Raw genomic sequence first — 109,404 nt, forward strand, 5'->3', positions numbered from 1 at the left:
TCTTGACCTTGACCCTGGAGACTCAAATATTAGACCTCGGTATCGTCCACCTGGGGGTAGCAGCTCATAAATACTGTTTACAACCTCTGACGGTCTCCCCAGAGTGAGTGCTCGACCTTCGAAATAATGTCTCGCCTAGCTGATGCCCGCATAAATAGGCCATCACGGCTCGTTACAGGTCAAATGTTGCACCTAAATGAATATTGTGGGGGATAAGTGCATAATCATGACTACAAGCCATCAGCGTTGAAGATTGTAGCCGTTTTGGATGTCCATTACACTGTTACGGAGTTAAGTGAACATTTTGAACGTTGTAGGTGGGTGGCACCTAGTTTGCAGCTACGTTAATGTGCTTTTCGTAGCTTTTACCTCTTGTTGTAATCAAGAGTAGCTGATAATTCCAACCAACAAACAAATTATTTACTTATTTGTTAGGAGATCAACTTTGTTATCAATAATCCAGTTATTGATAATGTAAATGGGAAAGTACTTCATTCACGCCTAAACCGCTGAATCAATAATGATGAATTTTCTTCCCGAGAAAAACAGGGCATTCGAGTGAAAATTTTTGTCACTAAATGAAATCCCATAGTGGTAAAAGAACTAGAAGTTTTAGAAGGGAAAAGTTACTATAAAAACTTTTTTATGCTTTTGGTAATAAAAAAGTGATCTTGATTTATTAAGGAACGGTCACACGATAGAAGCTTTCTGTGAAAACCGAAATCTACGGAATCAAAATATTTAGAAAACTCATCTTTTTCCGTTACCGGTCAAAACACAAAGTGAATTTCCTAATGCAAGCTGTAACTCCATTCGCATTCAAATGAAATATTGCTGAAAACAAACAGTGCGCGCTCACGTGGAAGCGAACCAATGATGCACATTGCAATAACACTGCATTTATCGCCAAATGCAAAGCGAAGCTGCGCCTTTTGAATTCATGAGTAGGGATTTACCTCAGATCATAGAAGGGAATAGATGTGAAACGGGGGCGTGGCGCGTGTCTCCGCGATATGCCCAGAAACGAACATCGCCCGCGACGCCAGGTTAGTCGCGATTCAGTCGTACTGAGGAAATGTTCTCCGATATTGTTGGATAATGCGTCGTAACGTGCAATAACATAAGTGAAACGAAGAACTACAGGAACAATGAAGTCATTTACCACATGTAAGTATTGCAAATCCATTGGTATTTTGCTTATAAATAAAAAAAACTAAACATTTTTACGAACGAATTCAGTGCCGTGACATTTACTGCGATATCGAAATTAGTGGTGATAAAAATTCAAACACGTTGTACATTGACGATTTAGTTAGCAACCACTTTATGTCATGCGTAACTACTGCGCAATGTATTTTATTTCTTCCGATATCCACTGACGCGTGAAAATACACAGTACGGCCGCATGTGCCGGTCGTAACATAGTGCAGGGCTCGTGTTCTAATACGGTTTCCTATTATCGATAAATAGAAGTAAATTATTATTTTCTATTTTCTAATTTTGAATGAAAAAATCATGAGTTGCTTGCGATTTTTAAGTTTTTACAAAAACAATAACAATAGTAGAAGGGATTAGTAACTGTCAACTATGTAATTACTATAAGAGCTAGTTGAAAGCCTAATATAGGCATTATTTTTGATAAACATAGGCGGTACGAATTTCGCCATAATTAAAAAGTTAATGCGCGATAGTAGTTAATAATAATTACAGTAATCCTGTTATTATTATTAAAGTAAATAATAATATATTACCAATATTGTAAATACTGGTAAAAATCGCAAGTACCTACTTAACCCATGACTTTTCATACAAACTTTGTCAGTCTATAACTTCTATACTCCATCGATAACGACATTGAGCTTTGGTTGGGGTAAATTAATATAAGGTAACTTCATTTAGTCCCAATAATTGATTCTGAGTTTTTCGTCCATACAAAATGGAACTGACTCCTTTATGCAAAAATTGTTAAAGAACATAATAATAACGTATAATAATAAAAAGGTTTTCATACAAGCATTTTTTAAACCAATTTCGAGCCTTGCCCCCAGGATTTAAAGTATCGATATCTTATCGACTCCATTTTATCTTTCTTCTCTCTAATTGCTTTTTTCAAAGTGTGCGTCACGTCACGCGGCCATTGATTGGCCATAAGGCACGCCTTCTGGCCAATCACAGCACTTTTAAGCCGGTTGCACATGTTGTCGTAGACTCTCAGTCGCTTTGTTTTTACACAGTTGAATGTGTGTGTGGGAGCTGTGGTGGGGGAAATGTGGGGACACTGGTTCTCGTTGTAGTTACGCGCGACTTCATATCTATTCTCTTTCTATGATCTGAGGGATTTACTTATTCAGAAGGCTCGGTGAAAAGTAATACAGCGACGGCATGTAAAGCTCAACACAGCATCTTATCCTAGTTGTTACAAGAGCGATTTTGCTTAGTATAAAAAATATTAAATAAGTACCTAATGCTAAATTAATAAGGCTGATGATACACTTAAATTAGCTTATTTTCCCTTTTCCCTTCATCTTCCCTTAAAAACCGGCTTCCCTTAAAAAGTTATTGTGGCTTGAAGGGTTCCAAATATAACGACAATATTGTATTGCTATTAGTTAATTCAACATGATATCTTCAATATCTGCGGAAAACGGTACTTATTCTAGAATAATAGATAGGCGAAAAGAGGTCTAAAATCAGGCATTTTGGACCTCTTTTCGCCTTTATTCACTGAAATAATCGGCTTCAAATTTATAACACCCCACTTTTTGTGTTGCGTCAAGGTTATACCTACACAAAGGGCTAGATGTCGCCTTGTCGACATGAGATTAGCCTACCTATTGATACCCTTTATTGATTCCTCCAAAAGTTTAATAAATCACCATGGATCGTCCGCCGCCGAGCCTGGAATCCTAAGCAACTCTTTTTATCAGTGTTCCGAACACAATTTTGTACAACACGTGCGCTGAAAAACGTTTTTGCAATATTAATTTACTTTACAAGTCTTGGCTTGAGATAAAAGTTAATTTAAGCAAGTTTGCTAAATTGGGTCTCCATGAAATTGGTATTGAAATCATAAACTTTGGTAGAAGATGGCTGAATACGGGAGAAAAGGACCCCGTGCAAAAAGTTTGGTTCGTTCAATTTAGTTAAATCATATTAATAAAATTAAAAAAATGAATTATGTAAGAAAATCTAAGATTGGTTCTCTATTTTATTTGTGAATCGAAACAGTCTGACTTGCGAAGCGGTTATTTCTTACACAAAATACCTATATTTAATTATTGTAACGAAAACCTTTATTAAATTACATTAATGATTTGGATGTAGGTAGGTAGGTATGAACTAAATACATTACGTAGGTATGAAATTAAAAACCATGGTAGGTTTTCACAACACAGTATTTAGTTCATCTCTCTGCCGTCTCAGAAAATGGCGTGTTATGGCGCCTTCTATATAGCAGCGCCATCTGTTGAAATACAAACGCGTCTAACACTACTGAAAAGCTGAGTGATTTTCTTGAGTAACCAAAAAGCATACCACTGAAAGCAGAATCCTGAAGGCGAATTATTACAGGAAAATGTCGATAGATGGCGCTGTTTACGGTATTCACGTTTTAGCTCTTCATTGACAAAACTTTTAACGCTTCGAAGTTAATCAATGGAACGCATAGATTTGTGGCCGTGTTAAAAAATAAGCTTGAAGGTTTCTTCTGTTTGTTCCTTTAGCACTCGTAATAATATTATAGTACCTAGGTACCCACCGCTTACTTTCATTGACACAGCTGTAATTATCAACTTAATATTTTTTTACGATTTCAATTACTAAATCAAATAATTAGGCAGGCAGCCATTCTACATAAAACAAAAACTACATACCAAAATAACAAATAGCTTTAATATATTGCTGGTTTTTAGCACATGACGTAGACGTAACGAGAAAAAGACGCCACCCCCGACAAATTATGCCGAGCAAGCGACACATCCGACGCCTCGTTATCTGCGCTGACGATACAAAAACGAAAGAAAATGTTTTAAAAAGCAAGCGGTTGTCGCCCTAAAAACGCGTGGAGTCTCATTTCAAACGCTTTACTTGCTATGCTAATTTCGTGGCCCAGCCCTACGCGGGACGCTCTAAGGTAAGTGCCCCCTACTTCGGTATATTAAGGCTCTTACGACTTTAACATTTTATTTAAAAATAACTAAGCATGATATCAGTATGAAAGCTTTTGTATGCTAAACTTTGGTCTTTTGACAGTACGTTAATACATAATTTATAGTTATATAGTTTGAACTTTTTTTTATATTAATTGTTCTGTGGACCTCTATTTTGGATCCTGTTTCGTGACAAAATTTTGCTCTGTTTCTAAGTTCGTGAACTCATGTCCCCTATTTCGGGATAAGGTTTTATGCATCCAGTTAGGATATTTTAATAATGATTAAGGGTTTAATGAATTTAAAAACGATAATAAAAATTTAGAATCAAATAATTATGTGAAATTGACGATATTACTTACCTGAAATATTCATAAGAAATAATGGGTCTAGTATAATATTTTGATTTGTTAATACTAACAATATGTGAAAATATTTATATAACCATTAGAAATGTAGGGGGGGGGGGGAAACTTAACCCCCCCCCCCTTCGTACCCATAAAATTTTGATTTGTTATTTCTAGCGATATGTGAAAATATTTATATAAACATTAGAAATGTGGGGGGGACTTACCCCCCCCCCCTTCGTAGCCATAAAATTTTGATTTGTTATTTGTAACCCCCCCCCCTTCTCCCCATAATCACACCCCTGGAGCTGTTTCAAGTGAGTGTAGACCCCCCCCCCCCCCTCCCCCCCTGAAAATAACCCCAGATACGCCAATGACTTATAATAAAAAGTAAGTAATTAATTAATTTCTTAGGTAGGTAAGTATTAAAAACTAAAAAATATGTCGATTTCTTTAATGGTATGTGTCATAAAAGTACCTAACACCATACATTTATATATCACGAACTTGGAAAAAAGTAACAATAATACGGTTCCTTGTTTCGTAATACTGATTATTCCAAATTCCCCAAGTAAAATTCATGGATTATTGTCAAAATGTGTCAATTAACTATTATCTATCCCATATACAATACAAATAAACAAAGATAAATAAAACAAATCGAAATAAAACCAAAATTATGCTGGTACTACTTATGCTAATTTATCTTAAAATTGGTCATATATGTGAACTTCAAACTCGTGTCATATAAATTCTAGTGAACGAAACATATACCGAATTTAGGTCATGAGAAACTTAAATAAATGCATTATTTGTTTCGTAACTTACATTTAAATTATCATAAATAATTATTTAAAAACCAAGCATCAAAATGTTATCCATAATATCCTTGAATCGGTAGTGTCACGAAATAGGGGACACCCGAAAAATAATATGTACGCTATTTCGTGAGTCAATTAATCGCAATTTTAAAGGAATTCTACGTTTTCATATAACTTTTTTCTAAGCCAAATCAATTGTCAAGGAACACATGAAACCACTATTACAAGTTTTATTTAAATGGACGTTCCTTCGCCTTTTTATAAGCTTAAGAAGTTGGAGCGCTAACCTTACGATGAGAGCAACCTTTGCAAGCCGCACGGCTGTTTTTGGCTCTCTGAGAGTTTGAAGCTTCGTATTGCTCTCATTTTTGGCGCCACAATGTTGGTACTTGGTTTTTTAGATAGCTTAAATAATAGAGTTTTTATAGTAATGAAGAATTTTTATAAATAATATTCCATTTGCTTATTATTTGAGCTAGAAAAAAAACTTACGAACTTACGTACTATCACGAACTAGTAGCCGTTTACCTTACAATACGTAGCGTCAAATCAATAGAGTCAAGAGTCGTAATACTAAAAAATAAATATCATACTCAAATTATTGTACTTACGTTTGGGATTGTAACTTAATTATTCGTAAACTCAGGCCCGCCCCGGCTTCGCACAGGTAACTAATATTATTTACGAGTGACTGTTTAAAAATAAACGCCAATGCTAGTTAGGATTTCTAATGGTGAAAAAATTTTGCAAAGTAGTTTCGGAGCCTATTCAATACAAACATATTTTACACATTTATGTGACTTTATAAACTATGTTGATTTTTTATCAGATACCTTGTCTGCATTCATAAAATTTAACGGCCTCATTATATCAAAAATTGGAATTAAAATAAACAAGTGCGAAGCGCGTCCAGGAAACCTGAACCGTTCCTGTCGGTCCTTTATTGCTTTTGTTTCCTTGTTTGTTTGCACTTTACGGATGCGGGACTTCGTGTTCGAGCCGGAGAGATGAAAAGTCCGAAGTTCGAATAACGACCTTTTTATAATAGAGTAGTTTATAGGAAAAGAATCGGTATCTTTTGATCGACTTTCCAGAGTTTAAGGTTACCTTTACTTTAATATTTGTAGTATTAGAACTGTCTACTTATTGAAAAATCATCAAGTAACATGCAACCCAAGAGCTTCTTCTGTACCCCCAGTGAAAAGGGATCTAAGTCGAAAATGGTGATTTTTGGGAAATCGCATTTGAAGTTAAAAAAAATCCTGCTTCGTCACTATTAGAGATAACTTGGTGAAATATTTTTTAGGTGAAAGGTAATATTAGATATAATTAGGCAGTGTACCAGTTTGGGAAATATAGCATGTGGTTTTTTCGTAATTAAATAAAAACACAGTTATATCACCATGCACGACAACTTTACATTCGTGTAAAGTGATATGATGAGACATAAATCATTTTACACCACACTGAATTGACCACACGCTAACAAGTGTAAAGTGATACATTTTACGCCATTTCTGTCGATAATTTTTTGTTGCTTAATTTTTAGAAAAAGTTGTAAAACAAACATAAGTAATTACACTATGAGGAATCATTATTTCAGGTTATTTAAGGTAAATCGTCCAAAAATTTTTACTTAAATCAATAGACACCAATTTTGTGGTGAGAAAAAAAATGTGTAAACTGATCTAACTAACTTAATAGCGATCTAAGTATCCTAATAATTATGTGTAAACTGATATAAGTGGCGATTGTATAGGAATAAGGCTAGAATTTGAGACTGAATTCTAATTATTTACTCCTTAAATGTTTATTCTGATCTGAAACTACTATTTTATTAATTATTACACCATATACCATGAATGATATCGGCCAAAATCACATGATTTATCTCCCATTTTAAAGTAAGTATAGCTGAAGCAATTGTGTAGTAAAGACCAGAAACAACAATGGTTTCACATCAATTAATTAGACAGGAGACAGAGAAAAGTTTGTTTTCTACAATTACCCTATTAGGAATCAAGCCCCGGACCAGAGATGGTGATGTCAAGCCATATTGATTGCCTTTTGGCTACAGAAGGATAATATAAAAGTAAAGTAATAAAATACATTTTTTTTTTCAACAAAGAGGCTTTTAAAAAGGTCTTTAACACATCCTAGTATTACTTGAACCCTACAATTATTTTGGGACATAAATAGGCCAGTGCTGATAAGAAGCAGCGCAAGAAATTTAGCCACCGTTGTCAGCCTCTTCTTAAATCATAAATAATTTGAAAAAATGGAACTGCCTAAGGCGGGAATCTTCTTAAATCAATAGAGACATTAATTAACAAGATATGTTTTACTTGCGAGCTAAGCAGATAAAGTCCAGCCACACATGCCATTTACATAATTATTTACTTTATACATAGTATCCATTCATAAGGACTTTCGTAGTTAGTTTTGCAGGGCAATCGAATACTGCACCTAGCCTCTTGATTAGACCATTGTGCGCTATTTGTAGTTTATCTACCTATTCCAACCGCTCCAGATCCTCCCAGGTAGCAGCAGCCTATCTAGGCCGCTACAGGCCTTCTGCAGCGACTTGGAGAATTTGAGCCTGTTGTTCTGCTACTCTTTTGTACTCCTTGTGCACGTGCTGCGGTTTTTCTTCTGCCTCCATGCATCTTCTGCACAGTAGGCTGTCTGTAACAGCTATATTGTGTAGGTGTTTGTTTAACATACCTGTTATTACACTTAGGACCTTGCGGATGTTGTCCCTGTTTAGTCTTATGAGGCTGCGGGAGAACTTTTTCGATATATCCACAACTGCATCATTTGTTTGCCTGCATCTTTCACAATTTTTCCATTCTGTGTGGTGTTATTTTTCTATTTTAGAGCGCAGCCAGGTCTTGATCTGTGCTTATGGTATCGGCATTATTGTTCCGGACAAAATACCGTCGTGTACGATACCCTTCTGGCCAGTTTATCTGCTGCGTCGTTGCCCAAGGAGTTACTGTGCCCTTTGATCTACTTCAGGAGTGCAGGGTAACGCCATTTGCGGCTGCAATGACTTAAGAGCGCGTCATGGCATTACACTTTAAGTGTTATAATGTAGTATATTAAGTTGCTTTGTATTGCTTGCACTATCTGAGATTATTTTTATATTCAGACCTCGGATGTCTCTGGCTGCAACTGCCTGTGCTGCTCTGGTAATTCCAATGCATTATGCTTGGAAAATTGTATTGTGTTTATGTAGTGTTGTTGATATTCTTAGTATAATTAGGTAATTCGAGAACACTTCAGCTCCCGTACCTTTTTGGGTTTTGAAGCCGTCAGTGTATATCCTAACTTCATTGATTCCAGAGCAATCTTGCGTTTCCACTGTAAGCTGGATATTATAATCTTCCATAGAAGATGTAAACACAGGGTATCCTGTCAATGGGTGCCTCGGTGAGAGGTATTTCTCTTAGGTTACTAGAGGTATTCCATCTGTACCTGTACCCTACTTAATGGCAAATAAAATGTTTGAGTTTTGAGTTTGAATTTGAGGGTTTTGTGCAGGATCGTGGAATGTCCTGTCTTCTTGTTTTGCTTCTATAGGCCTTTAAGTCTTAAAGCGGCTGTTTGCGCTTCCTCCTGAATGATGAGGTCTAAAGATCTAAGATTCAGAAGGTACTCAAGTGATGTCGATGGAGTGGTTCTCATACAACCAGTGGCCGCTTACTTTAATGCTTACTAGGCGTTGCAGGCTTTGGAGTTTTTATCTTGCTGTGGATACTTGTGTTCTGGGCCACTACACAGGTGATCCATAATAATATGTGGAAAATAAATAAATAAAATTTGTAAGAGGGCCAGATAACCGACGTGTAGAGCCAAAGTGTTATCTTTGGATTGAGACCCCATCTACTACCAATGAGTCTCTTGCACTAATAGAATGCTATACAGGCCTCTTTTATTTTGTTCTCGATATGACTTGTTGTCAAAGGTGATGAGTTTTGTTTTGAAGAGTTCTGGTAGTTGGAGCTCTTGTAGTTTCATTATTGCACTTATTAAGTACCTTTATTGACAACTTTAGGCACTATGAATTCAATTATATGTTTTACTAGTAGATGTTAACCATTATTTATTAAAACTATTAACGAAAGTTCTTTGATTTATAAACTACGACATTATATTTTCCTTTAATCTGACGTTTGGGCTAAGTTATTTCATTTTACACCAAATAATTAACCAAATTATTAGTTGCGATTTTCAAATGTTTTTGATCTAAGTAACTTATAACATTTTACACATGTACGAAACTTTTGTGGTTAATGGTATTAGTCTAATTGAATCATTATACACAAAATAAATAATCTTTTGTCTTTGACTTTTTGTGCTATAAATTAAGTTACATTCTTTTTCACCAACCAACAATACAAAGTTTTTTTTGTGTCTATTAATATGAGTCATCTTATATTGTTAATCACAAATTCAATCTGAACAACTTCAATCGTGTAAAAAGTAGTAACACGAGTCATACCTCTTGACACAATAAAAAATTGAAAGAAGCCTCCGGTACACTTTGTTAAAAGTTGACATGTATCAATATACACGAAAGAAAACTCAAAATTGGTTCACAAAGCCCTACTTATATCATTTGGCACAACATTATTTTCTTTTCTATACGTCGTAGAAACATACCGATTAGATACAAAAATAGCTAATTTTTCAGAGATTCACATTATGTTATAAAGTCAATTTTGATCTAAGTCGAGTTAGATCCCTTTTCACTGGGGGTACAGCTTTGTTGTGGATAAGAAAATACTTAATAATTTTAGATCTTTTAAATATTAATTTCGGTACTCATCACTGCTAACGTCAGCCTATCTTTTGATGCACATTAACTACTAAAATTAATATAATAATGATTCTCTAATTGCTATAAGAGAGAGAGAGAGAGAGAGAGAGAGCTAGAGTCTAGAGAGATATACCTACCTAGTAATATAATCTAACCTATAACTGCCTAGAATCCTAGATAGTGGTTTAATTGGTGTAATAGGTATTCGCTAAGAAAGCAACACACAATCAATTAACTTATACGGAGCTGAGTGATGTACATTGTCGGAACAATTCATTATTTATTTGCTGTAACGATTAAGTAAGTAAATATAGTAGGTAATTTTCCTTATTTATAACTCTACGTCGGTAACTTACGAGTTTTGTTTCGTCTGGGGTAGGAATCGCTATCTAATGACAATAAAATATGAGTGATTGCGTTAGTTGGTCGCTATAAATATTGTTGTTGGCATTAACTTTCTCCTAGATTAAGACAAACTTATTCATTTGCAGAATTCATTGTAAAACTACTTGTTAAACTTGCAGCTTTTCCTTTAGAAATCGTTGTAAAACTTTTTGAAGAACGTTATCATCTTGAGACTTTCGGAACACTATTTTTTAAATAAATTTTAACCTTTATCACATTTATGGCGTATCCTATCTTTTTCGAAATAAAGTTTGGTATTCGCACATCTTTAAGACATAGGAAATGCCATATTTTCAGGTAACCCTTGTTGCAAAAATGACAAGTTACTTACTTAGCCTCGGTGGCTTTTCCACATCGCTGAACTACAGGCTTTAGTGGAAAGGGACTATCTTAGATAAATTCCTTAACCGTTGCTTAAAAGGTTCTCGAAATCTAAAAACTTCTTGTAACTTTTATGTCACTATTTATTCAAGATTCGTTGTTATTTATTTCTCAAGATAAATTAACCGACCGTAAAAGTTCCTTTTACACCAATATCAATCCTGGTTAAACCAGGATTATTAACTCCTCCTCTTGAAAGTTTTATTTTCCTTGGGTTTTTTTTCCACACAGACGACAAACAGTTGCGATACCGACAAAATCTTCATGAATTCAAAGAAAAACTGCTTCCCTTTGAATTTATTATCATTTTTCTCACACCTATCGCAGCAACGTTGACGAAATCAAACCTTTACAATGTTTTTAACGTTACTTTTTCCATCCAAAAGGGTATGTAGGTCTTAGGTCCTTTCATTAGCATGTCTGTTCGGCCAATGAATGCGGTCATCGGTTGACAGTTACATTAATGTATGTAGTTTAAAATATGCACATCACGACATCGTTATCTTCGGAACACAAAAAGCAAATTTAATTACTTCCAGACGCTGGTATCGTAATTAACGAGGAATTTATAAGGTGAAAATATTTTCGGTCATCGCTCGCAGTGTTGGTGGACACGCAAAGTACTACACTACACTCAAAGTCAAAATTGGACCTTTCATTTACAAAGGGTAGAAGTATTTGGTCCCTTTGAATATTGCAATTAAGTATTGCTATAGTCTGAACAATTGCTAGCTTTTATGTTTGTCTGCTCTGTCACAAACTTAACGCCCGTATTCACAAACGATGTTTGCTTAAGTGAAGCAGCAAATTGAGCACAGCGTTGAATAGAGCCCTGTGATGCGTCCACGCGCACTGTGAGACCTCATAGTAATGTTTGTGAATACGGGCGCAAGTGTCATTGTCAAGAGCTATTAAGAAGGATAACGAGGTAACCAAGCCAATTAGTATTTTAATTGCTCTTATTCAGAAAAACTGGGAATGCAAATGTGGGAATCTGCACGCACTTCCAAGTGCGTTTATTGAAGATCCATATGCAAATATACTGATAAAGTGGTCAATTATACATCAGTTGGCGTGCTTGAGCCACAATTTATGTTCAAGATGTAAAGAAAATATGGTAATAGTTACTTAGGTATGACTTACTGTTGACTTAAGGTCCTATGTTCCCTAGATGGGGCAGAGGGCGTCCACAACAGTCCTCCATCGCGTTCGGTGTTAAGCTTCGCGTTTGATCTCGCTCCAGGTCTTGCCGATTTTCTTCACCTCGTCTTCTACAGTGCGGCGCCAAGTTTGCGTGGCAAGTAGCAGTAGTAGTACAGTCAGCGTCAAATAGTTCGTGACACCCAAGTAGCAAAGAAGTTCAACACTTCTTTGGTAATTGTGACAAAGACAAAAAGTGGGCAACACAACCTTATTCCAACTGTGGAATAAGGTTGTGTTGCCTACTTTTTGGTCACTTTGGGATTTGACGCTGACTGTATGACCAGTGTTAATGTGCGGTTAGCTAAATGTTTGCTTTTGTTAAAGGTAATCGATCTTTAGCATAGATAGCCTATCCTCGTAGTTTCAACTTCCTTTCTACGGTGGATTTAATTTCTAGAAAAGTCAATCAAAATCATCGGCATACATATTTAACATTTACTTGTTTACTTTTTGAGAAAACTTTTTAGATACTTATTTTATACTAAGTATTTTATTGATCAACTATTCTAGAGCGAGGATTATGCAAATAATCTAAGTGCGTCCTTGCGCAGATAATGTATTTTGCGTCGGAGTAACATCATCCGCCTCCTTAGCCCTTCCCTCTGATCCTCCCGGATTCAATTGAAATGTAAATAGGGAATTGGGGACACATTCTAGGCCTGATGACTGCCATGGGCCTATTACTTCCTTGAAGTTGTGTGGGTTTTGATTATTCATCCATTTTGACTAAGTAAAACTTTTTTTTATCAACGCTGCAACATCATCTTCTAAGCACCGCCTAATAAGATTTTCTGCTTGATCTTAGGATTGACTGGAAGAATATGCCATAATATGAAAGTGGATTCGCCTTTTGCACTCTGATATAGGTAGCCTAAGGTAGGTGAAGTATAAAAAAAAAACAATACAGAAATATTTAAAAGGTCTTGATGTACTCGTATGTAGAATTGTAGAGTCAACAACAGCACATAGGGTAATTGCGCCGGTTTTCCGTCCAGCTCCTGTTTTCGTCCATTTGACCGACTTGCCACAAACAAACTCGGAAAATTAGAATACAAACCTAACTTTCCGTGCAAGTTTGGACTTGTTACAATCTATAATATCTAAGTAACAGTTCTGCCTGCATGAAAATGTAATTTGACAAGTAATAACTCCAAAAAAATCTACGGAAGTTGCTGCTGCACACAGGTGAATGGAAAACGTCGTCAAGTTAGAAAAAAAACGTGCTGGTAGGGAACTTTCATGGTATATTTAATTACTGTTTTAGCTACTTTCCGTAATGTTTTTGGCACGTATGTCTAATTATTAGCATAATAAACACTATTTTAAGGGTTTATTAAAGTTTTTGTATAGAAATCTTAGATAATTAAGTGGACTAATACTAGCATAACAATTTTGCAAGATTTTGGTTTTCGTCCACGTGGACGGAAACCCTGATACCTAGTTAATATTTTTAATAATCATTTTACTTCAATAGACCTACAAAATACAATGTTTTTTCTTCCAATATGATCTTTATTGCTATTACATTAAACATTTTAGTTTACGTCCACTTTTTAACAGTAATAAACCCATAAAAACCGTTAAAAAGATGTGGACGAAAACAAAAAACAGCTTTAAACGTTGTTGTGTTTTCGTCCATGACGTCATGAGCAAGCACTGGGGTGGACGAAAACCAAAATTAGCTATTCCTGTAGATTAGTTTTCGTCCATTTGTCCTTCGACCTATTGCAATATTTTCCTAAATTTAGGTAAGAAACTTATTTAATTTTTTTTGATATCATTTGAAAGCTAACAAAATTACCTTTCAAATGATATACCACAATTCATAGTTACTGTATTGTAGAATTGGTTTTAAGTTAATAATTCAACTGCACCCTTTTTTCTACACAGTGGTCGAAAACTAGCGTACACTAGGACGAAAACTGATTTTTTTGGACGAAAACTAGTGAAATCGCCTCTTTTGCATAAAATATTTTTTATAAAAAAACCCGTCGTATTTACTTATTGTCATATAATATTAACGTAAAGTAGACTATATAAGGACTAAAATGACATATGATACATATGAGTAAGGGTATTTTAAGATATTCATTTCGCATCACAAAGTTGGCAACTCCGATAATTGGACGAAAACTAACGCACTTACCCTATGTCCCTTGACATTTGTGGCAAAACGGGACAGTTGTAATGTCGAAAGACGGTCGAAAGGGCTTAGCTCCGGCGTTTTTTGTATGGAGTTACATCGCTCCGTGAACGGATTTGATTTTCCATTAGATAAAAAAGTGCCACTTGTGCAAAATAGCAGGTATTACAAGTAACTTAAGATGACAGGTACCTACTATGTACCTAGTTTGGTATGCTGTAGTCTGTGCTAGTTTACGTAAGTATCACACATGTGAACAATAATAGGCACCTACCCTGATTTTGGATCGCGAAAAATGAGTTCAATGACTTTCTTTGCGATCAGTTATCCTTTCTTTCCTTTTACTATCAAGCACACGTAAAGGGTTGTACACACATTATTATTTGTTTTGTTAAATAGGTAGGTAGGTACATAGGCTGAATAGTGCAATGTATATTTAAACTACACACACACTATACATAAAACCAAACAGATTTGATAAGTACCTAATCTTTTTCACGGAAAACGTGAAAAATAGAATGTTTTTACATAATTATTTTATTTTTTATAACTACTCTTAATATTAGTGTTACCTACTTACACCAGAATGACTCACATTCCCTACAGCACGTGAATTTGTCAAACTTTAAATGTATGTTATTTGGGGCATTTGGGGTGAATTAGTTTAAGACACAAAAATGTGTGCGGGGAAAACCGCACATTTTCCAGAAAACTGTTTCTATAATGTTCGCTACTTGTTTCACCATTACGTGAGTGCCACCACTTACGTTATTTGCGTTATACGTGTACTCTGGCCTAATGGCACAATGTCGGAATTTGTTTTCACGGCGGAGGAATTCTTTAGTGCCCTCCTCTGCCTTACTTGTTGTCGTCATTTATAGAGTCAATAGCACATCAAAGTATACATTTTTGTTGCAAAATTGCATCTACGAGTATTGCAACTGAATAAAGTGCCAGTGTTTAGCTTGATGTGCCGTTGTCCGCACACACATTTCCCTAAAAAAATGTATGCTCATTGTTGGAAATATGAGCTCCAATTCATTCATATGCAGTTGACTTTTATGTGTACGAGTAGGGAATATGTAAAAGTTTAGTGTTACTTATATGTAACGAAAAGAAATGCCAACATTTTTATATGTGTGCAAACAGTCGAACCTTACTAAAATATGTATAATTTTATATGAAATGGAAAAATTTCATATAAAATTATACATATTTTAGTATGACTTACGAGTAGTTACGAGTGTCGAGTATATGCTGATCCTAAAAGAGATCTTACCACAGTTCCTGCTGAGAGCTACAAGCAAAATTTTTCTTAAAAAAGATTCAGTAGCTTATTGAAAAAAAAAATCCTCAGGACAATTTTATTACAGGTGCTTAAAAAATAATAAGATTACACACGAGTTTATTTAACAAATGACCGATCAACTACGTGAGCGATTGAAATCTTTCGAAAATATTCCGCCACCATAATTTCTTACAAATCCGTCATCATCGGTGTTTAAATATAATAACCTGTTTACCGAAGAAATATTATTTATATTACTGACTTAATTATTACTTACCGGCAACGCACAGCTCATGTGGGGTCTGGCCACTGTACAGATAGTATCTGTCTATAAAAAGGTTGTTCTTAAAATGCAATAAGTAAAGAACTAAACGTTTTCTAGGATCAAAACTTCTTTTTTTACATTTTTTTTAAAGGGCTTCTGTTAACTGGCGTGGCAATATGAATTTGCACTCATCTTGGCCATATTGTATGCTATTTTGCGTAATATTTACCAAGCCATCCGTCCCTGAGCAGACGTTTCATTACATACAGAGCTAAAGCACGTAAATTGATGAAGAAATAATGTAGTAATAGTAGCGTAGACTGCGTAGAGAGTTACGGTAGAGAAAGGATAATCTTCCTCCGGACCCATTTCACTTATTTTATAAGTTTTCATGACACTTGAGTTGGGAGTTGAAAGGTTGGCGGAGCACTTGTGACTTCAGTGATGTTGCCGGTGTGCATTAAGTACTATGCATGGGCAGCGGCAATTGTTTACCATCAGGCTGCTCATCTGCCACTATAAAAAATCTCAAATTTTATTAAAATTCACCTACTTAGTTTGGATCAAATTAAATATCTTGTTATAAGTCATTACTTACAGGGTTTTCGATTTCAGAAGCCACAAATAATAATTGTAACGCGTCAGGTTTCGGAGCGTGCTCTTAAATACCAGCACGGCTGCCATTTATAAGTCTCAAAATATTATCTGATAAATCTTGTAAAGTAGGTACGAAGTAATTTACAGTTGCTCTGTGCTGTGTGTTTATACGAGTATACACAAACTGGTTATAAACTAGGTAAATATTATATTTTATTTATTTATTTGTTTATTACTTGCAGATTGACGGTAAAATTCAATAATTTCACTTGTAAATTAGAAAGAGTAGTACGTCTCAGAAGTAGAGGCTAATAAACTAAATTAAACCAATTCAATGACGATCCTAAAATCACCGTGTACTAGATAATTTTCATATTTTTGTGTATTAAATAATTTTCATATTTTTTTTGGACTCTTCACTTGTAAAAAAAATCGGAAAATTATCATTTAAACAGTTCACGTTAAATGATTACTGTAGGCGAATGGTCTTAATTTTATTAAAGTACATTAATTAGCTATTATAATAATTAACTAATTACAGGGTTATAAAAAAGCTGTACTCGTGACTCTATTTTATCCGAAAATAATAATAAAATAAAAAGTGTGCGTTGGCCGGGAATCGAACCCGGATCAACTGCTTGGAAGGCAACTATGCTGACCATTACACCACCAACGCACTTAGGTTTCTCAGCAAAATCGGAAATCGTCTTCCATTTATTTGCACAAGTGAAAGGTAACATCAAAATCACTTTATCGCATTCTAAATCACTTCAAATATTATGAAGACTAGCGGCCGCCCGCGACTTCGTACGCGTGGATCCCGTTTATACCCCCTTATGGGTGGAGTATCGTAAAATCCTTTCTTAGCGGATGCCTACGTCATAACATCTACCTATATGCCAAATTTCAGCCCGATCCGTCCAGTGGTTTGGGCTGTGCGTTGATAGATCACTATGTCAGTCAGTCAGTCACCTTTGAGTTATATAATATTTAGATTGCGAAAAAAATCACTTCATACGAAGATTACCTACTCGTATCGAATCAATTTTTTCCTAATTTTAGATAAGCAAAAACATGCAGCTACGAGTATCAACTCTCATATTATTATGTGTATGAATCACGTTTACCACTCTAATAAATTCACTTTGCGGTGATACGACCATACCGTAAGTAGGTACCTATCTTATTGTATTTTTGCAATAGGTACCTAAAAAGTGCGTCTCTATCGCATAATTTAGAAAGATGGCATGCGTGAACTAAATTAAATACTTACTAAAGATGATGTTATGCACCTTCTCGTACTTAAAACAAAATCACTTTGCTCAGTAAAGACTCAAATGTGAATAGAGCCAGGTGCCTTGATAATAAAAAGTATGTAAGTACTAACAAACGAAAGACATTTAGTACTTTCTGAAAGTTTACTAGTGACTTTGCCATTTAACTAGCGATCTTCAAAGGAAATCCACGGAGTGCATCGAGTTGTATAATCGGGACTGCACAGCGCTTCGATATTCAAACAAACTTTTAATAAGAAAAGTTGCGAGAAATAAAATTATGAGTATAGTTTCTGACCTGACTTTCCTAACGTAGGTAATGGTCACTGAAAAATCAAGAAGGTGAATAAAAATAAAATTATTTGTGTCCGTTATAAAAAGAACCGCATGAACGTTTTATCTAATTTGATATTTCTAAAATCTAAAGCGAAGCCGGTCAAAATATCATGAAAAGTAGTCAGGTCAATTTCTTTGGTGGAAACCACTGCAAGGTTCCACAACATCAAGAAGATAGCTGACATAGGTTGAGTATTAAAGGAGGAGATGCCCTTTGGTGGAAGGAAATTTTGCAATTATAACTTCGTCGTTTCAGCCAAATGACGTCCACTGCTGGACAAAGGCCTCCCCCAAGGTTTTCCATAATGAACGTTCCTGCGCTACCCTCATCCAGGCTCTTCCCGCGACCTTTACCAGATCGTCGGTCCACCTAGTAGGAGGCCTGCCCACGCTACGTCTTCCAGCCCGTGGTCGCCACTCGAGAACTTTCCTGCCCCAACGGTCATCGTCTCTACAAGCTATGTGCCCCGCCCACTGCCACTTGATTTTAGCAATTCTGAGAGCTATGTCGGTTACTTTGGTTCTCCTGACGGTTTGGTTGGTAATTATAACTTCACTATAAAATACGAGTATAGTACGAGTATAGTGAAGAATATACGAGTACCTCTATCTATCAATTGATTTTAAATAATTTTAATGGCACTCCATAACTCTTGCACTTATGTTATCGTGACTCGTGACTGCTGGCAGCTGTATTTAAGCTATCATACATTGTAAAAACATACTCATATTCGACACAAAATGAAATAACTAGAGATACTTTCATACTGTATATTGAATGTACTCGTAAACTAAGTATTTTCAAATGCTCTACAGTTCTATAAATCTACAGTTTGGTAAAAGTTAAAGCACAACATAGTTAGTATCTGTCCAGACAATAAAATTGTCCTTACTAAAGATGCGATCATACATCTTCATGATCCATGTCAAGGATCGATTATGATTTATAGAACGTCATCGTGAAATTTACTGTTTATGTTTTCGATTATGTTCAGATGGAGCCATATTTTTGAGATTACAGGACATGATGGATCGTTTTGTAACAATAAACGTACGTGCGGTTTCATATTTTTTTACTCTGGAAGTGCTACTTAATTTTGTAAATGGACACGTGATAAATACTTAAAAACCTGTTCACTTTCAAATACATCTTTGGCTTATCCTCACAAATCTCACGATTGAAAATATTCTGACTTTCTTTTGTTCCTCGAGGCCTGAGCTCGACTCTAATTCTGGTGGTAATGTATACAACCATATATGTATACAAACCAGTTGTCAGACTAAAAGGCTAGATACAAACAAGCTATCGCCTGCGTAGATTCCAATATTCTATTCGATCCTAACTAAAAACTTAAGTGCTACTGTAAAATTTCTATAAATTCTTTCTAGTACTTTTTTGTGAAGGAATATCAAACATTTATTTATCCAGCCGTTCTCTCTTTTCAGGCGTACAATATAGGTAAGTAAGCATAGATAAAAAAAACTATTTGACTATAGGATACGAGGAAATGTCATAAGTCCTCACATAGAAACAGTGCCTGTAATCCAGTTATCTTTTTAACAAAACACACCACCCGCCTGAAGACATTGACCTACATCGGGAATCGAATTAAGGACTCTCTTGGCACACGCTCAGGCAGTGTAGTCATTAGATAGTTTTACTGGCGCTATGAACACTATCAGTCTTGGCCCATAAACTTGTGCTGTAATTACGTCACTATTTTTCTATTGTCAGTAGCTTAGGTACTACGTGGCTGTTATAGGTATTAGAAGTTGTAGTACTGCCTAGTTAATTACTTTTTTGTTGACGAAATAAAAGATAAGGCATCTAGACTTTACTGGTAATCACTTTTGTAACTAGAGCGTTAGGCTTTAAGGCTTGACTAAAGTCAACTACTACTTGTATTCTGCTCATAATATAAATATTATGAGCAGAATACAAGTCGTAGTTGGTATGGAAATGAATTATTTGAATTTACAAATTTTGGCAGACAATATTTGTATGAGCATCTGTTGTACTCCGTAAAAGTATGATATTTTTAAAACAAGTATATTTTTCTCCACTTCCTTCGCTAACCTGTACAAGGATATTTTTAATAAAATCCCAAATGGCAAATGGTTTAAAATAAATAAAATGTGATACATTTTTATTTCACAATTAAAGTAGAAAATTCACATTACAAAATACATATTTGATCGACTTCATTTGAAACCAAAGTGTTTGATCGCCCATCTAAATCGTTATCGCTCGTTTAACTACCAGTAAAACAATTTTATGGAACAATGGACGGACAAGAAAACAATAGCTGTTAACTCTTGTTTTATCAGATCGACTGGTGTCAATCTTATACCACTTAACTGACAGGCATCGTGTTAATTTACGCATTACTCCGTCGCTTACAAAAACCTAACGTTCAAAATGTCCAGTAGCAAGAATGGTTAACAGCACTTTGTTTATTTATTCAATAATTTGAACTCTAAAGCCATCGATATAAGAACGAACCCCGAAGCTATGTTCAGACATTAAGACATAATCTTTTATCTGAACGTTCGAGCACACCTCCACGTTAAAGCTACGGCTTAGGCCCGGTTTACACCAAGGCGGATCGGAGCTGAGCGGAGCAGAGAGATGTGGAAATAATGACACATGGGGGCGTAGTGTGAGTTTACGTCAAACGCATTTGATATCGACTGCGTTAAAAAAATATAAATGAAGATTTTAGAAATGACGGATTGTATAGCGCCCCTAGCGGAAACTTTCAGGAACTGAACTGAACTGACGTAAACTCACACTGCGCCCACTGATTGGTTATCCAAAACACATCTCTGGTTCGCTCCACTTTGGTGGAAACCGCGCCTTATTCAATTCTTTTGTTTTTATTTTTTATTTAGAACGTCGTGAATAAGCAGCCAGTTCAGTTTTTTATTCAAAGCCGTTGTGATGGTTCCACTTCTTACTTTTATTGCGTCGTTGTTTATTTTATAAGTTATCAAATAATATTTTATAAGGTGATTCTTTACAATGTTTATTGAATGGTTCAATCCCCGATCAGACAAATTCATACAATATTATAAAAACAAAGGGATATAGACGTTTGACTTAATTTAATACGAGGTTTGAACTTTGCATAAACATACCAGGTTTTAGCATTGTAACTGACTGGCTTCACTGCAATTTACTAACACTAAACGCCGACAAGACTAAATTCATAAATTTTTCTATGCGCAGCCGACACGAAAATTCAAAGAATGCTTATCTTTATGCACACCAATGTCAAACCCCGCCTACCACTACATGTATGTGCCCCACCATCCATGAAACTAACAACCTAAAATATCTCGGGATCATAATTGACGGGACACTCTCCTTCAGACCTCACATAGAAAATTTAGTTCAAAGGGTACGCAAATTAATATATGTCTTCAAAAAACTTCGAACAATAGCAGACAAAAAACTGATCACAAAAGTATATTTATCGCTCTGCCAATCTATTATCCAGTACTGTATCACTTCTTGGGGTGGAGCACATAAGACTATATTAATTCCACTTGAACGAGCTCAGAGAGCCATCTTGAAAGTCGCGAATTCTCTTCCCTTTTTCTACCCTACCCACCTACTATATAGTTCCTGCAATGTGTTAACTGTCCGCCAATTATACATAATGCACACATTACTTAAACAACACACCTCGCACTTTTATGTTGCTGACACCACTAATAAAAGACGGAAAGACATAGTCTGCACTTCGCAATCCATCTCCAAATTTATTTATACAAATAGATTTTTTACTTTCCTCGGTCCGTTTCTGTACAATAAATTAAATAAGACTCTTAACATATATGCCCTAAATTTATATAACTGTAAAAAAGCCGTATTTAAGTACCTTCAATGTTTGACATATGACTTAACTGAGGAGCTACTTGTAGTACCTATGTAATCTAAGTTTTAACCTAAGTATTTAAAAAAAATTGTATTTAATATAGCAAATTGTTAATTTATATTTAATCACTATTTAATGTGTGAGCTTTTTTCGCCTGAAACACAGGTTTTTAACCTAGCTCAGGCTACAAAAGACTGTGAACTATATGTAAACTCTAGCATAATAAGTTCGTATAATGCTCTTATTTTAATGAATAAATTATTTATTTATTTATTTATTTATTATACCTTCTTAGGCTGAGTTGCACCATCTTACTTTAACTTTGACAAATGTCAAAAATCTGTCAATCTCCATACAAAAAGCACCGGTTAATTTTATTGTTACGGTTAAATTAAGGTGACGCAACTCAGCCTTAATGTTATCTGTGACTGTGATAATGCATGGAAGATTTCCAGTCAACCAAGACCTTTTATTTATATGGGACCATATACAGAAGAGAGGTCAAGCTTGTTCCTAGATTCTGTAGAATCTGCCTAATTAACATGTAGGTGTAAAATTGTTATGTAGTCAAGCATTCTCAATAATACTTTATTTAAAGACAAGAAAAATCAAAACACAGACAATAATTAAAGCTTTATTTTTGGACTTCACACTTCAACTATAAACATGACCTTGCTACTTATTTTTTATTAGTTTTAGTGTTTATTAGAACCTACTTTAATACTAAAATCTATCGAGTAGTTTTAATTTGATATTCAAAAATATTGGTCTCACGTCTGCCCTGAAGGGATCACGTGCGTAAAATAAAATTACCAGCTCATATTAAAACAGCCAACGAGCAATTCCGCGAGGTAAGTATGAGGCGCAGACGCAACTGCGTGCTTGCATGAAAAGATTGATGGCAGTTAATGAAGCGGAAAGCGGTGTCAAAAGTTCAAAACCGTGTAATGGAGCGCCTAGTATGGAGCTGTGACTCAATCAGCGCGGTTAATGTGTTTGTATAAAGGCAAAATTGATCCTTAATCGCTTTAACAATGATAAAAATACGCGAACACGACGTGATGAAATCCCAACAATCGAGAAGACATTACTCAGCGATGCAAATGGAAGCCTACAGAGACCCATCGGCACTTAAAACGACTGCAGACCTGAAATTGGCTGTAAGACCGCTTTTCGAGCATTCCACAAATAATTCAGTCCAATCTCACACTCATTACGCGATCCCATTATCCAAAAACAATTTACGCGAAAATTATTTACCACAGGTGTTCCGCGGCTTACGAGGGCGTTTGTAATTTTTTTTTATCAAAAAATATCGTTATTGCACATCCCATGATCATTCATCGTAAATTATCAATTTGGGAGATGCGTGTAAGTTTGTTAAATTAAAAAATGAAGCTGTAAATATGAAAACTGACGCCAATTTGTTGATCATGCCTTACAAAGGAATCGCGTTTGGCAATAAAATTAATTGTTGAATCCATATAAGTAGCAAAAGCTGCACGAATGAATTTATTACAAGAAACGTATCGGTCATTTTTCATGACCGTCAGGAGTTCTGTCTGTGTTTAAAAATGACGACAGTAATATCTTAGCTACCTGTAAATGCACTTCAACGTCTTCGTCTTCGTTTCAGCCAAATGACGTCCACTGCTGGACATAGGCCTCCCCCAAGGTTTTCCACAATGAACGGTCCTGCGCTGCCCGCATCCAGGCTCTTCCCGCGACCTTTACCAGATCGTCGGTCCACCTAGTAGGAGGCCTGCCCACGCTACGTCTTCCAGCCCGTGGTCGCCACTCGAGAACTTTCCTGCCCCAACGGCCATCGTCTCTACGAGCTATGTGCCCCGCCCACTGCCACTTGATTTTAGCAATTCTGCGAGCTATGTCGGTTACTTTGGTTCTTCAACGTAAACAAATATAAATCTTATGTCTGATGTTTCAAAAGAGGTGGCAAAATGTATGAGGTAGGTGACTCTACAAAAGATTAATCGTACCCTGTCTATTCTTGTTCGCTATAGATTCTCCATGTTGGAGTATTGGGGACGTAGATAATTGAAAGCATAAAATATATTTTTCCGAAACCTATTACCTACAGACTTGTTTTTCTGGTTAAGTCGCAAAATCCGTAATCTAAGACAGGTATATTTCCTTGATATTGGGGTTATTGTTTGTCAAGAAAGATGTATGATCCGAAGACTTACAAAAACTGTTATAATAGGAATACCTACCTTAAATCCAACACACATATTTTAGTCATGCTTTGGATAAAACTCGTTGGTGACAAGATGCTGATTAAGTATTATTGTTATTTATTTATAATGCTTTTAATACTCGCATCAAATAAATAATTTATTTCTTTCTTCTTTCTATTAAGCCCACTATCGTGTTTTTCATCTCTCGGTCTTTTCTATGAGAAAACGTACGAGCACCTAGATAGAGTGTATCCAAAGTAAACTGTACCAAAAGCTTTCAGGTAAGTAAAAGTAAGTAAAGCTTAAAAGATAAGGTTACCATCTAATCCCATCTTACAATGTCTCGACTTTCCATAGTAGATATGACCTTGTCTGGACGAGATTTTTCAAAATTCAAATAACGAATACTTAGTAGGTACGTTATTCAATTTTGTATTAAACTCCAGCCCTTCTTTATAATGTCTGGCTGTTTCTTTCAGTGAATGACAACGAATCTCGAAGCTGGTAACCCTAAGTCTAATTCTGGTATCATTTGCGCTTTTCCGCTTTCCCCCGTGCAGAGAGCAAGCGTTTTTAAACCGGCTCATTATTTAAGTCGTAACGGACACTCAGCCGCAGAAATCCTTTCACTGTAACTGGAATTAAACCGCTTATCTTTCAGCAAGTGTGGTTTCCAACAATTTAGCTTGACGGACGCAGAAAAAATCTTTTTCGTAAAAAAATCTTCAAAGGATTTTAATTTCTGTGACGGTAATAATGAAGTATAAAATGAGTACTTTTAGTAAGCCTTTCGAATTACATCGGATGAGGAATGGACTCCAGATGAATGATTATTTCTGAGAAATAGATCCACGAGCAACAGATTAGGAAAAGAGAGAGTGCATATTTAAGTAAAGTCAATGTAAGGTTTAGTAAAAAAATCCTATCTGAAATTCGTAAGATTACTCTTCTACAGCGAATCAAAATACTCGAGCAGAGCTACGGACTAATGGTACTGTCAAGAAAAATGTTAGAGCAAATACTCGTAGAGCCGACTCGTCAAAATTTAATAAAAGTGCAGAATGCGCAACGCGCGCCAAATCGTGTTTTAAATTCCATACGCGCCCAAGACAAATATAGCTTTATTATTATTGCCACAAGATTTGGGGATCCCTACAGCGTTATTGGCGTACTTAAACGATATTGAATCAGTACGTTTAGCCGCAGCACTTACTAAATGTAATTACAAGTGTCACGATTCGGCACTTTTAACTTTCAATAGGCGATTATTCTGATTCACTGACGCTATAAAACATTAAATTAAAGAAATACCCGTTCAGGCGCTCTCAAAAGTGCAATATTTTCCATTAACGGTCAGCATCGCCAAAACTTTTTCTTAGTTGCGATTAAAAAAGTATATTCTGAGATTTGGTAAAAACTTTTTCAAGGCATATTAAAATACTTACACTACAAGAAAAATTCACACCAAAATACGATAAGTGTATATTATTTACTTGCCATTAGTGATCGTGAACGTAGAAAGTGTAGGTTTAGATAAGTAGTTCTTTACAGTAATTTTCTAAAGAATCCTGGCTAATAAATCTGGAATGCGAGGCCGCGAGCGATGTAATCATTCCTACCTGACCCGCCGCCAGTAAATTTCAAAATGCATATCTCATAAGAAACCAGTCAATTGATGAAACATTACTGATAAACAAATTAAACTATTTATACACTCATAAATTAACGTAAGTGGGCATGGTAATAACTTCTGTTTCCTTTTAATGAAAAGATACTTGCATGACAAGGTATGTGCGTTCATAAACAAACTCAAAAAGGATAACGCGAGTTACAAAACGCTTAAATGACTATAAAATGATAAACTTCACTCTTATCACGTCGGAAAAATCTGCTGTCATGATTATTTTAATTTATTGAAGACAAGAACGCAATACGAATTGACTTATCAGTCGTTAATTTTTGAGGCCGTTATTTAAACGTCGATGTCTTCTCCATTCAAGAGGAAAATTCCCATTTGTATTTTGTAAATGGTAGCACGAGTTTCTTTTGGCCAAACAAAGATTAAAATAAAGTAAAGGCTTTAAACTAATAGGCTTACCTACTATTTGGGAAACTTATTTATTACAAATAGTATTCTAGTCAAAGTGCACTGAAATATGAGTTTTCATTAATAAATATTGAGTATAAGTATTGTTATATTCTTGAGGGGGGAATAGGAGAATATAAATGATGTTTTAATTTCTTTGTGGCTGTGATTTCGTAACCAAGAGGTAGGTATCTATGTCAACTAAGCACTGAAATTAAACTTGTAGATCTGGCATTACAAAGAAAAATGGCGGCCAATTTTCGTAACCGCGCATTTCTTTGCTAATGAAACTGCGGTAATTTGTCTCGGGAACGTCTTGTCTCTTACATTCCAATTTACTGTACCGCTCTACTACAATCTTTGCATGAGAACGTGTTTATAATACGTTATTTTTTGTCAAGTAAGAAATAAAACAAAGCCGAAGCCTTGTATTGGGTCATTCACGTTATTTACAGTTTAGGCTTTTCTGTGAAAATTAACAATTTTAACTTAAGACGCGTTTTCACAAATTACATTTTTAAAATAATCGAAAGTAGGTAGGCATGCAGGAAAAATCAGCAAATTTATTTAGAGCAAATCATTTTTTGCTGATTGAAATGTTGAATCACATTGTAAGCAAACCAATTTGGCACAAATGTCCGGATATTCTCTTCAATCCTTGGTTTGAAATTCAAAACATGTCATTCAAAATAATAATTTTGGGTTCGCAAATTAGTTTTATTTTTGTCGAATTATGAATAATGCTGATGTATTTCGCATATTTCTCATGATGAAAAACATTTTAAGAAGGACGTAGAATTTTCAACTCTGATTATAAATGCCTTACCCAAGAATATGGTACCTAATATTATGACGACGCAAAAAATATTGAGAGAGTACCTACTTAGGCATTGACTGCAATAATAAGAATTTGACAACTAGAATGTAAAATGTATTTCTGAGCTGATAGTGCTTAAGCACAATTAAAAAAGATTTCCCTTTTTAATTTTGTGAACTAATACAAATAAACATCGTTCAGGTCATAAAGAACACCCAAAAGGTATTCCCCGTAATGAGTTTTTAAACAATACAAATTGGTAAAAACAATAGGCTTTAGCTTTAGCTTTCTCTGTGCCGGTTGTTCACTCGGAAATAATTTAGGAAGCACCTTTCTTTTCAGAATTACTGAAAGCGATTAAGCTTTTGAGCATTGATTTTGGTTTTACTTATTTAGTTAGTAATTGATCATACCTTCATCTCTAAATAATATTTCTAATTATCTATGATAAGTATTATATTTCGATACTATGTTAATTTATAATTATCTTAAAGTTGTGTCGTCGTTGAGTTGTCGTACCGTGCGATGTTGAAGTCATTGGGGGAGGCCTATATTCAGCAGTGGACGTCCTATGGCTGAAAAGATCATCATCATCAGATGATGATCTTAATGTTGATAAAGACGTCATGTGCCTATAGGTATTCATAGATAATACTAAAAATATCAACATTTTCTAACACCACGCAAAGCATGGTGATACGTGTTGTATTAGCTCTTACCGCGTAGTTATTTAGCTTTGTTTTCTCACTACCTTAACATTTCTTATTCCTGTTTCTTCGTGGCTCATTCCATCAGTTCCATCACATTTACCATGACCATATTAGTCCTGGCTTAGATAATACACGTAAAAAATCACCATCGGTTTTGACCAGTCTTAATCGTTTGTGCAAAATTGGCAAGTGTTCATTAAAACTATAATTGATCGCCAAAATAAACGAGTCAATGACCACTGCTAATAATAATACGAGAACAGTTAAGGTTCAGCCAAACCAACGCGTGCAGCCTGCGTGCGCGATGGCGATGGCGATCAGTAGAAATCAGTAGGATCACCATCGCTATTGTCATCGCACACGCTGACTCCACGCGTTGGTTTGGCCGAACCTTTATAAGGCACGGTAATCGTAATTACTTTGTATGATTTAAGTTCATTTCGAGTACAACATGCTTCTTAAGTAGAATGATTTATATTTCGACCAGTTTCCTTTATACTGGCTGCCTTTGGGTGTATTTTTATTCGATTTATTTAATTGACATGGCATTTCATATCAGAGGTTCAAAGCAATGTAATTATTTGAGTTAAATGTCGTTCAGTTATAGGGCAGTGATACACAAAAACCTTTCGAACGAAGGGAAGCTTTCTTAGCCTAGTTAATATTAAAACAATGTTTATACCCAGGTCATCGTTATAAATACTTACTATACTTAGTCAATTATTGATTCAATATAAATAAAGAGGCAAAAATCCCTATGACGCTTTTCTGCAACGTTAATTTATTGATTGTTCCCTTACTCTAATGATGATCGATTTTTCAAGCGCGAAATAAAATCAATGTGACAATTTTAATACATTTTCTTTACAGAAAACCGGCCTTTCTCACCTAATCTCAATATTTTAGTTATCATGACAGAAACATAATGTACGGTAAATTAATCAGCAGTAAAACGACAGTTTGTTTGACAATCTGTCACGTAGCGTGTAGCGTGCCACGGGACGCTACATCTCTCATCGGGATTTACGATTCATAGTTTCGCAAAAGTCACTAGTGATTTACTATTTCGATTTTTCTTCCAGACAAAATGTATAAATTAATCAATAAATTAATGTTTAGTCTGAAAGAAATCGGCTGATGTTTTATTTGTTAAGGAATATGTGTTACACGTGCGTGTATTATCCAAAAACGAAATTTTTAGGATTATTTCGGTCGGACGCAATGCGTTGGAAGGTTTTCCTACGTCATGTCTTACCTGTACATATAAGTTACCTAGGTACATCTTACCTATAAGTACTTAGGACATAAGAATTAGTCTAACCATGAACCTACTTAACAAAAAGAATACCCGTAAGTAATTAATTATTTACTTTATTTGATTTCGAAATATAAAATATATAGTGTAGTTTTGTAAATAAGTATTTGTACGTAGTTACATAAACAGAGCAGTAGTTAGTTCCAATTCCAATCTAAAAGCTACTAATCAAAGATTTTTCTTTTTTTAACGTTAAATTAATTTTTAAACACTATTAATTAAGACAAACAGCTTCTCTACACAGGTATAAGACAGGCATAGTAGCGAAGACGTTTATTAATTAACAACAACTGCAGGTGCTGTCTCCAACGGCTGAAAATGAGAATGCACCCTGAAAAACTTTTGCCGTCTCTTACAGCCAAACTTTTGTCTAGAAGATGAAAAATTAATAAGCTAATTTTATGTCGATAGCTAAGCAAGCGTACCTAGTTCTAATGAGATTTCGGCGAAGAAACTTATTATACTAGTTTTAAATTATTATTAAATATTCTATAACTAAGCCCCAATATAAACGGTAGTAAAAATAATTAGAGAGTAGGTACCTATTCTCCTATACTAGGTCGTATAATTATTGTGATTCAATTATGAACAAGGTTTAAAAACTCATTTTTGCATCGGAATTCCTCGAAGCGCATGTAGTTATATGTAGTTAAAGTAGTAAACATGCAAGATAATTTCTTAACTCTCAGAATCGGAGGACTTCAAACTTAAATCATTAATTTTATTGCTAGTTATGCAGTAGGACTGCTTATCATAACAGCTTAATTTTACCTTTATAAATTGCTCGCTAATTTCGAATTACCCTTAAAAGTACATGTAAGTAAACAGGATCGCCTCTTCAAGAGCTCATTAACATAATATAGCCAATGATGTTCTCTTATAAACGGTTTTTAATATTCAAACAAGATCATTTGCACAATAATATCATCAGGCGCTTGTGCGCAAGCTCACATCGCGAGGAACAAACTTTCCGAAGTAATAAGAGCTAATATCGTGTGTTGGCGAAGTTAGCTTAATAGTACGTAATTGTCGCGGACACGTAGAAAGGTAAACGAGGTAACCCAACTAGGTGCAGGAGATAATTGCTAGTAAACTAGCCGGTGTAACGAGGTGTGTGTTGCGCTCAGCCGGGTAATAGTTGCGTACGTAGAATGTGGAGCAGAGCTCGGCGTAGATGCCTCCGACAAAAAATCAGTGTAAGCTCCACACTAAGGCGCAACGGTCGCGCGCGCGTCGCCTCTCTACCGACTCCGCGAGATCTCACCCCGCGCCAAACTTTGCGAACACCTCAAGTTATCCGAACTATGTAACTTAGAACCCGTGTGGGAAAGCCAAGTGAAAAGTGTCATATTAGTCGTGTGTAAGTCGAACATATGGCCGTGGCCTGAGGTCCGGTCGCAGTCAGGTTGGATCGGTCGTGCCGATAGAATCACGACGACTTGAACCACGTGTGCTGGTCTGGGGTTTCACCGCTCACTTCTGTTGACTTTGGTCACCTTGCAAGAGTTTTGGGATTAATTTTTCAAATGTAAACTGCATGAGTCATTGCCGCCTGATTAGGTAGTAGAAACTGGAACATTGGTACATACGTAACTTTGAAGGTTCACTTATGAATGCTTATCCAAGCTTAGGCTTTAGAATTTATCTAGTAAATAACAACCTTAAGAGCTCATACGTCCATTTATTGAGTTACTGCGCTTACTCAAAACAAATATCTTCGTATAAATTGGCGAAACTTTTCCCTAATCTTAACATTTTAATCTAAAATATTCCAAATTATTTAAACCCTATCTAAGGATATCAAACATTCAATTAAAATTCCTAAAAGTTAGCTTCAAATTCCTTCTTCATCTTTGTCGCGTAGAATCTGGTTTCCTATACATAATGGATGAGTAGTATTTCTTATTACCTAAGTAAGTTAAAGCCCATTAGATAAGCTAAAATTTTTAAATTATTACTGATTTAAAAAAGCATCGCTATGAATTATAATTCAACAATTTATTCTGAACAAGAAAAATAAAAAGCTTAAAACTGAAAAAGCCATAGGTACTTACATAATAAGCACATTCATTAAACATCTTTTGTGTAAGTAGAGCCATTTACCCAAAAATGCTTGGTGGGAAAACTCTATGAATACTAAACTCTATGAATCGTAGCTTAGTAACATATCTATGACTAAAGTACTTCATTCGCATTCAACCTTACCGTGATTCAAACACCAAGTATGTCGTATGAGCCGATAGTTTTGCAAGGATCGACTCGATCAATTTATCACTTCTGCTTCTATCCTTATTTTAAACTGTGCAATATCAAAAACCTGAATGTACCTGACGAGTTATTGCAAGCCCCAAGCTACTTTTGGCTCAATAACCTAGCATTTAATATGAGTTTATATATAAAATTTTCTACGTACTTCGTTTAAATAAAATCCTTCCTTATTTCTGAAGCAATTGTGTAGAATATATTTTTCCATTTTAATAAGAAACATTGTTTCAATTATACCACCCATTAATTTTTAAATCTGCTAGCCCTGTAGCAAATGACTCCTCCAACCAAATTCAATCTCTCAACCTATTAATAAAGCCCAAACCATTTTTCGACGTGAACTGACGACTAAAACGAATTCATGAATAGTTAAAATAATTTTCTCTTTTCCCAAACCTAGGACGAACTCTACCAAAAAGTTGAAACACAAATCATCGAAACTAATTCCGATTAAAGGCAAAACCAAACGATAAACACCAAACTTGTATATAAATATTGGTATTAATCATGTAGCGAAATACGCTAGCTTAACCAGTCGTCTTGTTCGGCATTAACACCGATTGAAGTTATTACTAGGTCGGTCCGTTTCCGTTCTCATCACGCAGCAAGACTGGACCTCAGGCGATAAAGTTTTAATTGCAGTAATTTAGCCGGTAAACAAACTTTCGTATGGTTATCGTGACTTTTGACATCTTATAGCAAGTGGGCACGCTCTCTCGATCATTTGTAATTATTGTTGCAAAGCTCTTTTACCTTCTCTTAACTTGGTATCTTAATCTAATCAAAACATATTGTTTAACACATCAGTTTATAAGAGTTTTCTACATATCCTATACTAGCGGCCGCCCGCGATTTCGTACGCGTGGATCCCGTTTTACCCCCTTAGGGGTGGAGTTTCGTAAAATCCTTTCTGAGCGGATGCCTGCGTCATAACATCTACCTGCATGCCAAATTAGTCTATGTCAGTCAGTCAGTCAGTCAGTTTGTGTGTTTAATGGTAGAGATACAAGCTCGAGTGACTTATAATTTTGCCATAGTGTTGAGTATTGATAACACGTTGAGTGAGTTGAGTGACTATAAGTTACATACAAAATCTCCAAATTGGAGAATGATAAGGTGTTATTACGTCTAAAATATTAGCGTTCAGCAACTGCCTCCATCACAAAGCAAAATAAATTATTATGCGAGTTCCCTTCGTAATTTTCTCTACCGTAACATGGTTTGAGTTGAAAAGTTACCATGTCAATAACTTTTACAAGTGAACGAAAGATGAGTCGAGTGCCAACCCAATGCAACCTTATTAGGGCATCTTTTGTTGTCGTGTTCCAAATTCAACAAAGGAAATCAGCTGTGAAAATATAGTGAACAAAGGTATAAAAGGTAAACCAAAAAATAGAACAGTTCAAAGAAGTAAGTATTCAATCCCAAATAGGTCTGTTTACGATAGTTTTTTGTTTTGATAAGAACAGCCGCTTAGTCTATTTCAATAGTTCCATTTTGCGTGCGAGTTTGGTATCGACGTCTCATATTAATGATTACTCGGCGTGATCTTATTCGATCGTAACTATTAATCATGGGGAATCAATTCGGCAATCAATTTTAATGGTAATGGTAATGACTGCGGTAAAAACGCCATTGTTATGGTACGTGACTAAGTTCACGTCACGAATGTCGGTAGACTCTTCACAGCTTTTTATCTATGTTTATATAATACTAACAGTTAAACTAAACTTTTGGTGTATTATCCTGGCAGAAACTATCGCATCGCGTACTTTCTGTATTTTTTTTTTGATTTTCTGTAAGGATTTTATCAAAAAGGTTCGACTTAGAGCTAAGACTTATTGTTAAAGTAGGTAAATAGCGTCTACGGTCAAAAAACTCCGTGCGTGTAAAATCTTTACATGCTAATCGCTCCAATATTACACACAAGAGATTATGAGCTGCATAATGAAGGTCTATAATCCATAAAATACTAGATAAGTTAGTATTTCTTATCAAAGTAATACCAGTAAATCCGCCGCAATTGCAGGCATCCATCAAGCAAACGAGGGGAATTCTATTTGTCGGACGTGTTTATCTCGCCCACCAACTTCTGAGTGGCATATGTTCTGTTTGTTTATTCCTGTGAACGATTTGACGAAATAATCTCAAATGTTTTGAAACAAAGGAAGGAAATATTGCTTTTTGCTTAATATGTTTTGTACACAGTATTTTTTTAAGGTAAAGTAATTTTTTGTTCAGTAGTGGACGTCATTTGGCTGAAATAAACAAACGAACGAAATTTTTGATGAGCAATATGCCAAAGAACTTATTAAAAGTCACTAGCTTTTGACTCAAACAATATCTATAGCCTGACCAGGAACATAAAAACCCTCGCCATGTTGCGGAAAACTAATGGTACTAATTTCTTTTAATGGCAACAGTAACTGAAAACTTCATTGATATGTCACCTTGCATGTCAGTCTATTGCTGTCAAAGTGTAAACAAACTTTATTTTAAATGTGCGCAATTGATTTTGTGAAATAAATTGCTAAAATATTTTTATAGTCGTGAAAGAAAAGTGGTTCACAATGTGTTAAAGTATTTGTCGAAGAGAAATACTAAGGGTTCGGACAATATTTTCATTGAATAATGTTTCCGACAAAGGTTGTCAAATTGACTGACATGTTTATCGTATAGTAGGTACAGTCCACTATGAAAATTAGCTGTGGTTTGTTTCAACTACCTATTTTAAAGTTTTTTGTCACTTTCTAAGTGTTGAATTTTATGGAATTGGGAAAGAAGTACCGAGTTTGAAGCGTTCATGAGCAGACATTGCAGTTGAATATTCAAGTTCTGAATTTGATTATTGACGAATAATAAAATAAATCCTACTAACTCGATTGATGGTTTCATTTAATTTATTTAAACCAGGTTACTTATAATAATATTTTTTCGTTAATTTATGAAAATATCAAATTAGCCCGTAATCCCGAATCCTGATACATAAAGTTAGCCTATTAATTATTAGCTATAAGTTCGATATAGCCTGACCAGGAACATAAAAACCCTGGCATAGAGGCGCGTCAATTGCATTTGATAGTGCAACACTGAGTACAGTCGTACCTGTGTTAAATTAATAGGCTAACTTTATGTATCAGGATTCGGGATTACGGGCTAATTTGATATTTTCATAAATTAACGAAAAAATATTATTATAAGTAACCTGGTTTAAATAAATTAAATGAAACCATCAATCGAGTTAGTAGGATTTATTTTATTATTCGTCAATAATCAAATTCAGAACTTGAATATTCAACTGCAATGTCTGCTCATGAACGCTTCAAACTCGGTACTTCTTTCCCAATTCCATAAAATTCAACACTTAGAAAGTGACAAAAAACTTTAAAATAGGTAGTTGAAACAAACCACAGCTAATTTTCATAGTGGACTGTACTATACGATAAACATGTCAGTCAATTTGACAACCTTTGCCGGAAACATTATTCAATGAAAATATTGTCCGAACCCTTAGTATTTCTCTTCGACAAATACTTTAACACATTGTGAACCACTTTTCTTTCACAACTATAAAAATATTTTAGCAATTTAAATCACAAAATCAATTGCGCACATTTAAAATAAAGTTTGTTTACACTTTGACAGCAATAGACTGACATGCAAGGTGACATATCAATGAAGTTTTCAGTTACTGTTGCCATTAAAAGAAATTAGTACCATTAGTTTTCCGCAACATGGCGAGGGTTTTTATGTTCCTGGTCAGGCTATAAAAACGGATTGAAAACGGTTTTATTGAATTTGTCTCTAAAAAGTAAAATATTTATGTTATTACTTTTAATAATTAATAAAACAGGATAACGCTGCCAATCTCAAATTCTATCTGCATAACATTAAATATTATTAGGCAATAGTCTGTCATCAAATATCTAAGAAAACAAGAATCAATTTCACTTTAGAAGATTTTTGAATTACGTTTATTTGTACAAATCCGCTATCGAATCTTCTTCTACAATGCCCCCAATCCTTTCTATTTTTAGGAACAAATAAAAGACTGAATTTCAGTCCGAGCTAATGAACATTCCGGAATGGGGTCCAATGTCGAATGCGATGGTGCCAAACTCTTTCGGACCAAAACGAACCACTTCAAACTCGGTCTATTTTCTAAATGCATCCAATGACAGCTGAAAGATGGTTCCTCACGACGAAAAACGCACTTCGTAGATGATTAGTACTACCGTCCGTCTTGCAGCTAGTGCAAAACAGCAATATCACACTTCTTTGTTCTAAATGGAAATTAGTAAAAAAAATATTTAAAACTTTCGGATACTGTCTTTGTTGTTAAAAAAAACATAAGACCGTAATTTCTTCACGAACTAATCCAAATTGAAACACTAAAGACTTTCAAATATATGTTAAAATTAAAATAAACCTATATTATAAACATAACAAGAGCAGGTAAGATTTATGTAAGTACGGTCGATGCTCTAAACACTATAAATAACTTCTATTTTGCAACAAAACTGAACAATCTAGTGTGCTGTCGATTGTGTTTTGTATTTTAAACCGAAAACCGATCTGTCTGTTCTTTATGAGCTAGGGCCAAAGCTTAGCATTCCACGGACCGTTTGTTCGGCATTAGTCACTTTGAACTAAGCCCCGTCCTTTGTTTTTACTCTTTGCAACATATTTATTTCATCTTTGAAAACAAGAAAGTTGTGACAATACTGTCATTATTTTCATTCATGTGTATTCTCATAAGTGTCTTGAATAAATTGTCTTAATCGCCACTTTGTTGGCATGAAATTAATACGTGATTGAATTTAATATATCCGTCAAGTTTTTTATTGATGAATCCATAATGAATCATGCTGCTTAACGACCCATGGTTTAATGTATTCACTACCTCATGTCTCATTTAGCCTAAGGGCAGTCATCAGCGATTTTAATATGGATTAAAAGACCATTTTTACTTTAAAAAGTATTCCATCCATGTACGTTTTGCATTAGAAGGGAAACAGTTCGAACTCCTCGTAACTTTTCCGTGGACTTCAGCACGACCCATTTGGAAACTTGTCCATATGCGAGGAAGTCATGAATAGGCAATCCCGAGTATTTCTGATCACGTCCAGTCCTTTGGGTTCCGGCCAAACATTTTAACGCATAACTTCCATTTCATATGACGCGAACACATTTTTACACAACTTTTTGCTGACACCAATAAACAAGAACTTAACAGACGGCTGTTAAATATAAAAACTTATTGCTCAGCACACTCTGTAATACATTTGAATGTAGGTATCCGCTCGAGAACCTGAATCATGATCGCCTTCGAACTGTGAGCAAAAAATCAACGAACGCAACCTAATTCATAAGAAATATGGCGATGTTTTCAATTAAGCTTGTTTAGGCAAATTAACTCACATTTGTTTCACTTCTTTGGATGAAATATGCAAATAGAATCGGCCCGTGCCTCGTACAAAACATACCTGTCTGTCAACAACAGAGAACACACCCATGTAATAAATTTCGACAAAAGCCCACCGAGTGAGTGATGCAAGATGTTTGTTACAAATGATCAATTGTTGTGCTCGTATTGTGTTCTATCACTTTTTGCTTCTGCTCGAGATGACGTCATGTTATCGATTCAAATATCGATACAGATGATGATAATTAGCCTCATTCGTAACCGGAATAGTCAGACGCTGACCAATCGGGACACGCTAATACTTTGATATCTCACGAATTCCGGAGCGAACTCGCAAGTCGTAACTTCCAACTACAGAGTAAGTCACATTCCTTATGTTTTATCTGGAAACATTTGCGGCAAAATCGAATTTATGATGTTGCTATTATCTTAACAAAAAAGGTTTCGAATTCATTTTTGTCCGAAGAAAAACAGGATCATCCCTCCATATCCTTAAGAGAGCGTGTGTTCCTTACACGGCTTGCGTTGGCTAAATAAATTGTCTGCAAGTGCAATTTTATCTGTCAGATTATAAAGTCCGGTGAAATATAACGTTTGAGGCAACAATATATCGAAGCCGGGAGAGGTGTCTGTTGTTTTACATGGCATTAATGCCAACTTGCCATCGGAGAGTAATGTAGCTACGTCAAAGTTTGGACGTTCAAGAGCTTTATGATTGATGTACCCGCTAAAATATAAAGTACTCGTTGTTACACAGTTAATAGTTTGGTATTACCGTGCCTTTATATATTATCCTATTCATTCACTGTCTCATCATTGTCTGACAACAACTAAAAATGTTCACTTGCGCTCTTTTCGAGCAAACGAAAAAGTTGACTTTTATTTCTTGAGAGGTATTTTGTGGGCTATAAAAAAGAATAAATGTCGTGTATCAGTACATAAAGTAATGAATAATACGCGGATCAAAAACTTAATGCATTCTTGCTCTTTGCAGTAGGTAGGTACTTAATTCATTTTTATCCTTGTTTTGAAAACAACCAAAAAATACATAATTATTATACTCCTAGGAAAACAGCATCTTTGCAAATAAGTAGAGGACGTTCTGATTTAATTTTGTGGGCATTTCTACGAGGACGACCGATCGACCTACTGGGGCGAAAAAAGTACCTTTAAAATTGAAGTACGGACTTGAAAAAAATCACACGTATTTATAGGACTCTTGACTTGATGGAGAGCATATTTAGAAGACCGCCAGGTTTTACATCTCGCCTTGAAAAAATCCGAAAGTTCAAAAACGGGCGAAATTTGGCCTAAAATGGAGTGTCCGGTTTCCAGAATTTACTCGTTTTTGCTTCATAACTTTTGAAATAATAACTTCCCCATTATGAAACCCACATTCACAGAACAAGGGATAGTTAATAAAGCTATATAAATGAGTTTCTCTATTGCAAGTCCTTGGGTTTTAATACAGTAACACATTTAAATTTTGTCCGACGTGTGTGCCTCAATTCCGTGATTTTTACTTTTGTGCTCCTATATCACTAACAACGCACAATACGAACACCTACGCCTGATTCCCATAAACTAGCAGTTGCACTCGAGTGGTCGAGCAGTATAAAAGAGGGATCAGTCGCTTTGAGGAGCATTTTTCAGAGGTTTGAAATCACTCAGAATTTTTGGTCACTGGTCATTTCTCAAACCGGTGTGCGACATTAATAATGTTCATGAAGTATTTAATGAGATTACTGCTGAATTAATTAAGTATTTAACTGATATCTGCCATTACGTTTGGTAGAAATCGTTGTAATTTATAATATTTTCGAGTAATTTGATGAAATGTCATTTTTCCTCAATTCCGTGGATCTCAATTCCGCGGAATATGGGGCTTCGAATTGAGAAAACACGTACACCGAATTGATATTAAATGAAAATAGATACTTTTATTGTGCTATAAATTGTTTGTGTAACTTAAAATAATAATGAAATCAATAGAGCATAATAATAGGGTGAACTACCAATCATTGGACCGTACCAGTCATTGGACAGAAGACAATAAAACTAATTTTTTGAGGTTTCATTAAAAAAATACACTGCTATTGCTATCTTATTAAAATAATTCTTCCAGGTTCTTCCCTCGACCTTCACCAGATCGTCGGTCTACCTACCTAGTGGGGGGCTGCTCACTGGTCCGTGGTTTCCACTCGACAACTTTTCAGTCCCAACAGACATTATCTGTACGAGCTATGTGCCCCGCCCACTGCTACTTGATTTATGCAATTTTACGGGCTATGCCGGTCACTTTGGTTCTCTTGCCGATATTCACATTTCTGATTCTTATTAGGCTCATAGTAAGCGACCAAGTTTCACATCCATACACCATCACTGGCAACACACACTGGTAGAAGACTTTTGTCTTAAGACGCTGCGGTAGTTCAGACGTAATAGCGAAGCTTCCCGATCGATGCTTAGCTGAGTTGAATTCAGCGATAGACCTCTTTCTCAAAGTTGGACCTAACTATCTGGACTCTTGTCCCAGGTATACACAATTGTCAACAACTTCGAGTGTAGTACCTTCAGAGGAGTGGGTGCAACACGGACATTTGACATGTTTTTTGTCTTGTCCATGTTCATTTTGAGACCCACTTGTTGAAAGGCTCTACGGAGGCCATGACTCCGATATCATCCCCGATATCGCGACTCCTTGGTCTTCTGTATAATCTGCCGTAGCGTACCTGTGTGTGTACCATAATACTAAAGCCTTTTCGGAAACAAGCTTGTTCGGAAGACTGGAAGTCGTCGAGTCTGCGAGCGAGATGATTCGTAAGGACTCTCGAAAACAGCTTGTAAACACGCCTCATAATTGAGATGAGTCTATAATGCTATCACCACACTTCTGTGCCATTCCGGAGGCGTTTTTTCTTCGAAAAAGACGGAATTGAACTGCTTCTGTAGAGCCTTTAGTACCGGCGAAGCTCAGCTATAATGCCGTAACACCTGGTGCCTTGTTGTATTTCAGCTATTTGAGTGCCATTTTAATCGTGTACAAACTGACGTCCGATATAATATCTTCGGTATTGTGTCAGGTCAATCTAGCTCTTGGGTTTTGCAATATTTGTTTTATGTTTAAGGTTAAGAATAAATAAACAAAGAGACCCTGTGTTATGTATTTATTTGTTTTATTTAAATAAAATTAAAATAATATATAAAAATTAAGAATTTATTATAGTTCCTTATTAAAAAATTAAACATATTGATTAGGATTTTTGTTTTATTCCATTGGTATTTCAGACACATAAACCCAAAATGAACCATCTAACTAATAGACCAGCAATCAGATATCAAAACGTTTTAAGTATTTATTATATTAATTATTGAAATACATTAGGTATTTCTTCATAATGTCATCAATTCTAAGTTTGCGGAGCGATTTTTATATTTGGAGATTCATTTCTCAATTCTGTGATTCATTTTCTCAATTCGGTGCTCTCTCAATTCGATGGTTAACATTTCTCATAAACCACTTCACAATATTTAGTGACAATGCTATTTTTACATTCAGAATGGAGTAACATTTATTTTTTTGTATTGAAACTACTTAAAAAACTAAATATAAATTTTAGCACCGAATTGAGAAAAAATACACCGTACAGTAGAAATGCCCTTGTGCATTTTTGCAGGATTATTTCATTCAATTAAAAGTTTACTTTAGCGATGAATCAAAACTTTAATTAAATAATCTGAAACATGCTTTACATTTTCTCAGTATGTAAAAAAAATGTATGTGTTAATAAACAGGAATGTTCGTAAAAAAGGGTCGTGTTCCAAATTCACGTTAAAAATTAAATAAAACAGTAGGTAATGTTCGTTTGAAACAGTGTAAATTAAAAAATAAAGTACCCAAATAAAATAGCTCATGCTGCGATAAATCAGAATTTAAAATGTAAGAGCACCAGTCGACCATTCCAATCCGCCATTGAGTTTTTAAGCGAGCAGACTCAGCGTTCAATGTGATGAAATTTGCACATTCATGAAAGAAAAAACATCAAAACGTGTTTTGATAAAATACCCCAACATTGTCTGGGTAAAGCTGAACCCGTATAATCTGTGACAGGGATTAATCACCCACCGCTTATCCATTTACGGATCTCTTGTTGAAAGAAAGAAGGAAAGAAAAAATGTTCATTCAGTCAGTATCATCGAAAAATATACGTAACATACAACAATTTTTTTAAATGTATGTTGAAGATTCGTCGTGGAAAATCTGTACGGAGAAGTTAAAGTAACAGGACGTTGAAACACAATTACTTAATAGGGTCGTCTGTCGTTACGTCTGAAATCATAATAAGCAGTCATGTAGAGTTTTTCAAATAACTTTGATGCAATCTGGAAATATCCTGGGTATACCTATACAGTGTGTCCGGGCATGTAGTGATCAAACTTTAATGGAGTAATCTATGGACAATTTTATCGATGAAAATACATCAAAGGATGATGGGCACAAATGTATGGAAAGTGGTACCCGCTCCAATAGCCATAACCAATATATATTTTAAAAGGCCTTTAGATGTAGGAAAATGTCTGCTATGGGGCCAGTTCTAATTCACGTTTTGAAAGCAGTAATTCCACTAAGTATTATAATGAAAGTATAACACAATCATCCATGTATACGAGTATGTATTATGACTACAATCTATTAATATAACTAAAAGAAGCATTGAAAAGGAAAGGATTATACCTACGATGAACTACCCAAGCTATTAGCCCTTTATTCGCTTTCATCATCATCATCATGATCATTTTAGCCATAGGACGTCCAGTTGAACATAGGCCTCCCCCAATGATTTCCACAATGGCCGGTTGGTGGCGGCCTGCATCTAGCGCCTTCCCGCTACCTTTATGAGGTCGTCGGTCCATCTTGTGGGTGGACTTATTGGATCTTGTGGGTTTATTCGCTTTAGCAACCCATAATAAAACCCTTAACAAGTAATAAAACTTTAACCCCTTTATTAATAAAAGTTACACCCTAGTTGAACTCTGGCTTAAATTGACATTTGGTATGGAAATGTCATTTTAATCCAAGGTTCTTCCTAGGTGTAACTTTTTATTAATAAGGGGGTAGTACTACTTTAAATAAAAATATTTATTTCACAATTATTATCCCCATCAATAATTATAGAGTTAAGGAAGCATGCTGGATCAGTAAACCCTTCCTGCCTGGCATAACCTAAGTACCATACGATGGACACGTATGATACTTCTTCTTCTTCTTCCTCGGTCCCTCACTGATGAGGATCGCGACCACAGATAGTGTTCCTCCACAGACTGCGGTCATAAGCTGTGTGGACCGCACGATACAAACTCCCGCCCACCGTTTGCCTCACCGCGTCCGACCATCTCATCGGTGCCCGCCCTGCCCCGAGCGCGTCTGCCTTCCATACTGTATGATAGGTACTTAGGTTACACAAAAAGTATCTTTATCTTCGAACGCAACCAGATCTGAGGCTGGTGGCCATAGTAAATGTTGTTCGTCTTGGTAAGACCTTTCAAATGACACTACAGACATAACTATTGGAGCCGGGTACCATTCTGCTAAAAGTATGTATATCTTCGTACACAACCAGATCTGAGGCTGGTGGTCATAGTAAAAGTTGTTCATCTTGGTAAGACCTTTCAAACGATACTAGACACATATCTATTGGAGCCGGGTACCATTTTGCCCATTGTCCTTTGGGGCCTGACCCATTTCTCGAAAAATTACATGGATTTAAGTTTTTAATTTTTAGTTTTCACCTCTTCCTTCAAAAACAAGTGAAAGCGTGGGTAGCTTAACATTAATAGGCAAATATTTTATATCATGCGACAGCCAATAAAATTATCTATTAGTAGAAGAAGAAAACAGACACAAATTTCATACATTTTATGGGAGTAAGAATGGATTGAATTAGAAAAATACATTACTTTTTTCACTTCTTTTTCAGTTATTTTCCAACACAAGAAAAACCAGGTCGTTAAGGTATGTTTTATTTGCATTGTATTATTAGTATTTGAGCTATTCTACAAAACGAATGTAAATTTATTAGTCTACGTCTATTAGTTTCGACGTAATTGTTGAACAAAGATACCCCTTCCCAGCGGTTTCCATAGCGCACGCGACATGCGAAAATGCACTGCCTGAAAGAATCACACAACCTATTCCGATTACTATGGAAACAGCTGGGAAGGGGTATCTTTGTTCAACAAATTACTTCGAAACTAATAGACGTAGACTAATAAATTTACATTCGTTTTGTAGAATAGCTCAAATACTAAAAATACAATGCAAATAAAACATATCTTAAAGACCTGGTTTTTCTTGTGTTGGAAAATAACTGAAAAATAAGTGAAAAAAGTAATGTATTTTTCTAATTAAATCCATTCTTACTCCCATAAAATGTATGAAATTTGTGTCTGTTTTCTTCTTCTACTTAGATAATTTTATTGGCTATCGCATGATATAAAATATTTGCATATTAATGTTGAGCTACCCACGCTTTCACTTGTTTTTTAAAGAAGAGGTGTAAACTAAAAATCAAAAACCTTAATCGATGTAATTTTTCGAGAAATGGGTCAGGCCCCAAATTTGAAGTATTTTTATCGATAAAATTGTCCCTAGATTTCGCCCTTAAAGTTTGATCACTACAAGCCCGGACACACTGTATATTTCCAGATTTCTTTCAGGATAATAACTTTCAGGATTTTATTGTTACCCTGAAATCTGGCAAAAATGATAGTTTTAAGATGTGATGCACGTCTTCTATTGGCAATTGAATACTACAAAGTCCAATTACTGATCTGAATAAACCACGTAGATATTTTACCGTAGGTTCAACCCGAATGTCATCACGATAGTGACAGCATGCGGCGACCCAGATGTACGCGACGGACTCACTCACGTGATATCGACGGGACACATGCGCCCGACATTCCATTATAGTGCATACATGAATATATTTGAACGCTGCTAAAATTAAAACACTAGATTTTGTGTTACTTCAGTTATTTTACACTCTACTAATAGCGACCGCTCTGATTGGTCCCCTAAGTTGAGAACGGATCATGTTACTGATCGGTTTCAATTTGTTTATTTCTAAGAGCTCTTTCAAATTAGACATTTTGAGCCGGACGTTTGTCGTACGCTTGCAGGATCGCACACGGATTGTATAACAACTGTGATGGAATAAAATTGACAATTACCTACCAATATAATTAGTGTGCAGTCTTGCAAGCGCACGACAAACGTCCTGCTGAAAACGTCTAATTTGAAAGAACCGTCCTCTATAGAAAACTTCACCATAAAAAGGCAAGTCACATGCCGATTGAAAACCTAAAGATATTTTTTAAAGACTACGAAAGAGAAAGCAACTATAATTCTGTGCACTGAAGTGTTTATTGACATTAAGTTTATTATCACTATTACAATGAGTTATGTTTAGAAGAGAAAGTTGTATGAAACAAAACCATGCAGATGAATACACGTGCAACAGCTTTGTCGCCAACCGTTAAAGGATTTAGATAGCTGCAGTATTCAATTAAATGATTATAATTATGATATGCTCACCGCAAGAAACCGCTTTGACTGGGACCCTCATCAAAATCCTAAAAAAAACCTCTGAAAGTCCATATCGACGTAGAGCGCTGATTTGTACGAAAAATTCAATTGTTCAAATAGAGCCGGTATCAAAATCGCCACCCTGTATCTCACCACATACTATAAGGTGTTTTATGTCCCTTTTATTGTTGATAGAATTAAAGCAGATAGCAATAGTTACGGTTTCAATTAGCTGATAGTGAGCAGACCGCAAGTTACAGCCATTAAGTTAACAGTGAACTTTATTGTCAAACAATAAACCTAACCATAGCTCTAAAGACGCGGGCAAGTAATCAACTTAGGTACAAGTTCTAACACTAAGTATCGTATTAATTACCATTCTAACTGCGATAGTTAGTTCGTTTAGTAACTAAACGAAATCGGTCCATTTACCAAAATACAATTAACTAGCTTTCAAAAAAGCTTCCAAGATTCGCATCAACAAAAGAAATCTCATTCATCTTATCTAACAAAGCTCGACTGAAAATGTATCTAAGTTATCCAAATTAATTCAGCCATAAAACATATCCCACTAGCAAATTAATAAGATCTGGCCCTATATAACTCATCAAGCCACCAAAAACATAAAAGACACGTCCGTTCGTTTGTTCCAAATATATTTACGACGGTGAAATGGTTCGGAAAGAGTTATGTTAGATGTAAAAGTTGACATTTATGTGAGTTAGAATGGACGTGTTAATTAACCAAATAGTGCATTTATGTGGCCGATAACGAGGTAACGCTGCTAACAATCGCATTAAAATTATACTAACGACATATTATTAGAGAGATTATAATCTGATGTCACACATATTAAACACGACGAAGTTGTTAACATGATTTATGTGTCAGGAAATAACTCTGAAAACAGGTGAGCGGACACCGAATGCATTTTTTTTATAAATTATTAATATTTTATTTGTACAGCACGAATAAACTTCAGTTCAACTTATTTCAAGGAAACGTTAACTCAGTGGAAGTGTTGTCCTAATTAATCGGCAGCAATACTTAGCAGCGGTTTAATTGAAACTATTATCGCAAATTGAGTTTAAAATGCCACAGTCAAAAGTGGTAGCAAAATACCACCATCCGATCGCTTAATAAGGGCTCGGAGCGAAACGCCGAGCAATCAAGAGCGACGGCCGGCTGTTTAGCGCTCGTAAAAAATCTTTAAACTGTCCGGACTTCATAACCGAGACTCTTTTAAAGGCCAAAAATTTCACAACTGCCTCCTTCTCGAGGTTTTCATACACATAATTTGTTGCAAAACGAAAAAACCGCCGAATTTGCTACCGATATCTACAGCTTTTATCAGTCATCGCAGCAATAAAAATGACGATACGTTAACAACAATAATAACAATTAATTCCACAAACAAGAACATTTCACGGTCGGCAACAGAAGTTTTGTGTAATGGAAATGTGCTTGCACGAAATATTCGTACTTACATTGGCGGCAAAACCAGAATGGCTGCACTTATTTTTAAAGCGGTTCCAATTTATTTTTGAGATCGTAGTAAGGACTTTCTGTTACGCAATTGTGCGAATGATATGTGTGTAATAAAAGTGTCGTTAATGGACGTCCCAAACGTTCTGTTAATTAATTTCTACGGAAATACAGCTTTCCTGTGGCCACCATTAGAGACAACAAATGATTGTTTAGCTGACAACAGAAGTTAAATTTATCGGTAGCAAATACTTCGTCGACTTGGAACTAGATTAAGTTCTTTCTTTTAGTCACTGATCAAAATAATGTAATGCATCCCACAAAAATTAAAAGTTTTACTTGTGAATTTAAAGATTTGATAAAATGAAAAATTCGACGCGCATACGTTCCATTAATTGCGAAGTCATGTAATAGCGGGTAATTTGCAGCAAAACTATTGCTTCTTAACATTCTGGTTAATATGAAATAAATTGCCTCGCCGGTAAGTGAAATTCAAATTGATTTAGATTCCTTTTAATCAAATGCCGCCCGAGCGATTACACGGCAGAGCCACGGGCCACGGATCATCCATTATTCATAGAAATTACCACATAATGGACTATGTATTAAGGTGTTTAGTTGGGTGGGATACGTTAAAGGTACTTTAGCTATGAGTACTAATAAGTTCCCAGCCAATTAGCACCATGCATTGAAAATTAGCTTTAGTTATTTATATGATAAATTGACTGGTAGATTTTCGTCAAAATTCGTCGTCGGTTGTAGCTTTTTGTTGAAAAGTTTTTGTCTGTAACTACAGAGAAACTTTTGAAAAAATCTGCCTAGACTTGAAAATGCGTTATTTTACACATACCGCAAGTTTAACAAAGTATCGTAAGTATCATATGTGATGGATATGTACTTACGACGTTTACATATCCATCACATAACTACAATTACAATAAGATTCTGCTCAACTACATCTTGTCCATATGAACATTGTGTTCTCATCTCATTAGTTTGTTTGCAGATTGTGTTAATTTAACTAAAGCGGCAAATACAATTAAGTTGAGGTTTCACCACCGCTACTTGCAAGATAATCCTCAAGCTTCAGGTGTAAGCACTAATTAGCTTTGCTTTAATTGCCAACGCTTATTACCACATGGATAATTTATTACTTTATACCAAGAACCCTTTACTTCATTACTTGTTTAAGAGTATTATGTATTTCATAATCTTTTTTAATAAATTTTAACATTTATCATGCTCTATTTTTGTACGTTTTTGCGTACAAGAGAGAACTGTGGAAAATGTGAATGTTACAATTGCTTGACGCCAAAAGTTAGTTCTATCAAATGAAATAACTTTTAGCTTTAATAAAGCTAATTCAACATTTCCTGTTCGTCGTCCAGCGAATGCTCCCAAAGTTTAGACACTTTCTGAAATTTGCCTGAAAACATAGGAAATAGGTTCCACTTCATAGGATGAAATAGATCCGGAGGTCACAGGTCCACTATTTGAAGACGGTCGCACCCCTGTCATGTTTGTAACAAGTTCTTGTTTTACGGCCTTATTAATCCTATCGTCACGTATCTTTCAATACCATACAGCATAATAAGATTTATGGCCCTAATATTTCATTGAATAGTGGACACGTTGGAGACCGGTGAAATTTTAATTGGCATCTGATACCAAAGACTCGACTCAATTTAGAGCAGAAACTTTAAAAACCTCTAACGGTTTATTTTTGGATTCACTTAAGCAGTTCCTGACAACATAAACAAGTCTTCATGATACCCATTCTAGACCTCCTAGGTCTTATATTATAATTTCCCATTAACAATAACCTTGTTACACTGAAAAAGTCTATGCAAATACAAAAACTAACAAACAACTCTCCATAGACAATAAGCAAGACTCGGCAAATATGCCGGCAGACAACTTTTTGCCATAATGTTTCGCAATAAATCCTAACAAATAAGACCCTATCTAATCCCGCGACTATCTAGATCTCTCCACAAGTTCTGCCTATCAGACATCTTCTCGGTTTCCATGCCATTTAACAGGCCATAACTTCAACGTGGAACATTAATACGAGAGGACATTATCTCCAAATGAAATATAAGTACGTTGAAAGCAAATAACGCGTGAATCGTAACTCCTTTACATGATTTTCGTTAGATATGTCAGCGTCTGTTACCTACATTCCGCCAACGTATAAGTGTTATATGTAGAAATATCCCCTACATACTTTATCCCGTTAAAACTTTCATTTCTCAAGGTAAAATTGGTCTATAATATTGTAGAACTTACTTGTGCAATAATCGTTTATTAACAATCAGCTGAAATTATGTTATGTACTGACCATTTCATAAAGTGCAGGTCAAAATTTAAATATACTAGTTACTGATGGTAATAAAGATAATTCATTTACATTATGAAATCCCGGACGGTTATCTTCTGGCCCATATTGTAATAATAAATAATATTGATTTACAGAAGCCATCAGCCTATGTACACATTTAAAATACGAAATCCCTCAATGGCCAGCCTTGATAAATTTACAATTAAAGCGAAAATTAATTTGGAACTTTGTAGGGCGATCTTCGTAAACCCGGGTAAAGTCTGCGTAAAAGGACAATGTTCGTTCTCCATACATTGTTCGCCGTTAGATCAACAGTGCCGAAAAAATACTTTCTAGGTTCTAAATGACACAAATCTTTATGTAAGAACAATTATTCCTGGCGGACCAATTCTATAAACTTATTGATAGCAATATTGTTATCATAACCTCTTACTTACTAGTATTGTATTATAATATTGTATGCACATCGATTTGGGAGATGTTCTGTATTGTAGTTGTCGCAGCCAAATTGTATTATAATATTGGACGGGTTTTGGAAATAGCTCGGCGTTCCACTTTTATCATTTACTTACTTACATTTTGCACGTAAATAAATAACATGAATCTTATGTTTACTTTCCACTCTTGACATTTAACACGTGACTTACCAAACTAACTATCTCCATGGTTACCGTCTTAGTCTATGCATGACTAGGGATTGAACAACTTTTAATTGAATATTATTAACAATTCTCGATAATTTTTATCGATTGAAAAATATTCGGTATTTGAATCGAAAGGTATATTCAATTTTATCAATATCAAAATATTCAATTTTAATAATAAAATAAATATTATTTACTACCACCTATGAAATGTTCTGAAAATTGCCTGGAGCGCTCCCCCAATCCTGGGTTTTCCCTTTCCAAACTGAGAGGACATCATTTTGGTTCTATCGATACATTATAAAGGTAGGTACTTAATATTTGAAATGTATTACCAATTATTGTTATAAGCATTTTGAGTGAATAAAACTTTCAATTCTATTAGGACTTTAGACATTTCTCTCACTTTAAGCGGCATTGGATTTTTCATCGGATTTTGAAACTGTTACAGATATATTAAAGATGATCCCATATTTATGTCATTGTCAATATCAGTATTATGATCACAATTCTTTTTATTTTATTCATGACCTTTTAGACCAGTTGGACACATTAGATAGCTTCTTGTAGTATCGTGCAATATATTTTTAACTTTTAATTAAAATCTAGTCATACTGTAGCAATTTGGACGATTTATTTTATTTACAAGATCGGTATCTTATTGTCTATGATGACCGCAATCAACATCACTATTACGTGGATTCCTAACAATGAAGTACGGCATTGCCTTGTGCCGATTTTACATAGATTTTATCGACACAAATTATGGAACTTCATAGGATATGGAGCAGGCCACGCCCTAAAATGTCCGGATGTCGTCATAGTATTATGGAATACATGTAAAAGACTTTTATTATTTCATTTTCTAATCCTCAAGTGTCCATTACAATCTAATTAATATTTGTGTATTCAAAAAGTAAGAGATCAATTTTGATACTTTACTGCTGTGCCCAGGAATCTGAGGCCGTTTCTGACAATGTCCTTTCGCTAAGATTTAATGCGTTAAGGCACTGACATGCCGCTCACGAAGATTTATGTAAGTACGGGCCGAGTCCGCCTCCTGGCATCAGAGAATCATGGCACAGCGGGACAGCGGGTATGTCAGTATCGCGCTCAATACTGTTTTATAAACTACTTCGCATTGTTCGTAGGGAATTTATCGCCGGAGGCCTTTGTAATTAAAAGCTTAGTCCTGAAACTATGATGTGAGCCTCACATTTGAAGCATCAGCACGTTTTGTCTCTTGTTAGTTGATTGAGGATTTGCTGCAATTTGAATATTACCGATTCGTATGCTGAAATGAAGTTTATATTAAGTCTTCCATCCAACTATCTAGTCCTAAATAAATAAAGGACGACTCATTTATATTAATACCTTATTTTTAATTACAAGTATCTGGGGGCACGGCAGTGCCCCCACCAAGTCGAGCAAAAAGCGGCACGGCCGTACCATCCTTTTCTCGAAGCAATTCAGGCCATTTTCGACCGCCTGTAACTTCGTTGTGGATAAAACTAGAAGGCTGAATTTTCATTAGCTATGCAGGCATTGTAAAGACACGGTATATTTCAAATTTTATTCAATTTGAACCAGTAGTTTAAGAATTATAACGGGTCAAAGTTTCTTAATTTTGTCACTCACCGATCATCAAAATTCTAAGGCACTTCTAGCAGACCTAGAAGCTTCAAATTTGGAATATAAGTAGTATTTGGTGTATGAATCAAAGAAAAACTAAAATATTTGGGGGCACGGTAGTGCAACCGCCAAGTCGAGTAATATTTTTCAATTTCGGTCCAGTTTTCTAGATACATAACTGCTGTCTACAAAATACAAAAAGAAATGAGATCCCATCAAAAACAATACTTGTCAAAAAAAACCAAGTCTCGCAACTCAGTTGTTCTACGGTAAAAAGTTGTGAGATCCATGTTTTACATAAATTATTGACTTGGCCATCGCACTAAATAATTTAATTTACACGTGTTTTCATGCGATGGCCAAGTCAATAATTTATGTAAAACGTTAAAGATTTCCTGGCCTGGACTTGGTATTACATGGATCTCACAACTTTTTAGGGGGCGTCCATAAATTACGTCACACAATTTTGGCCATTTTTCAACCCCCCGCCCCCCTTGGTGAGATTTGGTGAGATTTTGCCTGACCCCCTCCCCCACCCGCCTAATCTCACGTGATATTTAATAAATGCCTATTTTGCAACGTCTATGCTTCGAGTCTATTAGATTTATATGAAAAAATCAGTAACCCAGTGTCACGCCGATGCCACGCGTAGTGCTGGGTTCCGTAGCTTCCCGTCGTTTAGTAAGACAAGCAATTGCTTCAACCTAGGACCAGTTTTTTGATTCATAGTTAAAATAACTAATTGTTAAATTTTGCTACTAATGGTTAAATATTAATAAAATGTAAACTAATAAGTAGTTAAAAAATGTACTAAAAGTCAAGTTAAACATTGTTATAAAAACATTTTTTTCTGTTATTTAACCACTTGTCATTTGACATCTGTCAAATTTGACTACTGGTTACTTTAACTACGAATACATAATATTTTCATACGTAGGTATGTATCATTTTTTAGGGTTCCGTAGTCCTGACAAGGAACCCTTATAGTTTCGATGTCTGTCTGTCTGTCCGAGATTTCACTTGGAAACTATTGGCACTGGGGAGCTGTAATTTTGTGAAGGTATGTATATTAATCACGCCGACAAAACGGTAAAATAAAATTTTGAAAAAAAAAATTTTTTTTGGGCTAGCTGCATGTAAAGTGGGGATGAATTTTTTCAAGGAAAACTACAACGGTTAAGATACATTACTTAGTTTAAGAGTAATAGTCATTTGACTCATGTTTTATACAATTTCTTAACCAGTAAAAATTCCTTAGAAGAAAATATGAAAAGTGACTTTAGTTAGATGAAGTAATTGCTTGCTTCTGAAATATTGTGGTAAAGACAGACAACTACGGAACACTGCGCGTGGCACGACACGTACTTGGCCAATTTTTTACGCAATAGCGATGCCGATGACGTTTTTTTTTAATTTCGTATTTTCTTAATTTCGACATTTATTCTGCATCTTTAGTGTTCACAAATGCGGATTAGACGGTTTGGAATAAATTGTCATTATCATCATAAAAAAAAAACATTTTTTTTTACTTCAATAACCCAGTTTTCTGGCAATTTTACTCTATTTCTTGCGGGAAAAATTACGTGATATTTTCCGAGACCCCCCGAGGGGGTCAACGAAAACCTCACTTAATCTCGTGGGGGAGAGCCCCCACGAGATTAAGTGAGGTTTTCGTTGACCCCCTCCCCCCTCTAAAAGTCTCACGTAATTTATGGACGCCCCCTTACCGTAGAACAACTGAGTTGCGAGACTTGTTTTTTTTTGACAAGTATTGTTTTTGATGGGATCATGTTTACGCAAATGCAGTAGGTTCACCATTCTACTTTTACCAGAACCATCGAAACTCCAGACCAGTTATCTCACTAAACTACTCAACAAACAAAATCTAGTGATGGATATTCGGACATGAGCTCGAGTGTGTACGCGAATTATAAATTTCAGGTTTAAAATTAACTTTTTAAAAAAGCTTATTATTAATTAAAAAGGACGAGTACCGATTTGGATGGATGCTCGATCACTTCTGTCGCCTGGGCTGCGAAGCTCTGGTGAGGTTTCCATTGGAGTCAGCATTTCTGTACTTCGCCGCCCGCTCTTCTTGCTGTGACGTCACGGTAGGGCCATACATAACACCTCCCCGCCGAGTGTGAAGCCTCTTTTTTCAATTTCTTGTAAAAAAGGGCTGGTTCGTCTGTATTTCTATATTTTCAGGTTGTTGGGCGGAAATCTTCTTCAAGAGAAATCGTTTGTACGCCCAGTAGGTGAGTATTATAATAAAAACGATGTAAAGTGGCGTATTCCAATAATAGTGAGTATTTGAAGGTTCTGGTTCCAAAATTATGGGCGTTTCTTTATCTATAAGATTTTTCAGTTTGTAGAGTTTACTCATAGGAACTTCCTCGATCTTCAGCGGCTGGTTTGCGTTTTTAATAGTAATATTAGAGAGTTCAAAAGATAGCAGCTTCACAGCGTGACCTCGAAGTTTATTTTCGGCGTTCTGAATGCTATTCGTTTCGGTAATGAGTTTACATCCTTTGGGAATCTCTACCAGGTAATTGCCTTGTATCGACTTGAAGCTTTCCTCGGCACAAATTAAACTTATTTTCGTCTTTAGTGGACACGTAATGAGATAATGGTAATCATCAATTTTGTCAATAATTTCGGTTATAGCTTTATATTGTATATATGTGCATTTGTCTGTTATTGTTTGTTTCAGGATCAGTGTGTAAATACAGTCGTCGTTCCTTTGTGTCTTCGTAAAGCTTATCCTCTTGCAATAATAAATATCTTGAAATTTGTTGCATTCTTTGTCCATGTACCAATATTTCTCTTCATTCATGGCCAGATAAGGTAAGGTGGGGATTATAAGGGTATTATTATAGGTAGGAGACGGGTACAGGTGATAATAGTCGTAAAAATCGCTATGCATAATAGGGATTTTTAGTAAAAATACCAATGTGTTGTCGGAGTAGTATGAACCACTCTCTATTAAGTCATAATAGTCTCTATAGTTAGTATGTTCGTCGAATAAAAGTTCCTGTGGCTTATAAGTTTGTTTTAGGATATTATACATGTATAGAATATCGTCATGAGATAATATACTATGGTGCGTTATGTGTAATTTGGAGAAGGCAATCGAATTTTCTAAAGAAACTAATGTCTCATATATAGAGTCCAAATTTCCATTAATTATTGTAAATAAGGTATTGATTTTGATATAGTCAGTCAGTTTATAGTTAGTCATGTTAATTTCAGTTGTGATTTCATTAATTTTGCGATAAATTTTATACTGATTGGAAGCTATCGTTGTAATAGTAGAGTTAAAGGATTCCAAAATTCCGTAATTTAAACTTATGCCTGAATTATATTTATCTGAAATGATTTTTTGATTTTTCTGCAAAACAGAAATCGCGTTGTTATATTTGATTGCGTCTTGATAGTCCAAATTACCTGTGATGCTCTTTATAACCGAGCCGAGTGCATCAATCAAGGCTCTCTTATCTCTACGCACACTATGATAACTTAGCGAGCTATACTTTGTATGGATCAATGCCAACTTACCCAATAGCGCTTGTCGGATCGCTACCGAATCACCGATGGTCGCCGGGTCGACTGCGCCGACATAGCTTATTAGCGAAGCTATATGGCTCTCTATACTATTTATGTAATCACTAAACAAACTCAAGTCGTAATAATGGATGAATGTATGTTTACTAATCTCTAACTTGCAAGTACCTAACTTAAATGGTAGTATACCAGGATTATTGGTCAGGGGGGTCAGGGTCACGTGATGTGCTTGGGCCAGCACCGGAATCAGCATCCTGAAATTGTTTTTGTTTAGTTAGAGGTTTTCTAACATTACTTTTGTGATACGTAACGTCTCTACTATCTAATATTTTAATGCCTAGGTCTCTTTTAACTTTACGAGTGACGTAGCGGGGTTGCGTTTTATGCCGAGCCGCCAGTAGGTTTTTAGAGTAAAACTGTGTATTTTCGGGATAAGTCTCAGGTTCTTTCCTGGATTCGTTATGTTTGGTCATAGTTCGTGTTTGGTTTTCTTGTAACGTTTTATTGATATTTGCATATAAAGTTGAAGTCAATTCTTTGTGTTTATCGACATAGTTTTGTAAACAAGTTGTCTCGATGTTGATATCGAACGGATCCCTATTGCTTAGGTGGCCGTTTATTATCTCTACGGGTTTTTTATTCGTTACAGAGTGTATAGAGTTATTATATCCGAGTATGGCGTACAACATAAGCTCTGGCGTATTAAGTTCAGAGCGGGTCTGAGATAAAATTCGGATATGTTCAAGTAATGTTGAATGGAGTCGTTCCACTGCACCGTTCGACTGTGGATTATTTACGCTGATAAAATGAAGATTTATTTTATGTAATTGGGCAAATTCTTTTATAGGTAAATTTTTAAATTCGGTCCCTTGATCTGCGATAATGCTTAAGGGCAGGCCGTGATGAGTCATGAATATAGTTATGGCGTTAAGTACACATACACCGGTTAAGCTCTCGAGTGGGTATGCTTGTGCGTATTTGGAAAAGGTGTCGACAATCGTTAGGAATTTTTGTCCTTTCACAGTTAATGTATCAATGTGCAATACCTCGAAAGGTTTTTCGGGAATTGGGACAATTTGGAATGCTTGTTTATTTGGGTGCCTTTCGTATTTACTAGTCTGACATATTTCGCAATTGTTTATATATTCGGTTAAGAAATTTGTTAATTTTGGCCAATAATATGTTCTTTTGATTCGCTGTTCTACCTCTTGGATGCCTCTATGATTTGTTTTCCCTTCATGATAATTTTTTGCTATTAAAAACTGACGATCCCTGTCAAGAACGTCTTCCAATAAAATTTTATGAAACGTCAGTTTAAAAGCAGAATTACTAAAGGTTTCTTGCAACGTGTTTGTTATTGATTCGTAATAGAATGGATTTGACAGCCAAATGCCGTATTTAATGTTGGGTCTAATGAATTCTTTAAACAGTGATATTATTTCGGGGTTTATACTGTTTTCCGAAATCTGAGCTACGATTCTGCGTTTTCCGGGAAATACATTTGATATAACTGGTTTGGATGGCGAGTGATGAACAAAATGGATAAGTAACTGATTATTACATGAGTTAATTGCGTTTTCAGATATTGGGATTTCTAAAATCGGGTTTTCTAATTCGGTATGTACGGTCATTAGCTCCTCTAAATCTGCAAGTTCGGGCATCTCGGTTCGCGGATTTGCAATAATAGAAATATTTTGTTCACCTACTTGCTCGTCGTCGGAATCCAATAAGGGCGTAACATCATTATTTTGAATCTGAATCCGGGATAATGCATCTGCGTTTACGTTAGATTTACTTTTTTTATAAGTGATTTTATATTCAAATTCCTCCAATTTTAAGCGCCACCTAATCAGTCGAGAATTGGCGTCTTTCATGTTAAACAAATATTGCAATGGTTTGTGGTCTGTTACAATGTTAAAGCTTCTGCCGAACAAATAGGGTCTAAAATACTTAGTCGCCCAGACGATGGCGAGTAATTCCTTTTCGATCGTGCTATAATTTTGCTCGCTATCATTCAAGGTACGCGACGCGTAGGCGACGGGCTTATCTGCGCCTATGGTTCCTTGGGATAGAACTGCACCTACAGCGACGTTCGAGGCGTCCGTACGGAGATTAAATTCTTTTGAGAAATCTGGGTACTGTAATACAGGGTCATTTGTTAATATTTGTTGGCATAATTTAAAACAGTTGACATATTCCGGATGAGTGATATCAATTTTAGATCCCTTTTTTAAACATCTAGTAAATGGCTTTGTCAAATGCGCAAAATTTGGAATAAATTTCCGGTAGTAACCCAGTAATCCCAAAAATGATTTGATTTCTTTTTGAGTCTGTGGAATCGGGAATTTGAGTATGGCATCAACCTTTTTAGGGTCAGGTTTTACACCATTTGGCGTAATAATGTGGCCTAAAAACGCGGTTTCTCTAGTCAGAAACTCGGATTTATCTAATTGCAATTTTAAATTGGCTTCCCTTAGTCTTTGAAATACGGCTTCCAAGTTAGCGATGTGTTCCTGTAGGGATACGCTGTAGATAATTATATCGTCCATGTACACCATGACGTTATCAAGCCCACGCAGTACCGAGTCCATAACACGTTGGAATGTCGACGGAGCGTTTTTTAGTCCGAACGGCATTCGAAGAAATTCATAATGACCGCGATAATCACAGTCTACACTGAATGCTGTTTTTGCAATGTCATCAGAATTTAGCTCAATTTGATAAAACCCAGAAAATAAGTCTAGCACACTAAAGTATTGACTGCGGCCTAATTTGTCTAGGATGTCGTTTATGTTAGGTATAGGATACCTGTCACTAACGGTTTTCTCATTAAGCTTCCTATAGTCGACGACCAGACGCCACTTGGTTTTTCCTGAGGCGTCGGCCTTTTTCGGGACAATCCAAATCGGGGACGACCATGGACTATCTGATGGTCTAATTATGTTTTGTTTCAGCATTTTTTTTTATTTGCTCGGATACCTCATTTTTATGTATTTCAGGGTAACGATAATTTTTGGTGAAAACTGGCTCATTATCGGTAGTTTTGATATTGTGTTTTATTTTATTTGTAAAAGTCAAAGGTGAGTTTTCTGTATAAAATATGTCGCTATAATTTTTACACAAACGAAGGAGGTTTGCCTTTTCTTCGCAGTTTAAGTGGTCAGTCCGTAATGAAGACTCTAGGTCGATGTCATGTTCAGGGGTGACACACTCAAAGTTATGAATGGAAAAGTTATTATTTATTAATTGAGCTTGCACTGGAGATGCTAGGCTGATTGTGGTGTCGTTTTTAGTCGGATTTTTTATTTCGACGTGTGCGAAACCTTGCACTGCTCTTGTGACAACGTCGGGAATATAACATTGATTTATGTATGTTTGAGGTAAAAAGATATCACCCTCATTAATTGAGACAGGAATCTTAACTGGTTTGCTACTATTTGCTCGAATTAAAGCCTCGAAAAGGTTTTTCACTCCTGACTTTAGCATGTTTATGTCATTGGTAGCGTTCGCCGTTATCAGTTGTTTATTGCAGAGATCAACTTTCGCTTGCAATCGCTCTAACATGTCGAGTCCAATGAGTCCATCGAATACATTATGAAATTTGTAAATATAAAATTTAGACATCGAATCCTCTTTGAATTCGGGAAATGTTGGAATATCGATTGTGTAGTTATTTTGGGTGGTAACATGTAAATTGGTTACGGTAAACGGTTCATAATTTAACCGAAAATGTGGGTAAAACTTTTGTATGGATTCGGGTGACAAAAACGATTGATTTGCACCGGTATCAATTAATAATTTAAGCGGGGGATTTTTAATTTGAATGTAGGGAAGCTCCCGTTTTATGTGAACATTAATTTCCATTATCCGTGGTTTATTTCCTCCGGATCCTGGTAAAAATTTTCATTGGGAATATCCTCAACAAAGTTGGACGAGTCGTTCTCGTTTTGATTTACTTCATAATATGTTTCGTTTACCGGGTATTCCGGACATTCCGGATATTCCGCATCTTGCAGTTGCGCTTCCGCTGTTTCCTCGGAATGCAATTCCTCAAATACGAAATTAGGATTCTGACGAACTGGTTGGAAATGATTATAATTCGATGGTCTCAATGGGATATCTCTAGATCTGTAAGATAATCCGCTCATTGGCTGTGGTACGGCGTTTGTACGATTGATGTTAGAGTTATTTTGGCCGTTATAGTTGTTGAAATTGTGTTTATTTTGAGAATTTTGCACCCATTGTGGCCTTGGGAAATTAAACGGATTGTTATTGAATGCATTTTGACGGTTTTGACCAAAATTAAATTGATTGTTTCTGGGAAATTGAAATTGGCGATTTTGATTTAAAAATGGGTTGTTTTGCCGGTTTTGATATGAAAAATTATTAACTTGGCGATTTTGGTTCATAAACGGATTATTTTGCGAAAGAACATTTTTACCGAAATTATTTGGTTTGCTTTAAGGTGGATGCAACTGTTGTTGTTTGTTAAAATTAACGAACGAGTTGTAATTTGGACGATTATTTTGTAGATACATAATATTTTGCTCTTCTTTAATTAATTCAATTGCTGTTGGTAAATCGGCGGGCCTCATGGCTCGGATAGTAGAGCCTAGTGGCTCTCGCAAACCGGCTAAAAATGTTTTAAGGGTTTGCGAGGTAAAAAATTCGCGTTTACACAGTTTAACAGTTGGATCCACTTCATGTAAATTCACATAATTAATTATAGTATGTAAAAGATGCATGCAGCGGTCATAAAAATCTTGAGGAGAGCTATTGTCTTGACGAAGGTTTATTAAATCCCTGGTTAATGAATTTTCATCGCGTTGATCGGAAAAATTTTGTAACAAAACACGCTTAATTTCCTGCCAAGTAGAGGCTCCATTGATGGTAACAACCTCCTCGGCCTTGCCTTTCAATTTTCCTAATAAAGAATAGAGAACCATTTGGCTCTGGAAGGCATTTGCCTGCTGGTCATCATAGTATTGCTGTAAAATAGCTTCTGATGTAGTAATAAATTTGTGTAATTGATTTGGACTACCATCGTAATCAGGAACGATGTTAATGGCGGCTCTAAATAAACCGATTTCCATTTTTCACAAATATAGAGTTTGTTTCAGTTTAACGTAAATTAATAAAATCACAAAAAGTAACAGTAGAGTCAGAAAAATTCGAACGATTCTGGTCTTTCTAACACAAAATACACAATAAAATAATTAATAAAATGTGGATGGGATAATGTAAGGAATCTGGCACTTACAGAACAATGAACTGCGGCTGCATTCTCAGCGATGTTAGCTCGTAGGTTTCAGACGAATTTCACAACTTTGATGGTCGAAAGAAGCGGATTTTTCGTCATCCACAAGACTGCGCCAATTATAACTTTCAGGTTTAAAATTAACTTTTTAAAAAAGCTTATTATTAAATAAAAAGGACGAGTACCGATTTGGATGGATGCTCGATCACTTCTGTCGCCTGGGCTGCGAAGCTCTGGTGAGGTTTCCATTGGAGTCAGCATTTCTGTACTTCGCCGCCCGCTCTTCTTGCTGTGACGTCACGGTAGGGCCATACATAACACGCGCGACGGTTGATGCGGTCGGCACATGATGCGCGCGATTTGATGGAAGATTATTTTCGTCTCTTGAATTATTAGATTGGGGATTTGACAGATTTCAAAAGTACATAATTATTTACTTATGTACACTTCCAAAAGATAAAATCCAAGGTTTTATTTAAATTTTGATTGATAAGTTAACTAACAGTGATCAGGTTTACGCAAATGCAATAGGCTCATACTTATACTTTTAACAGAACCCACGAAACTCCAGACCAGTTATCATACTAAACTAGGTTAAATCATACAAAAGTTTAGTGACGATGGATATTCGGACATGAGCGGGAGTGTGTACGCGCGACGGTGATGCGGTCGGCACATGATGCGCGCGCGCTTTGATGGAAGAGTCATGGTCGTCGGGCGGCGCGCCGCTGCTCCGCACGAGGTCGTTGCCGCTAGTGCTGGAAGCGAGCGGTGCGCCCACGCGGCAGACGAAGCTCGACCCGAGGCAGCTGCTTACACTTACTCGCCACTACTACCCCGAAGGCGGGTGGGGGTGGGGCGTGGCGTTCGCCGCCACACTGGCTCAGCTCCTCGCGCACGGCTTGCATCAAGCGTCAGCTGTGCTTGCGGTGGAAGCGGTGAAGCGGTTCGGACCCCAAGTTCGGATGCAAGCAGGTAAAGTAGCCAACTCCGATTTCTTGGTCGAATATTATTTCCCTGGCATCTGATGAGGGTTACCCCTTTTAGTAGACAGAAGATCCCGAAAGTGGAGAATCAAAGGTTGGTGATTGTGTTTGAAATGTCCCTTGAAAATGCCCAACAAAGTTACCGTAGCAAGCCGGTGTAGGATCAACCTCAGACATTGATTTGGGCTGCTCGTGATGAAACCGAAATGAATTTACCTAAGCCTATAAACAGACACAGTGTAAGGGGACACATGTCGTGAAAATTTTTAACACAAAGAAACGATCTAAAAACCCAGTTTGGACTTATTTCAATTTAGCTACATGTGCTATCTAACGTTACTAATTCAAAGAAGCCCTAAAACTTTGCCTGTGGCAAGTTGACTTAGCCCTGCCACTACAATCTCGATATCCGCTCGGAATGGCGCTAAGCGCTTTTGAAAACTTACCGGAGCCTCCAGAGCTTACCCTCATCTAGAGCTTTGACTTTCAAGTTTGGGTAAACATGACTGGAGACTCCCCGCCTATCAACAACATTAGATAACAAATCTACAACAGGAAATTAGTTACGAAATCTGAAATCAAATCATCTTGGCAAAAATATGTTTAATTGAACGGTGTACAGACCTACACCACAAATTACTAGATGGTACACTCTTTTAAAAATTAGTAGGTAAATACTTCAAATTTAACAAATAATTTAAGTGCAACGTCCATTGAACCATGCACCTTTATGTAAATGGAAATAACGATTTTTGGCAACGAACTCTAATCCAAACATAACACAAAGTTGCTGTCACATACAGGATGTCCCAGAATGGGTGAATCAAACTGCTAGGGGAGGTAGTTTTACTAATGTACTATCCCTAAAAAATATGAAAAAAAAATTTTGAGGTCGTATTTTTTTTAAAATAAAGTGCTCTAAACTCGAAATCTAGTCATTATTTTCAAAAGTTAGCAGCAATTATAGCCAGATACTTACACAAAGCTGATTTATTTTCACTTTTTCAAAAAAAAAAATGTTTTGTGTCCTTATGCGCTTTATTTTTTTTGTTTGATGACACCCTATATAATTATTAATATGCCGCATGCACTGAAGCACTCTAATTGAAACTTTTTATGAACCAAAACCCCCACCTTTAAACGATTTATAAAAAACCCCTAGCGCAAATCTTTATGAGTCTTATTTACGAGTCTGGGAAGTTCTAACCCACAGAAAATATCAACATGGTCGTAACAACGAGTCCCCTTCGGAAAGTTTGTTAAAAAATGCAGTTTTATGCAAAGGTGAAAAGTTACAACTTCTGGGCCATAACATTCGCTTCAGTGATTACACATTTCACGGTAGATAGAAACTTGTTTGTATTGTTTGGTTTCTCCTCGGAGTTCTGATAGCTTGTGGTTCAACGTACTTCTTTAAATGGTTTACCATTTTTTAAAATAGAATTAGCCATACATTTAAAGAAAGAGTCAATTGAATCACAAGACTCTTGAAACTTTAACAATCGCAAGTTTACAACTTTGACAATATAGTAAGCACGACTTATTTCAAGAAAAATGATGTAGTTTTTCATGAACTTATGTTTTGTCAAAACGAATTGAATCTCATGGCGAGAGTTATGATAAATGCAGAGGATATCTTATGTTATGATACGCATTATTTATTTTATTTTACTCAGCCAAGGGTCTCAGTGAAAATGTAAGAAGTGTGTTCGGGTTTTCTCGTGAGATGTTTTAAATAAAATTCGATTTAGTATTTTGGAGACTTTCGCTCAAGCAGAAAATTTGCAAGCGTAGCTTTATGAATGCATCACATCCAGTCGTATACTACGAAGATCGCTTTATAAGTAAATGTTGCTGTATTTTGGTGCAATTTGGACACTGTTTTTCTTCGAAAAGATATTGCATTGCATTAAGGATAGTGGTTAGAATATATCAATTTTAAAGTCTGTCCTTGCACAAAATTGTGAAATACTTACTTAGTTTATTTATTTACTATTTTCAAAATAATAAATACTATTCCTATAAAATTTTACTCGGCACGCTATGTCAATTGTCTAAGCTAATTCCATGTCTTTAATGGCAAAAAACTAAATAGACCCTACGCCAAAATAGCTCATGATAGGGCAATAACAAAACAAGCATTATTTTCAGAAACTCCTGAGAGAAAAATCGTGTCTACATCTATCGAACACATGTGACAGTTTTACTATTCATATCGGCCAAAATCTATCGTAAATCTGAGATCCTTGGCCTACATGTGATATACCATTGGCAAAATTGCCGCGTGATATTCTTCCAGGAAACCTTAGTACTCCAAGTGGTCTTTAGTGGGGGAACTAGAATTTTATCGAAGTATACGAGCTCTTGCCGTTGCCCGAGGGTCGTAAAAATAACAGTCAATAAATACGGATAATGTGCGTTGGGCATCGTCAAGAATCGATTACCTTGTTGGAATTGAGTCGTTATCTTTGTATCTGGCGACTGGGCTTTGAACGGTTGGAAGTCCAGGAATGGCCCTAATTTCTAAACGCGGGAAGTTCTGAGATTGGCAATAAAGAAAAATATTTCACTAGTTACAAGTACTGTTGGTTGTTGATATTACAACTTTGATTACACGACCACTAATACTGATTTCGGAGAAAGCGGAATTATGAGGTAAATATTAGATACTTTTATGTGTAGTAACATGTAACGGATACTAATGCAAAAGCAAATTTTATTATTCTTGTTTATATTAAATAAACAGCTTCTTAGTTAAATTTAAGTTTATATAACTTGATTTGTTCCACATTTTATACCTAAATAAACGATAAAATTTCGTTGATCTATAAAAATCGGACCCTATGTAGCGTAGGCACTCGTATGTGTCAATATCTATCTATGCTTGGCACTAAACACGCTTTGTAAGTGTCCACTTTGGTCTGTCTACCCAGAAAACATTTGGCACCCATTGGAGAGGCTTTTACGCTATTTTTAGGCTACTTAATCTCAAATCATTCTTCCCATCGAACGTTTCCATACAAACTATTATTGTTTCCATGACATTTATCGGTAGACCCTCTCACTGTCGAACGGACTGCGAATATAGATGATCCATTTACCAGCAAGGAGTCGTCTTTATCCCTACTAAAACGGTGCTTAATCCCTGCCTCAGATTTAACACGTACGCGCAGGTTTTTAGAACTGGAGTAAAATTATACTTGGTTCAGTTCATTCAGTCTGTTTTCTTAAGCTGAGAGACGTCGCTTAGTTCTGAGGGTAGTCTTAAGTGCAGTTTCAACTTATATACGAGTATTTCCTGTACGTATTTGCTATTTTGTAGAGCTGTGTATAACTAAAGAGTATCCTATCTAGAAAAAAAAAATACTTCCAATCTTTAGTAGGCAAACAAAATGGTTTGATTGTTTTACGCGATAGAGAGATATAAGAAATACAGATTGTATCTAATCCAACAGAATGAGATGAACTCTATTCTGTTCCTTCCAAATCAAGTTATCGCTAGCGCCAGAGCCTGCGTGATTTCCCGGCAGGAAAGGGCTAAGACCGACCCGGCTGTCAATCATACACAATCGTTTATTAGGATCGACGGAGGCCGGCTGATGCCTGACCTCGTCGTACGTCGTACATTTATCATCTGTACGACGTTTAATATGTTTCGGTTCGGTGACAGGGGGAGATAACGTGACGTTGCGGTGACGAGCGATCATAATTTGCGCGTTTTTTCCGCCGCCCGCGTTTTGGGGTTAATGCGATAATTTGCGGTCAGATTTATTATGGGCTCTTTATGTTAATCGAATTATAAGATGTAACAGATAACTTGTAGAATCTGATATCTTAATTAAAGGAAAATGAGGTTTAAGATGAATACCTATCGCCGACAAAAAGGGTCTAAGGAGCGGCAAGGTACCTACCGTCGTTGGAACCGTATTCTAAAAATGCTTTAAAAACTAACGTGACATCGTTCTTCAGATTTTTTTATAATATTTCATGATCTTAAGAACCAATTTGACCTCAGCCAAAAGTTTTACAATAGTTAATGATATTGTTTGTACAACAGCTACGCCGATAACAATACATCAATACACAGTACGATTCAATTCAAAGAAAGGAAGAAAGCCATTGAATCATAATACAAGTGAATGCGATAAATCAAGGGAAGTATTCTTCTGGCCTAGACACGAGGAAGTAAATAAATATCAGACTCGCCCAACGAGTTATTGCAGTCTCTTATCAATTATTTGGTCAGAACACTTAGTTGTTACTGAGAGGATTTGGACATATTCCAATTTGAACAATAACAATAAGTAACATATTAAGAAACATTAAACAAACCAACCAACTTACACGTAGGTATATACTTAAATCAATATTTAGACTTAGTTTCTATGACCATAACGCTAGACGCACGAAATATACTTTTTATGCTGTAAATCTTGTAAAAATCACACATAACTACTTATGCCTAATGTTTGACATAAGTAACTTAAGCCTTTTAATGACAAACCCCTTACCTTGTTAAGTTGTTACTACTACCCAAGCGTCATACTTTAAGGAACATTATGTAAATACTTAGAGAACTGCTTATTTCGAAAAAGAGTAGCAATATCTGTGCAGTTGATTAAACAAAATGAAGAGACAAGATCGTCAATTCTGTGTCGTTATAACCATTCAAAGTCTATTGAGGGCGATTCGAAAAATTAAAGCAAATCTAACGATTCTCAACTCGAATCTTTGGAAGCCCATCACGTTTTCGATTTCATTTTATCGAATGCGACATTGCAGCCGATTGTGGGCAATGAGTCGATCTAAAGACAGACAATTTGCTACTATTTACAAGGCGACGCTGAATCAGCGCCATTTCTTTATTTCGAACCGATCGGCGAGTTCGACAACAGTACGAGAATTATTATATGGGAAAGATTCACTGCGTTTGTTGCTCAACCAGCGATGACATAGCAAAATTAGATGAGTATGATTAGTTTATATTTTGAAAGAAAGAAGGAAAGTTTTGTCATTGTTATTCAATAAAAATAGAAAAAAAACTTATTTTATCGTTCTCTATTGGTTAGCGATAGTGATTAAAGACCGTCACTAGATAGAGTCCCTGATGGTAGCTTATTTGGGACTTAATTGTCTGTCATAAATCACAACTTTTGGTTTCATAGGTCAGGATTAAAATATCTGGCAGAAAAAAATATCGGTAACTAGCAGTCTTTTCTTAGATTGTGTAACTAAAAGTGAGCGAAACTAGCTCTAGATATTAAGAATATTTGATAAAACGTTAGTTTAAAATAGAATATCTTTATTGATGTAATAGGTACATTGTAACATTTTATATTGAAACCCTGGCTCCTAAACTAGTGTAAACTGTATTTCAGGAGCCAAAGAATGAGTAATAACAAAATCCGAGCTAACTTATCTATTTTTGCTATGGATATACCCATCCCTTATTTACGGCCCTTATTTTGCTTTTAGCGCTACCCTTTCATGGAATATGTCGTTACAGGAAAAACTATCCCCGAGCGTGTTTACAAAACGTTTGGAAAGACCCCGAACAGCATCTCTAAGGCATCCGGAGGATAAATATTTCGCAGAAAAGAAAGAATTCAAACAAAAAATATTTAAAATTTTCGTAGTTCCAACACTTACATTGGCTAAAACTATGATCGCTCCTCCGGTAACACTGCCAGAATTGTGGTTTTTATTTATTTATTTTTAGGAAGACCAGGGTTTACATAGGTAGTACTCGTACATATAATTCGTTTTGAAATGATTTTTTTTTATGATTTTCGCTTTTGTACAAAGTCTCTAACTGCCTTTTGCCCGTGACTTTGTACCCGTAGATTTCAATAAATAGCGCTTTTTATAGCTTATGTTTATCAAAATACATTCAATAGTTTTCGCGTGAAGGAGTAAAACACTGGAATCCATCCTCACGAACTGTCACGTTTATGATATTAGTAGAGATCCCGAAATTCTGTTGAAATTCATATAGTAGGTAGTCGTAACTTTTTATAGCGCTCGGTATCTTTCGTCAGCATCGCTTCCCTGTAAGAACAATTCAGGATGAACCGGAATAAGTAGAAATTTACTACGTTGTACGTCTCCAGGTATTTTATTAACGCCGAGACTGACGCGGCGATGTCAAAACAAGATAAATAAACCAACAATGCAGCTCCTCAATATAAACCAGGGGTTCCCAACCCTATCAGTGGTCTACGGAACACCGGTGGACAGAACGAGTTAAAATATGGTCCGCAAACGATTTTAAATTTCAGACTTCCTCGTGTCATGAGAGGGTTTAAGTAATTATTTGTCCTAGGATTACTGAACGCAATCTCAAAATTCATATTGGTAGGTACAAATACATTATACCTACCGACTTAGTTTATTTGGTACTTATTTGATTTTCTAAATGCAGATATCTTCCTTTTGAATAATACCTACTAACTATTTTAGATTAGAAATTGTGGTTGAATTTTATTTAAGGATTTTTAATTTATTTGAAATGGTTCCTGTGAACAATAAAGAAATCAAAGTGGTCCCTGGTCCAGATAGGGTTAACGGGACTATTCCCACCTGTCGTTCGCACCAGTTCCAGAGAGGGTTGGGAACCACTGATCTAAAATGACTGAGATTATTCCGATATATGGAGACGGTGGCGGCCATGCCATTAAAATGTCGATGAACCTCAACGAGTCGAACCTCAGCTTTTTCAATGGTAATGTTTGTCTGCCGAAGCCCCAATTGAATGATTGTCTTTTAGGAATTGCAGTATTAAGAGAGTGCTCGAATGAGTAATTTTAATCTCCCATGATTGGTGTACGAACTTGCCAGACGATCTGTCCAAATTGTTAATGGGTTCAAGTGAATCAAAGTTCGTTCGCAGAAGCTTGATGCTGGCAGTTTCAACTGCCATTTTGTATCATTTTTATACATATATAATTATATATATATTTAATTCTTATAGGTACTTAAAGCCAATCTCAATACCTACGTCCAGTGACTTAAAGTCATAGGATGTTTCCCTAGTAAGTAGCATTAACCATCAGTCAGTACATTGACAGTTAAATTATCGTGCATCATTTATGTAACATTATTAAGTATTTCTTTATGTATTTACTTCAAACTCTATCTTATGACATAAAAACCAACTCAATTCAAAACGCCTATAATAGTAATATACATTAATCCGTCACAGCTCTAGCAGTTCGTGTTACTGAAACTAGATTTTTTACGAGCGAATCTCATTACACTCGCTAAAAGGGGAAAAATAAATACGGAGATCCTCTCTACAAAACCAATAGAATCACGGTCCGAAGGATGATATTCCTGTCGTGTCGAGAACTTGGGCGAATATATTTGTCGGACTTCGTTGGCAAACTGAATAGCAGAAAATTTACTTATTCATTGGAATTCCGAATCGAATGCAGGATCAATGAACCGGTCAGATATCAATTTTCAGGTACGCGATCTGATCGCTCGGAAGTTTGGAGTTTGTGAAGCTAGTGGTCGGTTTTATTAAGAAAGAAGTGACTTATTCTTTGTGTTTGAGTTTCATAACAACGTAAACACTTTAAACCATTTCAAACAGTTTAAGCACTTACTGCATATAAAGGAATTCTTCGTACCTAAATCTGAAATCTGAATTCCATGCCAACATGGTGATAGAGGATAGAGTTTTTTTAACAACATCGCATGATATGAAAGACACTTTCGGGCTACATACTTATCAAGTAATTTGGATGCAACAAAATATCGCGAATTGGCCAGGAGTCCACAATATCTGGGACTGGCGGAATGCCGAAGTTTGCCAGATAACAATAAACAAGTTGAATTATTGGTTACAACTGACGGCAAACAAAAGCCATACGCTGGCCGAAGTCAAGCGTTGATAAATATTCATATTCACATTTAACTTTTTGTGTTTCTAAGAATCTAGAATCTAGCTCACGCATTATATCTAAAGTGGGTACGCAAACGCAAAAGAAAAACATCATACCTACTACTTAGTCTAATCATTATCATTTGCATCACGCAGTATCGGATAAAAGTTGTTTTCTGGAATACTAACAATATGGAATTTATAATATAAAGCTTAAAAAGCTTAAAATACAAAAGCACAGTCCTCTTGGACAGTTGGGAAAGGATTCACAATATGTGGAACTGGCGCTCCGCCACCATCCGGAACGTTTGCCGAATAATCGTAAACATCACGGCCTATCCACCCGTAGAGACAGAAAAAACATGCACCATACACTTTACTACACGCCTATTTAGGGCTTCTTCATACTGATATTTATAAATAGAACAATCTTTGTATTATAAATAGGTAAACCTAGATATAAGTTATGCTTTTATTTTGCTTTGACTAGTTCAGCTTCTAGAACATGACTATAATCATAGAATCGTTATAGCTGACTCATCACTCAAGTATTTTGTTAAAACGATGCGATACTAAAATTCTATAGAATATAGGATTACAGAAAAAAAAATGAAATAAGAACCGTAACTTTTAATGGTAATTATTATGTCAGTATCCGGTACTATTGCGTAAGGGGCAGGGCAGATCCAAAATGCTTCTGTGTCCAAGAAGTATGACGTAAAACGACAAATCTTAATACTAAAGCATGGCATGTTAGCCTTGCGCAATATCTGAGACGGGACATAACGTAAACATCATGGGCTATCCGCCCGGATATGGCGGCAAACAAAAAATATTTCTTTATACTTCACGCCCCATACTCATACATCAGTGAGCAACGAACCAGGGGATGTCATTTTATCAAGATCATATTTCAGTTTTATGAAATATTCAACTGTTTCAACGTGACTCAGATGTATGAGATACGGCATTACAATACCAAATCCAGTTGGAACAATAATGGTGTGAACAAAACTTTAGAAGGTCCAGTCAACCCAATCAACTACAAGGTCAAGGAAATGTTTTCAAGAAAATCGAGAGCAAACTCACTATAATAAACAGGGTATTCACTCCGGAGCTCGCAAAAAAGTAAATGGCTCCTGCAAATAACTGATTGTAAACATTAGTTACTAGTACGACTGGTTTCAATTACCTACTTGGCTATAGGTCAATTTACGCACAACACTATTCCATTTTTAGCCAGAGATGTTCTTCTCATTTCGTATGGTAATGAGATAGCCGCATTACTTTTTACGAAAAGAAATTGTGCTAACCCGAGCGGGTTTTCTCTGCTATTTAGATAGCTCTACCGTTTGTACCTAATATATCTCAAGGGAGAAGTCCTAATAGCTCATTCTTGGAGCTTAAAGACAGTGGTACCTAAATCCTAGTGATTTACGTGCGTGTTTGTAAGCTTAGACACAAATTTTATTGAACAATTAGCGATCGCCCGCGAATTTATCGCGTGGAATTCAAAAACCTTTTCAAAACCCGTTCTTATACACCATATTACTATCCATCTATTCTGAGACTGACACTAACCAATCAGTGTAACTGTTCACCATCACTATCAACATCTTCACTGCAGGAGCACGTCCTTAACTAATTGACCGGAGACAAATGAATAAAATCTAAAGAACTACTAAAGAACCTTAACTACTCAACCACGTCTTAATATCTCATCATCTTTACTGCAGGAGTGTGATCCTCCCTAATTTACCAGAGGATATTGAAGGAACTGGCCAAAAACTGGCTACACTGGCCAAACAGGTTGGGGATGGGGAGGTCTTAGTCATTTTTCTCCACCTCTTACAACATCCTCGTTTCTTACGGTCTTCCCTCAGGTGTTTTTATTCTACTTGTAACAAATCCCCCATTCTTGTTTCCAGGATGTCTCGGCGCGTTATCAGCAGGCGTGGCGCTGGCGCTGTCTCCGGTGACGGTAGCGCTGTGCGTGCGCAAGTCAACGCGCGTCACGGCCGTCGTCGGCGGGCTGGTGGCCGCTCTCGGCTGCCTCTTCACCTCCTTCGCGACGCAGTTCCACCAGCTCTTCTTCAGTTACGGTATGTAAACGTTTATTGTTTTTTTATGCAGAACAAGGCAGGTATTTTACCGCAATCGCACCTGATGTTAATTGCTGTCTAGGATGGTACTGCCCTGTAAGTGCTTTTTCACTTTCGCATTCAAAAGGCCCGGATTATAAAGTTCGGGAAAGACAGTGGCCAGTTTTACTTCCTCTAGGATAGGCTTGATCTTCACTAGTTGGGTTACTTTCCCCGCTTTAGTTAGCTTCTGCCTAAACAGGAGTTACAGTAGTGAAAAAGAGAGGTGGTAATAGTCTCGCATGCTACGCCAACATTGTTCTAAGACGAGTGTAGGACTTTCTGGCTCAGCTGTACGTCATCATCATCATCATCATTTCAGCCATAGGACGTCCACTGCTGAACATAGGCCTCCCCTAAAGCTTTCCACGTTGATCGATTGGTAGCGGCCTGCATCCAGCGCTTCCTTTACGATGTCGTCGGTCCACCTTGTAGGTGTACGTACATGTAGATAAGTCGACTGAGATTAGTGCCTGCCTATAAGCCTCTATGGCAATTTAGTTTCATCGTCCGATGAAAATTGAATGGGGCCTACTCACCATTTAAGTTAATAATTTAAACTATAAGACCAAGTTAATTTACATAGATTAGGTACTTAGATAATAAATTAGTACGGCACTAATAGAAACTATAGGGATACATGAATTGCTATAGTCACGTTTTCTATTAAAGCTTCTCGTGCAATTTAGCAGTTGAGTCAAATACTCGTAGACTCAATAAACAACAATAAGCCAACTAGTTAGTACTTAATGAAAAGAGCTCTACACACGCACTTACTAAAGTAATAATCGTTCCTTTAATCAAGGCAACAACAACTTCAAACAAGAAACTTGTTATAATCCTATTCTTATCCAATTGTACAAGGAATAACTGAAGTGAATTCAAGTTGAAACTTTTACTCGTAGCCATAAAAGAATCGATTACTTCAGGATTTTAGCGGTCGTAAAATTTGGAAGTGTTTGGTAAAATGAAATGCAATCAATCAGGCTGGATGTTGGATCGCAGTGTACTCCACCTAATTCGAAAATCAAAAGGTGTGAGTTTAAGCAATAATTAATTTTTGTTTGAAGACTTAAATAAATTTCATAAAAGCAGACAACCAGACGTTACTTACTAGACTAGGTAGATCTTCGAAATGATTAATAGGCAGTACCTACATATTTTTGTTAACAAAGAATCTCAAATAGCACTCAAATTATAAAGTTCTTCTTCTTAAAAATACAGATCGTATCAGCTATCACTGAGGTCTTCTCGTTAAGAACTCAATACGCCGCATAACTGATTCATTACTGCATTACACCGGCCCAACACAAATAAATGGAACTTTAATGCACCTGAAAGCGCACGCGCACTCTGACGGCTCAATTTATTTCATCAGATTCATATCCGAAACTCGTTTTAGCAGACTTCAAAGGTATCCGCTAATTGGTGCTCAGTAAACAAGCGGATATACGACAAAACCTCACGATCATAAGATCAAACATATGACGGATGGAATTTTCGCAATATTTATTTGGGTATTCCGTTGCAAGTGCAACTCTGGAATCTGTGGCGCTTTGAAACGCAATAGCCGCGTCCTGTTCCAGTTACACGAACCATTTCTTCGGACATTTTTGAGTGGAGTTTGAAAGGACTGTCCGGTTTTAAAATAGATGCAAATGGATGATACAGCTTGTTCAGTTCACCAGAACCTATCTGAGCCTGAAAATTTACTAAATTGGTAAACTAATTAAATGGACTTAAAAGAAGAGGGTTACATCTTAATACCCCAATTCCATAATTTATTATGCCGTCATCCTTTGAAAATTCTTACGCTTAAATAAATTGAAGGACACTACTCTGAATTTCTGCTTTTGAACCTTAGAAATACCTAGTGCAAGTTACGATTTAACCAAAGTAGGTTTCGGATAATATGAAACTTAAAACTCGAGATGTAGCGAATTTTCCGAGAAAAGTGCTTATTAACCGGAGCTTACATAATAACAGTGTAAGCTGTATGAAAGCTTACCAGTGTAATGTGACTTTACGCGACTCATTTCAAGGTAGCTTTGCTATCTGCAACCACAATAAAAGGGAATGGTTGACCGTATCTAACTAACCCGTTGCATTTCGTTTCTACTCATGTTCTGGGAACTTAATTAGGATCTGACACACTTTGGAATTTTGGATAACAGATAACAAACTGGTACCTATATTGTATTATAACAGGACATGGTTTAGGTACACATTTTTTAACCATAACTGGGAGTCAATTTCCTCCGATGAAACTGTAAATTTTGTAATGACACCATTGTTAACACTGTAAAAATTGGGGAAGGCCAATATGGCTGAAATGATGATGATGATGATACCATTGTACGTACTTTATGAAAGCAATTTGGAACAACAGCTGTTAAAGATGTAAATATTACAGACATAGTTATCGACACGGAAGAAAATATTTTTTATATAATCTTATCATATCACTGCGGTAAAATATTGAGAAAAATCTGTGGATTTTCAAACAAAAACCCGATTATACTCGTAGTTTCAGACGACCTGCTGTCCCTTAAACCAGATAACCATGTTTTTATTGAGCACGTTCAGTCACTGATACAATACCGATGTGCAGCGAAATGACCCAATTTAGATGATAATGCTTCCGATGCTGCAAGATGTGGCTCAGCGCATGCTGTACACGTCTATCGTATCATATTTGCAGCTAAACACTGACCAAATGGATGCCCGCTTGATCTGTGGTCCACTTTTTAACATTTTCCAGAATTCTAAATTACTTTACTTTAGTTACTGTAGTAGAGTCCCTATCTATAGGTAAAGTTTGTTGTGCCAAATAGGCCATATTTGGCCAAACTGTTCTGTAGCAGGTATTCTATACTATTCAGCCTCAAATTTAGCAGTACCTCCTACTTAGTAATTATAATAAGGGTCAATATTTCTATCCAACCCTGCTTGCTTACTATTACGTAGGTGTCTGCTATTATTTCATTAAAATGTTATTCAAACCCTCGTAATGGTCTATTGTTAAATGTTTATCTAATTATCAATTGCTGATCAAAGAAACCTAAATTATTAGAGGAGACTAGCTAGATAGCTATGACTAAATTGAATCCCTCAGCATGTGTAAACTGTCCAATCCATACCAGTAATGTTATTTCCTCATCTTATTCCACCACGATCACAATAACATCTCTATTGTTATGATAATTAGAATGTTCGGCGAGTCAATAAAGTTTTGATGTGAGAGTGCTCAAACTGTAAAAGTTTGAGTCTACGAAAATAAAACTCGATGGCCCTTGCAGGGTTATAGCAAGTCTACCAATCAGATCGAGTTCTCTAAGTTTGTCTAGAAACAAATTTGAAGCGAGTGTGATGTTATTCGTTCCTAATTTGAGCTGTGATAGGCAATTGCTTTTCATCTTGAGAATATTGCTTAAATGCAATGCTTTTTAAAGTATTTTTTAACGTAGTTAATATTTAGACAGAATATTATAGTATGTAGGTAAGTTTTTTTTTGTAGGTAATTTGCCTTTTAATTGCCTGTAGAAAATATAAGCGAATAGCTTAAAATTTTGTAACTTATTAAAAATATCCACGATTTAATGATTAAAGGTAGTGGGTGGTACTGGTACCTACCTACCCTACTCCGGATTCTTTAACAGTTTAGTTCAGATGAATGTGACAATTACCTTAAATCATCTACCAATTTGTCATCCATTGTTTTTTATTAACAGTGATCATTTCTTTAGTTATTTTTCTTCATTTAAGTGTTTAAGTAAATAATAACTACTACTTGCAGTGGAGATAGTTATGTACTTTGCTTTCATGACCTCGATCTTATTCCAAAGGGCATGAGTTTAAAACCACTTGTATCAATGAGTTCTTTTGGAACCCGTTGATAAAATACCACTTGCTCTACACCAAAGGAAACACGGCGTAAACAACAGCCGTAATTTCAGTGATTATGTAAATAGAGTTAGTCTACGTTGGTATAAATACACAACGGTTACCGTTTTTGAACAAACGAAAGAGTTGATTACTGCGATTAGTCTTAAGGGATAGGTAGGTTAGAAAGAAAACAGAGAGAGAGTTTTTACTGAGTTTTACACCAAAGGGATTTTTGTGTGACAACACTACGAGTAGGTATGAGGCGTTATAACATTTTACTATGTAGGGGAGAGTTCGGTATATTGTACCGCCGGGTAAATTGTACCACCCTCATATTTGGTAAAGTATTTATTGAATGTCTGTAATTGCAACACTCAGCGATACACAACTAAAATCAATTAATATCGGCCATGTGGTTTTTGCCGTGACAACAAACACGTGTGTTTTATTTTGAAAAGTATTTTTTCATTGTTTTCAAGTAACCTTTGACAATACATGTTTAGTTTGTAATTTTGTTAAATTTAATCACAGGGTGTTTCTAATATATTATTTAGAAGCGTAAATTAGTGTGGATTACAATTATTTGAAACATTTTTCGGTATTTATAAGCTATATTTTTTATCGATTTTTTAAAAGCACTATCACCTAGTCGGCTAAATTGTACCACATCAAGTTGTATGGAACTTTACCAAAGGATTTTGAAATTTTTTTTAGTAAATAATATTTTGAAGTTATAATAGCGTAGTTATGTTTGACTAACAATAAATGAAAGCAAAAGACTAGCAAAGTAGATTAGGTACAAGTGTGCGTTACGATAATTGGAATTACAAAACTTGTACTCAAAATCGTGATAACGTGTAAAACAATATCGATTGTCTATGTTATTAACTATTGTTCCTTTTCGTTTCCTAATTTGTTAAGAATGTATCGTATAATATTTTGCCATAGTTTTTTTATAGGCTTGAAATTTATTGAAATCCAATTTAGTAACCCTGTGGTACAAATTATCGAACCGGTTGGCTAAATTGGACCGAAGCTCTGAACTCGTACTTTGTTGATTTGTGCTAAATTTACAACAATCATGTTAATTAATACCTATGAAATAGTAAGTTGAATAATGTATCTTTTATTATATACCATGGACATTATCAATAACAAAAGAAAACTATGTGTAAAATGGGATTGAAAAAAACTGGTCCAAATTAGCGGACTCTCCCTTATATTTGTTTTAGGGTCATTTTAAAAATCTAGCTAGAGAATAGAGAAAAATAAGCAATAGGAAAACATTCTAAATCTGACTCACAATTAAGGTTTCTGATTTCTCGACCTATTTTTTTTCTCGAGCTTCGGGAATTCTCGAGGCCAAAGTCTCGAGTTTTCTCGGGTCTCGAGTCTTTTAATTAAAACTGTTGAAATCGGTTGAAATTTAATAAAAACACAGGTTTTTTAATCTAATATACCTACGTTTATCGCACGACAATCAATATTAGAATTTAGTACCACTTATTTTGGTAAGGAATGAAACAAAAAATAAAATCTTTCATAATTAATATTAACTAATAATCATAACTTAGTTATTAACTAAAGGAACAAAAGTCATAAAGTCGCGTGTTCTTTAAGGATAAATAACAATGAAAATCTGGAGTTACAATTGAATCACTTGTTTTCTAAAGAACACAAGTCGAAATAGCAAAATTACGATTAATAGTTTTTTTTTATAAACCAAAAAACAATTTTGTAATATTTTTTTAAATTTCTTAATTTTTTTTTAAATAACGACCTGAATAAACTTTACGAGGAGGTACGAGTACCTAACCTAACAGACAGTTAACAAATTTTTCTGTCTTTAAATCAGTCAGAGTTAAACATACATAATAAATATAGCATACCTACTCGTAGGTGAACATTATTACTTAGTTTCGATTGAGATCATTACTTGCAAGTCAAATCAGTTAAAAAAGGAAAGACTGGTCTACAGTCTAAAAGCAACTTTAACCTATGAAATAATTAAAAACTTAGTTTTGTCTAAGAAAATAAGCTTTCAAGATTATTAAAGCTTCAAAATCGAAACTCGAGAATTCTCGAGCTTCGGTAATTTTTTTCTCGTCTCGAATGAAGCCAAATTTCTCGAGTTTTCTCGAGTTCGAGAAAGCTCGAGCAGAAACCTACTCACAATACTTACTTCAACTACACTTGTCCGTGCAAGGCATATTTTATATCGTTGCAGCGTTGCAATGACCACCACCTCATGATACGAAGTATGCATTGCCTCATGCATGCAATAAAACTGAATCTGTATCTACAATGAATACAAATATTTGTTTTTACCTCTTGATATTTTATAGGGCCCGTGACCTGTTTTGAATTTATTGCCAACCTTTGGCAATCGCAGTAAAGGTTCAGTCAAAGTTCTAAAGGAAAATGTTTTATTACGATTTACATTGACAATCTGTGTAGATAGGTACAAGTTATTCAAATCACCAACCAAAACACTCTATCAAGAACGATCGTTTTGAGTCACCCCATTGTATAGATGGAGAAGTTAATCGATTTTTTTATATCCCATAAATATGCAACAATATTCGATACTGCATGCACAAGATACCCACCATTTGTTTTGTTGCCATGTTTAGAATAATTTCCACATCATCAATTTTCATACTCGAGTGATTCGACCGGTGATTTGTGACACATCAGTGTTCGTCCCCCTCACGGAGATACGCTGTATCCTTCATCAAATCATATGAAAGCAGATACAGCTAGCAAAAACATTTTTAGACCCGTTTTACAAAACCATGATACGATTCAGTCTCAATAGTCTGTGCTGTGATTAAACTAAATATTGGACAACCTATCAAAAGCTTCAATTTATGCTCGATAATGAATCTAGTAAATACGAACGTAAAGATCATTATTTTGTTTTAACATTTCATAATTCAAAAAGACTTTGTATCCTATGTACCTAAGAATCTTCTTCTGGGGTCTTTCACTTGAATCTTATGTGAAAAGCAATCAGTCTGATTGGGGCAAAGATAGGCACAAGAGAAGCAGGGTCAGGAGCATTTTGTAGAGTCTAACACCAGAGTGACCTTAATTATTGTAACCTGCGTAACAAAAAACACATTTAACACTAGAGATGAAACGGATAGTTGTTTGGCCGGATACCGGATACCAGATATCCGGTATCCGGTGGGCTGAGTGTGAGTTTACATCAAACGCGCTCACTAGTGAGCGCGTTTGATGTAAACTCACACTCAGCCCACAGACCATCAGTGAAAAAAAGATCGCCTATTTTATTTGGAAATATTTCGACATTGACAGATATTTACTATTTATGTATTTGTCATTAGAGTGAATTGCTCAGAAAAATAAATTAGTTTTTTGAAAGGCCTTAATATGGCTTTTTTGTAACTTTTTGGAACTTAAGATAAAAGCCGTCAGTATTATAAGCCATTTAATTTTGCATCGAAACAATTTACTGTTCAATGTATAAAAATCTACAACAAAATTAATCGTAATATAAACATTTACACAAAATCACTTATAGAATGTAAAGCATTAGTTACGTCATATCTGAAATCTTTAACTTATAATGATAAAGAAAAAATCATAATATCCTTTGCTAGTGCTTAATCTTAATTTTAAAACATTATTACAACACACACACACACACACACACACACACACACACACACACACACACACACACACACACACACACACACACACGCGCGCGCGCACACACGCACACGCACACGCACACGCGCACACACACACACACACACACATACACTCGTTCACACACTGGCTGCTTAACTTGATGGTTAATAAGTTACTATTAGTTTATTTAGTATTATTAAGTGATTTCTTTGGTTATGTACAAGTTTTTTATGTAATTATTACCACAGAGAAGAGGGTACACTTCTAATACAGGTTTTTATAAACTTAAAAGACGTTGTACCAAACCCTGTAATGATAAAACTTGTAACTTCAATAAAGGAATTTATTAAAAAAAAAAAAAATTACCTCAAAGATTAATTTATTTCATTTTATTAATAGGAAATTGTCGTAGTTTTTTAATATCCGGTATCCGGCCGGATAGTGTGCTACTATCCGGTATCCGGCCGGATAGTAAATTTAGGCCGGATATCCGGCCTACCGGATAGTTACCGGATATCCGTTTCATCTCTATTTAACACCATAAGAAAGTCAATAAAGTTATTTTTTATTAAAGAGTTAAAATCCATAAACTTTTTAAGTCTCAATTTAAATGCTCTAGGTAAACGGTTCCGTTAAGGTAGGTACAGTAGCTTGAGTAATATTTTAGTGCGATAGATCTATGTAAATTTGGACCGCGCGTGCATAAGAGCCAATTTCCATGCATATGGGGTAAATAAGGGAAAAGCGTCGTTAACCTAAACGAACCACCTCTTACGTTATCGTAAGCACCAATGAACCCCAGGGAAGGGGTTATTTCAGCAAAGATTGTACCTATTTGTTACAGAATCTTAGCTTGGTAGATAATGTAAGTGTTTCACCTGATTTATGTTAGGATGCGTAGTCAAGGATTACTTATTGTGGGTTATTATTAGGATCATACACTACTACAGGATGGATGTATAAATAAATAATTTAAAAAAATCACTACCTATCCTACCTAATAATTTGTCTCAGCAATTTCCCGGTACTCTATAAATAAATTTAACTACTTCTTATTACTCGCGCTTCAACCTTAGCTTCAACTTCAATAGCATCCTAAACTTATATTTTATTTATTGAACTTGAACCTAATGAAATTTGCGATCTGCTCTCTAATTACCTAAGTATTAATTTGGGACCTCTCTAATTTGTTTCTGAATAATATCTTATCGGCTGGAAAATTTTAGTCTGAATTTTCTTTTCAATTGCTATTGAAGCAATTTATAGCAAAAGCACTAATTACTTAACACTAACTTTAATTTAAGTGAATCTAAGTACCTATCTAGGCTAAGTTGTAACGCCTGTAACGCCCCTGGGTCTGCGGGTGTCTATGGGCGACGGTAATCACTTACCATCAGGTGATCCGTTTGCTCGTTTGCCTCCTATCACATAAAAAAAAAAAAAAAAAAAAGTTTTATTAAGTAGGTAATAAATTTATTCTTATAACAGTTCCATAATTTACTTCTGTTAAAGGTACTGTCGTCGGAGTAGGCGTGGGGCTGACGCGCGACTGTTCCACCCTGATGGTGGCGCAGTACTTCAAGCGGAGACGGGAGCTGGTGGAGATTTTCATCGTGAGCGGCAGCGGGCTCGGCATAGCTGTCATGTCCACCTTTATCAAAGGCGCCATACGGTAAGTCACTTCAAAACTACCTACTTTCTACATAGATACTTCCTTCTGTGGTAACAACTTCAACTGCTAGTTGAAAGGTGCGACTTAACAACATTGATGACTGATGATGACACGATACGACCCTAAATACATTAGTGACTAATTAAATTTTTCCTTAAAAATATTAACCAGAATAATAATTTTACTTTATCATATTATTACATTAACTTAAAATGACTTAAAAACTAAAATTTAAAAATTACTAATGATAAAAACTATTTACAAAATAAAAAATACTTCACCCCCAGCGCCGCAGTCAGGAATGGTGCCCAAAAGGCTGGCAGCATTGCCACGTTGAATGGCCAGGCTAATTCTCTGACCAAAATAGCTGCCAGCCTTTTGATCACCGGTCACCTCGGTGAGCCTCTTTGCCAGTTCCTTATAAAAGGAACGAGCGCTTGGACCCCATGGTCCCATAGTCTCAACCCCAAACGGCACAAATATATAACTCTCATTGAGAGCTGCATATTTGCGCCGCTTGGAGCACTCAGCCGAGGCCGCCGCCGCGCCTGCGGCAAGGGAGGTACCTCCTGTATGAGACGGAGCAAGCGTATCCGCGCATGTTGCGTCCCACACAAGAGGACGTCCCTGCTTCCAGGGAATGAGCGTCATGCCGTCAGGTCTCTTGCCGTCGTCACGGAATATGCCGTTAGGCTCTAAAACTGCTGGCACATTGACGGCGACAAGAGCTCTGCGGATGACGTCATTGATGCAGGCGTGTCGGGAGACTCGACCAGCGCTCATTTGGCATGAGAGGCCATGGTGTCCTAACTCACCGACGCGAGTACCGCAACGACAGCGATGGGGATGGTTTGTCTTGACGCCAAGTCTAAGGGAAATGGCAAGGGACAGTGTACTCCTGTCAAGCAGAGTCCCGATATTGGCCGAAGGGAGAGCATGTAGCCAATAACCGGACTCTGCCTGAAAGACCGCTAGTAGGCGAGCACGCTCTGCAGCATTTTCGGAGGAAGCCAATAGATCACTCTGAAAACGCAAACAGAGCGGCTCGTCCCACTGCCTCTGAGACGATAGAGAGGTAGGTGGATCGGCTCCCGGGCATGCCCTAGTCCAAGCGTTTCTGGCCTCTGCGAGGTGAGCCAACTCCACTACCCCTAAAGAAGGGGATAGTAATTTATTAATTAGTGACTATAATAGGTATTCATACAAACCTTTTTATAAGTTTTCCATTACCTAAGTGACATTCTCTGATATTGCTACATAATAAAGATAAGGCGCAATGTTTTTAGTTCCAATTTTGTTGAACTCCTTGGTTTTTATTTCCTTTTTTTAGCATTTAAAGTAAGTAAGTAATTTTTAAAATGACTTGCCATTGCTTTAAAATCCTACATAAACTGTATAATATGGACTCAAATAAATGACTAAAGTCGTAAAACCGAGACGCTACTTTACTTATTAAATCTTGTCAACACTTTAAACCGAGCCTTAAAGTTTTATGTCGCTGCGTAAAAATACTTGAGCTGAAAGAGGTACGAAATTTGAAACCAATTCATTCGGTTTTCAGAGCCATCGGCTGGCGGTTAGGGCTGCAAGCGGTGACAGGAGTTGTCTTCGTTACCTTCATCCTGGGCACGTTCTACCGGTCAGCTTCGTTGTACCATCCTCAACGGAGGGCGATACTGCATCTCAAGAATCAAAATAAGATCAAGCGGAAAATGAAGGACAGGAACAAGTCGGATGATAGACAGCCCTTCTTCGACTTCTCGACGCTAAAGTCGAAGACTGTGAGGATCCTGCTGATGTCAACGGGGATTTCAGCGTTTGGGATCAACACGCCGATATTCTATTTGGCATACCATGCTGAAGAAGAAGGTTGGTATTTTGTTTTTTACCTACACCGGCTAAGCTGTTCATTCAAATTCAAACTTTTTATTCAGAAGTTTACATTACATCTTGAATATCTAAATAGTAAACTTTGTACCTACATAATATAATGATTGGGAATACCTACCGACACGCTGTCGACTTACCGACGTAAGTTATTAAGACAGTATTGATGGTTAAATTAGAAGATTCACTAATAGTTCTTGTTAGAAATGGTCGTTCAGTGATGACTCTACATAATAACAAAAAAACATAAACCTACTGCTTCTGACATGGCTCATTTATCTGTCAGTTAGCATAATATTATGGACACATTTATTTAGCAATTTAGCTTTCTCGTTACTCAGCTGAAATGTTGATATTCCGCATTACCCTGACATGACTTCTACCTAATAAAGGTGACTTTATGACTCAGATAGACGTTTATCGTGACAAAGTCGGCAAACAAGTAATCGTACCAGTGCCTACTGCTCGTAAAATGTACGTAAACCTAAATAATATTATTTACTTTTACAGCTAGCAATTTACTTTCACTGGTTATTCATTTTGCCGAATGGTGACAAAGTGATAGGTAGAGTTAATATAAAACTTTAGGTATCTTAGTGATTGGATGCCTGGATTGGCTTCAGGACACCAGCTTTGGACACCCTCATACATTGTCAGACACTTTAGACGCTCTAACTAGTGTATCAATCCGTTAATCCCACTTTAAATTACTTATTTACCAAAATCTCTTTCAATCTCTCCATTTGTCATAACCGACCTGTGCAGATGTTAGAAATCGTAATGGTCAGATAAAAACACATAGGTACCTACTTAAAGTCCACACCTTAACTGTGCTGGAGCCACCTAAATTCTGCACTGCATCATCAATGTTAGCAAAAGCGCGTGTTTCAGAAGCAAAGACCTACTTTGATGATTGCTAAAATAAAAGAGAGAGCATAACAGCTTCTAGGAGGTTTACAAATCTAGGCTATCGTGTCTTATCTTAAAAACAATATCCATATTCATCTGCAATGATCCAAGAATCAATAAACCTCTAATTTCAGGCCTAGGCGACACAGCAGAGATTCTCCAGGCGTACTTAGGACTAGCATGGGCGGTGGGCTGCGCGGCCTTCGGTCTACTGGTGAGGCAGAACTCAGCCGAGTGCCGCATCGCGCGGCAGTACCTGACGCAAGCAGCGGTCTTCGTATGCGGACTGGCAACCATGGCGCTCACGGCTGTCGAGGGCTCGTATAGGGGATACGTGATGTTTGCTTGGGTATATGGTGAGTATACAACATCAGTGAAGGCATTTTGTTGGTTATTACATCATCATACAGCCATAGGACTGTTGAACATAGGCCTCCCCCAATGATTAACCATAATGATCACTTTACATAAAACTGATAAAAACATAAGCAGTTACAAAGTGGCTCTTAAATTTTAAAGTGCAGTCCAGTTTCGATTTCAAAAGTTAATTACTGATGTTTAAGTTGTATTTGTTTTTATACTGGGATATTTGATACTTCTCGAGTTGTTGAGACATAAAAATTGGAGATATTACCGACGGCTGTCCGTCTACGTTTCTGGCCCATTACAAACAAAAAGTACCTATGTAACTAAGAATGAAAAACGTCGCAGTCGCAGGTGTAGATTCGAGTTTCTTCTTCAAATTAAGTAGCATCTGTACCTACAATTAGTTCGTGACACCAAAAGTAGCCAAAAAATTCACAACACGTCTGGAACGCGAACTATTTTGACGCTGACTGTACCTACCTACTTACAGTTTTAAATTATCAATGATGTTTTCTTCTCCAGGCATCTTCTGCGGCGGCTACCACTACTCACTGAAGATGTACACGTACGAGCGCGTGCGCTCGCGCAACTTCGCGCGCACGTGGGGCTTCGTGCAGTGCTCGCAGGCCGTGCCCATCGCCATCGGCGTGCCGCTCTCAGGTGAGTATATCTATTTATTTATTTATTTGAAACATAAATGCACACAAAACATTGTACATAAGGCGGACTTAATGCCTTTCGGCATTTTCCCTATTCATCTATGCTTAGCCCTAGGGCCTAGGCCCGGCCTAATCTTCAAGTTATAGCGATATAACCTAGGGCCTAGGCCACACACATCTCTATAACCTGAAGATTCGCGCTATCTCGACGTGTGTAGACAATCATACGCGTAGACGCTCCGCTTTCGCCTGAATATTATCGTTATTTGTGTCGCCCAGGGGTTACAGAATTACCTATAGAAATTATTTTGTTACTGTTATATTATCATAAGTCTCCACTGCAGAAGGATAACCCTCTACTTATAATTAATCGCAAGCAATAGGGGGGATTTGGCTATAGCCACTACATAGCACTCCCCACGCCTGGATGTTTGCATAATTTCTTTCCCATAGTCGCGCGTCGTCTTTTATTGGCTCAGACTGTAATAGCCCAAGTAGCATCAGATTATCTTCATAAGGCATTGAAGATATCTTGAAGACTAATAGACTAATTCCAGCCGTTGTCTTGGCCAAGACAATAGTCGCACCCAAGAAATCTTGAAGTTATCCCCCAAGACAATGGTAAGCAAAAAAGGGCACAATCCTTTGGAAATCACTGAGACAGAGTTAAGACAACGCTTAAGGCAGACTTAAACCCTAATTAAGAGTGTAGTTTTAAGAATTTCTAAACAATTACTATAATATATCTTGTAGTATGACTGTAGACAAGGAAATAGAGTTCAAGATATCTTGAATACTTATTTAAGACTAATAATTATTTTTAGAGCTAAGGTTTATTAAACTTCATGAAGAACTATGTAAGACACTTTTTATTAAAGAGGAACTTTAATTTAGAAAACATTGTGATCTTTAACACTAAATCAACTTTAGATAAAGGTTAATGAAAATGGCGATTACATTATTTTAATAACTAATTTATATTATGTCTAGAAAAGACCGTGAATGTCATTTTTGCATAGGAAATATAAAACGCAATGTGGTTTCTCGTGTAAAATCAATGGATAATGTTATAAAACAGGAGGGCCTTGAAAAAAACCTAATGAGATCAATAAAATATTACGAAATTGTATTGTATAAATAAAAGTTTGAGGTTATAAAATAATATTTTATTTTATGCAAACATTCTTAGACATTTATGCAACTAGAAATAGTGTAACAAAGACGTACTTCAATTTAAATGTCATCTTGTTATGATATTATTGGTTAATTTCTGATTTATTTTTTGTTACACATAGCTCATAATGGCGGTAATTCTAATTTGTCTTAATGTAGCAAGAGTATAGAAGATTTTGAATTTGTAAGTTTAGTAAAGAAAGAGTTGAGTCAAGTTATACTTTACATAGTATTAGTTAAGAAACATTAGATTTAATTTACACTTAAAATTCACTTGATGAAGTATTACTTAAGTGCATGTGGTATAAAGTAGATCTTTAGTTTTAATTAGTTAAAGCTAGATAGTTTTCATTCTGTCTTAGTCTTGCTAAATTATTGGTGCTGCTATACATTAGAGAACAATTCATTTACTAACTTATTTATTAATTACTATAATTTTCCCTCGACTTTGTCCGTGTGGAAGTCGATAAATGGTTCTAATGGGACTAATTGGTTTTTACGTTTTTAGTTTTATTATGACATATAGGGGAAAGTTCGGTATATTGTACTGGTGGGTAAATTGCACCACCCCCATATTTCGTAAAGAATTCTTTGAACTCTGTAATTTCTACACTCAGCGATAAGCAATTAAATTAATTGAATATCGGCCATATGATTTTTGCCGTGTTAATGAACACAATGTGACGTATTTTATTGTGAAAAGTTTTTATTTAATCGTTTTTATGGAAATTTTTTTTCACAACGATGAAGCTCTTGGCCTGTATCTCATCTGATGGTAAGTGACGATCAGGCCGAAGGTGGAAGCGAGCTTCACCCGGAATCCTCAAACACGGAGGAACTGGCTATCTTACCTCTAACTGCCGGAACACAATAACGATGTTAACATTATTGTTATGGCGACAGACTTAGGTAAGATGGTTGTAGCTGGCCAGGCGGACTTAGAACAAGCCCTACCACCTACCAAACCGAACAGATAAATCTGCCCCCACTAGAAATCACTCTGCGTCTGAAGCAGGTGGTCTCACCACTAGACCACAGAGGCGGTTAAAGAGGAAAGAGAGGAACTTTTAACAATTTGTAATTTTGTTAAATTTAATCACACAGTGTTTCTAATTTATTAAATGAGAAGATTGAGAATCGTAAATTAGTGTGGATTACAATTATTACAAATATTTTTCGGTAGTTAATATGTTAAGATTTTTTAAAAGTACCTACCTACTGTCACCTAGTTAGTTAAATTGTATAATATCATTGTTGCACTCAACTTTACCATCAATTTCGAAAATATTTTAGACAATATTTTAGTAAATCAAATTTTATATTTACTTATAATAGCATAATTTAGTTCGCGGGCGACCGCACGCATTTTGTATCAAAAATTAATGCATGCAGGTGCCCGCGGCGGGCGCACGCCGCGGGCGTGCATTACGTGATCCTGTTTTATCTAAATCGTCCCGTTAAGTGTATTTTTTCTCAAAATGTACTAATTCTAGTAAAAAGATAATTAACTTAATCTTCAGAAAACTATTTATAGGACAATGGTCTTTAAAAAGTCCTAAGTAAATCTACGAATACTTTATTTACTTTGCAACACTTAAATAATACTCCATCTATACTATTTAGTATTAAGTGAGCATACAAAAAATCTTAATTTAGTAAAATAAGATTTTTTTAACTTAAGCTAAGAATAACTTAAGACCAAATTATCTAAAGAATACTTAACTTGGTTTTGGGTATTCTTAATTTGCTTAAGTAGCGCTCGATGAAGAATATAAAGTCTTAAAGAAAAAAATCACTACTCTAAGTGTATTTGGTTTTAGCTTAAGTGTAAATTTAGATAGAGTTAAGACAAGTAAGATTTTGCCATTAATACCAATTGCTACTTGGGAGATACCTATCGGCTATTTTTCGGTATATCAGCCCTGCTGTCTGCCTTCGGTATATCAGTGCCTTTGGGAACATCTGGGAATTTAAGTATTTAGAAAATTTAGAATGTAACGGGACTATTCCCACCTCTCGTTCCCACCACTGCAACTCCTGTGTAGCCAGGATCTACAGCTTGACAAAAACCCAACCAATGAAGGTCAAGTTTGTCCCGAGGGAAAGTTAAACTGTCATTGGACCCGCAACGAAATTAATCAGAAGAACATAGGAGGAGTTCGAAATTAAGGTTCGACTTTCCTCCATTGCAAAGCGGATGACAGGTGGCAAACAAATTAAAACCTTTATACAAAGATTATGCACCATTTAGAATGCAAGTAATCACTAGTAGGTTTCACTACAATTTAATCATAAAACAGTCCTCCTCCTGGGCTGCTGGAACGTGATTTATTCAAAAAGTCAAATTCCCAGTTGCCCCCACCACCGCGTCGCTTCCACTAGAGACAAGAATCTAGTGATCATGACATCTCTGACTAACATAATGTCCTTTACCTACAACATAAGCACGTTACAGGCTACATAAACGTAGGCTGCGGAGGCAAGGCGGGGTACTACTTCAGCTCGACTTGCTCGCTCATCGGCTCGCTGTCTCTCTTCTGCATAGATCTGCACCGGCGCAGCGTCGCTCATAAACACACCAAGTAAGTTTAGAGTTTAATTCGGTCTGGAGATACTGTGTAAATACTTTTTACTCAATTTGCGTCTGAAGGAAGGTTTAGTACCAGTTGAATTTTTTTTTCTAAGTTATTGACATCTTGATTTATCAACCGGGCTAGGATGCGCGCTGTAATAAAATCTTATCGACGATTTTAGACGACATACGTATGGGCTTATCGCGTAAAATCGATAAAATGGGGCGATAAAAGCATATCGCGGCGAGCATCCTACTAGGCCTACTGGTCCAGCAAACAGGCGACGCGACACGTATTGCCTCAATATCTAACGAGGAAGATCAAGCTAAAAATATAAAAAATCTATAAGACGCCCTTTTTCTATTTGATCTCTTATTGTAGAAGCAAAAGTAAGCCGAAAGATGTTGATTTTTTTGGATTTGTTAGTGTGGCTATCCTAACCTACCTACTATTTGTCATGATGCGGGAATTATTGCGGGAAATTCCAGATTTCTTTTATAATTTCAATTTCCTTCAATTCATAGAGAAAATGGCGCTACGTGCGAGTCTGCGTGCGGGCCGTCGCGACGCAGCCGGAGCCGCGACCGCGAGCCGCGCGCTGCGACTGGCGCTGCCACAGCTTTAGGTAATTTTAAACGGTTGTTCCCATTTTTGTGTGTGTTGCCAGTGATGGTATATGGATCTGAAACGTGGTCGCTCACTATGGGCCTCGTGAGAAGGCTCAAGGTCACCCAAAGGTCAATGGAGCGGGCTATGTTCGGAGTTTCCCTGCGTGATCGAATCAGAAATGAGGAGATCCGCAGTAGAACCAAGGTGACCGACATAGCTCGCAGAATTGCTAAAAGCAAGTGGCAGTGGGCAGGGCACATAGCTCGTAGAGACGATGGCCGTTGGGGCAGAAAAGTTCTCGAGTGGCGACCACGGGCTGGAAGACGTAGCGTGGGCAGGCCTCCTACTAGGTGGACCGACGATCTGGTGAAGGTCGCGGGAAGAGCCTGGATGCGGGCAGCGCAAGACCGTTCATTGTGGAAAACCTTGGAGGAGGCCTTTGTCCAGCAGTGGACGTCATTTGGCTGAAACGCACAAACGAACGATTCCCATTTTACCCCGTTGACGACATCCTCACTAGAGGTGAAGGGGAATTTATTTTTGAAAAATTCCCACATTCCCCCACATGTGACAGTAAATCATAGCAGACTTATTAACTCGGAAAGGGATCAATACCGAATCGCCTTTCGCGAGCTGTCATCGCCTTTCGCATGCTGGCAACCGCGAGGCGAGGCGTTTACGTTACGGTGCGGATAAGTGTGCGTTGCAGTATGGATTTTCATACAAAGTATACTGACCACCTCGAGTTGATACGGTTACGATCCCTTTCCAGGTCGATAAGTGTGCTACGTCCTTAATTGGTACCTACCTACCTACTTAGGTATGTACTTACATAATATTATAACTATTTAGTTTATAAATTCTGATTAATCACTAATATCTTATACAGTTTACGTTGACAATATTTAATTGGTTAAATATGACTTAACATGATAAACATTTTCTCTAATAAGACCGTTTTTCTGATTGCACTCGTAGACTAAGTTTAATCTTCTGTATAATCGCGTTACGATCCGGCCATTAGTTTCAAAGATAGCCGCCGATCGTTGTAACTTTCTTTTCGAACAGCATTCTAGTAATTATGAGATTAACGAGGAAATAACTAGCAGATCAATTATCGTGAAAGTGAGTTATTTGTAGAGAAAATTTGATCGTCAGATCATTTGTTTTATTCATCATTCTAGTTGGAAGAGAACGAACGTAACTCGAGTTTTCAGACTGAAAGAAACAGATACTAAACTTATATAATTATTTACTGCCAATTAAGAAATCGTTTGCTGAAGAAAACCCTTAAAATGGTTTAAGGTTGGGCAAGTGCGTTAATGCTGTGCAGAAATGCGATTTATGTGCATTTAGTAGCAAAAAGCAATGCACTGAAAAAAGATATAAGCAGCCAAGTAAATATTTATAACAACAGTCATCGGGATATTGAGAGTTGATTTATCGCCGTAAATTCGACACTAATTATCTTTACATCGTATCAGTTGACCAATATCTACTAATGATGACACTCGCGAATACATTATCGAAGTTTAAGTGTGGTTTAAGTACAAGTGATGAACGCTGATTGACTCTATAGATTATGTTAAGCTAATGTAGTTGAGGTATAGGCGAAAACACACTAACCGAGTATGTAGATGGCATGTCAAGCTACACGTTGTGGGGTCATAATGTAATAGGCTAGATGACAAATTTTCAATTATTTGTCCGTCAGATAATTAGAAAATATTAGACTCGTATTTTTTATTTTCTTTAATAATTAAGTAATAACAGTGCTACATTGAGTTGAAATGGTGCCTTACGTCACGACTATGTAAGTATGTAGATTTTTTACTTGGAACTGAGACTTGGAAGTGATGTCACGCGACATTTCAACTCAATATAATACTGTAACTATTCGATTATGAAAAAAAACATACGTGTCCAATATTTTTTTATTATCTGTCTGACGGACTAACTAAATACAATTTCGATTTCATTACCCAGTCATCAAAATATAGTCTGATCTGCTGTCATCTCAAGTTTTCTACATAATTGGTTCATCAGTTCTAGGAGCAGAATTAGTAGCACCAGGCAGGGCAGGCCGAGACCTCCTACTGGACAGCATAGGGCCGGGCAGTCTCGGGTCCCCACCACCCAATGTGCCTCCCGAGCTGACTTGCATCAGCGAGGAGGGCGGACTGGATTTGGACCTGGATCTGGACATACCAGAACACCTGTTAGAGGACCTGGACTGTGGTGGTGATTGTATCACTAGTTGTAATAAGGTAAGGTACTTTTTGGATGTGAATAGTTATTGAGGTTCGAGGAGCTATTGGATAAAAGGAGCCATTGGATTGGCAATGGTCTCTGAAAACTGAAAACCCATTGAAATTCGGCATTATCTTTACGAGAAGGCATATTCTGCTGTAAAAACTTTGAAATATAACATTTTAATAACAACTTTGAAAAATAACATTAACGAAAGAAATCCTTGGACGCCGGGTCCAGAGGGGTGTAACGCGTAATGGAATGTATCGTGTAATGTAATGGAAATAGTATGGGCAGCACTTTACATGTAATGCTCGTAGTGCCGTTCACACGTAGAAATTGTGTTCCATACATTTACACGTAATCTTACATTACACATTACACCCGTCTGGACCCACCTTACGGCATTATTGAACGTAACAAAATTGTAAAATCAAAATTAAATTTAATACCCTTGTATTTCCAGGTCGAAAACTACTTGATGTTGAGTGAGTACGAAAACAACCTGATAGCAGAGCTGCCCAACTTAAACGAGCGGCGCAACCGGCGCTGGTCAATCGTGGTCTCCAACTCCCCCCAGGCTTCCACCATAGAACACCATGACTCCCCAGAACACAGGAACTCCATCAAGTGGAAGAAGAAGTGCCATAACACAAATAATAGACTGATTACAGTGATCAACGAGGCCTCACTGTGAAATGCTAGTGCGTTAATGTTGAGACAATAAATAGCGTAATCGTTTAGTGTACCTATTTAACCTCATTAATTTATTTGATGTGTGTGAATAGTAGCGTTTGTGTATTGTTCAGTATAATTTATTAAATTATTATAAAATATTAACTTTCATTATTCATCCTGAGTTTATAGTGGTCCGAAACAAATATTATGGTTAATTAATAGTTATTTATAGCAGTAATAAAGCATAACCAAAACTTGTCGGTCGATAAACAACTATTTCAAAATAAAGCAATAACAGGAACTCTACAATTTCCTCTTCAGAACGCTTGAGACTACCGATTTCTTTTTCAGCTAGAAAGTAAGTTACATATTTATTGTACCTGGATTGAGACCATTAAAACACAGATTACAATATGTTAATTAAATATATTATTGACATTTTGTAATAATAGACAGTATAACTGGGTGAATAATGCACCAAAATACAAAGGAACACAATATACTTATTACGAATATATTACCGTTGCGGAATTACAATATCCTCTAAGAACTGGGCGAAGCAACGCATCGCTTGCAACAGCGCTGCCAGCAGTATCGACAGCGACAGACTGACCAGCTTCTGACTCTCAGAGCTCACGATTTCGTTGTTCACAGGAACTAAACTTTGGCTAGTACCTACACTATGTATACTTGAATAATCACAATCGACCTTATCATTTGTACCAACAACCTTCTTCTCGCGCTTACCAGACTCACGAACATTATTGACATCACATGTCAGATCTATCACAATAAAGTCCGAAACGATTTTATCACTTTTCCCGATCGCCAAGTCACTGTCTCCGCCCAGGTGTAGCCCGGTTTTAACTTCATTAATAACACTTACATTAGTAACATTGTTCGAACAACACGGAATCTCATTCCAGCGCTGAGCACATTGAGGTTCACTGGATAGGCACTTTATTACTTCGTTTTTTAAATTTGAACTTAATTTTAGGTTAGAAGCACTGAGTAACAATTTTAGCGAGTCGTCGTTTTCTTCGGACGACATGCCACTGTCGTTGTCCACTTCATTTGTTTCGTTATCGTTCGGTGCTTTAATGGTCGTACTACCAAAACTGCCGTAAAAAGGTGAGTTTGGAGTTAGGGCAGACGGCTGGAGATGCGTGCCCTGTGGGGGCACGGCCGCGGGTCAGGAGGCGCGGGCGCGGGCCGGGCTGCCCTTTATGACGGCGCTGGCTGCGAACTCCTGGGTGCCGTACAGGCTGTCCACGTCGGCCAGCGACGCGTTGCTCAGGCAGTCGTCGTCGAGCAACATGTCGGATCGTAAGCCCTGAAATACGTATTAATATTTTTTTAAAGGAGGCGAGTGATTGACGAGATCGTGTTAGTACAAATGAAAATTAAGAGTGTGTAATTCATATACATAGGTAATACACCTGAAATTATACATAAGAAGTTGACAAATGGAATCACGTTTCATATCAATAGATAGAGACAATATGATCCTATCAATCATTTAAATTAATACGTAACTATTTTTTAGTGAGATCATGCATCAATGCATCATCCGCCGCAACGTCCATCGAACTTTTGTGTCGAAATTTTTGTCGGACAAAATACATGTAATTTTTTCTTTGGTATGTGCTCGGTGTTTTTGTCAAGCGTTTGAAGGAACATATTTTTTAGTTTCTTTTTTTATCTCAACAAATGATATGAATTAAAGATGTTCCACTTCAGTATAGTTGGCGCACACATGAGCAATCGACTGTGACTTTTTAATTGACACATTCAAAGCACGAACAAGACAGTGTTTATTTAAGTTAAACAGAACATACGAACCTCTGAAAAATACTCGTATTCTTTCTCGAAAGACAATATAAATACACAAAATATTGCTGCCAGCATATAGCCACATAAAGACGTGATTAGAAGACATAGATAAACTCCACTGGAACCACCTGGAAAACAAGAATATTTACCTTAATGACATTTAAATACAGTTCACTTTAGTATAGTAAATAAGTGACAAATACTACCTCTAGGCAAAAACGAGGTGATGGTGCCGAATATCGCCATTACAATTAGAAGTAGGAAGCTCAGGTTGGCCAGACATTGTCGAAGCACTGACAAGTTCTTGTCATAATACAGCGTGGATGCGTAAGTTGTTATAATGCACTGAAACAATCAACTTGAATAAATTACAATGCTTTTAAATCGGTCAAGTGCGCCTATTACGGCACGCAAAGGTTTAATTCAGTTGCGTCCCCGTTTATGAACCATTTGTTAATTGAAATGGGTTCCAACTAGAGCACGACGTATTAAGTTATTCATTTGAACATATTTATTATTTATATTTCAATTTCTATAAAAGCGACGTCGACAATCGGCATATTCTTCCTATAAACCATAACTGCAGTACAAAACGGGTTCGAATCCCTAAAGGTAAAAATGTTAATGTCTACATTAAGCGAAAATATAGCATCACAAATTCTGGGCTTAGTTTGAAGCCATTTGAGATTAATTTAGTTGAATCAGAATGATAATCGTTGATTTTGGAGACAATTGAATCGATATATTTTTCTGCGAAGGACCAAAATTCCGTTAAGTTTGAAAAGTAAACAGACTTTAATATAGTACCTAATAGGCATAGGTACAGACGACAGCACATCAGACTACACATTTTTGTTGCAAAGTCGCCCATACCACTACCACGTAAGATACCACAGTGTTTACCTTGATGTACCGTTGTCTGTAGTAGGTACATAAAAACGCTGCCAGCCATGGTTATTGCCTCTGAAGTCATCAAACGCAACATTTTACGCCATAGCTTTAATTGTGTATATTTAAAAAAGTAGACCAGCAGTCGCCTATCTAAGTACCGCCTTTGCATAACATGAGGTAATTCTTTGATGGTGGCTCTTGTTAACATTTCGACATACAATCGCGTGATAAAACTTATATAACGGTACCTACCTAAGTTGCATTTTTAAATGGACACAATTTACAAAAAAGGGGTCAGCGTTCGTGTAATTGGATCCTGGTCGAATTGTATGACTCATTCACTCCTTTTTACCCTACTCATTATAATGGCCTTAATTTTAGAACTTAACACCGCATTATAAAGTTCAAATTGATTTTTAGCCGTTCCTTTACTTTAATACCTATAAAGTAGATACTTATTATAACAACTTCTAGATGACTGATAATCAACTTGCTTCTATCCCACGTGGACTTAGGTCTATGACTCTCACGTGGACTTGGGTCTATTACCGAAACAAAGCATTTTTTGTTTTATATCGCTTCGTGAAGTGGCGTGTTCGCCAAATGCATTTTAAACTAGGATATTGAATGGTTAAGCCTCGTAATATTTATTTTGGCTACAAAAGGAAGCCTATGTCTACTAGGTCTAGGTTCTATTTAATTTAACTCTACTAATGCTAAAATTAATCGAGATTGGTTCAACGTGAAAACGTACTTTCGCATTTTTTCCAAGTTAGCAATAATAATTACGACTAAGAGAGGTGTAATTATTAGATCAGTTTTGTACTTAATTATTACTAGATACGCACCTGCATCCATAAGTATAAAGTTCCAAATCCACATATAAAAATATTCAATGCAGTTATGCATTGGTTATCCACCTGAAAGCGAAATTGTTAATTTAATTACCAAAATTCTTACAAATTAATTACGTATTGAAGTGCTTTGCAGTCGAGGGTCTATTCTGCATGAGAGAAAATGGCCATCTTCTGCAAATTACCCTTTTATAAGCCGGGTCCAGACGGGTGTAATGTGTAATAAAATAGATGTAAGTAATCCACCGTGTAATGTAATACGACTACGTATGGACGGCACTACGACCATTACATGTAAAGTGCTGCCCATACTATTTCAATTACATTACACGGTGGATTACACATTACGCGTTACACCCGTCTGTACAACAACTTTCGTCTCGAATCGTTTGCGTATTCGACAAAATTCGATACTCAACCTTCCAATTAACGATAACGTGACAAAGTTTGATTGTCAAAATAAGTTTCGTGCAACCATTTCTCATACTAAGTTCACTTTACGACACGTTCACAAGGGCGCTGTTTTAGTTTTCGTACCTACTAAATCTTTTGATGGCGATTCGAATACGCAAACGAAGTCGAAAGTTTTTCTTGCTAGAGGTAGGTACTGGACCCGGCTTTAAATACACAACTTTTAATACATACCTTGAATAAGAACAGAAATAAATAAACGAGGAAGCCCGCAGACAGGAGGGAGGCTGAGAAGGAAGCAATCCTATTCGCAAACGAAGTCACATTTGGGTTTGGTGTTAGTGAGCCTAGAATATGAATTTGCTGGTATCTGTCATATATGATTTTCCCAGCTGTAAAAAAATGATTGTTAGCACACCATTATTAATCATGTTAAATGTATTATGTTTTAATTAGTGAATAAAAATGATAACACCCTGTATAATAATTTTAACACAGTCTTCTCATTCTCAGGTAAGTAAATGAAGTTATGAGTATTTGTTTGAATAATTCGTAATATTAAAAATAGCTATAAGAACAATAACGTCGTTTGAAAGCATCCGACAGCATCAGAATTCCAATCACGCACGCGAAATACAAAGTTTATTCGGATTTATAAAGGTTTGTTGAAAGTCACATAGCAATTGGAAATATTGGAATCTTAAAGCTAAAAATGCGCCCCTGGCTGGCTATGATTATCTTTTGAGCAACACAAAAAAAAACATTTATTTTTATTTCTCTTTGATACTGTTTTTTATAAATCTTAATCAAGGCTGTTGTAAAAACCTTAAGATGTCTTTTTATATGGTTAATCATAATAAAGTTAACCTTAAGTTAATGGCACAAAAAATCTCAATCTAGTTCAGATTATTTAACTTTTAGTTGCAGCTCACAATAAAAAACATGAACACTAGATATCTGAAACCAAAAGGAAATAAAGAGAAGCACTTTGTCTTGAAAACACTTTATAGTCCAGTAGAATTAGCTTTTAAATCGGAAATAATTCCTACAAAAGATTTTATTGTTTTAATGGCTTCATTGGTTGCCCATTAAGACTCTCCTAAGTTTTCGACTTCGACGGAGTTGTGCTTAAGTGGTGGGGGCCCCCGAAAGAGGCATTTTTTCGGTTTTCCGGTTATACCGCGTAAAGGACTTACCCTATCAAAAAGTGGTCTTCATGACGGTTGAAGGGCACTTAATCCTGCATTGAATAAGAACAAATTCATATGTTTTGGACAAACTGTTCTCGCGCTAAAGTTCGGCAAAGTAGAAAATATACGAATAATTAATGACCCTCTCCACGACCAATGGTTTGTTACCCACAGGCTTCCAAGTCTTGAAAAGGGCCACCTCAACCAGTGTAACCCTATCAAGGCTTACGAGCTTGATGCGCCTATCCTTGTTCGTCCCAGCCGTCCTTAACTGCGGTTGCTGCACCTCTTCCTGGCACTCACCTGAACGACTCTGTGTTACCTACTGTGGCTGCCCCTCTTCCTTGTATCCTCCTGCATGACTACGTTGCCTAGCCGTATGCCTGGTCTAAGGTTCGACGCCAAAAATAAACAACAACAAGTTCATATTAAAACGCTGAAGAGTTTTTTGTTTGTTTGTTTGAACGCGCTAATCTTAAGAATTACTAGTTTGATTGAAATCATTATTTTTGTGTTGAATAGCTCATACATTGAGGAAGGCTATAGGTTATATACGATCACTCTACGACTAATAGAGGCGAAGCAGTAAAGAAAAATGTTGCAAGCACGGGAAATAGTATTTAAACTATTTTCACTCGTACAAAGTTGATTTTGTGGCGTCGAACCTTGGACCAGGCATATGGCTAAGCAATGAAATCGTACAGGAGGGTACAAGGAAGAGGGGCAGCCACATTAGGTAACACAGAGTCGTTCAGGAGAGTGCCAGGAAGAGGTGCAGCAACCGCAGTTAAGGAACGGCTGGGACGAACAAGGATAAGCGAATCAAACTCGTGAGCCTTGTTAGGGTTACACTGGTTAAGGCGACCCTTTACAAGGCTTGGAAGCATGTGGGTAACAAGCCATTGGACGTGGAGACGGTCATTAATTATACGTATATTTTCTACTTTGCCGAACTTTAGCGCGAGAACGGTTTGTCCAAAACATATGAATTTGTTCTTATTCAATGCAGGATTAAGTGCCCTTTAACCGTCATGAAGACCACTTTTCGATAGGGTAAGTCCTTTACGCGGTATAACCGGAAAACCGAAAAAACGCCCCTTTCGGGGGCCCCCACCACTTAAGCACAACTCCGTCGAAGTCGAAAACTTAGGAGAGTCTTAATGGGCAACCAATGAAGCCATTAAAGCAAAAAAATCTTTTGTAGGAATTATTTCCGATTTAATAAATTTTTGTGTTTAATTCTACTGGCCTATTAGGGCTTTTAAGAAAAAATTGGACAATAATAATAATATTGTATGTACTAGGTATATGCCTGACTTAAGCAATGTAATCTTCAATTGAAAGCTGAATTTTTATTTGTAAAAAGAAAGCATGACTATTTGTTCATTCATATAACTAGCTATGTAAAGGTATGTACATACAGTGTACACATAATTAAGTAGTATAAGTTTGTGTGAAGATATCAATAGATATAATAAAAATATAGATTCGAATTGGGCCTAAGTCACAGAACTTAGGGTGCGTGAACACACAAGGGCTATAATTTTTTTAAGAATTGTCTTATCTCACAATGAGGATCATTTCGATTTTTAGCTGTGAATGCAGATTTATAGGGCTAAGAAATCCTTAATACACAGTGCAAAAATTTTTGTTCTACGACAAAAATTGACGAAGTTATGGCCAAATTACTAAAAAAGTTCACTGACCGCCCGGCGCGGGGACGATGACGTCATTATATCCGATCCGAACGCTGCCAGCGCGTACTGCATGGATAGAAAATATTTTTTTCTAGCCAAATTATCAGTTTTAGAGAAAAACTTGTAATGACATTTATTCATCAGAATAAAGTAAGCTATCGATAGGTAATTTTTAAAAATGGAAATTGTGAAAAATAACGCAAAAAATCCATACGCTCATACGATTCAATGGCACGCAGAGACGCGATTGGGGTCTCCGCGGTGGTATATTTGGCGATTTATTCAAATAAAGTGTACATAAGTGTTGTTAGAGTCATATCTTCTTCCAAGTAAAATATAAAAATGTATAAGTATTAATTTATTTACTTCTAACAATAAGGTATAACTTCTAACAATATGACATTGCTATGAAAATCATTTCGATGTGTGTACACTTAATATATACCTACCTGTTATTTAGTTTTTCTGAGTTAAACCTACGCACCTACCTATCTATTCGCCGTTCCCATGGGCGGGCCAGCTGCTGCAGGAAGGACAGCCGCTCCGTGCTGGAAATCTATTTAATCTTAGCCTAGAAGCTGGGTATGACTACCCCGCCCCTCCTCTCCCCAGGTCATAAACTGGGCATGACTTCCCCCTCGACCAGAAGTTGGGTATGATTAGGCTGGGTATGACTACCCCGCCCCTCCTCTCCCCAGGCTATAAGCTGGGTATGACTTATCCCCCCCCCCCCCCCCCAGGCCAGAAACTGGGTATTAGCATCAAATTAAGTATTATTATGTTCAATACAAACAATCATTAAGTCACACTCACCCCAACCGCGTCTCCGCATTGCATCGAATCCTATGAAAATGTGGTTTTTGGACATAGCAATACTTATTTGTCACAATTTTTATTTTTAAAAATTACTGGTCGATAGGTTACTTTATTTTGAAGAATAAATGTTATTAAAAGTTTTTTTCTAAAACTGATAGTTTAGCCGGAAAAAAATATTTTCCATCCCATTAGTACGCCGGCTGCGCTCGATTCGGATATAATGACGTCACGCGGCCTTGCGTACGTTGACTTTTAGCGGCAAAAACGGCCTATGTTTATTACTTAATATCTTCGTAAGTAATGGTCCGATTTGGATAATTCAAAAAGATATATCTTTCTTATGTCTTAAAGATTAACGTAGATACTAGTTTTATTGAATTTTCTACAACAGTACTGATCCTCATTCTTTTTTTTTTTACAGCGATAATGTTTTTTAAATGCCCGTGTTCACACACATCTCAAATTGTGATAAATGACAGGTTATATCAAGTACAGTCTTCTAAAAATCACATTTGTCAAAAAACAGAAATTGTTAATGTAAGCCTTATATTAAAAACTTCAGTGTTTTGAGTACTTGTTTTAATTGCCAAATAATATGGAAATGTAAATTTAAACCTGACATGTTGCTCTTTGTTTTCAATATTTTGACAAATTGTAAAAAAACGATTCTGTATGAAATGTGAATGACGTATTGTTTTGATGGCATATTGTCTTTTTTGATGAATGAATGACAGATCCTGTGTGAATGCGCCCTTACAAATTGTAAAATATTTAGTAATCAAAAAGTTTGAATACCTATAAACTTTTGTGCTTGCACTATAGTGCATTAAAATTGTTTTGTGCAGCTGATTCAGCCATCACCGCCTGATGCAATGATTTGAAAAAATATTGCCTTGCTGCCTAAATGTTGCTTGTTATAAACATTACAAACAATCCTAACCATACAATACAACAAGTACCTGCTCAACATGCAATATTAATTCATATGAAGTAAGTAGTTTAATATTTTGTAAACAAAAAACTTATGTCATGATTCTGATGAAATGTAATTAGCCACAGTACCTATATGAAATGGTGAACAAAACCACATTAGTTACAAGTTAAGTATTAGGTAAATTGTTACTTATGTACCCGCAGTTGCTAGGTTTCAACATTACAGTTTACATAATAAAGATATTTGCCTCTCACCTATTACTCCGCTGGCTAGGTACAAAAAAGCAAGGCCAGTGTCCAAGGAATTCGTCTCTTGCGCAACTTGAAAACAAAGGCTGAAACGTGAAAATAAACAATAAATGCTCTAATAATATCTTTTTAAGCAAATTTACAGAAAGTAAAAGTGAAAGTTTCACGAAATTGTCAAGCAGAAGACCAGTTACAAGTTTCTAGAAACACTGAATTTTTATTAACGATCAGTTGCACTCTGATTTATAATTTTTATGCATTTTTAAATTAATTTAAAACGCGTTCTAAGATTTAAGACGGCAATCAATTAGAAAAATAAAAAATGCTCCAATTAAATACGACAAAACACATAAAGCGCAAAAAATATAGTGAAATACTTACGATAGTATAAATGTTGAAGATAGTATAACAAGGCCACACTTAAAAATCAACATATTACAGAAAAATAAATTATTAAAATTAACACACACCGTCCCACTCCCTACAGTGTTTATTGACAACTGAACTGTCAAAATAATCAAACCAAAAACTGCTCTAATCACAGATATGGATTAGAGTAGATACCAAAGAGCATAAAAGAGTAAGAGACGGCACTCCATAGATATTTTTTGAGCTCACGCACACATATGCATTTTAGAGAACGACCCGCAAATCTTTACCAACCGCACAAACTACAGGCGGAGCTACCAACATAATGCCTTATTTTCTGACAGTATTAGTGACGTTCGTAATAACTTATCGATTATCGATACTTTGCTAGGGTTGTAATTGCATATCGATATCTAGTATAGGAACCTTCAATATTTTAATGATTACTATTTTTATTTTATACTATGTGTAAGTAAAACGAAGTTTTGTAACGTAAATTATTTATTTCGAAATAAAATAGGTATATTACAATAAGTATTGAACATGACATAGCAGTTGTAGGCATGAGGAATTATTGAAAATTATAACAAAGTACAGAAATGATAATTTTGTAAACTTTTATTTTCACAACTTTTTCTAAGAAAAAATAGGATTTTTATTTATAAACATCTTTAATTTTCTTATCAGCTGATCGAACCTCAGCCTCAAGATTACTTTTCAATGCTTTGTTGCTGTGCTTTTTTACTTTTGTCAGCAAAATTGTTTTCACTTTTTATGAAGCTGTCATTAATGATTTTACAACTTTTTCTTAGAAAAAGGTAACTTAATATTTTAAACATCTTATCATAAATTTCTTTATTATGTTGTTGACATTTAAACCAACTAAAATTACAATTTGTACTCAACATTAAGAAAATGAATTTTCCAACATTTTCCATATATATCTGGTCGGCAATATGGTCATGATAAAATTGTTTAGCTTCATTTACGGTGGTACATAATTGAATTGTTGGATAAACGAGACTTTTTTTATCATGCCACCATTCGCGAAGAGATATATATGCATACAAATCATTGTCAACAGGAGTTTTCACGCTCAAACACTCTTCACAAATTAAACAAGAACTGTTCTGTAATAGTTTGGCAGCTAAATACCCGCTTACATATACTACTGGTTGGTTTTCAAGGCTACACAAATTTTCAATGGGCTGTTCTAAGTTTTCAGGGTCCGGGATAGACAACACAGGATAAAATTCAGTGTCTGTGGAATCTTGAACATTAATTTTTATTTCTGTTGTTTTTAAATTAGTTTTTAAAATGTCTTTATATTCCAGCATATGTTTATTGTTGTCTGCTTCACAATTAGCACTTCTGCTATGAGGCACTTTCAGCCCAGTAACCATGCTTGTTTTAAGCGCTGCAGTAAAGTGCGTGATAGTGGGATTTCTATTGGTTACACTGTGTTGCCTAATGATTCCAAATAAGTTTTCCAGAGAGTCTTGGTTAAACTGTCTAAGGTTCATATATTTAAACCCTTCATTCTTTAACTTTTCCCAAATATCGTTTAAGGATTTGATAGATATTTGATATCCCTTTACGCATTTAACATTTTTTAGTATCGTGTTTTCTGCTGTTATAAATTTTATGGTTTTTAACTTATCAGTATAAAAGGTCCAAGACTCAATGTGATTACTTGATGTGGAAACATTTTCCCGGATCCCTTTCTTTACGTCATTTAAAGATGATGGACCATTTGTACAATCAAATAGTTTATCTAACTGTTCAATCACAAATGCTGTATCATTGCAATCAGAAACTTCTTTCCATGCCATCATTTTTAAAATAGCTGCCACGGTATTACTCAGAGCATGCGCAGCATACTTCACCCTCATCTTAGTTTTGAATGTTGGATTTACAATGGTACTATTCAGTTTTTTAATATTTAAAAAAATTCTGTTGTGTTCTTCTGCAACTACCTTCGCTATATTCCTTATTGTTTTTTTTTTGCATTTTGTAACTGTCGCCAAAGCCTCTTCTCTTTAATTGTAAATGTTGATGAAGTGTCTGTAATAAAAACATTTCCATTAGTAAAAAAAAACAACATTAAAGCAAATTGAATTGAATATTGGTTTATTAATCAGCAATTTTACTTAGTTTTTTAAATTAGGTATGTTTTATCTTACCTTTCATTTCAATGTTTTTCTTAGGTCTTTTATAACTGTGGACTAATATTTCTGCCTGTGCATCTTGATGGCAAATGTTTTTATCATCTGAAATATTATAAATATGCAAATTAGTTTAAAATTTATTTTGTTGTTTTATGAAACATATTATTTCCAAATCAATCAATCATTATCAAGTTTTAAAAAAATGCAAAGACAGGATAATGATAGCTCTTCTCATAAAATATGAAGCGTGGGCCCACCTTCAATAACAATGACATAATATTAAATTAAAGGCATTTAGAGGTTTTAATGTTCTGCATTCTGGATGCGGTCTGCGGGTATGTCAAGACAATCTGTAAGTGGTCGTGATAAGGCAATCAGTCACGTGTGCTTTGCGTTCTTTGTTCGTATCCGCACGGTCAAATCGCATTAATATAAAATGTACAGAAACCTAGAATGTTGTACATATAAGTTCATTTTGACCTGACTGCAGACTGCAGAACGCATCCAGGGTGGCATTCTTTAGTTTGAGGGAAGGCATATTTTAGAAGGTAAATAATTAGTTTGTACACTTACCATGAGTAATGGGTTTATAGGTCATATGTTCTGGTGCATTGGAAGTAGAAGGAAGAGGTTCAAAAGTTGTTTTCGCAGAAATACCAGAATCTGGTATATCCACAGCTCCCAAACATGTTGAATTTAGTTGTTTGGTTGTAGTTGTAAGGGGAACTGAAAGCAGATAATGAAATGTGAATTGGGTAATAAAATGTCATGTTCTTACCCAACTTTAGGGTACAATCAGTGAACGAAATTTTACGTCTTTCACTACGAGGGATATTTATTAATTGAAAGGCTTTGTTATATGTAAAAATGTAAAATTATATTGCTTCAAATAAAATAAATTACATTTCGTTTTGGTAATTTATTTTATTTTGAAGCAATATAATTTTACATTTAACAAAGCCTTTCAATTAATAAATATCCCTCGTAGAGTGAAAGACGTAAATTTCGTTCAATCAGTCTAGTACATGTCTTGCTCACATTAAAAATTACTAGCTTATAAATATTATTAAACTAGCTGACCTGGCTAATTAATGTAGATTGCCTAAAATTTTTCAAATTGGTCCGGTACTTTTTTTGAAGAATTTGTATTACACAAATTACTAAAGTCCCTCTAACTCAACACACATTCTAAGCTAAATTGTGTTACGAGTGGGTTTACTACAATATTCAAGCTGTGGGGTTCTAACCCGCACTTTAGGCTATCTTGGCTCGAGTTACGGAGCCGATCAAATACAAACAAACAATTAAATATTTCCTTTTTATATGATTAGTATAATTTTAGATAAACATACCTCGTTCAACTGGATTTGACTTCTTTGGAATGCAATATGAATGATCATAAAGAACTGTAACAAAGTATAGATATAATTAATAATTGAAATTATATATTATTTATTGATAAGCATACAACACATGTTTGTGGTTACAAAGAAAGAACCTTGTTAAATTGCATTCGGTTGGTTTGTTTTGGAAACCAAAGAAAATTAATTAAGACATCTAAATAATTCAGAAAAATTGATAGATAGTAAATTAAATTTAAAAAAAATAATTGAAGTCATCATCATACCTGTCTTGAGGTTTTCTTTATTGGAGTCTTTTACATGAAGAGGAAACTCTGTCAAAACTTCATCTGGCAAGATGGGATTGCTCAATTCCAGTGTTGGAATAGCTGAGTTCTTCAGCCGAGTTCCTTTGGCATTGAAGGATTCAGGAGTGAAGTGCCCACCACAAACAAACTTCAGTTGGTGTAACTTTTCAATAGGTACATATGCTAAGTCTTCTAAGCCAGCATTTTTAACCCACATTCGACAACTGAAATAAGAAATACCTATTAGAAAAGAAAAAGAATAACAAACTGAAATTTATTCATCAACTAATTTCTTTTAGTATTGTTATGCAATTCATTTGCAGAGTACGAAACAAAATACTGAAATTAAAAATTGGTTATGGTTATTTACTGTATGATTAAAAATATTAATCCCAGCCTTTAAGTTTACACAATCAGTAAAATTATCTTGTAATAAATGAGTGTTATTAGAAACTCACCGGTCAGAATCCAGAGGAAACCTACTCAAAAGTAAGGGTGATCCACCACGACTTCGCCTCTTATTACAAATAACGCACTTCTTGTTGTTTCTACTCTCCATTATCAGTAGAAGCCTAAAATGAAATAGGTATTAATTAAACAAAGCCTATAATTTCTCTCCAACCAGTGTCAATGCCCTGGTTCATGCATTTACCAGTTTTGAAAGTACATTTACATTTTCATCACATAGGGTTGTTTTTAATGAAAAATAGATTTGTAATAGATGTAATATTTCAAGTAAGTAGATAACATACCCATTAAACAGAAAAGTAAATAAGAGTTTAAACTTCTGTAGAAGTTGAAACACAGCTTATTTAAAAGAGTCTCTATCTCACAAAAAACATAACACTGAACAGCAAACTTTATCACGCCCGATACGGAGGAACTTAATCAACTCAACGTAAACGACAGAAAAGTTTATTTACAGTAATATTGCACCAAATCTGAGAAAATAACTTCACACGAATCAATTCGCCGGTTAAAAACTCAAACTCAATTGACAGACATTTTTTTTCATTTGTCAAACTAACAATACTACCAACATAAGGACACTAACAATTATTTTTAGTATGGTGGTATTGATCCGCGGGTTCCCCTGCTATAGTAAAATCAATCCAAAATGCACTTTATTGCTTAAGGGATAAGGTTGTATATCAATTGCTACATATAGAGACTAGTTTTTGTATGAGAAGTGTCTACCCACTGGTAGATACAGCAAGTTGATCGTCAAAGCGTGCCATTCCGATATGTCCAAATGGACATACATGGTCGAGTGATGTTCATGTAATCCGATTACAACAATCGGTTACGATGATTTTACGAGGACAGTAGTACGTGTTGAATATAATCATTCATTCGGTCTTATTCGATAAAATACTTTATCTGTGGAGCTGTCAAAATGACACCCTCATTCCCGGTCCCCTCGTACAGGGTGAAGAAACTTCCATACAACGGTCATCGAAGTGAAACTTGCTTCCAAACAGCGACATCGGTGAATAAATTCAAATACTTTTTAACTACCCTAAAACGCTCTAGATGTCGCTGCTCCTGTTTCCTTCATATTTTCATTTTTTTCTTAATTAAAATATATTTGAGAATATTGTTAATTACAATGTGAAAACTTTTTTTAAATGAAATTAATTTGTTTTAATTTAAAACTGAACATTGACATTTTTGTTATAATTTACATAATAGAGTAGTAGAAATTACTATTTAACATATGGCAACTTTGTTTTTCCTCCAAAATGGCCGGTGTTGTTTTTGTTAGGTTGAATTGAATGCATTATTGTTTTCTTAGCCATCGTTTATGAGTTCTGTGGCCCTATTAAAGTATTGAAGAGTCGAGTCAAATTCAAGTTCATTCCTTCGTACCTGCTGCTGTTCTGGTTCATCGCAGTTTTGTTCGTTCCTTCGTGAATCGCGAAGAAACTTTCTGTTATGTTCACAAGTGATCTGAGTTTTCTCAATGTGCTGTGTTCTGTGTTTAGTGTTGAAAACTTTGCGAAAAGACGCTTTTGGTGTATAATATTATGTGTGTTCATAAATAAAGTAAAATTATTAAATTCAAAAGTTTTTGTTTACTTATTTGCATTTCCATGTGCAATGTAGAATTTTTCCAAATACATTGTTTTGAAAATACGTACACCATAAAGATAAATATTTTCAAAATAATGGATTTGAAAAAATTCTACATTGTACATCATAAAAACAATAATTCTTTGAAGGTTATGAGGGCCTATGTGTGCGTGAACTGTGTGTATGTGTGCGTGGACTTTATGTATGTATGTGTGCGTGTACTATGTATGTATGTGAGCGTTACGTACGTAGGTTAAGTACAGGGAATTTAACACCAGGCTATCAATTAGTAGGCTCAAAAATTTGACAGAGAGGGTTCTCTATTTCCTATGTATTACTTTTCTCTATGCCCTCGTACTCGCAATGGCGGACGTGTTGTGCGTAGGTTTAATTAGATTATAATTGAGAAGTTAAAAATAAATGTCACTGATTACTTTTACTTATGGGGCTTTCATTTAAACAAGAATTCCGATAGGTTATGGGCCCAGTCCCATAAGTAAGTCAGATGGACAAAGGATAGAATAGGCAGTAAAAAAAAAAAGTCTAATCAAAAAACGTGGTCATAAAAAAAGGTCCACACGTGTTATAGAAATTCTCTTGGGGTAGGCTCTTGATTTCAGAGAAAATATATACAATGTCTGCAACAACAAGCAATGTGCCACAATTGGATAGTGGAAATTTTGAAAACTGGCTTTTCAGGATTGAGATGGCACTCGATGAAAAAGGAATAAAAGAAACAATTTATACCAAAAGTGAAGAGAAAACAAACAAGAATGATGCGAAGGCACGAAACTTGATAATACAAGGAATACCTGATAAATACTTGGAGTACGTCAAAGGAGCCCAATCAGCATTTGAAATGATTGTGAAGCTGAAATCTGTCTTCCAAAGAAAGAGCACTCTCAGCACTTTATGCCTAAAACGCCAGCTCAGTAACCTAAAAATAGGAAAAGAAGAAAACGTACAAGAATTTCTAAATAAGTTCGAGAAAATAATACAAGACATAGAAGCGAGCGGTACAAAAGTAGATGAAAAAGAAAAAGTCTGTCAATTATTACTTAGTATTGAGAAAGTATATCAACCTTTAGTAACAGCTTTGGAAATGTCTAACACCGAACTCACTGTGGAATTTATAAAATGCAAATTACTTGATGTGGAAATGAAAGAGAAGGCTCATAACAAAGCAACAAATAATTCAAAAGGAGAATATGTATTTCAGAGCACCACATTCAAATGCTACAGTTGCGGAGGACTCGGTCATATTGCTAGAAATTGCACGAAGAGAAATTACAATAACTATAGAGGACGAGGCAACTACAGAGGCAGAGGAAGAGGAAACCGAGGAGCCTCGGCAAATATCGGAGAGAGACAGAACACCAAAGACAAGAATGTATCATTTGTAGCCACACAAACTATACCGGCTGAGACAATGTCACATGATGAAGATATACAACTAGTTATAGACTCAGGATCTACTTACCATTTGATAAATAAAAAATATGAAAAATACATGACAAACATAAAGAAGATTTCACAAATAAATATAAGAGCAGCAAATGGAGGAATTATGACAGCTTTATACAAAGGAGACTTAATTGGAATGTCTGAAGAAGGATACAGAGTGACTATAGAAGATTGTTTAATTGTAGAAAACTTAACACACAATCTGCTGTCAGTATTAAAACTAAATGAGAAAGGAATTCAAGTGATATTTAACAAAGAAAAAGCCATGATGAGAAAAGGTAATATTAAAATTGAAGGAAACTGTGATGGGAAACTATTTAAAATGAAATTGAATCTAAATGCGTCACACGGATTGATCACAAAAGAAGAGCAAGAGCTTCTATGGCATAGAAGAATGGGCCACTTAAATTACAGTAGTATGAAAATCCTGGATTTGCCCTTATCCAAAGAAAAATGTACTGTATGCATGGAGGCAAAAGCGGGCAGAAACCCATTTACAGAAAATCCTATACCGAGAACACACAAAATAGGTCAATTGGTATACTGTGACATAGGTGGGCCAGTCACACCTGTAACACTAGAAGGAGAAAGGTACTACTTAACCATCATAGATGACTGTTCACATTTCTTGGAGGTACATCTTCTGCAATCAAAGAATGAAGCCAAGGATTATATTATGAGGTACATAAAGATTATGAAAAATAATGGAAACAATGTTAGAAGAATCAGAACCGACCAAGGTGGAGAATTTTTAAATGAGGAACTGCATTCATTCTATGAAGAGCATGGAATTATACAAGAAACTACATGCGCATACACTCCACAGCAGAACTCTATCTGTGAGAGAATGAACTTAACTTTACTAAACAAAGTAAGAGCAATGTTATTAGAAACCAACCTCCCAAAGTATCTCTGGGGTGAGGCAATCAGATGTGCGGCCTATATAATAAACAGGTCACCAACGAAAGCACTTAAAGGTGACACACCAGCAAAAATATGGTATGGCAAAAACAATCTGGATAAAGTGAGAGTTTTCGGAGCAAAGGCTTGGAGCCTAATACTTCCAAGGCCTAGCAAATTAGAGCCAAGAGCAAAACCTATGAGAATGATAGGATACTGTGGATCAGGCTATAGACTATGGGATCCAAAGACTAATGAGATAATGGAGTCAAGAGATGTAAGATTTGATGAGGCAGATTACAGATATGAAGAAGAAAAGAATCATAATACTATTCACATAGAAGAAAGTGAAGAAGAAGAAAACTCTAAGAATATTACACCGGATATGACAGACACGGATATGACAAACATGGATATGACAGAAGAACCAGTACAAGGCACAGAAGAAAGCCAGGAACTACATCGTGAAAAGAGACAAGTAAAGATTCCTAAGAAATATGATGACTATGACATGACAAATATAGCGTATGCATTAATCTCAGAAGATCCTATAAGCTACAAAGAAGCAATACAGAAAGAAGGATGGTCAGAAGCTATAGAGAAGGAACTAGAAGCACATAAAAAGCTGAGCACATGGGAAGAGTGTGAATTACCCAAAGGTCACAAGATAATCGATACAAAATGGGTATTCCGTACAAAATCTGACAACACTAAGAAAGCCAGATTAGTGGCTAAAGGCTTTCAAGAAGAAACCACTCAGAATGTTTACGCACCAGTAGCAAGAATGACAACAATAAGATTATTTATAAACAAAGCAGTTCAAGAAAATCTAAGTATCAAACAACTAGATATCCCAACAGCGTTTTTAAATGGAGAATTAAATACAGATATATATATAGATTATCCCGAAGGTGTAAATAAAAAACAAGGAAAAGTACTAAAACTCAGAAAAGCTCTTTACGGATTAAAAGAAGCTCCCAGATGCTGGAATGAAAAGTTAAATCAGTTTTTGACAGAAAATGGACTAAAGCAATCTCAAAGTGACTTTTGTCTGTACTCAGGAAGAAATGTATACATACTTATATTTGTGGATGACATACTAGTAATTGGAGATGGACAGAAAATAATAAATAAATTAAAAGAAGAATTTCAAGCTAAAGATATGGGAAATATAAGCAAATTTCTAGGAATGGAAATAACACAAACACTGGATAAAATAGAAATAAAACAAACACAAATAATTGAAAAGATTTTATTAAAATTTCATATGCAAGATTGCAAGGGTTGCAATACACCAATGGAAGTCGGACTAAAAATAAATGAAAACGAAGAAATCATGG

The 109,404-nt window shown here is 36.0% G+C and overlaps 3 protein-coding genes and 1 non-coding gene across 9 annotated transcripts; 1 reads left to right on the forward strand and 3 right to left on the reverse strand.

Annotated features, from left to right (window-relative positions):
- Positions 1-17,024: 17,024 nt before the first annotated feature.
- On the reverse strand, positions 17,025-17,096 carry Trnag-ucc (transfer RNA glycine (anticodon UCC)). The gene has a single exon. It is a non-coding gene; the product is annotated as a tRNA-Gly (tRNA).
- A 13,149-nt stretch (positions 17,097-30,245) lies between these two features.
- On the forward strand, positions 30,246-90,726 carry LOC135075868 (monocarboxylate transporter 10-like). Of its 6 annotated transcripts, none has more exons than XM_063970332.1 (11): positions 30,246-30,439; positions 59,846-60,210; positions 70,035-70,208; positions 79,305-79,464; positions 81,026-81,333; positions 82,395-82,616; positions 83,149-83,286; positions 86,914-87,040; positions 87,556-87,656; positions 89,687-89,907; positions 90,357-90,726. In XM_063970332.1, exons 2-11 carry the CDS (start codon positions 59,931-59,933, stop codon positions 90,585-90,587), a joined length of 1,962 nt encoding a protein of 653 aa, XP_063826402.1. In that variant the 5' UTR covers positions 30,246-30,439; positions 59,846-59,930; the 3' UTR covers positions 90,588-90,726. The 6 variants fall into 6 exon arrangements, with proteins under 6 accessions (XP_063826402.1, XP_063826397.1, XP_063826399.1 ...); XM_063970327.1 differs by having other exon boundaries at positions 30,246-30,394; positions 59,790-60,210; XM_063970329.1 differs by having other exon boundaries at positions 30,246-30,394; positions 59,829-60,210.
- Positions 90,727-90,974: 248 nt separating this feature from the next.
- Positions 90,975-99,962, reverse strand: LOC135076212 (uncharacterized). The gene is made up of 7 exons (XM_063970696.1): positions 99,824-99,962; positions 99,449-99,528; positions 94,792-94,949; positions 94,141-94,212; positions 92,608-92,746; positions 92,411-92,529; positions 90,975-91,901 (listed from the first exon to the last, which is right to left on the reverse strand). Exons 1-7 carry the CDS (start codon positions 99,874-99,876, stop codon positions 91,761-91,763), a joined length of 762 nt encoding a protein of 253 aa, XP_063826766.1. The 5' UTR covers positions 99,877-99,962; the 3' UTR covers positions 90,975-91,760.
- A 389-nt stretch (positions 99,963-100,351) lies between these two features.
- LOC135076196 (THAP domain-containing protein 5-like) lies at positions 100,352-104,823 on the reverse strand. Its single transcript, XM_063970675.1, has 6 exons — positions 104,086-104,823; positions 103,607-103,851; positions 103,332-103,385; positions 102,553-102,705; positions 101,995-102,081; positions 100,352-101,875 (listed from the first exon to the last, which is right to left on the reverse strand). The coding sequence occupies exons 1-6, from the start codon at positions 104,184-104,186 to the stop codon at positions 101,802-101,804; spliced, it is 714 nt and encodes a 237-aa protein (XP_063826745.1). The 5' UTR covers positions 104,187-104,823; the 3' UTR covers positions 100,352-101,801.
- Between the last annotated feature and the right edge of the window lie 4,581 nt (positions 104,824-109,404).

Source organism: Ostrinia nubilalis, chromosome 11, assembly GCF_963855985.1.
Source record: "Ostrinia nubilalis chromosome 11, ilOstNubi1.1, whole genome shotgun sequence".
Classification (NCBI taxonomy): domain Eukaryota; kingdom Metazoa; phylum Arthropoda; class Insecta; order Lepidoptera; family Crambidae; genus Ostrinia; species Ostrinia nubilalis.

Bases quoted from the DNA above. Each gene is read 5' to 3' on its own strand.
- LOC135075868 (XM_063970332.1), top strand. From the start codon at position 59,931: ATGGAAGAGTCATGGTCGTCGGGCGGCGCGCCGCTGCTCCGCACGAGG. The intron at 70,209-79,304 runs GTATGTAAACGT...CTTCTGTTAAAG, and splicing joins CCAGCTCTTCTTCAGTTACG to GTACTGTCGTCGGAGTAGGC. The intron at 89,908-90,356 runs GTAAGGTACTTT...TTGTATTTCCAG, and splicing joins GTATCACTAGTTGTAATAAG to GTCGAAAACTACTTGATGTT.
- LOC135076212 (XM_063970696.1), bottom strand. From the start codon at position 99,876: ATGTTGATTTTTAAGTGTGGCCTTGTTATACTATCTTCAACATTTATA. The intron at 92,747-94,140 runs GTGCGTATCTAG...TGATTGTTTCAG, and splicing joins CTTTATACTTATGGATGCAG to TGCATTATAACAACTTACGC. The intron at 91,902-92,410 runs GTTCGTATGTTC...TACGTATTTCAG, and splicing joins AATACGAGTATTTTTCAGAG to GGCTTACGATCCGACATGTT.
- LOC135076196 (XM_063970675.1), bottom strand. From the start codon at position 104,186: ATGGAGAGTAGAAACAACAAGAAGTGCGTTATTTGTAATAAGAGGCGA. The intron at 102,706-103,331 runs GTATGTTTATCT...ATCTGCTTTCAG, and splicing joins GTCAAATCCAGTTGAACGAG to TTCCCCTTACAACTACAACC. The intron at 101,876-101,994 runs GTAAGATAAAAC...TTTTTATTACAG, and splicing joins GAAAAACATTGAAATGAAAG to ACACTTCATCAACATTTACA.